The sequence below is a fragment of the Lepidothrix coronata genome, unplaced genomic scaffold (genome assembly GCF_001604755.1).
Source record: "Lepidothrix coronata isolate B3197 unplaced genomic scaffold, Lepidothrix_coronata-1.0 Scaffold56, whole genome shotgun sequence".
Lineage (NCBI taxonomy): Eukaryota > Metazoa > Chordata > Aves > Passeriformes > Pipridae > Lepidothrix > Lepidothrix coronata.
The window spans coordinates 222,951-367,129 of record NW_016690236.1 but is presented as its reverse complement, the minus strand read 5'-3'; the positions used below and the strand labels follow the sequence as shown (position 1 = coordinate 367,129).

At 37.6% G+C, this 144,179-nt stretch overlaps 4 protein-coding genes and 1 long non-coding RNA gene across 14 annotated transcripts in view; 2 read left to right on the top strand and 3 right to left on the bottom strand.

Annotated features, from left to right (window-relative positions):
- PALLD (palladin, cytoskeletal associated protein) overlaps positions 1-7,784 on the bottom strand; it is a 199,785-nt gene extending 192,001 nt beyond the window's left edge. For 4 of the 5 annotated variants that reach the window (XM_017816540.1, XM_017816544.1, XM_017816545.1 and 1 more), the window contains exons 1-2: positions 5,614-5,749; positions 208-1,245 (exon numbers count right to left, since the gene is read on the bottom strand). In XM_017816540.1, coding sequence (XP_017672029.1) covers positions 208-1,202 — 995 coding nt within the window. In that variant the 5' untranslated portion in view covers positions 1,203-1,245; positions 5,614-5,749. Of the gene's footprint in view, positions 1-207; positions 1,246-5,613; positions 5,750-7,653 lie in introns of those variants that run through there. The other variant, XM_017816543.1, reaches the window with a different exon arrangement.
- A 25,552-nt stretch (positions 7,785-33,336) lies between these two features.
- On the top strand, positions 33,337-77,078 carry LOC108498161 (probable ATP-dependent RNA helicase DDX60). 5 transcript variants are annotated; one of them, XM_017816525.1, is made up of 39 exons: positions 33,337-33,471; positions 34,746-34,854; positions 35,342-35,695; positions 35,828-35,897; positions 37,509-37,686; positions 37,829-38,170; positions 38,643-38,750; positions 40,175-40,336; positions 41,237-41,398; positions 43,616-43,757; positions 44,878-45,039; positions 46,416-46,518; positions 47,236-47,351; positions 48,799-48,962; positions 49,968-50,220; positions 51,039-51,202; positions 53,280-53,432; positions 53,719-53,868; positions 54,677-54,796; positions 56,257-56,352; positions 57,026-57,141; positions 57,673-57,818; positions 58,029-58,138; positions 58,246-58,350; positions 58,470-58,598; positions 59,201-59,328; positions 60,704-60,859; positions 62,094-62,238; positions 63,317-63,469; positions 64,133-64,237; positions 65,374-65,574; positions 66,635-66,739; positions 67,990-68,128; positions 68,810-68,931; positions 70,493-70,640; positions 71,710-71,852; positions 72,806-72,957; positions 75,746-75,808; positions 75,902-77,078. In XM_017816525.1, the coding sequence occupies exons 3-39, from the start codon at positions 35,356-35,358 to the stop codon at positions 76,002-76,004; spliced, it is 5,454 nt and encodes a 1,817-aa protein (XP_017672014.1). In that variant the 5' UTR covers positions 33,337-33,471; positions 34,746-34,854; positions 35,342-35,355; the 3' UTR covers positions 76,005-77,078. The 5 variants fall into 5 exon arrangements, with proteins under 5 accessions (XP_017672014.1, XP_017672013.1, XP_017672012.1 ...); XM_017816524.1 differs by having other exon boundaries at positions 35,319-35,695; positions 41,240-41,398; XM_017816523.1 differs by having other exon boundaries at positions 35,319-35,695.
- An 801-nt stretch (positions 77,079-77,879) lies between these two features.
- Positions 77,880-88,190, bottom strand: LOC108498162. Its single transcript, XM_017816528.1, has 8 exons — positions 87,962-88,190; positions 86,054-86,140; positions 85,638-85,871; positions 84,120-84,142; positions 83,050-83,195; positions 82,390-82,481; positions 82,200-82,295; positions 77,880-81,136 (listed from the first exon to the last, which is right to left on the bottom strand). Exons 1-8 carry the CDS (start codon positions 88,058-88,060, stop codon positions 79,382-79,384), a joined length of 2,532 nt encoding a protein of 843 aa, XP_017672017.1. The 5' UTR covers positions 88,061-88,190; the 3' UTR covers positions 77,880-79,381.
- Positions 88,191-88,853: 663 nt separating this feature from the next.
- LOC108498164 lies at positions 88,854-95,962 on the top strand. Its single transcript, XR_001875094.1, has 3 exons — positions 88,854-88,997; positions 90,060-90,118; positions 94,718-95,962. It is a non-coding gene; the product is annotated as an uncharacterized LOC108498164 (long non-coding RNA).
- ANXA10 (annexin A10) lies at positions 90,129-113,639 on the bottom strand. 2 transcript variants are annotated; one of them, XM_017816530.1, is made up of 12 exons: positions 113,478-113,639; positions 106,753-106,837; positions 104,507-104,601; positions 101,304-101,417; positions 99,396-99,486; positions 98,919-98,998; positions 96,210-96,263; positions 95,997-96,090; positions 94,461-94,556; positions 93,752-93,810; positions 91,531-91,653; positions 90,129-90,700 (listed from the first exon to the last, which is right to left on the bottom strand). In XM_017816530.1, exons 1-12 carry the CDS (start codon positions 113,493-113,495, stop codon positions 90,632-90,634), a joined length of 978 nt encoding a protein of 325 aa, XP_017672019.1. In that variant the 5' UTR covers positions 113,496-113,639; the 3' UTR covers positions 90,129-90,631. The 2 variants fall into 2 exon arrangements, with proteins under 2 accessions (XP_017672019.1, XP_017672018.1); XM_017816529.1 differs by lacking the exon at positions 113,478-113,639 and having other exon boundaries at positions 106,753-106,882.
- Positions 113,640-144,179: the final 30,540 nt, after the last annotated feature.

Sequence of the window (144,179 nt, the reverse complement as noted above, 5' to 3'; positions counted from 1 at the left end):
CTTGAATCAAGCAGAAATTAATTTCTCAAGCAGATAACAATGAAACACTCCTGAGAAGAAAAGCCATCAGAATCTGTTATTCGTGTGCTTTGTAAAACTACATGATCGACTGTTCTTGCATGACTACCCCTAAGCAGGTTCACTGTGATACCTGACCTTAGGTATCTCCCACAATCAGATGATGATATCTGGTGACTTAGCACTTACCTGACATCAGGGACTGGGTTGCCTGCAACTCTGCACTCCAGCAATACTTTGTTTCCTTCAGCAACTTCCTGGCTCCGGAGCTTCTGAGTGAATTGAGGTGGTGAAAATTCATTCTCTTCCATGTTGATGAAGGGACGGCAAAGGGTCATTTTGCTCTGAGTGATGCTGCCCCTTTCAGAAAAGTGTTCTCCATTCAGATGAACTCCACGTAATTTTGCCTCGGGGTCAACCTCTTCATGTGGTTTGTCAAACTCATGGTTCACCAACGTACTTAAAGCTGGTTGTTTCTTGTTAGGAGACAGGTATCCACTGTCTGGAGAAGAAGAGTCCCCATCAGGACTTCGGCCTCTTGTCTGTGCTGCCTGTCTAAATATAGATGACAATTCTTCTATAAATGTGGCAGCTTTGTCACACATCTTGTTCCTGAACGGAACTTCTTCCTGGGATGTTGATTCAGACTTTGGGCTTGTCTTAGGCATATATGGACCATCTTTCTCTGAATGTTTCAGTCTTCTGATGAAGCTGGGACTAGCAGTTAGAAAAGGTGTTTGCCTCCTAGAAACTGTGACAAAACTATCTGCTGTCTGAGATGCGGTGGATTGCTCTTTCTGATTACTTAGGAGAATGTGACTTGCAGCAGATGAAGTCAGACTACTTGCTTGAGACCTCTGTAAAGCATCTTGCTCATGCAGTTTGCTGTCCCTGAAAGAAGGTATTTCTGAAGGGCTAGAAAGAGAAGTGTTGAGATAATGAGTAAAGTCTGGTGCTGCATTCTGATCCTCTTTCATGGAACTGGCAATGGCTTCTCGAGCTATGTCAAGGCTCTTACATATCTCCTCCTGCGTAAGGAAGGCAGAAAGTTCATTTGAAAATTCACCATTCTGTATGTCTGACAGGGAATCATAGAAAAAGTCATGATAAGATGAAGCTTCTGACATATTTTCAGGATATTCCTTATTGGCGCCTCTCTCTGCACAGTAAACCTCCTTCAGCATTTAAGAAAGAGGCAAGGCCTGGCCACAGCTTCTGTCTTGCATCCTGGAAGACACAAGTACAGTTCCTTAATGAAAAAACTTCTCAATTAAAAAAAGCCCAGTTATATCCTTGCTCCCATAAGCCGGACACAAAACTGAGAGATGAGCAGAACCCAATGGTGCATGAAATACTTACCATAAACCTTGGTTTCTATTAGGATGGGTTGAGGCTGCAAGTTGTCTAGGTGGAAATGAGAACACTTAAGAGTCATTTTTCTCATGCATTTTCCCTCAGAAGTATGAAGACATTCTTTGTCTGTGCATTGCCTAGCACAAGCTCAATTCCACTGGACCAATATGTATATAGAATCATATAATAGAATCATAGAATCAAGCAGGTTGGAAAAGACCTCTGAAATCAGCAAGTCCAACCCTTGATCCAACACTGCTGTGGTTACTAGACCATGACACTAAGTGCCACATACAGTCTTATCTTAAAAATGTCCAGGGGAGGGAGAATCCACCACCTTCCTGGGCAGCCCATTCCAATGTCTGATTACTCTGTCTGTAAAAAATTTCTTCCTAATATCCAACCTAAACCTCCCCTGGCACAGTTTAAGACTGTGCCCTCTTGTCCTACTGCTGGTTGCCTGGGAGAAGAGACCAACCTCCATGTGGCTACAACCTACTTTCAGGTAACTGTAGAGAGTGATGAGGTCTCCCCTGAGCCTTCTCTTCTCCAGGCTGAACAGCCCCAGCTCTCTCAGCCTCTCCTCATAGGACTTGTGCTTGAGTCCCTTCACCAGCCTTGTTGCTCTTCTCTGGACCTGCTCCAGCACCTCGACATCCTTCTTGAACTGAGGGGCCCAGAACTGGACACAGTACTCAAGGTGTGGCCCCACCAGTGCTGAGTACGGAGGAAGAATCACTTCCCTGGTCCTGTTTGCCACACTATTCCTGACACAGACTAGGATGCCATTGGTCTTCTTGGCCACCTGGGCACACTGCTGGATATGTTCAGCTTCCTGTCAATCCAAACTCCCAGGTCCCTTTCTGCCTGGCTGCTCTCCAGCCACTGTCCCCAGCCTGTAGCACTTTATGGGGTTGTTGAGGTCAAAGTGGAGGACCCGGCACTTGGCCTTGTTGAACCTCATTCTGCTGGAATCAGACCATCTCTCCAGCTTGTCCAGGTCCCTCTGAAGAGCCCTCCTGCCTTCCAGCAGATTGACACTCCCCCGCAACTTGGTGTCATCTGCAAATTTGCTGATGGTACACTCAATCCCCTTATCCAGATCATCAATAAAGATATTAAACAGGGCTGGGCCCAACACTGATCCCTGGGGGACACCACTAGTGACAGGCCGCCAACTGGATGCAGCACCGTTTACCACCACTCTCTGGGCCCGGCTCTCCAGCCAGTTCCTGACCCAGCACAGGGTGCCTCTGTCCAAGCCGTGGGCTGCCAGCTTTTCCACGAGTATGTTATGGGAGACGGTGTCAAAGGCTTTGCTAAGTCCAGGTAGACACATCCACAGCCTTCCCCTCACCCACCAGGCGGGTCACCTGATCATAAAAGGAGATCGGGTTGGTCAGACAGGACCTGCCCTTCCTAAACCTGTGCTGTCTGGCTCTGATCCATTGTCCATCCTGTAGGTGTTATGTGATTGCACTTAGGATGATCTGCTCCATAACCTTGCCAGGTAGTTTCCCAGGGTCCTCCTTGCAGCCCTTTTTGTGGATTGGTGTGACATTCGCCAACAGTTGTTATTATGTTGTTATTTCACATCAATGCTATTAAACTTAATTTTTTTCTGGTTTTAGCCTTATGAAAATTTGGGGAATATATTTACTTTTCTCTTTTCCATAGCACTGCCTTACTGACACTAAACTCCCAAATTCTGAGAAAAAGTATTCTAGTTGAAACCATTATGAGGATCTACACAAGGATATTTGGATTAGAAATTCCAAGTAATCCTTTCTGATTAATGTTGATAATGTGTTTAATATTTTACTTATTGTGCTAATGTTTTTAAGTTGTTACCAATTTAGTAGCACTTTCCTCAACTCTGACAAATGGAATATCAAGATACCTTATGCTAAAAGTAAAACACTGAAGAAATAGATTTCATAACCCATATATCATCCTGCACAATGTAAATGTATAATGTATATTTTGTACCAGTTTCACAAACTACAGAAATATGTATACATCTCCAGTTTCCCAACATGATTTTAGAATCAGGATGGACATTCTCTGCCTCTTTAAAGTCAGCAAGAAACAAAACATCAGGAAAACCATTCTTTTCCCAAGGGAAGGCTCTGCTTGAAAATATCCTTGTAGAAATTTGATTGTCTAGCTGGTCACTAAGTTGTGGCTGATCTAATCTTAAATGTAATCATTGTTTCTGCAAAGCATTTAATTAAGTTTAACATCAGTGGTTTCAATAACCCTTGAAAATTCTCTTATTTTTATGATAATTTCTATGAGGTCAATTTTGCATAAGATTTTTTTAAAAAGTATATTTTCTCTTAATTGTCCAAAATATTTCTCCACTGATAGATAGGTGGCTTGACAGTCATGCGATGCACTCGGATATATTTTATATCAGCTTGTGCAAGCTCCAATTACCTTCAGTCACTTCACCAGGGCTTACCCGGCATGTAGTCATTAACTGACTGATAGATTATTGCAATTCTTGGCCTGGCACATGCATCTCTTGATATGCCTGTTTGTCTTGCCAACAGATTACAGCCTAACACATAAAAGAGAAGTATAAGAAAACCAAAGCATTTTAGGATTTGATATATGTTTTTATAGAATACAGTGATAAACTTATTATTTGTGGGATTGCATCTTTCTTTCCTTTTATCTCTGTTTACAGAGCAACAAATTTAGCAACCATACCAATCTCTTGTCAACAAAATCTAAAAAAGTATATACAGTATAACTGACTACCGCATAGCAGCTTTAAAGAATGAATCTGAGAAGCGCAGCAAACAGTTGGTCAAGAGGCTCAGCTGTTAAGGCATAAACTGGATGAATGCCAGGGAACCAAGTGTTAAACATGAATAGTTTCTGTCTCCTTAATCTTAGTTGTTTTTTAAAACTTGAACAAAACTTTGTTCATTCAAATGAACAAAGGTGCTAGTTTACTATTTGGACAACTTGTAAATATCTGTGCTTCAAATTATATCTTTATTTAAATCTCATACATATCAGATTCCAGGTTGTTCACATACCAATGTGACACATTACATACTCATATAAACTTCTTCAGCTTCCAACACCAAGCTGCTCTGCTGTTTCAATGGGCTATGGGTAGGAGGACAATTTTACTTATTGTTAGTCACATGACACGATGATTAAAATCAATGTATTATAAATTAACATATCTTTTCCTAATACTCAATTTTATAATTAGAAAAATATAATGGCTACATATGTTATAATTTTCAAAGCCCACTGTCTAAATTTAGGTAAATCAGTCTGCACCTGGATATTAATATAAAGTCAATGAATTTAAACTTGTGCTGGTTATAGGCAATTTCTAATGCTGATCAGCCTTCTTAGGGAGAAACGTCTAGTGCCTAAAAATGTTTTAATATATCTAGCTTTAGACAGCTGAATGGAAGCTTCCAGTATAAAGACATTTTTCAGCCACACTGTAATACATGAAACCACTATTCTTTTAGTGCAACTTGTAAGCACAGTGAACTGGAGATGAAGTATCGCTAACCCTATCAAGTAGCATATAAGATCATAATTAGAAATTTCAAATGCTATTTCTAGCTTCTCCGAGTTAGACTACAATGTATTTATAACAGTTTTCATCATCATTACTCCTTAAGTAACCTGAAAAGCCATATACTGTATCATTTAAAGACACAAACATAAAATACAGTGTTGCATGCAGATCAGTGTTTACCTGTACTTCCCACATTTTTACATACAGACTATTTATAGAGTCTTATTTGTATATATTTAAAAATTACTCCAAAGCAAACCCACATTTTTATATCATGAAGTTTAAATATTTTTTCAAAAACCAATATAGATGCTCTAAGGAATAATATGGTAAATAGTAAATTCAAAAGGTACAGAATTACAATTTTCAGGAAAAAATTGAATAATTAATCAAATCAAGGTTTTGAAGGGATGTATAATAAAATATGGAAAACCATAGAAAATCAAAGAACTCATTTCAAGAAAAGTATAAGAATCCTGAATTTTTAGAACCTGTCCCATGAGAAATTATTACTTAATATGACCCAAAGCCTATCTGTTCAAAAGAATCAAACGAAAGAAGAGATGTATTTAGTAAGATTTTTTAAAACAAAAAAAAGGCAGATATTTTTTCTCTGAATTTTGAAATCTTGCAAAATTACTCCCCAAAGTACAATAATTACATTTAGCAAAAAATATAAAACAGACCTTATAATGAGCAGGCCAATATGCAGAGTCTTAGGTATATTTAATGGCAGGTAAAGTTGTTTTTCTCCTTTGCTATCTAAGTAGGCTTAAAGTTCCTCCAGCTATTCACTAAAGATTGCTTGGTCCTCAGTAAGCATCAAGAAGACTGTGGCCTCTGCGTTACATCTGTCCTCTGTGACTATGCATTTCATACCCCACTCATCTATATTTGGTAACTGAACTCATGTTTCAGCAGACTGCCGCTATCTGGAATTCCAGCAGAAGCAATGTTAAGCCTGGAAGTGGCACAAAGATCTGTGCACTTACTACTCATAAATTCAGAGAACTTAGCCATTTTCTTTCTACGTAATTTTATCCTAACAGGTTTTTAATTTTTAATTTAAAAAAAATTAGGTATTTTTATGACAATAAATAAAGTACTTGTCTTTTTCTACTAAAAATAGTTTAAAATTAATGGCTTTCTTGTGTGCCTTAAAATCTTCTAGGAAAGAAAAAAATAGAATAATAGAATCATTTAGGTTGAAAAGACTCTTGACATTTTTAGAGTTATCAGTAGAAATAGTACATCTTTTTGTGATGATTAATAGTTATTAATCTGTAACCATGTACTACTCTGTATAAATAAATTAACCTACTTAATTTTCACATCTCAAATTTGAAATTCTATCATCAGAAAAGAAGTATCTCCCTCAGAAATGAAACATAAAATCCCTGGAAAACATGAATTCTTTGAAAAGGTCCCACAACTCTGACACATTTATTAACCTTGAAACAATGAAAATGCATTTTTGGTTTCTATATTACTGTGTTGTAATGAAATTACCTAAAAGGATTTTATTTCAGATCATTATGCAGTGATTTCAATGTGTCAAATAAGATCAGAATCGTCATTCTGAAAATTTCAGTCTAAAAACTGAAAAAAAAAATTAGCTGATAAACACAAAAGTTAATCTTTTTATCGAAGAGCTAATCATTGCACACCTCATTTTCAAACCATCACCTCACAGAGTAAATAAGGGTCCTTTGTCAGGCACCCAGTGTTTCTACTAAATGCTCAAGACTTAGCCATTTTGGAATGGGAGTCAAAAATAGCCTGCATATAAACGGTAACAAGCTGCCTTGGGCTATCCTCAGCATTTTCTACAGGGAGTGGGTAGATGACATCCTGGTTCTTGGAATTATATGTTTACATTGTCGCTTCTGGGAAGAAAATATATCTGCCTGGAGACACCTGTAGAGATCATTTTTAAAGAAATTCAAAGCAATTTAGCTTTTATGTATACGATTACACTGTTCTTTTGTGAAAATCAGGTATGCCCATTACTTTTTGTACAGCATGATAGAAACACTTGCCCAGAAATTGAAAGACCTTGTTCAGTTTATTCCTATTGGCTTCAAGTGCTAATGAAATATTCTTTGTAACTTGAAAACTTATTAGTTCACAACTATTAAGTTGTGAACAAATTTTCCCAACATCATTCTACTAAGATTTGGGGAATGCTTATAACCTTTGACCTGTACTGAATCTTTTGGAAACTTAATTTTTGAACAAGACTTTCAATTTTTATTGCAAAAATAAACTGTGTTCTCCTTTACAAAAATGGTAAAGACAGTAAATCACTACAAACAAATGCCAAAGGGACTAAAACTTTGGAACAATTACACATTTTGAAAGATAAATGTGCAACAATATGCAATGATGTAATATTTTAGCAATTACATGTAAAATTTTAAATTAATAATAACATCAAACAGGATAAGGAATATTATGGCTAATATACCCACTCCATTTTCACTACCGATAGATTTGATGGAGCATAGCTAGACTATTCTCCTGAAATATTAATAATAGTTTCTAATACTAGTCATTCTGAGTCATTCAAAATCTCATGTCATGAACCATAAAGCTATTCTGGTTGTACAAGTTTTCTAATCCATCTGATGAAGATGTTACACAATGCAAAAGATTTTTATTGTTAATTGGGCTAAACCCAAAATATCATAAGTATGGCTCCTTATCCTAGTAATTCATCTACTTACCTGAGAAAGCTGAACACCTTTGTTATGGTTCCTTTTATTCTGTATCTTACTCTAGATAGCAGCAGGAAAAAATACAAGGAGACAGGCAATCTTCTTTCCAAGACCTGAAGTCAAACACCAGTATGCAAACTTCAAATAGGAATCTGTAAGAACTGCTTCTACTTTAAGCATCAGAGACAGATAAAACGCCCTTTACCAGTTGCCACAGAAACATCCAGCTATTTTGAGTTACTTAGAGACATTTTTTTCCACCTCTGAAAGAGCAAAAAAAATAATCTGGTCGCTTGTGCTCAAACACACTGGGTCAATGTCTTGCTGTATTTTAATGCCATACATAGCTTTAGGGGTTTTTTTGTTTTCCCTTGGTATGCAAAAATGTTTAATTTTGCTTGTAAATATATTGTAACTAGATTTTTTTCATAGCTAGAGCTAATTTATGTCTTTATACAGTGCTTTGGAAGTGCCTACCTGTCATGTATGCATGAAAGTGTCAGAGTGAAATAGTCAAGCAGTATCAAGGGTACTCAAATACCATTTTCCCAAGTTTCTAGAAGAGTTTCCCTGAGGATTTTCATAGGAGTGTAATGGCAAAACACATACACCTTTTTGCTAGCAGTTGTACCAGTACTTGGTCTAGAAGAAATACAGCAGTCATTAAAACGAAACTGTTGAAAGAACAGTAATGATAACTCCCACCTTTCTTTTACAGAATGCATCATCAACGAAGAGATTGAGGGGCTGCAAGTAACAACAGTTCAATAAACTTGAAAATACTACAACTTTCCAGAATTACCACAGTGGAGAGTAGGAAAGGAAACCATAAAACGGGAAGGAAAGCTAATAAGCAACTCACAAAGAACTAATACCATTTCTTAAACTAGGGAAGAGATAAAGACTTCTTAGATCAAGATCCATGGTATCTAAGGTCTTCCTGAAGTCTCCCTCAGACTGAGAAACTTGTAAATTCCCTTATCTCAAGACTACTAGAACACTCGTAATATTATTCTCTCTCAAATTGCCATCTTTAATTTTTACCAACCAGACCGGTAAAAACTGAACACATGGACAAATAGCTTCTTGACTGCTGAGTGCCCTCAACATTCCTTAAAATCTCAAAGGAATTTTTTTACAAATTTGTACCCCTGTGCACTGTGGTTAATACACTTTTACATCTGGGGCTGTGGAGTGTGGAGTATTTGCAGGACAACGGACACTTCGTGAACAATCCATACGACCAGCTCTGAGGAGCAGTAGGCCTCACTTGACACAACTTTGGAGGTTATTAAAAGAATAGTTTATAATTGCAAGCTGTGTGAAACTGTGTGTTTATAGTTGTAAGTTATGGGAAAACTGTATGTGACCAATAAAAAGACAGCTGGAAAGTCCCTTGGAAAGTCCCTAAGGCGGATGGGTAGGAGGGACTTTGGGTGGCGCGAATGATGTCAGGACACGTGGACAAGGCATTGGGACCAATGAACTAAAGGCACGAAACGCATGCACGGACTGAGCTATCCAATTGCTTTGTTGTAATCACGTACCCGGAAGGAGCTGACTGTATAAAAGCTAAGCTGTTTAGATAATAAATTGAACATCGTTTGATCATATTGATCGTCTGTGCGTTGTTTCTGAACTCCTGCTGCAGCAGTGGAGCACACTGTGCTCTCACAAGATTTAGCACAAAGGTGAAGAAACATAGAGCAAAGCTACTTGATCCTTGTCAATAAACACTGTGCCCAGAGTACAGATGTCCCTACCCAAGTTTCCTCAGTGTGGGCAGTGGCCTGGTCTGGGTGGTGCTGGCAGCCATCTGTCTGAGCCTACTTTTTGCCAGGCTCGGTATTCATCAGACTCCCTCCAGGGTCATGTCACCATTAAACACACTAGTTTCTAGTGAGACTTTCCACTCATAGACCCACTCCTGCTTGGCGGCCCAACTTGAGGCACTGAGGGAGAACGACGGAGTGGGGTCAGTGGCTGGACAAGTGAGATGGGCACTGGCTGCTGGCCGAATGGCAACGATGCTGGAGGTGAAAAAGTCCTGGTCAGGCCTGGTGAGAGCGGCTGCCTCAGGAGGGAAAGGGAGCCCAGCAGCCCCTCCGGGTGAGGGGGAAGGTGCTACAGGGAGAGGGCAGGGAATGACCGCTGGAGCCTGAAGCCCTGTGTGGCTGCAGTGGCCAGGAGGGTGCTGTGGCACAGCAGATGCACAGGGGACAAACTCAGCTGCGAAGACATGTTGCTGTGGAGTGTGCCGTGGAACTGTGGTAGGGCTCCGCATGTACATCAGCCCCTGACCTGTGGCACATTTCTCATTGAAACTCTTCCTCAGAACAGAGAATGTGCAGAGACAATCTAATTTACTGGTACTGATATTTTTGTAATGAAAGTCCTTAAAAGCTCGCATAAGCTTTGGCTCACATCTGTGGGATGGCCTAGAGAATGCCTTTTCACAGTCCAATTCCATTAAAATATTTAAGGCCTCTTATATAATGGTATTAAAGAACAAGAAAAGAGGTGTCAACAAATTATGAATTGACAGTCTTCTGAGGTTTAAATAGAAAGGCTGCATTTTAGCATTTGGAAATATACAAATAAGAATTTAAGCAAGCCTATATTACAGTTGATGTTCTTAAAGTACAAAAACTAAAGAAATCAATTTCATGTTGAAGTAAGAAGCAAGGGGGAAAGGAGTGAAAGTTACAGAAGGAAGGACCAGTGCAAACTCACAGGGGTAGAGAAAGAAAGAATAAAATTTGACAGTTTAGCACATGGCAATATAATTAAGATTGTTTAGTCGAGCATGTAAAGATTCAGATTATATGATTAATTTTAGAAATCTAAGTACCCTTTTTAATGTATCAGCTCAGTGTAATCTTATAAATTTTCTAAGGAAAGAAGTGAAATAAATTATAATTCAAACACTCTACTGGAAAATCCTTGTCAAGAAAGTAACATCGTAGCTTAACCAGACTGTTTGAAGAAAGAAAAGCAAACCATTAACGTTAAATAATTACTTTAAGTGTCCCAACTGTGCAAAGCAGAATTTAATCTAGTTTTTAAAATTAAGAGTTTTCATTTAAGAAGTCCCTATTCAAGACCTTAGCTGCAATTTTCTCTAATTTCATTTAACTGAAGTGTCTCAACTGTTACTCTTCTCTAAGTTGTTTTGTCCTGTATTCTGTACTTTAGTCATATTCATATGGTTTTATCATTTCTTTGATTTTGTAAAGTAATTACATTTGTTATCACTACTTGTACCATATATAAAAACTTATTAATCCCTCTATGCCCTGTATAGTATGGAACTGTTTAATTTAAAGTATGTACTTCAATCCTATTCACATCAGCTATTACCTGTATACCTCTCTGAAGAATATATTTCAAAGATCTGATTTTTTCCTTTATATAAAGAGTACTTGTACTTATGCCTATCATAAAACACCCATAGTTGTGTAGTGAGAAAAATACTTTATAGCATCATGTGCCATCTTTCTATTTTGTGTGTACTAAGATTTAGACTTTCCTCTTTGTAACAAAAAGGATCTCTATTAGATCAATTTTAGCTGCAAGTCCATAGTGCATATTTTACATGTTTATGTTCACAGTCAGCCATGTACTCAGATTCCTTCTTAGCATGTGAAATGTGTTTGATCTGAGCAGGCACAGACAGTGTTGAAGTTCAATACTAGATAAAAGCCCTTTTCTTTACAAGGGGATTAACTTTGAAAAAAGGAATGTCTCTCTCAACAAATGGGGAGATGCTGATCTCTAGGAAAACAAATATTTACTTTTCTTTCTGCTTTTATCATAATACAGCTTTACATTACTTTACCTTTTTAACAGCTACTGCACAGTGTCTTTTGATTATGCCAAATGTGTTCTTGTAGCCTGTAGAAAGACTCAGCCTGCCACCTAAAAACATGTCTGACCCAAGACAGGGGTAGACAGCAGTATTACTGCCAGAAGTCACAGTGCTAACAAAGACAAACGTCCAAGAAGGTGACATCCATACTTCTGGAAAGAGGAATGAATGCTGAAGGAGGAACACTGAACAGCTGATTACTTCCACTGTTAACTTCGGTAGAACTAAATTTAAAAAAAAAAAGTTAAAACACAGCTGGCTATTTAGAATGAACTGCTGAGAGATTTGTCAGTCACTAGCTCCTATTAAGGAGACACTTAGCTTGGGGGTATTTTTGGAAAGAGTTTCCATGGAGTTGGAGAGACTTCAGCCCTTTTGCTTTTTTCTGATTGGCCAACAGACAGGTGCTGAAAAAGGTGGTGGCAGAAATATTCCAGACATGTTGAATATCACACGGGCAAGCAACAGCAACTTACTTTTTGTTTTATAATAGGCTGTATCATGTAAAAATATAACAGATTTTTCCCTTTCTCTGCTTCTGATGTGAAATGAAAAGCTCTCAGACCAAGCACTGGTTAATGTCAGCTAAAATTACAACCTCCTGTGTTTACAGTTTGGGAGTGGTGTATTGTTCCATAGCATATGTTTAATGCCTTAAAACTGAAAACATGTATTTTTTAGTCCAGAATATAATGTTCTACATACCTCTTATTTACAAATACATGGGTTATGTTTAAAGACTCTATGTCCTTCAAACATAAATGTACTATTCCATTATAAATGAACCATTTACTTTCAGAGGTATGTCACATAGCAAACTGTTTTTCAAAATAGATACTTTCAGGAATGACAGAAAGTAGATCTCAGAACTTGTAAAAGAGCAGGCCCTTTCAGTAGCCTTAGATGACAGCACTGAGAATGCTTGTATTTTTTAGTTTTGGAGTCAATTTATAGAGCTTGGACTTCCAAAATAAATCCACTGGTTCTGTCAAAAGCAAAAAGTTAGAATTTTGACAGAGTAGTGATTTTGTAATTAAAAGTACATCTCTCTCTTTAGGCATTACAGCTTCAGAGCCAATGACTAAGCATTGTGTGGGTACAGGCCCCATACTTTAGCACCAATGGACTGGAAAAATTGACATCCAAAATTTTTTAAGTTAAACAAGCTGTTAAACACGATCTCCGTTTAGACAGGATCAAGCTTTTTCCTTTTCCTAGAGTGATCATTTCTGGGGGAAAAAAATATTGCAGAGGTAAATTTAGTACATTTAGAAGGCAGAGATGAAAAATTGTCTAAAAATATATTCCAGACATAACACGATAGGTTCTACTCACCATCAAACATCAGAAATGCATGATAAGATGTGATCACCTCCTTTCTGTACTGTTTGATACCTTGGTTAGAACCAAAATAAAGAGGCAAAGCATGCAGTTTTTGGTGGTTATGTTGTTCCATGCTTTAAATTCTACAGCATCAGATGTGCATCTTGTATTGGATACTCCGTATCAAAAAAGGAACAATTAGTTCTAAATTAATGTTTTCATAGTTGTTCAATGAGATGTCCTTTGAGTTTCAGTGATACTTTATATAGCAATTTTCTAGTCCTTATATGAGCCTGGTGGTATGAGTCTAGAGAAGGGAGTCAGATTGATTGATCAGTGAACTAATAAATTCTCTTGAAAAGATGAAATGTCACAGATAATCATGCAAAATATTCAACCTGTCAGAGGAAGAATGCAGGCCTAGGAGGAAACAGCCTTTAGAGACAAGACAATGATGATGTAAGTATGCATTTGAGAGTTAAAAGCATGAGACAGTAGAGAGAGACAGTGAAATAATGATTCATCTAAGTGGATTACTGGAAACATCACTTTCAGACTATTTGGAATACAATTTCTGGGTTTACCATCAAAACCCAACTAAATCCAAAGGACCCATCAGATGAAAGACAGGAAGTTTTAGTAACACTATCACAAAAGGTTCTAAGATGCCATATGAGCAATCTAATATATATTATTTGCTTTGAAATTTGGGCAAGGGTAAAACCTGGCTATAACCCACAGAATTTAGGTAATAAATCTGTTACTGAAAAACTTTTTGCAACAGCATTAACTGTACTGTTGCACATGTGATACAGACAGAAATAGAGGCATATCTGATGTGCAAGATTAGGATGCAACAGTACCAATCAAACTAGATTTTTCTTTACATAGTGAGTGAGAAGGAAGGTGGTCTAAACAAACCAAACCAAACAACAAGCTGCTTAATTCACTTTGCTGCCACTATCAGATTCTGAAGTAATCCAAACGGTCTGCAGAGTTAGAAAGCTTATGTTGATACAAACAATTTTAAGGGAGAAGTTAGATATTTTTAATATGGAATTGGGATAATAATTAATATATAATTAATGCACTACATGTATAATTATTATTATATATGTGTAATATATTTTTAAAAACTACCTACACATATGCAATTAAAATATGTAAATGCACAATAGTGAGGAATTCTTAAACATAAATTTTTTATTATTTTTATATAATTATAATTACGTATATTTATGTATTTCATACGTGTATGTATGAGAATATATTACACAGTTTCGTGATCAGTTGATCTATAATTTCTATGCAAACAAGCTATTACAGCATTCAGATCTGTATTTTTCATAACATTATCTTGGAGTATGCATTTTAAATCCTGAATTTAAACATCTTGTGAGCGAGTCTTAGGAATCAAAATTTAAAACCTCGCCTTGGGACATGTTTTCTGCGAGTTTTTAGACACAGAGTCAACTACCTCAAAATCCCATAGAAGTTACTACCTCTCCTTTGCAGACATTTAGGTCTGTTTGACTAAGAACTGTCTTCTTACCTTTGTAAGTGCAAATCGAGTGGATGGTGTAATATTCCAGCAAGCAGTGAAGCCTAGAGGGTTTCCTGAATAGGCAATTTTCATGTTCTTCATTTTTCTGGACAGTTGCACTGGTATGAGTGGAAGTGAGTTTGCAGTTTTTGGAATTGCACATAAGGGATGTTAGAGACTATGCTTAGGGTTGTTGGAGTCCATTGACTTCAAATCCTGATGAAGTAAATTAGTAAACATAATTGACCAAAATTTTAACAATAGTTAGCTTTCATCTTTCAAAGTTCCATTGACTTCATTTATACAGTTATTTAACTAATAAAGCTTATAAGAATTTTTTCTTTAAAAATATCTAGAAGATGTAATATGTGGAGATAAAACACCCCTTCCAATAATCATATATAAACTGAAAGGTGACAGTTGTTGCCTCTAGAGTGCGTTTTCAAAATGGAAATGATAATGACAATCTCACAGCTAAAAGCTGTGAAGAGAATTATAATCTTTTGTGGATCAAAGCAAAAAATAAAAGTGTAGAAAATTTTCTAATACATTTTCTTGGAGAGAGAAAATAGAGCGGTTATTGACAGTCAATGAGTTTTGAAAAAAAAATTCAGAAATCCAGGTAGGAAGCTAATTCTCTTTTGTTTTTATTAAACTTTTATATGGTTTGAGGAAGGTATTTTTTTAACTCACCATTCATTTGCTTCTTTTTCAGCAAGAGATTTTTGATATTCTAGAGAACAAGTCTGCAGGGTTTTTTGCCTGTACTTACCAGGGAAAATCTATGCATCATACTACTGCATTGAAAAAATCCTGAAGGAAATAATGACAGCATAGTTATGTATGTTGGTCCCACAAAGGACTTAGCATTGAGTGGTGATTTCAGATGGATTTTTGCCATGATGCTCCCAAATGTCAGGTATGCTATATTATTTCAACTATTTAAAAAAATATGATTTTTCAAAATGGTGGCTATATCAGTACTAAAAAGTTCTAAATTGTGAACTTCTGAAGTAAGAACATGCAAAAACTAATACTGTAGTACAAGTGTTGACATTGAAGAACAGATATGCTCTCAGTAGTATTGCAGTTGTCTCAAGAAGGAATGAATAGGTACATGGATTTAGCAATTACTGGAACTATTTTATTAAAGTGCCAGCCAGAACATGCAGAATTCCAGCCCAGAATTTAGAGATATAAGTTATTGGGCACTGTCTCATATGGAGTTCATTATCGAGAGCCTTTCTGCAAGCAATTTCCTTCCTCCTGTATTGAATCCATACACTTATGCACCCAAACATACACATATGAACAAAAAACTACACACACACGCATATTAGAAAAATAATAAACCCATATAATTGACTGCAATATAGGTTTGCTTACTTTCTAATTGGCTTATTTGTAGTTTCCACTGACTTTTTCCAGAAGGAACTTTTAAACAGAATTTGCCTATTATAATAAATTTGAGGAGGGGGGGAGGGAATCATAGAATCAACCAGGTTGGAAAAGACCTCCGAGATCAAGTCCAACTCCTGATCCAACACTGCTGTGGTTACTAGACCATGGCACTAATTGCCACATACAGTCTCATCTTAAAAACGTCCAGGGGTGGTGAATCCACCACCTCCCTGGGCAGCCCATTCCAATGTCTGATCATCTCTCAATAAAACATTTCTTCCTAATATCCAACCTAAACCTCCCCTGGCACAGTTTAAGACTGTGCCCTCTTGTCCTACTACTGGTTGCCTGGGAGAAGAGACCAACCCCCACCTGGCTACAACCTCCTTTCAGGTAGTTGTAGAGGGTGATGAGGTCTCCCCTGAGCCTTCTCTTCTCCAGGCTAAACAACCCCAGCTCCCTCAATCACTCCTCATAGGGCCTGTGCTCCATTTCCTTCACCAGCCTGGTTGGGCTTCTTTGGACACCCTCCAGTATCTCAGTGTCCTTCCTGAACTGAGGGGCCCAGAACTGGACACAGTACTCAAGGTGTGGCCTCACCAACATTGAGTAGAGGGGAAGATTCACTTCCCTGGTCCTGCTGGACACACTATTCCTGACACAGACCAGGATGCCATTGGTCTTCTTGGCCACCTGGGCACACTGCTGGCTCATGTTCAGCTTCCTGTCAATCCAAACTCCCAGGTCCCTTTCTGCCTGGCTTCTCTCCAGCCACTCTGTCCCCAGCCTATAGCACTGCATGGGGTTGTTGTCATATTTCTTTGCATCCTCAGTACCTACAGCTACCATTGTTATAAATGAGAAGTAAGCATATTTGCAAAGATAGAGATTTCAGAAGAGTAGCATCAGAGGTCCTGAGCCAAGCCATTCTGACAGTTTGCTAGGGCAAAAAAATGTCACCTTAGTTTTGCTTCTTACCTTCACCATTTTCTGTTCTCTCATCTGTCCCAGCTGTGTGAGCTACCCCAGTCTCATGATGGCTCTGGTACTTGTCGGGCTCCCCAGTGAGTGAATTTATAAAGATAATGCAGGAGAGAACTAACCCAAGAAAGACATGTATAGTTTTCTACCATCTTAGTGAGTGGAATCAGCAAACGAGTGACAGAAACAAAACTAGAAAAGGATGATGCTGTGAGAGTGTGGAAAGGGAACAAAAGAAAAGAGCTGAAGTAGAGGTGTTATGAAAAGGAAATATTCCAAGCAGCTACAATGAACTGTCATCAGCTCATGTCACACTAACTTGTACTTCACTATGAAATATATTGTGTGCAATAGTATAGATTGTGGCTCTTCCTCCCTCTGCTGCTCATTACCTGCAAGTGTAACTATACTTGTACCAATGCTTGTATAAGTACAAGACTCTGGGAATGGAACACTGATATGATCCAGGCTGAAAATAATCCTATCCTTTTGGCTGCTTATATTTAACTTTGTATTGTTCAGTCATACATGTCAGAGCAGAGCCCAAGAAGTGTGTTCTATGCATCACTGAGATGATAACATGTAGCTTTAAGCATACCTGTATTCAAATGCTGGCTTTTAATATTCTAATATCTTTTAAAATGTGTCCACACTGCACTATGAAGAGAAATACCATGATTCAGCGCAAACTATGGATGTTTCTTGGAGAATGGTAGTTTTGTTATTCATCGCTACCATCCATGTGCTGCCTTTAGCTATGAAGCATGTAAGTTATGTAGCAAAGTAAACAGAATTAAAATGCAAAGAAAGATTAAAAAAATTATTTTTAAGTAATTTCATGACCAAAATAGGTTTCCTGCTTAGCTTATCAGATGCAGGAATGTTATATAAACAAGTAATTGAGATTCTCAATGATGAACATTTCCCTATCATTTGGAGTAGAGTTCAAAATCAGAATATTTTGATGGGTATAAGTACTAAATAGAATTTTCTCTCTTTACTAATTTAAAATACTTGCTGAATTGCAAGTATCAAAGCCAAAGGTATATATAACAGAGTAGAAAAAAATTAAGGCATAACAGTGAAAAAAATTGCAAGAGCAGAAAATATTTCTGTTCCTTGTTTTAGTTGTTTTTTTCTTTGGAATGGTAGATTGAAAATATCGCTTTCCTTCAGACCTTGCTTTATCACCACAAGAAAGTCTTTTATTATATGATAGAATGATAAAACTCAGGAAAAATTGTCCAAGGACCCATGTAAGTACACATTGCTATTACTGCTACAGCTGTTGATTCCTGTAAGAATCTTTTTTTGGTTAAACTAGAGTCATATTTATTACAAAAATTATTAAATAAAATAACAAAAAATAATAAGAAATAAAAATAATAAAAAGTCAGATTTAATGCAAAATCATTAAGTGTATTTCTCCTAGCAAGAAAGTTCATTCACAAAATTTTTTCCCCAAAATAATTTCTCTTCCCTTCTAATTTTAAGGTTTCATACCTTGATGACAATCTTTCTTAAGTGCACAGAACTGTACAGAATGTACATGCTCCGTTTGTGAATAATGATAAAATTGCCAATATTTTTTTTAGATAGTACACAATATTGAGGTTTTAAATTGATACAAGCATCATCATAAAAACAGAGATCAGGAAATATATCGTAATAGGAAACTGCAATCTTTTTATATAGATGAAGCTAGTTGTACTTTTAGCAATATTAAGGAGAATGATTTTACTTTATGATGAGTTCTGTAGGATTATTGGTTGTTACAATAAATTATTTGCATTTCTGAATCCTGAAACACTTGGATTTATTGTGCATCTCCTGTTATCTGAAGTTCTTCTCTTTTAAATTTTTTTTAAAGAATTTCAAAATCTCTTCCTTATAAGGATGTAAAGAACTCATTTTCCTTTCCAGTCTTAAGACAAGAGTATATTAGAAGAGGTTTTGTTTTATATAAAGGAGCATGTGGAATCCTTGAAAAGCACATGAAGTAGATTCTCCATTGTTGTCTTTAACTGTTTGTTTCTAGGTTACAAGAATACTAGACTTGCTATAACCTTGTGTGAATGCATATTAAAAAAAATGAAAGTCAATTTTCCACTCTTTGTTGAAAAGCTACGGAAATAAATAAATTGTTTGTATTATTTTTTATGTAAGTTTTTCAGTTAGTAGCTTTCTTAGGTAAGGGTTCAAGCTCATAGCCATATTGACTTTGTATAGTGTCATGAAAAGGATATTCAACAAAGCTGAAAAAATTATAATTTGCGAAGCTGAACAGCAACACATGCAGCAAACACCTGAGAATTACTAGAATTCTTTTTTATTGCACATATGAAAACTGCCAAGCTGCCAATACAGAGGTAAGAAAATAATTGCGGTTGCAGATTCTTTCTTTTTGTATTACATGAAGACTTTGAAAAAAAATTTATTTTACATGTGTTTTCTGTTGTTCTTACTGCCACAATACCTCTTGTGAGGTGCTGGCACTGCTATTAGATATAGAACTAATATCCCTCACATGCAATAAAAATCTTTCTCTCTTCTCTGGACTCTAAGTGTCCAGAGTAGTATTCCAGCTTTGTAGTTTTTTTTTACTATGTCTACACTTTGCTGTGTGTTTCTCCTCTCTACATTAGGACAGAAAAAATCCTAATGACTTCTAAGTAAAACTGAGGGGTTTATAACATTCCTGAGTGTGTTTGACTCCCTGGAAAACTTCTTCTGTTTTCCATCCATGCTGATACACTGTAAAGTACCACTGTATGTTATAAGCCATGGTCCCTAAGGTCATTAAAAAATCATTTTGTTATTTTGGCACCAAACTTGAAAATGTTGCATGGAAAAAGACCACTTATTTTAATTATTATTTATCTTAACTCTGCAGAAATTGTTTGACTGAACACAGACAATGCAAAAAACCCAAATCACTTAACAACACTTGTGTGGAGGGGTATTGAATATCACGATGCTGCTATTGACCACAAAGGAAGACAGTATAGATGGTGTTCAGAAAAGGATTTTTACAGGTCTTTTCAAAGATTTTATGCAATTGAAGACAATTGTGATAAACTGTCTTATATTTCTTTTTTTCCTAACTGCTAATTGAAAAGAGTTTATTAGCTGCCACAAAGAAGTTATTATTGATCAGTGAGGTAGTCCCACAACCTTTAATAATATCGAACAAGTACACTCTAGCTTCAAAAAAAACTTTAACTAATGTTGAAAAAGGAACAGTGCCAACTCTTTTACTCAAAGCTAGAGAGTCATTGATCTGTTGTCCTCCAACTGAGTATGTACAAATATTTATTGTGCCAAGGTAGCTGATAAGGCTGATTGTGCTATTAGAAAGGGCAGTACAAGGAGTAGATGAAGATTAGAATATGCATTTATACATTGCTTAACAGTTCAGTGTTCCAATAGTATTTCAGTCAACTAACTTGCTCATTCTCCTGTGATGTCAGAACTGACTTGCCCATGAATACCCTTTGACCTTACAGCTCACCTGACTATGATGTAAAATGCCTATTACCCTTAGATAAACCTATGGGTGTGCACATAACATTAAATACATAAAATGTGTAAATAAAAAGTACAGAACTATGACAATGTAAACCTTTACTGAATTGGTATCTCTGCATAATTTCACAAATTGACACCATTTCAGAATGCCAAATATTCTTACATAAATTCACCCCTACTCCATTTCACTATCCTTTTTCCATCTGACAGGGATTTGCATGCAAATCCAAGGTTCTGCCTATCCCCACATCCTTATTTCTCCAAGAATCAAAAACTCTATCATTTCATGATTGTTGTGCTCAAGATGGCCTCCAACCATCTTTTGTGATTTAACCCCAGCCAGCAAACAAATACCATACACCCACTCGCTTGCTCCCCCACCATCAGGATGATGGAGAGAACTGGGAGAAATTGGGAGAAAACTCATGGTTAGAGATAGTTTAATAAGGAAGCAAAAGCTGTGCACACGAGTAAAGCAAAACAAAGTACTTCATTCACACCTTCTCTGGGTTCAGCCATCTCTAGGAGACCAGGATTCTATCCTGCATAACAGTGACTTAGGAAGACAAACACCATCACTCCAAATGTCACCCACTTCCTGCTTCTTCCCCCACCTATATACTGAGTATGATGTCATATGATATGGAACATCCCTTTGGTCAGTTTGGGTCACCTGTCCTGGCTGTGTCTCCTCCCAACTTCCCATGTGCCTCCAGCCTCCTCACCAGCGTGGCAGTACAGAAAGCAGAAAAGGCCTTGGCTCTGAGTGAGCACTGCTCAGAAATAACAAAAACATCTCTATATTATCAACCCTGTGTTCAGCACAAATCCAAAACATCACCCACCAATCCTTCTCTGTTCACAAACAACAGGTGGTTGGCTTCTTCACTAGCCATGTCAGAAAGTCATCTTTCACACACCCCAGATATCTCCTAGACTGTTTCCTTTCTGCTGTGTTGGATTTCCAGCAGACATCTGGCAAGTTGAAGTTCCCACAAGCACAAGGGCCAGTGGTTATGAGACTACTCCCTTCTGCTTATATTTCATCTGTCTCCATCCCGGTTGGGCGGTCTGTAAAAGATTCGCACCAGGATACCTACCCTGTTGGCCTGGCCCTGATTCTTAACCATAAACACTCAACCTTATCATCACTATCATCAAGCTCTAGACCACCAAAACACTCCCTAACACACAGGGCTATCCGACTGCCTCTCCTTCCTTGCCTGTCCCTTCTGAAGGGTTTATAGCCAGTCACTGCAGCACTCCCACTGTGTGAGTCATGCCAACATCTGTCCATGATGGAAATTACATCACAGTTTTCCTGCTGCACAGTGGCTTCCAGCTCCTCCTGTTGGTTGCCCACGCTGTGTGCATTGGTGTAGATGCCCTTCAGGGCTATTGATCCTGCCCCTTTTTGGGGCGAGAAGCCTTAATTTCTATATGACCATTTTCAGGCATTTTCATGGTTTCTAACACATCCATAGTCCTTGTGTCTTTGCTGCTTCATGTATTTCCATCCCCTACCTCCACTGAGACAGCAGAACAAAGGACCTCATAAACACATCGTCCCTCAAACATTGGTGTGCTGCCCCAGGCTTATCTCTACCAAGTCTGAGTTTATCCCTTTCCTCCTTCAAATCTATTTTAAAGCTCTTCCAATGAGCCTTGATAACTCCTGTTCAAAGATCCTTTTCTCCTTTTGAGACAGGTGCACCCTGACAGTCATCAGCAGGCTTGGTGTTGTATAAACTAATGCATGATTGGTAGTGGTCAATGGCTCAGAGTCCCGGTGGAGATCTGTGACAAGTGATGTCCCTTAGGGTTCCACATTGGGACCAGCATTATTTAATATCTTCACTAGTGACATAGATGAAAGGATCAAGTTCACCCTCAGCAAATTTGCAGAAAACACCAAGCTGAGTGGTGCAGCTGACATGCCTGAAGGATGGGATGCTATCCGGGGGGACCTGGACAAGCTCAAGAAGTGGGCCAGTAAGAATCTCATGAGGTTTAACAAGACCAAGTGCAAGGTACTGCATCTGGTTTGGGGCAACCCCTGGTATCAGTACAGGCTGGGGGATGAACAATTGAGAGCAGCCCTACTGAGAAGGACTTGGGGGTGCTGGTGGATAAGAAGGCTTTGGGGTGACCTAATTGATGCCTTCCAGTACCTGAAGGGAGTCTACAAAAAAGATGGAGAGAGACTATTTAAAGGAGCATGCAGTGACAGGACAAGGGGAAATGGCTTCAAACTGTAAGAGAGTAGGGTTAGATAAGCTATTAGAAAGAATTTGTTTACTATGAGGATGGTGAGGCGCTGGAACAGGCTGCCCAGGGAAGATGTGGATGACCCATCCTTGGGAGTGTTCAAGGCCAGGTTGGATGGGGCTCTGAGCAACATGGTTAAGTGGAAGGTGTCCCTGCCTACAGCAAGGGGTTTGGAACTAGATGATCTTTAAGGTTTCCTTCCAACTCAGGCCATTCTATGCTTCTGTGATCAAAAACCCCAAAATTCTGCTGATGACACCAGGCTCAGAGCCAGGTATTGATTTGCTGGCTCTTACTATTTCTTTCTTTATCATTCTCTGCACCTGGGAGGATAGAGGAGAACACTACTTGTGCTCCTGATTCCATAACCAGTTGTTCCAAGGCCCCGAAGTCTCTCTCAATTGTCTTTGGACTTCTTGCAACTTCATTGCTTCATACCTGAAAAATCAATAATGGATAATAACCTAGGAGCCAGGTTAGGGTTAGGAAGGGGTTAGAAGCTTTCTCTTCTCGTCTTTAACCTGTGCCCCAGGGAGGCAGCAGACTTCCCTAAGAGGTGATCTGGTTTGCATATTGGACCTTCTGTTCTCTTTTGAAGGAAATCTCCTATGATGACCAATCTTTTTTTCTTTATGGAAGCATTTTTGACACAGGACATAGGGCAACCTAAACTCGGATATGCTTCCCAGCTAGATGAGCCATCACCCTCGTTATTGTTCAGTTCCACTTGCAGAGCCCTGTACTGATTATGCCAGGGCACTTGGGAAGGCAGGGTAGTCACAGAGGATATGTGCCTGCTGTGCCAGGCAGGTACTTGTCAGTTTCTGAAATTAGGAGTAAGGCCTTTGCTATGTAATCAGTAAGAAATATGTAGCACAGAAGACACATTTTCTAAAATACTTTGTTGCTAGATTTGCAAGCTCGGCAAGGTATCAAACCACATCTTCAACAGTAAGCTCCAGAAACAGTACAAAATAAATTATAAATTACCTGCAAAATCCTGAGGCTGATGAGTGGCTTTGCTTTGAAACTCTGTGCTTCAAAACTGCAATATACGGGTCTTAGCTTTCTGTCAGCTTTGATTCTTAGAAGTTAATGCACAAATAGTGAAACTTGCTTGAAACTAACTTGGCCTAAGCTCAGTTACTCTCAGGGACCTGAGTGTCCTGATCAGGTTAAATACCCTGATCAGTCTGTCCTGGAGCTTTGCCCATGATCCCCCTGATGGTGGGGCTTCATTTAAGCTTCATCCAGTTGCAGCTGACTTGTCTTAGCCCTGTTCCTGAGTTACTGCGTGGGGTTTATGGATTGACCTTGGCTTATTATTTTGCTTGATGATGACTGGGCTATCACTGCCCTGCCCCGCTTGCTTACCTACCCTGCACTGCCAGCATGACCACCAGCTGGGAGTGGCCCTGTTCCTCCTGCTTCCCAGGAGCAGCACTGATTGATTGCTGTGACTTTATCATAATGAACTGCAATTACAGTGTTTGATTTGATTATAAAGTTTCATATTCATATTTTCTTCTAGCTGTTAGAAACATAAACGTAAATTGTGCTTTTCTTTAGGTACTTCATAATGATCTCCCAAAAGCTTTTGCTGCTGCATTAAACAACTACAACAGCAAAACGGAGAACTTTGACTAATTGTTATTGACTGATTCTAGAATGACTGACATGAAATAAGAATACTGACTTTCCCTTTTAGAATTTGGTAGGTAAATATGCTATGTTTATAAGCAGATATACAGTGTAGTTTCAACAAACTGTTGTATGGATTTGTAAGGTGATAGACCTCAATGACAGTCCAGAGCAGGAAAGGCCCCAGCACCTGGAGAGGGGCATTCCCAGAAACCCATTGTAAGGTGATAAGGCTACACCAAAAGGGATAATGAAGCTCCTGATGTCTTCCCCAAAGACCCTAGCACCTGGGTGAGACTTCCCAGCAACAGACTGATAGGATCAATGAAGGATGGAATGGTATGGAGATAGCATGGCCTTTCTTCGCAACATCCTACCTAATGGGAACTCAGGAAGCCGATCCTTAGGCCTATGTCATCTGTCTAGCACCCCAAAAATTAGTTTATTGACTACAGTCACTCAAACTGTTTAAGAAAGAAAGGTATAAAAAGAGATCAGACATGAGCAAAAATTGGGGAGAAGTTCCATCATTTCTGCAGGGGTAACTGGTGAGCTGCCTTTGCTCCTTCCACTCCTCAGGACGCTGTGGAGTGAGCAACCAGTTTTATATTTTACTTTGCTTTCACCTTTACTAATTGTACTCTGCTTTTAATATTTTACTTTGCTTTCCCCTTTCCCCTTACTTTGATATTTTGCTTTGCTTTATATATTTGACCTTTACCTTATAGATACTAATTTTACCTTGCCTTACTAATTTTACCTTGCCCTGTACCTTATAGACTACCATGTATATATTTTACCTTATTTTCTTTTATATTGTAATTTATTGCCTTAGATCGTGTGCTCTGACTCGTTGTATGTGGCTTGCCTAAAGTGTGTATTTCTTGGTCTTAGTGAGTTAAAGTGTGTGCAAGTGAGAAGCAGCAATATTCTTTCCTTTTTGCTTTGTGTTAGCGAGTGTGTTTAAATTTTTCCTAGTCTTTGTAAATTGGTCTGTCATGGGGGGAGGTTGCTTGAGTTTCGTATTAAGGTGTTACAGTGATCTGTCACTTCTTAGGCAGTTGTGTTGTTTTTAGAGAGCACGCTTCCAGTTTTAGGTTTTATTAGTTAAGTGGGATTTTGCAGTTAAACATTATCACTGATGACGTGAACCCTGTAAGTTGTCACAGATTTGTATTAATAAAGTTATTTTAATAAATAACTTGAAAGTTATTTCATGAGCTGCTAAGAGTTAGTCCATTTCTTTGGGGTTTTTTTTCAGTGCTGGCAGGCTTGTTGGCAGTGTAATAACTCGTAGGAGAAACTTGCTGAGAAGGTTCTCCATTGCTATTAAGTGCAGTCCCCATAAATAGGGTATCAAAAGTCCTGTTCATCTCAGTGAATCTGTCAAGTGAAAGGTCTCCCCTTAAGGAGATGCTGACTGACTGTTTTCGGACTTTAAAGGCTTTGAACTCCCAGGAGGGGGATGCTAATAGACAAAAAATACAGGTGGGACAGAAAATCCTTCATTTCTGCTCCTTTTCACATGACAGGATTGCAGGAAGATTCAGAGGACTATCTGTGTTTGTGTTTGTGTTTGTGAAAATATAATCTCACATAATATCAGCCTTGCTGTGTCCCCATTCTCTTACCATGGTTGTTCTTTCTCTTATCAAAACCTATATGCTTATTGGGTCCCTGCCCAGTGCACCAATAAGCATTTTGTTGCTCTTGCTCTGTTTGCATCCTTATGACAGTTTTCACAGAGTGATAATTATGAGACTGCAAGAAAAAGAAATGCATGTTCAGTGCAGTTAGCCTATGCACTTAATGCATATATAGTATAGGAGTAATCAGAGATTTCAGTAGGCTGCTGCAAATAATCTGTACTGAATTGATACAATTACATTTTACCTATGGATAGAATATAGCCCAGATCTTGATGAACTTTCGTTAGGGCCAAAAATACATAGGTCTAACACAAAAATTAATTACATTTCTTCTGCCCTCCATACTGTGTTACATAAATTTTGCATCTGGCTATGCCACCAGGGAAAGCAACTAGGACACAAAGTATAGAATTATAAGGGTAAATATTTATTCATGCACCTGAGGTATCGCAGTCACTGGGGCACACAGAGTTCTTACACTCTTCCAGTACTTGGATACAACACAATTTGTATATGTATGTATGGCCAGTCTTCGCGGACGAAGATTTGGGAAAGGTCTTTACCCTTCAAGCCTGTGCAGTGGATTTTTTAGGTGAGACCCAGCGTGCGCTGAACTGAGCCCACCCTTTAATCCTAAGGTTCATCTGCCGGGGCTGAGCAAGCTTGGACAGTGGCAGTGAGGTCCTCAGGATGTAGGTTTGTTTAGAGTGACCTTCTCTTAGATGGATTGCCTTACAGGGCTGACGAGCTCCATCTGCCTGGGAGACTTTTTTTCCCTGACCGGGATCCGAACCCGGGTCGCAGCGGTGAGAGTGCAGCAACCTAACCACTAGACCATCAGGGGTCCCCTAACACAATTTGACTAATCACTAATTAACACATACACTAATGACTACTAATCATAGTAAAACTTTTGCCCTAAGTGGAGGACCATGACTATGGGAATGATAAACTCCCAGTCAACCCCGAAATTGCACAGGATCTGCTGCTCCAGCTGGATCCCTGCAAACCTATGGGGCCTGATGAGATTCATCTCCGAATTCTCAAAGAGCTTGCTGACTTCCCCACAAAACCTCTCTCAATTTTTGAGCAGTCTTGGGAATCCAGAGAGGTCCCAGCTGACTGGAAGCTGGTGAACATTGTCCCGATTTTCAAGAAGGGTTCAGAAGGACCCCAGAAACTACAGGCCTGTCAGTCTCACTGCAGTGCCTGGTAAGTAATGGAGAAGATTATACTGGGAAGTATTGAAAAGCACCTGAAAGACAATTCAGTCATCAGTTGGAGCCAGCACAACTTCATGAGAGGAAAGTCCTGCTTATTAAATCTGATTTCCTTCTATGACAAGGTAACCGACCTAGGTGATCAAGGGAAGCCAATTGATGTAACCTTTTTGGATTTCGGTAAAGCTTTTGATACAGTCTCTCACAGGATTCTTCTGGACAAAATACCCAGCACACAGTTTGATAAACTCATCATGTGGTGGGTGAGCAATTGGCTCATGGGTCAAGCACAGAGGGTAATAGTGAATGGGGTGACATCAGAGTGAAGATCTGTCACTAATGGGGTTCCACAGGAATCCATCTTAGGCCTGTGCTCTTCAACATCTTCATAAATGACTTGGATGCAGGACTGGAAGGGATACTAAGCAAGTTTGCAGATGACACAGAACTCAGAAGAGCTGTTGACTCCCTCAAAGGCAGGAAGGCCCTGCAGAGAGACCGCAACAAATTAGAGGACTGGGCAGTCACCAACCATATGAAGTTCAACAAGAGGAAGGGCCAAATTCTGCACCTGGGACAGGACAGCCCTGGATGTTCATACAGTCTGGGGAATGAGATGCTGGAAAGCAGTGCTATGGAAAGGGACCTGGGCATCCTGGTTGATGGCAAGTTGACTATGAGTCAGCAGTGCCCTGGCAGCCAGAAGGTCCAACTGTGTCCGGGGGGGCATCAGGCAAAGCATCACCAGCCGGTCAAAGCAGATGATTGTCCCACTCTGCTCTGCACTGGTGTGGCTTCATCTTGAATATTGTGGCAGTTTTGGGCACCACAATATAAGAAAGATATTAAGCCACTAGAGATATTAAGCCATTTGATTTTGGGGACTGTGTCCAAAGGAGGACAATGAAGATGGGTGAAGGGCCTTGAGGGGAAGCCGTATGAGGAGCGGTTGAGGTCACTTGTTCTGTTCAGCCTGGAGAAGAGGAAACTGAGGGGAGACCTCATCACAGTCTACAATTTCCTTGTGAGGGGAAGTGGAGGGACAGGCACTGATCTCTTCCTTGTGGTGACCAGTAACAGGACCGGAGGTAATGGCCTGAAGTTTTGTCAGGGCAGGTTTAGTTGGATATTAGAAAAAGGTTCTTCACCCAGAGGGTGTTTGGGCACTGGAACGGGCTCCCCAGGGAAATGGACACAGCACCAAGCCTGACAGAGTTCAGGAAGCATTTGGATGATACTCTCAGGCACATGGTGTAACTCTTGAGGATGGTCCTGTGCAGGGCTAAGGGTTGAACTTGATGATCCTTGTGGGTCCCTTCCAACTCAGCATATACTGTGATTCTTTGACTTTAGGGACTGTGAAACAATAACCCAAAAACACACCAGCTCTGCTGCCAGGCAGAGGCACAGCAGTGACTAGGCCTTATCAGAAACTCCCCTACTATACCAGACATTACGCTGTCACTGTTGTTTGCAGACTTGACATACCTCTCCCCTTTCAGATGCCACCACCATCTCTCCCCCAACTTCTTTGAGAATACTAAGCAGAAAGGGAGCTGCATGTGGAAAGTCTTCTATCTGATGCTTGGTGTTCTGTGGGACTGCAGCGATGCTTTGTTTTTCCAAATGCAGACCAAGAAAGCAAAAGCATATGCAATGAAGTATTTTCTTAGAAGTAAACAACAGCTGAAGCCAAACCCAATAGAAACTCTACTTCTGTTTTCAGTCCTCTTGTGCCCTGTCCGCAGTTTTCACCTGATCTTATGGAGCAAACTATGTCCCAAGAGGCAGTGGCCAAAGGTAGACCATAGGACAAGTAGGGCTGAAAGCTCAACACTCAATTCCTAGCCCCACCAGAAATTACTCTGAGGTTTCTGGTGCCCCAAGCCCAGCCTGTGACAACCCCCAGTCCTTCCTCTTAGCTCTGGATTTGTGTTTGGGGGCTGGTGGCTCCTCTGCTGCTGGGCCAGAAAGGTCAATTTTCTCCTCACCAAAGAGTTCTCTGCAGTTCTCTACCAGAAACTCCACCAGTACCTTCACCTGCACACATTAAAGTCTTACTTTCAACATATCTCCCCGAAAAGACACCAAGCAGTCTTTCTCACTGCTCCTGAGCCTTGCTTCTGTGCAAAAGGTGGCTGTGGCTGTGGGGCTGCTCTTCCAGGCAGCCACTCAATCTACATTTGCTCAAGGGGCAAGGCATACAGAGACCTCTGATCAGCCAAGGCTGACGACAGCTGCTTAATCCAGCATGGCCTCCAGTAGGAACTGGCTGGGCTCATCAGGTTTGACCTCAGGTAGATTGTCAGATTGCTGCAACTCATTCTGCTGGTGAAGGTGTTGTGGCCGATATACTGGAGCAGGGGCAGAAGCTGCTTCAGCAGTAGGACATTGGCCACAGGCAACTTCTCAGACACCCTGAGGGAACAGCAACCCAAAGTTAGAAGGCAGATGTTGCCTACAGCCATTGGCCAGATTTGCTTGAGGCAGCTGGGAGCCAGCATCTGTGTTGCACAACTTTGCAAGTGCTCTCAGCTAGCGGTCAGGGCTCCTTTTCAACAGGCAGTTTGGAGAAAGGGGCTGATAGGAACCTCCTGCAGTTCAATGAGGAAAAGAATGCAGTCCTGCACCTGTTGAGGGACAAGCCCTTGCACTGGTAGATGCTTCTGGACAGCCAGCTGTAAAGCAGATGTGCAGACACCTAGGGTCATGGTGGACACCAAGTTGACCAATTTAGAGAAAGCAAAGGGCCCTTGAGGCAAAGAAGGCTGACTGCATCCTGGGCTGCAGTAGGCAAAACATTGGCAGCAGATAGAGGGAAGTGGTCCCTCCCATGAGCTGTGTCCTACTCTTCGTTTTCCAGTACAAGACAGACATGGACATATTGCAGAAAAGTCCTGACCCAGTACCCTCTCCAGTGTCTGTTGGGCTCCGAAGGTTGGTCAGTAGAGCCAACATCCACAAAAGAGACAGCAACATGAAGCTGTGTTGACATGGAACAGTGCTGGGAGGCAGCAGGGTTTGGCCAAGTAGCACCAATCCAGCACTGGCACCCCACTTCCCATCCTTGCAATCACTGCCTGCATCCTTGGTGTGGTTTTCCCATTCTTGTTCACCTCTCCAAAACATCTTGATATCTCCCTACTCCAGAGGAAAACCAATGTTGGGATCCTTTTCTTGTGCCTTGTCTAGAATAGGGCTAGAAATCAGAGCAATTTGTTCATGCAAACCCACTTCAGAGATTTCCCATGAATGGGTAAACCATTACGAGCAGATGCAGATCCCTGGAGTCTGGGAAAGACTCCTTCCTTATTCCTATAAACTGAATAGAAATGTATGAAAATCTAGTTGATCTTAAGGAATTGAGCTGAAATTTTGAATATTGGATATGAATTTCAGAAAGGGAAAGATATGAGCATGACTGGAGTTTCACCACTTAGAAAATTCAGTGGGAATATGCACAGTAAAAATACTAATTAAAATGATAGAGTAACTCTGAATTGTTTCTAATTTACAACTTTAGCTTGTTCATAGTAACTCTGTCTTAACACTAAGCAAAGTATTTTTTGTCTACATAAAAGGTACACATTAAATGTGCACATTTAATCTCCTTTCATTTTCCAGTGTTTCTTTAAGTGAAAGAAACAATTCTCTGGGAAATGTGATGGAAGTTCTATGCCTGGTGTTAGACCAGGCAAGCAGAGGGTTACTTATGGCATGGGGGCAAGCAGAGGGTTACACTTACTACTGTTTAAAATCAAAACATTACCGGATTTCTTATCACTACTTTCTGTACTTTGTGTTGATACAGTAAGGTTAATGAAAAAAATTAAAATATTCCTATATTTTGTTGAATCTTCAGGGAAAAATTTTCTTCCATTTGAACATGGCTTTCCACCACCTGTATAGAACATAGGACTGAATTCCAAAACTAGTTGAGGCACAACTTATGCAAAATATGAATTTACTCTTATATTTTAATGAAGAGAGCTTAACTTAGCTTAGTTTATAATTGGAGGCTCCTGACAGCTTCAAGTAAATGTTGGGGAATTTTTACTGTACCGCTTGGGGCAAATTAAATACACATTGGTATTTAAGTAGAAAGTAATTTAATGAACAATACATTGGACAGAGTCCTACTGCAGTAAGAGATTCTACAGGGAGTCTGCAAAGATGTGGCATGAGCCCACTCCTTATACATGCTTGTGCTAGCACCAGTCATATCATTACAAATCAATACTGTAGCATATCCTATTTTATCAACAATGGAATTTGTTCTCCCTTATATAGACTTGTTTCACCTCTTGCATTCCTGTTTCTACTGTTCAACCTGGTTCTAGAGTTATGCTTTCCCACTGCCAGGATCAAGTCATTCCTTGATCTCCCTTTACCATTGCTGAGCAGTTATAATTTGAATTTCCCCTTCATAGAATGTATCAAGTTGAACTTTCTGTAGCTGTTTTTCTATATTAGATAGTTACTGCCAACGGCTCTATGATTTTAGGCACTCTGATTAGTTCTCCAAAGAATGGCTGTTGTGGCTGTATCTGTACCCTATCTCTATTTGCACTATGTAGCATGATCTAAAAGACTGTGGTGGGCTGACCTTGGCCAACTGCCAGATGCTCATTCCTCTCCCCAAATAGGAGGGGTGAGAAAATAGGATGGAAAAGCTTGTTGGTCAACATAAAGACAGGGAGACTGTTTACCACTCATCATCATGAGTAAACCAAACTTGGCCTGGGGAAAAGCAATTCAATCTATTACCAATTAAAATAGATTTTGGTAGTGAGAAACAAAGAAGAAAATTTTAAATAACTTCCCGCATCATATGCCCCCTGCTCCCGTTCAGGTCAACTTCACTCCTTCATTTCTGACTCCTCTATCCCTCTCCGATCCCCTGTGAAGTAGAGGGGAGGTAAGAGTTATGAGGGTTAGTCTGGACAATAACAGGGTTTTGACTCACTCCATTGTGAGTCCTCTCCATGGGCTGCAGTCCTTCAGGATAAATCTGCTCCATTGTGAGCTTTCCACAGGCTGTGGTTCTTTCAAGCCATATCTCCCTGTTCCAGCACAGATTCCTCCATGGTGGTACTTGACTTTTAGTGTTTGCACTAGTGTTTCTCACACTTTTCCCTTTTTGTTTGCCCTCACTCCTTATTCCTATGCTCAAGTGGTTTTTTACTCTTTCTTAAATGTTTTTTCATGGAGGTAGCACCAGCTTCCTCAAGAAAATAGTGAATGGAAGACCTAAAATACACTTTTCTGAACCAAAATTCATCTTTCAAAGGGCTAGAGAACTGAATCTAAAAGTCTGTCTTCAGGACCTAAATTATATAAAAAATCTGTTGAAGCATTGGGCTAAAGATCAACTTTCATTTAATTTGAGAACAGGAAGTAAAGAGATCCAATTATTTCCCAGATTTCTTCCTACCAAGAAAAGGGAAGTGTGCTGAAAGGAAGGAGCAGAGACTTACCTTGGGTAGTTAAACAAAACAATTCTGATATGCTGGAGGACTATGACTGTGTTACTGCACTGTAAAATATATTGTTTTCCTGAGTTTCTGGAATCTTTGTACAGGTCTCAAAGAAAATGCAGGGTGTGGAAAAGACCTCTGATCTGCTTACATGAAAAGTGCCATGTGTCAGCTGTCTACCAGGGAGGCTGTTGAAAACTCACCTGGATTCATGAGGAGATTGCTTACACAGAAGTTTTCTGTGTTGTATCCTACGCAATTGTCTGATCTAAAAAGGCTTTTAACTTCTTGCCAAGACAATCTGATATGTAAACTCTAGTTTCCTAACTGTTATTTCAACAATACTTGGTACCCAGATTCCCTTGCAAATTGAGGCTTTGCTATTCTAAAATAAGTGCAGGGGACCAGTATTGTTCCTGCTAAAGGATTTGCTAGAAATGCTAAAAAGGTGTGTCAAATGTATCTCCTAGTTTATCTTTGTGTGGAATTTCCTACTATAAGAAAGCAGGCTGGTAGGAAAAGAGATTGTAGTGAATAAAGGGACTGAAATATGAATTAGTGTTTTCTGCACCGTATATGCAGCTTGCATTAACAATATCCTTAAGCAATGCAGGCTTAATGGCTCTTGGACCACTAGCTGAAACCATCATGACAGAAAAAGCACAGCTCGATGGAAGCGAGGAAGTACACGTGATGCTTTCCAGTGTCGTATCTAAGGCCAAAGTTCTTCCCGGCACCCGGGAAACGAAACCAGAACTCGGAGGCAGGTCCACGCCAGGAAAGAAAACCGAAACCTGGTGAGAAGGGAGGCGGTGGGACCGCCTCAGGAGCCGCCCTCGGGGCTCCGAACTCGGAGCTGCCGCCGACGGCGCCTTAAAGGCGGGAGGGCGGCGGAGCCGGGCCGGGCGAGAAGCAGCGGCGGTGGCAGGTACTGTCAGAGCCGGGGCTTGCTTAGAGTTTGTGGTTAGACTTGCCTTTGGAGTGGGGTTTGGAGCTGAGCCTGGGGTAGGGTTAGGGTCGGCCTCTGAGGGGCTCGTGGTTGGCTGCAGGCATGATGCTGGAGCTGGGGCTGAGGTTTGCGTAGGGTTGCAGTTGGTTTGGGTTTGGTTTAGGGCTGGACAGCATGCTGCGGAACACCTGGGACTTTGCGAGCAGCTAGGGAGCTCTCCCCAGGGTGGAGCGGCAAGAGGAGCGCTGGCAGGGAGTCAAAGACGCCTGGTTGCATCTGAGACGCCCAGGCACCTCAGATGTCAGCGTGTGCACTGAAGAAAAGCATCGAGGTAGCAAAATATTTAAGCCTTGTTGGTTTTCTTTCTGAAAGGAGTATAGCAGTTCATACATGCGTATGTACAAATATAGTTTTTCTTTCTTTGAGAATGGCTGACTTTACATTTGCAGAAATGGAAAGTCATTCTTGGTTAGGAGATTGTTGAAGTAGTGGTGGCCAATTTCTCAGTTATTGACAATTTCAGCATGAAGAAGTACATGATTCAACCTAGAACTGTGTACTGAAGCCTTTGATATAACTTTTCCAATTTAGAAAAGAAAATGGAGAAAAGTCTCAGGCTTATTGCTGCTTTGACAAAAAGTACTTATGCAGGTACACAGAAAATGATTTTGTGTAAATGTATGTATACAAATAACTTTGTGAAAATAGGTATTAGAATTCAAGTTACCTTAAGCACACCACTGTAATATAGCACATTATGTGCACAGTATTTTACAAGTAAATAATAAAAATGTATTTTTGTTTGCTTTTTCTGCAGCTTCTTTTGCGAGGAACTTATACTAAAGGAAGGGGAAAACACAAAAGAAAACTGGGGCATAGTTTTCTGTTTGTGAGATCTGAAAAATGTAGATTTCACTTTCTTTTATTATTTTTTTAAAAAGGTTTTAAGAAAAAGTATAAGACTAAAAATGACATCTAAAGATCATATAGTCCTTTTATGGCCTTAGGGAAATGAAGGGTAGCTATATCTAAAGGCATATGAATATAGGTTGGACTCTATGATCTCAGAGGCCTTTTCCAACCTAATTGATTCTGTGTGAATATTGCAATGGCAAATACTGCAACAATAAGTACTGCATGAGTCTGTCACCTAAGTGGAAGTTTGGGAAAACTGAAGTTCAGAAGAGCGGAGCTGATGTGGTAGGGACTGTGCAGTGTTATCCCAAGCTACTTGTTTGCTTTTTACCTCAAAGGAACTGAACATTGTGACCTAGTGAAGTATGGAGTTACCGTAACCATTACAGTTCTGTGCTTACTTGGTTTGAGAATTCTACCCCTGGAAAACAAAAAAGAAGAAAAAAGGTAAAACTGATTTAAGAAGTAGGATTGATATCAAACCATGATTACTCCCATCATGCAGTGAAGATGTTGTGGCATGTGTATTTGTGACTGGACTAGCATGAGCAGTGTGGGTACAAATCACTTGAATCAGGAAAGATGAATCATTCCTTGGAACGTGCCATGTAGATATACCTAATATAATAAATTACATCTAACCTCCCCAAGGGTCCATTTATGCAAAGTGCAAAACTAATATGTAATGCTCCTCTTTAGTATATATTAAGAAATACAAACTGATGTTTTCCTTGCATTTCATTAAATTATTTATTATTTTTAGAATGAAAATATGTCTCTCAGGGATGTTCAAAAAAAGGTTTCCTGGTTTTTCTTAAAATTTATTCCAGTGTGATTACAAAGTAGGTAATTTAATGGTTGAAGCCAAAGAGCATACTATATTTCCTGAAAATTATCTCTTCATTACTTAGAGTTTTCTTTTTCTGGATGCCAGAATCAAGATCTGTGATGGCTTCTGCAGAATATCATTCTAAGAAAGTATTTAATGAAGATACAAATGAGAGTAACGATGATATGGACAGTGTGTGTAGTGACAGTGAGAAAATGGGCTTCATTGCAGCAAAGGAAGATGAAGACAGAGGGAGTACAATTGACATTGATGAAGAGGATAAGATCAGTGACAAAGTGGAAGCAGCTGTTTTGCGGATGCTTAAGAAAGAGGTAGATAGAGAAAAAGAAGTCAACAACATAGATTACAGTCGCATTGAAGAAGAGAAACAGGAAGCATCACAAACTGAAGATGAAGATTTCAGAGTTGTCCAGCATGAACATGATTCCCAAAGCCTTGGTGAGGAGCTGCTAATAGCATATGCTCATGTCTGTTGCATTTTGGCATGCCTTACATTTTGGCTCTTTTGTAATTAATTGATGAGTTAAGGTTATATGGTTCTATCAATAACCATGTATGTGATTATTTTAGGAATGAGAAAATGTCGTGAATTTCTGAAGAAGTTGAGGATACACGTTTGGGCATCCCTATCAAAGGCTCAGTAAGTACCATGGGGTTCATAGGAAAAAATGCAATAAATGGTAATAGAAATACTTTCTTTGAACTAAGTAGACATCACAGTATAGTACCCCTTAGAGAAAGGAGCTATGTGCTTGTCACCTAGGTTTGTGGAAAACCAGGAGACCTAAGGCATGCTTAGGATTTCATACTTCCTCTAGCCACATGAAGGAAGATTCCTAGTATAATAGAAAGTCTGCCCAAAGAGTAGGGATTGTCTGCATGTTTGGGAACTGATCTACAATTTTAACTATTGCAATTTATTTTTTTTTCAAATACTTTGTCATGCTTTTTTGAGAATTTTTCCTCACATGTTTTAAGGCTACTACTTTTACAGTATCTAAAACAGTTTGCTACAAAATTTTCCTTTTCATTTATACCTTCTATAGTTTTGCATGTCAGTTCTCATGCATGATCTTCTGCTTCTCCAGATTTGGTTTCCTTTCCCTGCTTGATATGGGAAAGGAATTACCAGTAGTGACACTCACATTGCTGTTGAAGTGTCTCCTCTGCATTCTTGAGCTCACCTAAGAGATTAATATTAAATAAAGGCAGACAAATGTGTAAGAAGTTTGCATACTTTTTGTTCGTGGAAGGCTACTCATTGCATCAGATAGCAAACTGGGACTGTGAACCAAAGGCTGTTATCTCAATCAGAAAGGAAAGCTAGGTCTTCTCAGCTGTGGGACTAAGGTGAGTATCCAGCATTTTTGACAGCCTTGAAGAAAACAAGCACATTTGTACTATTAGAGTATATTCTCCTACTATGCATTAGCACTGTAATATATAATAAACAGTGTAGTATGTAATAGGCAAACATGAAAGCAGAGAAGCTTTCATAGAAGAGCTTGCTGTTTCCTCATCTGGGCCTACAAAAGTTCTTCTGACTGTTTGGTCTGTCCTAAGTAAAACATCATGTTGCTGGATTTTCATGGATTCTTAAGGAACTGAAGAATGCATTCAATTCCTAGGATATATTAAAAACTAAGGTTTATACTTACCATCTTCAGATGCAAGGGATTTGTTTAAATTTTGACCTAAGACTCATTAATGAAAATTTTATCAACTCTCATAGTTATCTGAAATAGGAACTGGATGAAGAATTTTTTAATTCTTTGGTCTCTTGAAGTAATGGATTGTGATTGGGTTCTCTTGCTGTTAACATGTTTTTCTGCAATAGACATTCCTTGGATAAGGGAGGTAGTCGTCATTGTCGTGATAGTTGCTATTTTTAGTTAAAGCTCAGGCAGGAAGGCTCTCAAAATATACTTTGTTATTACTTCCTGTGAGGTATTTCTTTTAGAACAGATAACACTTCCTGCATAAGCAGGCATGGACAAAGGGTGATATATAAAGTCACAAAAACCTCAGATGCTACAAAAGTATCTGGAATTGTAAAGGAGACAATTTCTAATACATTCAGTAACTGAAAGGATTGCAAGCTATTTAGGAGTTAGATCCAAGAAAGTTGATTTGCTATTGATTTTATTTATACATTTAATGTTTAATGTATTAGTAAGAAAATTTCTTCTGTCTCATGTCCCCAGCTTTTCTTGGAGTAATGTTAGGTACATGTTTTGTGGTTTTCTTTCAGGTATGTCAGTCTGTTAAAAGACTTTGTTGAGTCTGAATTCTTTGTAATAGATGGGGATTCCTTACTACTTATGTTTATAGATAAGAAAACACAATATCTAAACTTCTTCTACCAAATTGAATGCTTTCTGCATGATTTCGCTGAAAAAGGAGCAAAATACGTCATTACTTTCTTCAAGGTACTGAATAAATAATATTTTTTTTCTGTTTAAACCACTGCATTCCTTTTAAACCAACTGCTTGATTCTAATCAGGATGAGGAATCCGTTCATTGTGTCAACAAATGTAACTGAATAATTTCATTGTGTTTATTTCCCACAGGATGCAGAGCAGATGTTCTTTCAGTATCCTCATTTTCTTTTCTTACGTACTGCATTAATAGAACACCTGAGGCATAATACAAGCATAACTGTTCATACAGAATTTTCCAATTGTTTATCATCCAAATGGGAGATTTTCCTGAAGCAAAGCTATCCTTACTTCATCATCGTATCTGACACAGGACTGAGCTCTCGCCAAAGAGACTTTTTATCTATTTTAATTGCTCATTCATTGTCAAAGAAAATCAATGTTGTGCTTGCTTCAGGACAGGAGTATGATCTTCTTAGAGTTTATGGATATCACGTTCAGAGTGTATATAAACACAGATCATTTTTTCAAATGGTAAGCTACACTACTTTGTTGTTGGTTTGCAATAACAGTGTTAGTTTGAATTAAAAGATTTAAATAAAATATCTCAATATGAGTATTTTAATTTACATATTAATATTATAAAGAATTGATATGTGGCTTGTTTTCTTTAATCTACTGGTCTCGAAATCACTAACAGGTAAACTTTGTGATTGGTGGCAAATTCGTGCCCTGTTCTCTATAGTCTCATTTCACATCCTTTTTCACTTTCTATATGATAGTCCCTAATATACCTTTCCCTTATCTTCACTATCACTTGTCTTAGTTGACGTATAATATGCCAGAGGAAGACTAGTGTTTAGGCCAGTGATGTGATTTTTAAAATTTTAGTCAGTTTTTTCTTGGAGGCTGAGGATTTGCTTATATCTTGATGGTTTCTATCTGTGCCTAGTAGTCCCTAATGCATTGTATCTATTGACTTTTGCATATAACTTTGACTTCTTAGTATGAACAAGATCTGCGATGTGCCTGTGAAAACCTAGTCAGCTACAAAGAACCATTGATCCATCTATATGAAGATCTCAAGCTGAACCTGAAGAGCATACAAAAAGAGGTAATTTGACCTCTTTGATCCTTTTTCTTTTTTTTTTCTCTTTTTATTGACTGTCTTCCTTCATTCCTTTACCTGAAATTATTTTCTAACCAGAACTAGGAGCTCTCTGCCTTATCCTGAAGTGATGCCCTAAGTCTGAGAAGGTCTTCTCTGTGGCCACTCTTCTTCACAGCAGCTTGAAACTGTTCTTTCTTTAAAGTTCACTATAGTAGCATGATTCAGCTGAAAGCTGATCAGTGGGATGCCACTTAAGGGATGTTTCTGTCTCAGCAAATGCATTGTCTTGAAGAAGATAGAAACCAGCCCATTTAGCAGGAAACACCATTAGCCACTGTGGGGGCTGCAGCTACTACCCTCTGGAGGCACTGTGGCCGTTGCCCCATCCCCATGGCAGCAGCAGTAGGCCAGAGTAAGTGCTGCTGCCAGCAGCAACCTCTTCTGTAGGGATGTGTCTCAAAATCTAAACCTCACTATTGCAGCTGCTAAGGTTTGCACACTCAGTTGACTATTCATGATCTGGGAATTTTTTTCAAGAGCTAGATTAGAGTTGTAAGGTCTGTGCTTGCATGATTAAAGCAGTGGTTCTACGATATTTTAACTTCAAAAAATTGCTATTTCTATGGTTACATAGACACCTTTAATGCCTAATATACTCCTGCCATTTTCCTGAGCATAAAGTTACACTGCAGTGTTGTGAGCCTACTTCTGCTCCCTCAGAGGATAACAGCAAGGCTTCCTTGGACTTCAGTGGGAATGATACTAGTCTAACAAGGTGAATTTTTAGTCCAGAAAAAATATGGTGTTACTCAGAAAGCATTTTAAAGCCCAGCTACTGCCAATATTTTTTTAATTATAATTATCTTTTCTGAGGCACAATCAGGAATTGAATATCCCAGGAGCAGAACAACATCAGGGTGCAGGAAGGGCAGATGGCTGCTCACTCGGGGCTGGGGCCGTGGGAGGTCACCTGGGAGGGCAGGGAAGGGCCTGGGAGCCATGGCCTATCCCACTGCCCCAGGCAAGAGCAGGACAGCTGGGGGACATCTGCAACCCTGGGCATCAGGCTGGGATGGGCTGAGGCCAGAGCAGGTTGTCAGCCTGCAGGGCTGTGGGGAGCTAGAGGCCAGCACTGCTGCTACATTGCTGGGGCAGGACTGACAGCCTGAAAGGGGCTGAGGTAGGACCCAGAGCAGGTGGGAGGAGGTCGCAGGGGTCAGGCAGGTACAGTCAGGGCTGTTGGTGCCCTCAGCGACATGGCAAAAAGGGGAAATTTTTACTAATGATTGTGCCCACTTTTTCTTCTGCAGTTTTTTATCCATTTTTTTCCCTTCTTTGATGAAACTCTGTACAGAATAAGAATAGTCTTTTCTTTGTAATTTTTATTATGGTGATAATTTATGCTATTCATAATGTTATGACTACAGGTTTGCCAGGCTATCCGTTTGTTGAAACAACTGTGGCCTGAAGGATCTGATATTCGCCGTGTGGTCTGTGTTCTTGCTTGTGCTGTTGGATTAAAAATATACAGCAGTATGCTGGGAAATGCAAATACTCCTATGGGAGCAAACGGAATGCAATCAGCAAGAGTAAGAATTTCATAAATATCTTCTCAGCATGGTAACCCTAAGCATTTTGCTAAGAGGAGAGATGGCTGTCCTTCTAGATAAAAAGCTGAAGAGAGGCCCAGATGCCTCCTTTGTGACTACACTAAATGGTTTGGGTCAAATAATTGCTATGGCCACAGCTTTTCAAAGGGGCATGGTCTCTTTGTGGGTGGCACTGGCCCCCCTGTCACAGTGGCTGTTTCTGGGAAAAGTTTTACCTTAGGAACAATTACTTTCATAGAAAGTTTTATCTTAAGAAGGTAGTTGCACTCATTATTTTTCTTTTCCTAACATTCAGTGCTATACTAGCTTTCACAGAAGAATATGCTTTTCCTCAAGTTAGCGAGACATTTCAGTATAAAGGTTTCTTTCTATGTGTGGTCATTTTTGTGACCATACTAAGAGCCTTGTATTTTCATCAAGTTAACACAGATGCAATATATCAGTAATATTTTATTGTAGACATATTCAGTAGACTAGAGGATAGCTACAAGTAGTTAGTTAGCAGAGCTCAATTTCTGTAGAGTTTTGCAGTGCAGTTGAGAAAAGAGCATAGGCCTATGCTATTAACTTTTCCTCTTAAAATAATAACATTTCTAGCCAGACAAACTGAAAATTGTTTTCAAGTTTTGTCTTGGTTTTCATAGTCATATTCCTCTTTGGAAAAGGGATTTTTTTTTTTTTAACATTATAACTGTTCTTCATCTACCAGCACTACAAGAATGTTCATTTTCAAATAAGTGTGGCTACAAGTAGTTAAAATGGTCAAATAGATCTAAATTATTAGCTGCTTTAACAAAGTGCATACCACTGAATTAAGTAGTGGTGAACACAATTATTCTACTGAAGGATGTGGTCAACTTTTTATCTGTCATCTCTCAGCAGAGAAGAAGTAAACACCTGTCTCCTGAAGAAGCAGCTGACCTGTGCAGAATGCAATGTCTCACAGTGACTTTTCTTCTTCATATGCCTCTTTCACAGAGAGCTCAGATTAGGGACATGAAATCCTGCTGGACAAAGCAAGTTTTACCACTGTTAAAAATGGTATGTGTAGCACTGTCTTAACTTCCTCTGACATAGGGTGCAATTGTCATTTCAGTTTTCATTTTCCTTTATATCCTGTTTCAGTCATCTGATGAGATTAAAGAACGTAATGCACCCACTGGAAACAAACCCTTTGTTTGTTTCTGAGGTTGAGATACTGAATGCCTTCTTTGCTTCAGTTTTCACTGTCAAGGCCTGCCCTCAGAAATACCTGACCCAATTGACCATGGAAAAAATCTGGAGGAATGAAGACTTTTCCTTGGTTGAGGAGGTTTGGCTTAGGGACCATTTAGTCAAACTTGACATCCGCAAGTCCATGTACCATGATGGGATGTACCCACAAGTGATGAGGGAACAGGCAGACATCATTGCTAGACCACTCTCAATCATCTTTGAAAGGTCATGGCGGTCTGGAGAAGATGCCAGAGGACTGAAGGAAAGCAAGTGTCACCTCAGTCTTCAAAAAGGGCAAGAAGGAGTACCCAGGGAACTACAGGCCAGTCAGCCTCACCTCAGTCTCTGGAAAGGTGATGGAACAACTTATCCTGGAGGTCATCTCTATGCATGTGGAAGACAAGAATAGGATCAGAACTAGTCAGCATGGATTGGATTCATCAAAGGGAAATCATGCTTAACCAACCTGATTGCCTTCTGTGATGAAACAACTGTCTGGATAGATGAAGGGAGAGCAGTGGATGTTGTTTACTTGGACTTCAGCAAGGCTTTGACACTGTCTCCCATGACATCCTCCTAGGCCAGCATGGAAAGTGTAGGCTGAATGAGTGGAAAGTGAGGTTGATTGAAAACTGGTTGAAGAGCAGTTGGTTGTGGTCAGAGGTTTGTGGTAGTGGAACAGAGTCTAGTTGGAGGCCTGTCACTAGGAGTGTCTCTCAAGGTTCAATACTGGCCCCAGTATTGTTTAACTTATTCATCAGTGACTTGGATGAGGGGCAGATGCCTCCTCAGCAAGTTCACTGATGACACAAAGCTGGGAGGCGTCGCTGATACCCCAGAGGGCTGTGCAGCCCATTAGAGGGACTTCAACAGGTTGGAAATGGGCAGAGAAGAATTGTCCGAAGTTGAACAAAGACAAAAACAGGGTCCGACATCTGGGGAGGAATAACCCCAGGCACCAGTAGAGGCTGGGGGCTGAGCTGCTGGGAAGCAGCTCTGCAGAGAAGGACCTGGCAGTCCTGGTGGACAGCAAGCTGTCCACGAGCCAGCAGTGTGCCCTTGTGGCTAAGAAGGGCAATGGTATCCTGGGGTGCATTAGGAAGAGCATTGCCAGCAGGTTGTGGGAAGTGATCATGCCCCTCTACTCAGCCCTACACAGCACTGCATTTGTACATGTATGTGTACTGCTCCTCAATACAAGAGAGGCATGGAGCTCCTGGAGCAGGTACACAGTGGAGGGTGATAAATATGATTAGGGGGCTGGAGCATATCTCTTAAGAGGACAAGCTGAGGGAGCTGTGCCTGTTGAGCCTTGAAGAGAGACAACTAAGAGGAGACCTTATTAAAGTCTGTAAGTATCTGAAGGGAGGGTATCAGGAGGATGGAGTCAGGCTCTTCTTGGTGATGCTAAGAATAGGACACGAGGCAATGGGTAGAAACTGATGTACAGGAAGTTCCACCTGAATATGAGGAAGAACTTTACTGTGTGACCAAGTACATATTACCCAGAGAGGTTGTGGAGTCTCCCTCACTGGAGATATTCAAGAACTGTCTGGACACAATTCCTGTGCAATGTATTCTAGGATGACCCTGCTTGAGCAGGGAGGTTGGACCAGATGACCCACTGCGTTCCTTCCAACCTGACCCATTCTGTGATTCTGTGAAACCATACCTGGTTCAGGAATCTTGTGAGCCACAAATGAGTGTGGCTAGGAGAATGTTCGGGGCAAGATCTCAGTAGTTGACCTCTTCTTGGACATCTGCATTTAGTCAGTGTTACTGTTAGAGTACTGGGCTAAACGGACTTTTTAGTCTCATCCAGTATGGCAAGTTTGATGTTAGACTCTTTTGTTGTTTAAAGTTGGTTATTGCAATGAAGGAGAACCGTGAAGGCAGTTTTCTGATCACAGAGAAGTCAAGTAACAATGTGGTTTTTTTCATGTCAGTAAATCTGTGGTAGTTAACCTTCCTTTGGAGATGCTTTTGTACCTCCACATGTAAAGGTGCTCCATAAGAATTAATTGTTTGCTTTATTTTTAACAGCAACAGTTGTGTATGCATTTTGCTCTGGTACAGCTATGTGATGCAAATGACTGGAAATTGGATTTAACTTACCTGCCTGATTTAAATGATGAGTCACTGCTCATAAATCTTGCACATTACTATGAGGTCGAATACACTAAAGGTATTTATCATTGTTGAACAGTTTGCTTTCTTATATTTTTTACTTTATTAAGCTGCAAAATGGGAATAAAACTGCTTGTATGGGCAGAAATGAGCACAATTTTCTAATGACCCATAGAGCAATGGATACATTTCATGGAATAATAAGGAAACATTTTTTCTGTAACCAAGTTCAGAAAATCACATGTGCAAGTGTCTTATACCAGTACTCATTCAGAGTACTTTATCATATCATATCTTTGATGTACCACCTGTACTAATACATAAAAGAGTGATATAACATAGGTAGCAAGAGTTCTAGGTCACTATTATTGGGTATTCTCAATTCTGTTTGTTTTTTAGCCAGTTTTTTATTAATTTCGTCTTAGTGCAACACAGTCAGAAACTAGATTCAATCCCTACTGTCACTGTGACATTGAATAATACTTTAATCTCAGATGAAATTGATTCAGACAAGGTCACATATTGTCTTAAACATACAGTAATTTGGGAGCTGGAGCTTTATGAACACCATCAGATGTGTTAAGATTAGCAAAAGAAGTTACCAAAGCTTATAGAAAAATAAAATACAGAAAAAGATTTGTAGCAAATGTTCTTTCAGAGTAATTGCTTTTTGGTAATCCTCTGCCATGAGTCTGTCTGTACGGTAGTAAACCAGAACACTTTATAAATCTAGTTACAAGAGGTCCTGTATGTACCTCAGTAAAGCAAGTGTAGAGGAATTTTTAAAGAAAATATAAATTAGGAATACAAAACATTTATTTTTATAATGATACCTATTATTGGGCACTAAAAAAAATTATCAGTTCAAGATTCTACCTTGCAGGAGGCAAAGGTCAGAGAAACTCTTCTTTAGCAGTAGAGCTTGCAGACTTTCACAGACAGTCTAAATCTTTTTTTTTTTTTTCCAAAACACGTATTCTCAGTACATTTCCCTATTTACACTCTGGGCTATTAAAAACTGTGAATGTTCAACATTCTGTTCTAATTTGTTCTAGTGACTAAAGCCCTTGTATAAACGTGAAGTTTTTGTGCCTGATGCTGCATAGGTAAATAGATAGGTTCAGTTTGAGTAAACTCAATTTTAAAGCAACTTCCCTTGCCTCCCCTTTCCTTTGCAGGATTGGAGTTCCAAAAGGATTTGGGGAAAGAAATGGAGAATGACTACCAATTTTTATGGGACGCTGTAAAAAAAATGGCAGTGAAATACAGTTTTGGAGATGCTTTCCCAATACGAAAAACATCCCAAGTATTTCTTGAACAGGAGCAGACATTATTTAGAGGTACTGGCAACTCCACACATTAATTTTAAAAGCATGATCCTCATTGGTATCACTGAAAGTGCTAGGAGTGGTGGTCTGATTTTATTGTGATCGCAAATTCATCCATGCTTCATGGATCTTCTCCATCCTTCCAACCCACTAGCAAAACTTGCAGCTGATGCAAAAAGAAGTCTGACGAGGCCTTATGGGTGAAATTCTGACTCCACTGTGGACAGCACAAGTATTGTTATGAAGTTCATGGGGAATTGGGTTTAGTTCCGCGACTACTAGCCCAAATCTCTTGTATGTATTGTAAAAAACATTATGAGTAGTGTAAAACAAGTAGTAGTAAAAAAACATATTAAGTACTTATATTTAAAGTAATGATTATGCTGCAGAAAGACTGTCTCTGAGGAACATCTTTGACATATTGACATGTTATGCAGATATTGGGCATGGAATCAGCAAATTAAGTGGAATATAGAACTGTTACCTTAATGGTAGAGAGTCCAGCCATCACTGTAGCTCACACTGCAATTCTTGATGGTTTTAGAAGTATGAGTTGTCCATAAGTGTCTTAAATTACACCATCCTCCTGTAGCCCATAATTGGGGAAATGCATGATTGGCTCAGGGATGGTTTTCTTCCCTCACATACAAGACCTGTTCTGAATATCTGAAAGGATTAGGTAGAACTTTTTGCCTGATATCTGACATTTCTTGAGAACCAGCTTTGTAACAACCTTAAAATATTTGTTTTAAACTTAAGAAATTGTATAAATCTTTAAAAGAGACAGTTCATAAAAAAGTCAGTAAAGGCTGGAATTCTGCTTAAATTTGTGAGCGTTCCTCAGCTGGTTTCAAAGATGTCAAGTGGGCAAAGTGGGATCTAGTGGGCAAAAAAACATTTCTTTGTTTTCTGTGTGATATTAGGGCATCTTTTGGCAATTGTATTGCCTATTTCTGTATCTCCTTTGGCTGAAGACCGAAAATGTGGCTAGACTTCAAATGTGCCAAGGATACACAATGTTACTTGTAGTCTTTAGTCATCCAATGTAAGTGCGGTTTGAAAGCCGGTATTTAGGGGACTGTCATCTTTATGGAACCAGTGCAGAAACACAAATGTGAGATGGGATTGGTTGTAGCATTCAGAAAGCTAGCACAGGTGTCTAAAATGGGTCAGGAGAACAACTACTTGAAAGCAATATTGATGTCTGCTACACTCTTCTTTCCATGGTTGAGAAGAAAAAAGAAAAGTGGAACTAGTGAACTGCTGATTACTTTTAGTAAATTTTAATTTACAGAATTTAATTTATAATGTAACTTGACAGAATTTTTAAGAATGATATGCAATTATATATATTCTTAATTAAACAATTTTTTTTTTACACTGTAAAGTCTGTGAAGAAGAAATTCCTAACATTGGACTAATCCCAGTGAAATCTGATCTTGTTCAAGATTATGTTGGAGATGTTTTGAAAGACCTACCTGTTTTAAAAAGGTACCTATATGGGTTTTTTTCTAATGAAATAACATTATATGGACTGATTTTCTACTCCCCTGCACTTTGCATCCATATTATGCTAAATTTTTACAAATGTAGAAATGTTTTTTTTTATGCTTGGGTAAAATGTCACATACATGTTTACATGTATTGGTATAAATGTTAACAGAAAATTCAGAACAAGAATGGTTAAGAGTAAATATATCCATATTTTCTCATACTGTTATTTGTTTCCATTATAGTCTTTGTTAGTCTACGTTCTGGAACTGTTTTTCTAAATGTAAAATTTGTGTTTTAAAGGCCTTATCGTAATTTGCAAAGCTCATATTGATTTCAGGAAAAGAAAAACATTAAATAAAAATACTGAAAAAAGTAAGAAGAGGTTATCCTACATTTGCTCTGCTATTTGGGGAAGTGAGTTTTGTGTTATGTAATGAGTATTTTATAGTCATTGTGTGAATTATGTAGTTACATTTCATTCTGTGATTAATCTGTATGAAAATAAATGAAAAAATGGTGTTTTACTTTGTTAGTATTTCTTTATGAAAAATTGAGGCTATCTTAACAGGCTGTATTTGGAATAGAGTTAAACCCTTTGTTGTTTTTGTGCACAGTAAAACTGTGTTTTGATAAAGACCCAATTTTCAAATGTTTCATTAGAGAAGCTAGAAAACCCTTTTAATTTCTGCTCTATTTCATATTTATATATTTCAGCAATGACCCTGCAATTACTTCACTTATTAAATACAAGGAATTTGATGAACGTCGTCACTGGCATTCTGATAGACCTTTGACTGAGGAATATGAGCGGGTGCCATGCAATGCTGATGGTAAGAATAACTAACACAAAGCCCATGGGTCTGTATTGGCCAGAACATTATCGTAAAGGTTATCATGGTTTTGCAGAAGGACTTCTCATTTCAGAAAACATTTGCAGCTGTACAAATACCTGCCAAACTGGAGCTACTGCAGAAGCCAAATTACACGTAAACTGATACACCTCTGCATTATGTGTATGAATTTTTTTATTATCTTAAATTGGTCTTCTTGTGCACTCCCAGCCCCCTCACCAGTAGAAAACATGTTGACTCTGTGTAAGCACTGCTCAGCAATAATACACCTGATTTATCAACACTGTTTTCAGCGCAAATCCAAACCACAGCCCATACCAGCTATTATGAAGAAAATTAACTCTATTCCATTAAAACCAGCAAGAAGTAAATTTAAGTTTGTATTATTCTTGATGTTACACATTATAATTTCCTATTAAGTTCTTTCCAGTTTGCAATACTATGGAAAACAAGCCTTGGACTTAGCTTGGAACCTAGATTGGCAAATTTACATGAAATTAAGTATACAATACTGTATGTAGCAGGAAGTACTCAAAAATTTCTCTCAAAGATATTTCTATCATCAATAGCATCATGCGGTGAATGAAATTGTGAAAAACCTACCAGAAGTTGAGAATTCATGGGTTACTGTTGGTACTTCTAAGGTTGATTATGGTTTTTATTCTGTGACTTAGAAATACTGTTTCCTGAGTGGGTATTTGTATTACTTGACCTGTGAAACCAAAGTTCCATCTCCTCCTGTTTTTGACTGGATGATTTTTTGCATTCTGTGCACTGTGATTTCAGTGGGAAGTTTGGAGAGCATTCCCTGCAGAACAGTAGCTAGAGCACCTTCAATAATTTTGAAGGTTTATGACCAATCCATGCGTGCCTTGCATGAATATTTTTATCTCTTGAGATAAGTCTTCACACTCGGAAGCAGAGTCATTGTTTTGATTTTAGGACAGAGAAAGACAGATGCTTGAGTGTGGAAGTATTCATGTGCTCAGTTCAGAATCTTCCATTACCTAGCATAAATGTTGTTCTAGCAGATTTATTTATTTACTTTCTGATGGCAGACTCTTGTTTTCTTGGGGAAGAAGTATCTTTCTGATCGTTTGAATTGCCTTCAGAAGACACCTTTCTATTTTCATAGACTCAAACAGTAATAATTTCCAGGCATCCTGTTTTTTAAGTTTTCCAATATTTTTAACGTGCATCTAAAGTAGTTTCAATTTGGGTCTATTGCCTATCTCTCAGAAAGACCAAAGTACTGTTGGATTTCAGTGAGTCTTAGTAGCCAGCCTTTTTCAACATGAGATTTTGTCTTTTAGGTCAATTAGGAGATTTTTAGGAAATTTGTCCATTACCCAGCTATCTTTGCTTGGTAACAGATTAGTCTGGAATTCTATCAGAGCATTTTTTAATCAATTATATTTGTTTGCAGCAAAATCCAAAAGTCCAAAAGAAAGAAGAGAAATACAGAAGTTACAGACTTTTCGTCACTTTTATGGAAGCACTCTGGAAGACAGCCCTTCAAAACATATTGTATATCAAGAGCATGTGTCAGAGAATGCTAATTCTGCTGTCAAAAAGGCACAAAAGAAGCACGTGAGTATATTCAAGTTGCTCTTTCCAAATATTTTTTCTACTGTCCAGGAAAAAATTTCTACTATACGAATTCCACAGCTGAAGTTTTATATTCTGAATGTACTAGTGGTTCACAATTGAAGAAATTCAAATTTGTTTTGTACTTCAAATCTAATTAGCTAATTGACAAATATGTTTTTGTTTCTAGTTAAGAATACTGATGAGTGATTGTATTTTAACAGGGACAGGTAAAAAAAATTTAATAAACTCTGTGAAGGTTAAGGGGTTTTGGCTCATGACCAGTGTTATAATGTGAAGTGAGGGAAACTGGATTTCATTAATTTAATTTTACTTTTAGAAACTTGAGAAATACTAGAAAAAAATCCATTATTAAATTACTTATTTCCTTGCACTATTTGGAAACATACTCTGTGAAAGATCCTCTAGATCTTTGCGATTAATCCTAGCTATGTGAACATTGTCAGACATCATAGGATATGTAGCATGTGCTCGCATACTTGTGAACAATACTGAGCAATGGTAATTTGAGTAACGTTTCATAATAACCTGTAGTATGGATTACAGATTGTGGACTGTTGCATTGCCACTAAAACTCTGTATATAAAATCACTTTAAGTAACTTTAAACTCTTAATTTTATTTAACTTACTGAAAAGCATCCAAATATGGTCAGAATTACTATTAGCCATGTATAAAATGAAAGCTTGAAATTTAACTTTTAGACATTTCCTATTATATTTTTCTACATTTTTTTCTTTTTATACTACTTTTGAAGCTTTATACTGGCTTAAAATGAAGTTTAGGGAAGGTCTTTTGAGCAACATATATTGGGATTCATTATGTCTTCTTCAAAATGACCTCATTAAAAAAATTCCCAAAACACAATGCATCGTACAGATTAGTTGAAAATTATAAAGCACCTGCTGTGATTGAGCGATTAGCTTGTTTTAGATGATGCTTGGACAGAGTGATGGTTATTTCTAAATATCTTTATTTTATTGGATAGAAAAGTAAAGTGGAAATAATTACAGAGGAAAACAACAGGCGACTAAAAGCTAAGGAAGAAGATAAAGAACAGAAGCAATGGCAAGCTTTATATATGACAACTGTAAAGGAAATAAAAGAAAACCAGACTGATGGAATAAATAAATTGGAGAAGTTTCTCAAGACCTTTAAAAGTAAATCTGTGAAGTTCAGCATAGAAATGACAGCACTGTCTGCCTGTTTACAAGTGTGGAAGAAACACTGCAAAGAGCAAGGTATGATAGCCAAATTCACGTTCAGTAGTCAACTTCCACTTCCTTTAACCAAGACAGTGGGTGACTTTGGGCATTCTCAGCTGTAATAAAGACATGTAAATACAGCCCTGTTTCAGGAACATGAAAGGTGCTTTTAAGTGTTAACAGGCTCTGATCCCCTTTTGCAATTTCAAGATGTAAAGTATCCAATGAAATTAGATTGTAGCTGTTTCCCTGTGTTGTTTGTAAACATTGCATACATAAATAATTTTATTTATAGATCTTTAACAATTATCTAGCATGCACAGTAAAAGGTATCTATATATATCATGGATTGTTTATTTAGCTGAGGTGATTAGCTTGCAGTTTGAATAATGATGATTTGCACAAGAAATCTGTGATGCCATGGTAAGTAGCCTTCTGTTTCATCAGAATTAACTTGTTAAGTCCGTACCCTCAGTCAGAAGAGTCCAAACACACACTGCTCTAAACATGTTCAGAAGAGTTGTAAACATTGGAGTGAAATATGTTGCTAATAAGATTGAGTAACAAATTTGTGCATCAGGAAAGTAAAACGGGGGAGCTCAGTTATTGTGTAGATGTCAGAAGTATGACTTCTTTTTATAGATGAGTATGCAGAAGCAGATAGAATTATTTGGGTCCTTGGTCTACTCATTGTAGAGGTGAAAGGAGTTGTCTTTGTCTAGTTGTCTTTAAATAAAATTAATCTTTTAATTGTTATAAATGTGGCTAAGGTCTGTTCTGAAAATACCTGATATCAGAATTCTCTCAATGATACGATCAGCTCTCAGATAACAGTAGGCTTTTTTTTTTTAAAGGAAACAAATCTAAAGATTTAAGCAAAGCTGTTCAAGTCATGAGGAGAATTCATATCCTTCTTGAAAAATATCAAGATCTCTTGGAGGAACCACATCTACAAAAGCTGACCAAATATCTAAAACTCCTTGGATTTGAGAATTTGGCACACTCCCTGTCTGGCCAGGTAACTTTATAGTTAACTGGATCTGTAGCTGAATATTAACAGTGATTTCTTAAACAATGAATAATGTGTAGGACACCAATATTGAGCTTATTTTATTTTGCATTGTGCCATAAGATTTGGAACTATCTTATCCTTGATTCAGGTATTAATCTTCTTTAGGTTCATGTATACATTCCTCTGCATGATGTGAGGGCTAGCTTTAGTAAGCTTCCCCTTTAGAAAATAGAACTTTATATGGCTGCAAAGACAGCCTTTGAAACAGACATCAAGATTAATTTGCTCTAGTTGTGTCCTTCTGAGGCCTTAGATGTGTCTGAGAGGTACCTGAAGTTCAGTCCATCACATCAGCTCTGCTCTGCATGTTAAAAATAAGTGTAAAAAGCTAAGCAAAGAGCAGCTGCTCTTTAGCAGGTCCAAATGTGCTACTTTAGAATAGGAAATCTTTTGAGACTGTGGAGGTGGATGAAAACTATTCTCTTTGATGTTATGGTATTCCTAATCGCTTCTGAAGGAAACAGTTTCTGATACTGAATTGCTTGTCGTTATTAGCACTGCAGAGACCACCAGTAGCTACACTGAATTTGGCCTGAAGTAATTTCTCCAAGGACTGACCTTATGCTTTTCTGCCCACTGGCTGATTCAAGAGCAGTTTGATACCTTTGTGTGCAGATGGTATGTTATTAGGGAGAGGGGATGCTAGAGTGGCTCTCAGGCAGAAAAGGGAGTAGATAGCTTCTCTTGCAAGAATATGAAGTCAATAGCAAAAGGAAGGAAGGTCACAGTGAACTGTAAAACCAGTATCAGTTACTTCAGTGTCCCATTTTTCAGGTGCAGTACAGTTAGGAATTTTTGGAAGCTTATTTTTGGAAACTGTTTATCATCCTTCTTTGAGGTTCAGGACAGAGGAGAGAGGAAGTGAATTTTTTGTAAGAAATTTTCTCCCCTTTAAGAGTGGAAATTATTTCTCTTTTTCTGCGTGAACTCAACTGGTACACGATGATTACCTGTTCTCAGCTACGTAATTGTTGTAAAGGTGTTTGGTGTTCCAAATAAGCTATACTACATTTTAGGAAGTAGAATTAAGGGATCCAGGGATCTCAAAAAGTTTGCTATGAAGGCTTGGGTGATAGAAGAGATATGTTGGCAGGTTTAATTCTTGCTCAGGAGGGTTCTACATCAGTTGGTGTATTTTGGACTTACTTTTGTTTTTGAAGCTCCTTGTTTATGATTATTACTTTTACAAAATTGGAGAAATGTTAGGAATAACTGAAATTTTCAGGAATAGCTGAAAATATTTCCTTGAAGAAATTAAAGAAGTTGGGAAATCTCCATCCTTAAAGACAGTAAAAACTCGGCTGAATAACCTGAGTGACCCATATTAAATGCAACTGTTTCTATCAGTGAGTTGGATTGACATCCAGATATCCGTAGAATCCTTAAGGTTGGAAAAGACCTCCAAGATCATCAAGTCCAAACCCTGATAACCTAAATTGTAATGTGATTTTCTGAGTTTCTAGTGTATGTTATACACATAAGACTTCTCTGTACAACTTTCAGGATCAGGTGTTGTAACCAGATGCATCCATGAACATTAAATTTGCTATGTCTTAGGGTATACAGGCATTCTTTAAAAATACAGTGCTTTTCAAAATTTGAGATCACGGTTACTTTATATTGAATTTCTTTTTGCAAGTGGGATTCATTGCACAAGGGATTGGAGCAGAGTGAAGAAGAGAGACATAAATATATGATGAGAAGGCTCTGGCAGGCAATAGTGTGAAGAGCTTTTGCCTGGTAGCCAGTTTTGTTAGCTCTTCTGATAACAAAAACAATACCAACACTAATACTCGCTGTGGAAGACATAGTAGTTTTAGAACCTAGTCTCCTTCCAAGAGCACTAAATGTAACCCTGACGTAAGACTGTATGGTGCGGATTTCTGAGAGAACTTATTAAAAAACCACCTGCACTTTCATATGTTTTTCAGAGCTTGCACAGTTCAACAGAGCAAAAGATGTGCCATTTTCTTAATCTCTTTCTAGCTTTCAAACCAACTTGAGTTTTCTTTTGACCTTATAGACAGGAGAAAGCAGTGATCAGAATAAAAGCAAATATGCTATTGAAGTGGGTTCAGCTCGCTTTCAGCTACAATACATGGATTATTACTTGCTCAGAGAAGAGAGAAATGATCCAGATCCCCGAGTGCAACATTTCATACCAGACACGTGGCAGGTAATGAGACACAAACTTTTTCCATGAAGTTCATAGAAATGATCTTTTTTTTGTCTGTCAGACCAAATAATTGAAATAGACAAGTTATAATTTGTAGTTCCATTTTTTTTCCACTAACAATTTAAGAGGAAAGAATACAATCATAACACAAGCAAGTTAACTCTGACCCTTTGTAGTCTAAAATCTGTATTTAAAATCTACATGCAGAAATAAAAGATGTTTTCACAGAAAGAACACTCAATATGAACTTAACGACAAAATATTTTGATATCTGCTCTTCTCTTAGCGAGAACTTCTTGATGCTGTAGATAATAATGAATCCGCAGTGATTGTTGCTCCCACTTCCTCAGGAAAAACATATGCATCATACTATTGCATGGAAAAAGTTCTGAAAACAAGCAACGAAGGAGTAGTTGTGTATGTTGCTCCTACAAAGGTAAGGCTGTTTCCTACTACATACTCTGTATGTATGACTATGTCATGATTCTGAAACTGTTTGGGGTAACTTGTTACACAATTTTAGTCGATATGTATTTTTTATTAGAAACAATATTTACATTCTGTTTTATATTTACATGCATTAGAGCATGCTTATAAAAAATCTTCAAAATATTTTGGCTCGCATAGAGTTTTTGTCTATTAATATTTGTATAGATAATTTAAAGTCAAAAACATTAATATATAAAAAAAAGCTGTAGGTAGCATGTTAGGTAAATGATGAGAGTACCAAAAGTCTACCAATATGATGAAAGTAATATTAGAAAGCAAAAATGATTAAGCAAGTCACGTTTCTCTAATTGAGTTCCAGTGAAAATGTATGAAACTCTAAGTAGTGGGATATTTTTTAGTGAGAATTCCATCCTAATAGTTCAAAACTGATTTAAGTGCTGAGGCATAATGTTTTGATTTCTTATAAAATTTATTTTAATGTTCAGTGATATGATTTTTATGTAGTGAATTACATGTGCTGTTATTTGAGAACAATCTCTGTGGATTGTTTTCTGTAAGTAAAATCAAATTTTTTTGTGTTTGTACTCAGGTTGGGTATCAAAATTTCATTCAAATATCAGTCTGGATGCAGAAATGTATTTTAAACATGCAGCCCAAGGACTTTGAGATCATTAAAGTGCTTGTAGATGTACATTAATATCAATGCCAAAATTGAATGCCTTTAAATGTCTTAGACTATCATATATCTTTAGACATACACTCTTTAGTTTTGTTAATGATCTTCTTTATTTAAGGCCCTTGTAAACCAAGTGGTAGGAACTGTATACAGTCGATTCACCAAGAAACTTCCAGATGGATTGACAGTGTGTGGAGTCTTTACACGAGATTATCGCCATGATGTCATGAATTCTCAGGTATATTTTTATGGGTGTTTTAACACATAATAATACTAATGACTTCTGTTTTCCATCTGGCTTCTGAAAATGTTAATTCTAATTAGAACAATTGAGCCATTGCTAAGTCAAAAGTTCAGGAAAAATCTATGCATACCTGTACTTAGGTATGTAAGTCTGTGGCATACAACCTCACCTCTTTGTCATTAGTGGACATGCAGGTGATTACTTGCTCTGGTTAAAAGAAAAACCATTAAAATCCTTTTGTTACCAGCATACAGAAGATGCCTTATAATACTTGCTCTGGTTAAAAGAAAAACCATTAAAATCCTTTTGTTACCAGCATACAGAAGATGCCTTATCAATGTCCAGATAGAACATATCAGTAGCTTTTACCCTGTGCATTGACATAGTCACTTCATTATAGAAGGCCACTAGGCTGGTCTCGCTTGTAATGGGGAGCCCAGAACTGGACACAAGACTTCAGGTATGGCCTTGTCAGTGCTGAGTAGAGGAGAAGGATCACCTCCCTTGATTTGCTGTCCAAACTCCTCCTAGTTTCCAGCCCAGGAAATCATTAGCCTTCTTTGCCACCAGGGCACATTGCTGCCTCATGTTTAACTTGGTGTCTACTTGCACCTTCAAGTCCTTTTCTGAAGAGCTGCTTCCCAGCTGGACAGCCCCCAGCATATACTGGGGAATGGGCATGTTACTCCCCAGGTAAAGAAGTTTGTACAGCTCCCTGATGGACTTCATGAGGTTCCTGTCAGCCCATTTGTCCAACCTTTCTAGGTCCCTTTGAATGGTAGCACAATTCTCTGGCATGTCAGCCACTCCTCCCAGTTTGGTGGCATTAGCAGACCTACTGAGGATACACTTTTTAATGCAGACCCTTAATGAAGACATTAAACAGGATCAGACCCCCTTGTTGATCCCTAGGTTACAGCACTGGTTACTGGTCTCAGATAAATTTTGTATCACTGATCACCAGCCTCTTAGGCCCAGCCTTCCAACCAGTTTTCAATCCACTCACTCTGCTCATCTGGCCCATACTTCAACAGCTTGCCTGTGAGAATCTTGTGGGAGATGCTGTGTGAAGCCTTACTGAAGACAATATCTACAGCTATCCCCACATCTCCCCACATCTCCCAAGACAGTCTTTTCATCATATGAGTTGGTGAAGCATGACTTCCCCTTGGTGAATTCATGCTGAATACTCCTGATGACTTTCTTGTTCTGTGTTTGTTTGGAAATGATTTCCAATATTAGTTGCTCCATCACCTTCCCAGGATGGAGGTGAGTGACCAGCCTGTAATTTCCTCTGTTTTCTTTCTTGCCTTTCTTGAAGACAGCAGTGACAAACATGCATTCACTCTTGTTTACCTTGAAATCACATACATACATATTTTTAAATGCTTTTTTAATATAGAATCTGGTTTTAGTTTGCTTGCAAATAATGTTTTGCAAACCTTTCTTCTTAGATATTAGTGACAGTGCCTCAATGCTTAGAAATCTTGATGCTGTCTCCTCGTTGCCAGAAATGGACCCAACGAATACAGTATGTTATATTTGATGAGGTAGGCATCTTTTAATAGTAACCAATTTAACAAATATAAGAAAAACCTTGAGAAAAATGTTGGTGACTCATTTTTTCATTACATAGTTTATTACTGGTAAAAAAACAGCTTTCAGAAGTATTATTTCAGACTTGTCCTCCAGTGAAAGAACTTAAAACTCTGTTATTCTTCAAGAGGACATACAATTCAATAAAAACTACCACGAACTTCCTTTATTTCTCTCAAGTCAGTCAACTGAAAAACTAAAAGCCACCACTGTAGTCTCAATGGCACAGATAGAACATACCAGACTGGAATCATACACATGACACATCATACTCTATTGGTCAGACTTTCCAGGGAAGAAGTCAATGATTAATCTTGTTAAATTTAAAATTCCTCCTGTATTCTTTCTTGTAGATGGAATTAATTGCTAATGATGCCAGTGAGCATGTAGGGTACAAACAGTAAATGTAGTATTGAAATTTAAACTAATTTGCTATCTAGTTAAGTCTGGAGAGGTATTTACTGAACATTTGATTTGGATCCATGGTCATTTGCTACAACATAAGGATTATTCAGTTCTGATCTTGCCAAACTTTTGATTTTTGCAAAACACAAAACTCCTGTTATGAATACACGTTGATAAGGAACACTTCTTCTTTTCTTTTAATCCTTTCTCCCAAAAACCTAGGTACATTGTCTTGGCAGTGAAATTGGAGCAGAGATTTGGGAACATCTTCTGATAACAATTCGATGTCCATTTTTGGCACTCTCTGCTACTGTCAGTAACCCGGAACACCTAACTGAGTACGTGTGGAATTTTATTGCCCATGGGAGCATATTTACATTAGATATGAGCTGTTTTAGATAGATAGGTCAATTAGTATTGGAAAGACAACTGATTTGGAATTACAATGTTATACGTATTATGCTACCCTCACTCCCCAGTCGACACAAAACTATACTGTAGTTCTTAACTTTGTAATGAGAACACACTCTACTTATTCCTTCAGACTCTGTAACTCTGAGCTGTGTGGAGGAATTCAGGAGGCTTTTACATCTGCTTGAATTGCCAAAGCACACTTATCCATCATCAGTCAGAGAAGACTCCTGCACTATATATATATCTGTGTGTGTGTGTGTATAGGTACTATTTCACATTTTTTTTATTTGCGCCCTGGGATAAGCTGGAGAAAATTGCACTGAAATTGGTGACAAGGGACTGGAAATTCTATAGGAGAAATTAGGCAGATCATAGTAACTCATATATTATAGTTGTACTGATTTTCTTAAAATATATTTTACAAATCTTATTTTCATTTGATTTTTCCACTGTAGGTGGTTACAGTCTGTGAAAAGGTATTGGCAACGTGCTGAGAATAAAATAGAAGGAAGCTCTACAAACTCTGAAAAGAACTTTACAAGACAATGTAAAGTGAAATCTAAAGTACAAGAACAAAAGAAATCATATCGTGTTAGACTAGGTGTGTATCGCAATATTTTGTAACTAAAAAATAAACTTTAGTGTGATTTCTGCAAAAACTTAAGTCATGGTGTGTAAACTTAAGTGTTTTGGTTTGTTGTTTTGTTGTTTTTTTTTCTTTTCTTTTGAATAACAACAAACCTTACAGGATTAAATACTTGCTTTTTCAAACAACGAAGTGCAACATGACAACATTTTTGTCTCTTCACAGTCTTGTATGAAGAAAGATACAATGATTTGGAAAAGTATGTGTGTTCTCTAAAGGGTAGTGATTTTACCATTGAACACTTTCATCCATGTGCTGCATTAACAGTCAATCATGTAAGCATAACACTGGTGTCAACATTGCTTAGCAACTCTTACATTTAGGCAACATGGATTCCATCAAAATTATTTCTGTATTTTTCTTTTGTTTATACTCCTTGCAGATTGAGAACTATGGTATTCCTTCAGATCTTTCTCTGTCTCCACGAGAGAGCATCCAGCTTTATGACACAATGGTAAAAGTCTGGCAAGACTGGCCAAGGGCACAGGTGGGCATACACAGCTGTGAGCAAAACTTATCAAAATAAATAGATGACAAAGTACTAGAGTAACAAAGTAATAGATTAAGAACTCTTTAAATTAACATTAAATATTAATATTGTTCCAGGAGCTAGATCCTGAGGAGTTTGTCTCTTTCAAGAATAAAGTAGTAATAAAAAAGGCAGATGCAAGGAAATATGAACAGGAACTGAAGAAAGAACTAAGCAAATGGATTGTGCTTGGCCAAAGGCAGAAGGTAACAGTTGCTAGAGGGCACTTTCTTCAGATTTTTCCAGCTTTAGTATAACAGTAATTATATATAGTAATATAATTATGGGAGTTTGTCCATATTTCTTACATTTAACTGTTGCTTTACTTGAAAGATAAGCACTATTTGTAGCATTTTAATGAGCATTTTTAAGGTGATGTTTTCTCATCTCTTGGAATCAGATTTCTGATACTGCTCTGAGATATCAGTTCATGATTCCTTTGGGTACCTCCTACAGTTGGTGAGAATATTGTACCTTTGATCTGCTTTTTTAGTCTACTTCTTTTTTGTTGCTTATATGAAACCTTCTGTGTAACATTATGTATGTTCCCGTGTAAAAGACAGAAATTCAAGCAATGAGCTGAAAACCATGGTAGCCATGAAAATTCTATTTTGAGCTCTTGCCAAAGTCAGTTGATAACTTGCAGACCTTTTAGTCTGTAAACTATAAGTGACTATTCCAGTTCTGAATGATTTGAAAAATTTGTACTGATAGAATTTTACACAGGAAAATGGAGTCTTCGTATTTGCTAGCTTCCAGACAGAAGTATCTGCCATTAAAATCTCCATAAAACTATTACTTCACTCAGGTGAATGAACTACTGGAGCACCTTAAGCCAAAGTCTGTGGATTGCTCAGAACAGCAGAAGTGGAAACATTTTGCAAACTTTGTTGATAAATTACATGAGATGGATAAGTTGCCTGCCATATTTTTTATGTAAGTATGTACATTTCATGTATTATATGTGTATTGCCTATATTCAGAAAAATGAGTATGGAGATAAGCATTGATAAGCAAATACCATTTACATGGTATTTATTACCTTTGCCTTAAAAGTGAAGGTCTATCAACCCATGTATCTTTATGGCACTGAAGTTTAGCTGAAATAAAACTGGGAGCATTTAATTACTGTGTGGAAAGGGTAGAATCCATGCATGATGTCTGAGAAAATTACAAGAAACTTAATCACGTTGCTTTGCTCTGGTGTAGTCAGTAAAACTTGTGGAAAGTGTATGCTGTCTATTTAAAGGTGGAAATGATTTATGTAAAGGCAGATTTGCCATGGAAAAGGGTGAGATGTGATTTAGTTAATGTATTCGTTTGTTATATGGTGATACTCCCACTGCATAACCTCTAAAAATCACATCTTACATCCAGTGACAATGCATCAATCAACCTGGTTTGCATATATGAGGTGTAATTATGTAATATCAAACATGCACAACTATGATCATATTGATAATACCATTATTGTCAGTGATATTGCTTATATTAGTAAATTAGGCATGTACTTCAATGCTGGACTTAATAAAAATAAGCTACTTATCAGTAAACAGCTGTCTAGTGCATACATTTGCTGTAATAATGCACTGGAACAATCATGTAAATATGGAAAGTTTGCTCATCTCAGTATAAAGCCTTGCCTGTCCTTGCATTAGACACTAGGATTAGCATACTCACTGCAATTTCAGTCCTCACATGCTTATGCAAAGGTGAAAATTTTGCTCCTGATCTTGGTGACTGACAGATTTGAATGTGAATATTCTAATGGGTTTGGATGCAGCCTCACTGTATGTGTTGCCAGCATCTTGTGTGGTTTTAATTAACATTATCCGCCTGAAGCAAGAGGAATGAAAAAAATTCTTTTTGAGAGTGAAGCTGGAGAAGTCTTCATCCCAGTTAAACTCCACAGTCCAATAGTGAAAAAGCTATGAGGAAGAACAGCCATGTGGAAGATGAGGACAGGCACTGATTCTCAGTTGGGTAGTTGAGAAGAACTAAAGTGACTTAAGCTGCAGTTTACTTTATGTCCAAGTGTCCATCTTAGGGAAACATAGAGCTGAGCATACTTCCTGTAGATAATTTATTGGTAGAACCATTTTACCACTTGGTTTTGTAATAATAGCTGTTTGAAAGAGAACGTAGAGTATGTTGGACATGAAATAGGGATAAGCTTCTAATGTTTAGATTCTAACTATCATCAGATGATAGGGCTCATTGAATACTATTTTAACAGCATTACATATAAATTGTAATAAAACTGTATTAGAGTTCACCTATCTGATGTACATTATATATTGTTTACTTCAAGATTTAACATCGATTCAGTCGAATATGCAGCCAAGACTGTATTCTCTAAATTGCTGGAAAAACAAAAAAGTATACAAGGTCCAGATCCTGAGAGGGAAGAAGAGCATTTAAGGGAAAAACTAAGAAAAGTGACCAAAATGCTAACAAAATTCCCTGAGTAAGTATTATAACAAGATGTTATTAAAAAGCTTACGTATTATGACAGAGTGTAATTTTGTGATAACTTTTTTCTGGGGATTGCACCTTTCAGCAGCACATCCATCTAGCTTGAGGAATAGTAGTCCTGTTCTTCTTTGTGCTCTAGTACCCCACACTGCTGGAGCAGCCGAGTGGCAGGTATCAATCAGCAGTACCTACTGTATAGTCAGGCAGCAGGAAGATGCCAGCACTGCTGGCGTTGGGTAAGGTGCTGGCACTACAACAAGAGAATCAAAGAGAGACCTGAGTATATGAGATTGGTCAATTTGGAGTAATTAACTACCGAGATATCAACATATCAGAACAGCTCTTTTTCCAAACAGTAAGTTTAGTCGTGAAAGTCCTAAAAACAGTGTAGCATTTGACCCTGCTTCTGGGTCAGCCACTGTGGGAGAATATTTTCGTAGTTTAGCCTCACCAGGGTAGTGGATCTATGAAATACAGGTTCACCAAATGGTGAGATCCTATTTTATTATTTGTCAGCCTTTTGCTTGGATTGTACTGTATTTCCCCCCCCTTAACCTTTAATTTTATTAATTTTATGATCATAGAGTATGGATTTTACAAGACATTTGGGAGTGAAATATGGCTATAGTTATCAGGAATTTCAAGAACATAAAACATCTTTGTTTTATCCTCCTAATGACAATTTACAGTGCATTCTTTGGACATAATATCATGGAAGAATGAACTTAGTTGACTTTAAATTCCTACTGGATTTTCAAGTTCTCACTTACTACTATTAGACACATATTTAGACATTGAAGTACCTTAAAAATTTGCCCTTAAATACTCTTCCCTCCCCTCTCTTCTTCAAATCCTGTCCTAAATCCTTGCCGTTCATGACATTATTGGCAGTAAATCCATCATGTTTTTCTTTTAATCCTTCTCCTATGAAATCTAGTTAGCTTACAAATTTGCTAATTGAAGTACTTATAGTCTCTGTCTTTATCTTCCTTAATTTTTGTCCTCTCTACTTCACCCCAAATTACTTGCAGTTTTTCATATGAGCCATGATAAAATGAAGCTGTTAGCATTATCAGTATTTACATTAACAGATATACCTACAAGTTTGAGCCTACAGTTTAAAAGGGAATGAGTCTGCATCTTTCACTATCCAAAGAACATTTTAAAATTGAGAAATGTATGTTAATTACAAAAAAATTATATTTTTAATTGTATATTTTATATAGGGATACCAAAAAGTTGAGCCCTCATAAAATGAAAAGCATGGAACTTCTTTCAACTAAAAAAACCAACCTAGAAATAAGGCTTAAAACGCTAACTACTATCCCTTCCGTGTGTACTTACGCTGACCATAAAGCAGTGGATGAAGATGTAAGTAATTCACTGATAATTCTAACTTGGTTTTATTTTTGTATGTCTAAAATGTGTGAATTCATGCATAAATGCGTAAAAAGCATATAATGATGCAGTTATACTTTATAACAGCATTCATTGACTTCAAGAAATATTCTGAATATTCCCATTTAAATGTGATTCCAATCTTAGATAACTTTATTTTTAAGATGTATGGACAACTTTCATTCTGCCAAATAAAAAGGTGTTGAATTCTTGCGATAGGAATCCTGGGATGTAAAATACAGTTAATTCACTTCCATGAACTTCCAGCAACACAGTTCTATTACTTATTGACTCCCGTTTTTCTGAATCATCAGCATAGTGTATATGGCCCATTTGTGTACTTAACAAAAGATTGTTAAGACCTTCATATCTTGTAAAAATACTAAATAATAATTTTTTTTAGACTCCAAAAATTCTAGTCCTCACAAAGCAAAATTTTCTTTGCTTTTCAATGTGTTTATGTCCCCCAAGGAAAGAAAAGATGAGAAAACCATTGAAAATCTGCAGGTGTTCATCAGAAATATTAATGTATATATTTGGATAGAAATAATTAATGAATAATTAAAGAAATATATTTATATGAGGTTGTTTTCACCAGTAGTGGGTGCCTGGGCCTTGATCCAAGAGATTCCCTCTGGTCTAAATTTTCTAAAACATGGCTGTGGTTCATATAGCTGTCTCTTCATGGAGCAAATGTAATTGTGATATATATAGCTCTTAATTATTAATTTGATGAAGTGTCTTGATAATACTTTCTGCTTATTGTGATTTGTCTTGAAAGAGGAAAATTGTGTGCATTGGGATCAAACTTGTGATGCCTTATCTTGGGAACTTTTAAGTTTAATAGCATTTTTGGACTGCTGTCAGCTGATCTGGAAGGAACACTGCTTCCCACAGTAGCACATGGGTTAAGGCAGTGAAGAAGTAGCTTAAACTTCAGAACAGATAACACTTAGCTGTAGAGTGAAGTTCAGAAAATACTGAAAAATTAACAACACCTGGTTATGCTTAATACTTTTGTGGTTTATACTTAACATTTGTTTATTTGTAGACTTTGAGGAAGATTTTTCATCGTCTTAGGTTTGAGAGAAGAGGTTATCTGCAGCAAATGATGGCACTGAGGGGAATTGGGTATCATCATGCATCTATGTCCGCTAAGCAAAGACAAGTAGTGGAGATGCTTTTCAGGCTGGGATATGTGAAGGTTGGTGAATTGGGATCAATTTTTTTTTTTTAAGGTCTTAGTTTGTCCATGTATTTAATTTTGAAATATAGTGTACCTTTTACTAGTGGTAAAATATGTTGCATTTACACACTAAGTGCCACAGCCTTTTCCTCATCCTTTGCCTTTATGTTTCCCCCCAATTCAGCAAAGGATGGAGATTCTTGTTAGTCCTCCTTTTGTTGCTAATGTATTTATAGAAACATTTTTTGTCTTTCACTGCAGCAGCCAACCAAATGTGCTTTAGTTAAATGAAGTCTATAGGTTTATTATATATTGCACTGTCTTAATGAAATATTTCAATTTGTGTTCAATTCCAATATTATTGCAATTTATTAGTTATTTCAATTTTCATAATAGATATGGTATAACTTTCAGGATAAAAAGTTTAATATGCAAATGTAATAACTATATGAATTACACTAAAGAGTGAAATTCCTTTATGTTCATAGCTTTATTAAATTCACCAAATTAAAGCATGAGAGATGAGAAATTTTAGCATTATATGAGAAATTAAAGCAAAATATGAGAAATTATAGTAAAATTCCTGTTGATTTAAGTTGAATATTACAGGTGTTGGTTTTTTTTTTCTTAAACTGAATATTGCCATTTCTAATAGGTACACTCGTGTTTGATATTTTATAGGTAGTCACAGCTACTTCATCTCTTGCTCTGGGAATCAACATGCCATGTAAATCTGTTGTCTTTGCTGAAGATTCTGTCTTTTTAGATGCCTTAAATTACAGACAGGTATGGAAATAAAACAACCACTTTTTATTACAAGAGCAGTATACAGGTGTACTACAGTGTGTAGTCAAAAGACCTATTTCAGCAATTCAAAGATTACAATTGCTGAGTGAAGTAAAGGCATATATTTGGCTTTTAGTTATGGAAGCTGGAAAAACAAAAGCTGTTTGGTTCTAGCCAGGGTTTTACACCGTAAGAACATACAGTGGGATTGTAACAATGAAAGGAAAGATTGTTGACCGGATTAATGGGGACATTTGAGTTCTTTCTGTCTTGGAAGTGGCACTCCACAATGCAACACAGCAGTGTGGAGGTGAGATTGCAAATGCAACAAAGCAGAATGTCTCTACTCACAGCACAACTTACTAGGTGGGTTGAGAGACTCTAACCTCTTCAGCAGCACCTGTTTCCTGCTCCTGTGCTACTTTTCAAACCAGTATTCATAAAATACTGCCAGTTTGCCTCAGGATCAAGAGGCCGTATAGGCCACATACAGTTGATGGCATCACCTAGCTCTCGGTGTCAGTGTGAGTGGATCTGTACTATATCTGGACCTATGTGCATCTACCTTCTGCTGCACATATATATATATACATATATATGACTCCAGCTTTATCACATCATCTGGTACAAGGGGCAAGTCCCTGCAATAGACCAGACAAAGGATAGGTGATCCAAGCAAGAGAATATACCCTTAGGAAGGTTCTCCCTGCTCTTTTTTTATATTCTCTGCTCTTTATTCATTCTGAGACTACCTCTGCTCTAGATCTACTCAGAAATTATTCGGAACTAAATGTAACTTGAAAACAAAGCTGGTGTATAGATATAAATAAAGTTAAAATTAACCTTGAAGAAAAATAAATGTTAAAATGACATTTGAGAGAATGTAAGTATCCTGGCCAGTGCTTAGGTCTTCCATTAAATTTGGAAGTTCATATTAAAAAAAGTAAAGAAACACACCACTTTTGTAAACCAGCTAGATTTGAGGTACAACATATTATTGCACACATTATTTTAATAATTCTGCATTAATGCTTTATTAAGACTGTATAGATGGTATATACAAGTTACGTATTTTTATTTAAAAATTAATAATGTTATTTTATTAATGATATGATTAATGAATATTTTATTTTCAGATGTCAGGGCGTGCTGGAAGACGGGGACAAGATATGATTGGAAATGTGTTCTTCTATGACATCCCACTGCCCAAAGTTGAAAGACTTATCAAATCCAATGTACCTCAGTTGAAAGGCCAATTTCCTCTGACTATTTCCTTAATATTGAGACTCATGCTGTTGGCTGCAAAGGCTGATGACAAAGCAGATGCTACAGCAAAGGTTTAATATGTTTTTTCTTAACTTCAGTATAATTAAATACTGTTTCCTTAACATGAGCAGAAAGTTATGCACTTCACAGGTAACCAGCCTGCCCCAAATGAAATGGTATATTCTGCTATAACTGCTTCTAGTACCTGTGCCATCTTCTCCGCAGTATTCTGCTGTCCATTGTCATGCATTTATTCTTTGCAATAAATTTTATCATCAGAAAGAATGCCACTAGCAGCAAAGTAATTTTATCAGCTTTTGTTCTATGCAGTATTTGTATTAAACCGGAGAATCAGCAAGTCTTCCAATATTTAAAATTTTAGTTGTACTTGAAGAAAATATGAGAACATATATTTCCATAGGGAAGATAGGTGCTATGAAGTGCTACCTCAGTTGAAACAATGAGGAAATTCTATGTATTGCTAACTTGTTTAAATACACGTACTAACTATCTGTAATCAAAGAATTCTTATTCTTGCCATTTAATGCAGTGATTTAAGTAAACAACCCATAAAGATTACAAATTGGTCAGAGATCTCCTCTTGTAAGTGTTAAGGAACTCTTACCTCCAGACGATCTGATTTTTACATCCACTTCAGCATATAGACATTTATTTTTGAGAACTCACTGAATGAATTCAGACATAAGAATTCTTAAGATAACAATGGAGATTTGTAAACTTCTGTGTTAAATATTTATTATGTTCAAAAGGTATTATAGTGAAAGGAGTAATTTCAAAACTTCCTGGGTTTAGTTTAATGATATTTAAATCCTTGTCTTTTAGATCTCTGTATGAATTTAACGTAATTAACTTTACAAACCCCAGCTGCATTTTGAAAATGAGCGTACATTTGACAGAGGATAGACTTTTTCACGAGCATTTCCAAGAGTTAGGCATTCAATTTACATAAAATTTAAATAACCTCTACATAGCATTTTTTATCCTGAAAACCAATTGATAAACAAAGCATAAAAGCTGGATATTCATTTTTTTCTTGTTACAATATCAACATTCCTTTGGATTTCTGATTTCTGGGTTTTTTTACTTTCTTTTTCTTTTTTATTTGACCAGGCTTTGTCAGTGTTGAAGCATTCGCTGATGTCATTCAGAAAAGAAAGATATGCTGAAATATTAAAAATTTATTTTGTGTTTTCCTTGCAATTTCTTATCAAAGAGGTATGTTTTGACTTGTTCCCATAAAGGATAGTTTTTCTTAAATCTACAGATTCTTATTTGTTTATTTTGCATGCTTTAATTTAGAGAACCATATACTTTTTATTTCATAGCAATAGGCTATTTCTTTCTGTTACAAATTTAAGGAAACAGATAAAATTCTAACGTCTTAAGTTTGAGGTTAATTCTGAGCTACTTATGGAATAAATTCAATGTGTTATGGTCTATAAGATTACAAATAGATTAGGAAAGTTGGAGTTGTGCATTTATGTTATGTATGAAAATGCATGCATGTGAAATGATAGGAGTTTAAGACATACTAAGGATGACATGATTTCCAAAGCGAAAGTTTAGAAAGTAGATCTTAGATAAGACTGAAAATTAGTTGTACATCTCTCCATAGTTATAGTTTTAAGTTTGGTGGATGGTGGATACCATTTTGGAAAACTTTCATGCATGACTCCATTTTGGCTTACAGCTGAGGACTACAGGCAGTAAGTGATTACATTAACAAATCATCTGTGCCCAGGTTTCCAAGTCCTGCTCCTAGTATGATTCCTAGCCAACATTTCTGCCTCTTCTGGGTGTCTGCTGTTTTTGAGATGATGGGTCTGATGCTTCTGTTGAAGAGAAGAATCTGATCAATTTGCAGGAGTCCAGTAATGTTTCCAAAAAGTTACAGTTAGCATAAGAACTGGACAAAGCCTGACCCACACACCTAATATCCTGTCTCCAATAATTAGTGTATTAAAAAAAACCAACCGTATGATGATTCTCGGAATACTCCGTACTTGCTTATAAGGCATAATGCAGACTGATCTCTCATAGGAGAGCTGTCCTGGAATTTAGAGCCTTTAAAGGAGTTTTATTCCATGAGCTTGTCCTGTTGCTTTTTAAAACTATATAAGCTTCTAGCATCCAAATATCTTGCAGCAAAACATTTGACAGAACACTGCTTGCTGGGCTTTTATCTGGTCAAACATTTAGGTTAATAGTTTTCTCTTTAACACACATTGCATCAGGCCTTACTTTGATGACTGTATGCACATTTCATTTGCAACATGATCCAAATCTATAAGGTCAAAATCTATACCTGCAGAAATTTTTGCCTTTTACTGTAAATTCAGTAGTCTCAATAGGTAACTATACATTAGGCTGAAAGACTGTTCTGAATATCACAATTGTATATTTTTGTTGTATCTAATTTCATCTTTTACAACTAAGCTTTTTTTTTTTGCTTTCAAATTAAATAGGGCTACTTGGATCAAGAATGTAACCCCATAGGATTTGCTGGACTTGTGACACACTTGTACTATCATGAACCTTCAAATTTCGTTTTAGTGAGCTTTCTTGTGAAAGGTTTATTGCACAAATTGTGCCAGCCAATTAAAGGTAAATAATACTCCATTCAAGTTAATTGCAATCTATGGCAGGCTCTGTAACCTCGATGATACTGGGTACCTTCTTGCTGCTGCTACCTTTTGCTTGCCTCACCTTCATCTTCAGATCCTTGACCTCTGCCTCTACACACTCTGCGTATGCTTATATTTCTGTCTGAGAAAGCCAAGGCACACACCTGGCAATGCTGGTATCATGAACGTATCTTCGCTGTTTGTGAAACATTCTGGTGAGGTAAGAAGTAATGCCATACATAGAAAAATTAATAATTCTGACTCCAGAGTAAGATTTGAGTTCTATCTAGCAAATAAAATGGATGACTACTCTGAATATCAACAAATCAAAAAAGTAAGTACTACTAATGTCTCATTACCTGAGTTAAATCTATTGTGTGCACTGAGATATAGTACAATATGTTAACATATAGGAATACAGTAATGATTTGTACATACTATTAGTTGCTTAATTATCTACCATGATCTAATACTATCTATTTTGTATCTCATGAGTTGATCTTTATCCAACATAGTTTTGCAAAACCTCTGTCCTGACAGCTGTTATGGTCAAAGAAACTCCTGAATGGGAGTTGTTTATTGTAAGCAAAAAAAAAACAACAGCACATAATTTTTTTTTACACTTTCATATTTAACCCAAGCACTTTCTGTTTTGACACAGACTCAACTGTTTTTTCAGAAGATGTCATGGAAAAGCTAGTTCTCATTCTAGCAAACTTATTTGGGAGAATGTATCTTCCAGCCTGCTCGACGAAATACAAACGCCAATTTTGCCAGTCAAAGGTAGAGAAAGCATTTGTCTTTACCGTAACTTGTGTTGTGTACCACTTCAAACAATTTGTTTCCTTTTCTCAGTTAGACTGGTGTCCTTATGGATGTACAGCGGCCTGGTGCTGCCCACCCAGACGCTCTCTTGCTCCTCCATCTCAGCAGGCTGTGGGAGAAAATAGTATGGAGGAGCTCGAGCTCATGGGTTGAGACAAGAAACAGGGAGATTGCTTACCAGTTATGATCAAGGGCACACCAGCCTTAACTTGTGGAAAATGAAATCAATTTGGTGCCAATTAAAATGGATTTTGGTAGTGAGAAACAAAAAATAAAAATTTCAGCAGCACCTTCCCCTGCCTCTACCATCCCCAGGCTCAACTTTACTCCTTCATTCCTGACTCCTTTATCTCTCCCTCACCCCAAGTAGTGCATGGCTGATAGGAAATCAGAAATGAGCTGTGGTCCATTTTTAACAGCTCTCTCTGTCACTCCTTCCTCATCCATGTCACCCCTGCTCCAGTGTGAGTCCTGTCTGTGGGCTGCAGTCCTTCAGGATAAACCTGCTCCATTGTGGGTTCTCCATGGGCTCTAGTTCTTTCAGAAAACATTCAGTGGCTCTGGTGTGGGGTTCTTCAAAAGCTGCAGTGTGGGTATCTGCTCTGGCATGGTCCTCTCCACAGAAATGGCCGCAAGGAAATCTCTGCTCCACTGTGCTCTCCTCTATAGGCTGCAAGGGAATCTGCTTCATTACTTGGAGCACCTTCTCCCCCTTCTCACTCTGCTAGAGTTTTGTCTCCATCTAGGGAGCTGAAGCTTTTTGTGACACATACCAGTGATCCAGAAGGACACCAGCATGCTCTGTGGTATATGACACTGTAGGCTTAAGGCTTTTTCAAAAAATGGGACAGTATTAGTAGGATGAGCATTACCATTAGTTCTGCACAAAGTTAACTCACCATGGGTGCAGGTAGGGAAGTGAAACATTTATAAGGTGCTGCTGTTGGCTCTTCTACGCAAGGCCTTAAAATGTTGGAGAACACACCTATGGCTGGAACAACAGAGGAAACTTCTTCTGTATTAAACTGTTTATGTGGCCAGTTTCCAGCAAGCATTACAAGAGAAAAATTGTTATTTCTGAGAAGTGGTTAGTCATGTAGGAGGGATTACAGGACTGTTGTGGCTAATGGCAGCCATCAGTCTGTCATTTTGGCAGGGAAACCTGTTGAACACCAAGATAGACAAAACAAGATCTGAGAAAGGCAGCCCTTCAAAAGGCCACTTATAACTAGATAGAAACATCTTTAGTAAAGCTGTTTGCCAAGTACCCTGTAAGGAATTTTATACTTACTGTTTATCTTCCGTGCCTTTTGTGCTTGAAATTCATGTTCATCTTTAAGGTCTGTTAATTCCAAATGTCCAGGCAGTCTGACAAGCTGGGTAAAGTTTGAAATTGCACACTTTCTTTCTTTCTATCAATATGCTCTGTGTGTACTAATATTTTATGTATGGAACAATGTAGAACTGACACTTTTGGACAAATCACCTACATTAAGCAATGAACTGCATGTTATTTAAGGTCTTCCTAGAAGATCTACCAGAAGACTTTGCAGATGCTTTAAATGAATACAACACCAAAGTACAGGAAAATTTTGCTCATTTTCTTCTGACAACTGCCAAGCTGGCTGATATGGAACAAGAATACAAACTTCCACTGTCAAAGACAGGTATGAAGTGAAAAATTAATGCATGTTTATAATTTGTGAAATTGTATTAGGAAGATAAGGTTAATTCTCATGTTGTAAAGAAAAAACGTATGGCTTGAGATACAGTAATAAAGACTTACAATTTCTATTTCATTTTTGTTTTACAAGTATTACCAATTAATTTGTATGTGGCAGAAGTTTTGTACAGAGAAAGGATCATTTTAGTTGCTATTCTTCCATTATTCTGTAGGGCAAAAAACCAAAGGGACTATAAAAGAAAAAAAAAACTAAGGAAAATTATTGAATAAAAGCCTTTTTATCTGATCATCAGTGCATTTGCAGATCCTCAAATACCTAGAATACTTGAATTGCTTTCAGAATCTTACCAAAGATTAGATTTTCAACATCTGAACAGCCTTAAGATTTAAGTATCAATTAAAGAACATCACATTTTTTTTAAATCAACTGAGTTTTTTATGCCAATAAGTGATATTCAGTAAGAAAAGCAATACGAAAAGGCAAGCAAATTACCAAGCAATATAGATTGCCGTTGGGTGAAAAATATTTAACTACTTTATAATCTCAAATTATTTCCTGGAAGACAGATATTAAAGCAATGTAATATACCACTATCCCCTTGTCTAGCTCTAAAAAAACATGCCTTCAAAAATACTATTTTTGCAATAAGAAAGCACTTCAAGTATAGGACGTCCTTTATTCTGTCCTTTAATGTAAGACAGAATAAAAGATGATGGTAAACTAAGTCTTCTAATGGTAACATTCCCTTTGTTTTTGGCATAACTTTTGGCTACAAGTAAGTCAAGAAGAAAGGTTTAAGTTGCAAGGAGGGAGATTGAGACATAGTAATTCTTACCATTAGAAAGCTCTTTCTTATACACTGTAATCAGCTACACAGAAGTTCTTGTGAACAAAATAAACAAAGATATATCAAGAAGGATTTAAGTTTGGAACATTAACTCTATTTCCTGTCACTATCTACTGCACTGAAAACTTACCACTTTCAAACTAGATTGCTGAAAAGGGGTTTGTGTCTCAATAGCTTATGTTGTATATGAAACTTCTTGTCTAGACTTTACATCTCAGAATTGGCACGGCTCTGAACTAGCATCTTATTTGATGGACAACACCAAAAGCATATCTGCCATCTCACCTTTTGCATGTTTATCTGGAGTGGTTGATAATGATCTATTTCATGAGAACATCATTAATAAAGTAAGTTATTTTTTTCATGGGGGCTAGAATTTTATTGGAGTTCAATAAAGTATTTGTTTAATCACAATCTTCTTCCCTCTGTCTAATATGATAGCACTATTTGCAAGTGTCACTCTTTAGGAGAAATAATTCATAAAGTGTCAAAAAATAAATATCCAGCATCAAGTAGCACCACACTGTCACAGTGCAAAAATCACAGAATAGATGGATGTAGGAAAAAAAATCTGTAAATATTTTGCTTTCTTACAAGGTCTCCATTGCTTTTGACTCTCAGACAAGTAAAATACTCTAAAATTTCAAACCATATCCCCATTTTGTTTTCTCCATGTCAGGAGTTTTCATTTTTGTTTTTAAATCAACCACACAGTAGGCTCAAGGATCCTAGCGAATGGATGCAATATGACATTGATTGCTTTGTAACTAGAATTGTGTTAGATAGCACATGAGTTAGCTTAATTCTAATATACACCAACATATTTACTGTCAACTTGCATTTTCCTGTGTTATTCTACATGGGCTCTGCAGTATTAGGGAATTAACACAACTCATAATTCTGTAATAGTAAAAAATTAAATTCCTACAACTGGAGATTTGAAATTCACCTTCATCTTTAAAATGTTCCATGTTTAAGTGTAATTAATGAATTCAAAGCATCAATGAGTCTTAATAGATGATCTATGCATATGGAAAAAACCTAATCTAAAACTCAAGAGAAATAAAGTTGCCTAGTTAAACTCTAAATTACTCAGAACACTCCATAGCTGCACTAGCAGTTTAAATCGCATTACTAACAAACTCTCTCTTGTGTCTATAGTCTACATGTACTTGTGCAGATTTTTGGACTGGATTAGAAGTGTGGAACTTTTCAGCTGTGGGTCTAAAGGTGTAGGTTTGACAAAATAGGCATATAAACAAAACCACAGTATCTATTCAATAATATTTTTTGGTTTTAGGCCGTCTTACGTTCTCTTGGAGTTAATGTCACAAACTGCCCCCTGCTTTATTTGAACAAGTATGATAATCAGGGAAGGAGGAGGCCACTCAATGCATATGCACTGGACTTTTATAAGCACGGTTCCTTGACTGCATTGACAACTGATAACTGGTAAGTACTACCATTTATAAAACTGTTAAACATTACAATATGGTACACAAGTTCATCTTTTTGATTTTAAAGCCTTCTCCCTCCAGACTTTAGGGATGAAATAGCTGTTAAATGTGATTAGATTAGTCAAATGTTTTAATAGGAATAAACCAAACTGAAGTCTAATGGCAATGGCTGTAAAATATTATCTGGCTATTCAAAATAGGACCATAAGTGGGAAGTCTTGACTTCAGCAACATGAGTCATTTTGACAGGCTCTTCACAACATTTTTTATTTAATCAAGCCTTTTTTCACAATGAAAAAGAAGAGTCCCTAAAATGAGGAAGTCCAATGCAGTAGACCAGAAGATGGTAACACAGGAGCCAAGAGATGTCAAAAGCTTGGTCAAATAATATAGAAACAGATTAATGAGTGAATAAATGATCAGTGTCAAAAGACACAGGCATCCAAAACACAAGCTTGGACAAAATTTGTCAGTAATTCAGTATTTGTATTAGTGTTGCTTCAAAACTTCCCCTTTTCCTAATTTTTTCTAAGCATTTAGCAACTTGGCTTGATAAATCCATCATACTAGGATTTCTCTTTAAAGAAAACAAAAGCAAAACCAATGCACAACCATACACTAAAAAAACCTCTTTGCCCAAGCTGGCCAACCACTGCCATATGGAATCATATTTTCATGTTTAAGTCTATGGTACATGCAGTCTTCCTCTCTTCTTTTTGCCTGGATCACTTACACTGCAGTTTTTCCAAAACTGGAGTTTTAATCTTTACTTTTAGGTTGTCTTGCCTGTATCTTTTAACACTGATCATTCATTCACTTTAATCTGTTTCTGTATTATTCGACCAATCTTTTGACATCTCTCTGCTCCTGTGTTACCATCTTCTGGACTACTGCATTGGACATCCTCATTTCAGGGACTTCCCTGTTCTTCACTGTGAAGAAAACCTTTTACATAAAAACCCCCTGAAAGTTCTGACAAGCCAGTCAAGCTCTTACACTTGATACAGCTCCTAACAACTAACCTTTGACACTCTTTCACCTCCTAATTAAGCAATTTATACACTGCATTAGTCTTCTTCTCAGAAGCTAAATTTTTTTCTTTATTTTGTTCTTGCCGTTTACAGTCCTGTTGTCCTCTTAAAACTTTTAGAGATGCACTTGCTAAATGTTATGTGTAATTTTCATCATTATTGATTTTGCCTTTGATCCTCACTGGCCTTCTGTAACCTCATTCATTAAATCCATCTCTCTATAAAATGTCTAGCTTTCAGTTCTTAATGAAGCCATTCACATAACTGTTTTATTTCCAACCTTGGCTCAAAAAAGCTCAACCACAAGCTCCCTCTCAGCTCCTCTTATCAAGTATCTTAATTTTGCCATCATGCTCATAGCCAGTAACTTTTGAGTAAGAGAATACTACCTCACCCCGGGGGTGCTGTTGGGAACATAGAATATTATCTGCTTTTTTGTAAACTCTTCAAAGCAGATTCTAATCAGAATAATTAGAATACACATTCCATGCACTGTTATGGTTACAATAGGAGAGTTTGGCATTAATGCCACATTATCGAGACACATGGAAATATACCAATTATAGTATCACGTTCTTTGATTCTATCAAGCTGATCTAATAAAATATGTCCATGCCCATAGCAGGGGAGTTGGGACTATAGAATCTTAGAATGGCCTGGGTTGAAAGTGACCTTAAAGATCATCTAGGTCAAACCCCCCTGCTATGGGCAGGGACACCTTCCACTAGACCAGGTTGCTCAAAGCCCTGTCCAACCTGGCCTTGAACACCTCCAGAGATGAGACATCCACAGGTTCTCTGGACAGTCTGTTCCAGTGCCTCACCACCCTCGGAATAAAGAATTTCTTCCTAACGTCTAATTGAAACCTACCCTTTTTCAGTTTGAAGCCATTCCCCCTTGTCCTATCACTACAGTTCCTGGCGAACAGTCCCCTTCTGTCTTCCCTGTAGCCCCCCTTCAGATACTGGAAGGTTGCTCTTCACAAGAACAGAGCACTAGGGCAGAATACCTTCCCTTGACCTGCTGGCCACGCTGCTTTTGATGCAGCCCAGGATACAATTGGCTCTCAGGGCTGTGAGCACACATTGGTGGGTCATGTTGAGTTTTCATCAACCATCACCCCCCCAAGTCCTTCTCCGCACAGCAGCCCTCAATCCATTTCCTGCCCAGCCGGGATTTGTGCTTGGGACTGCCCTGACCCAGGTGATCAACTAGATGATCTTTAAAGGTCCCTTCCAGCCCAAACCCTTCTATAATTCTAGTATTTCAACACAATATTGATTAAAAAAAAAAAAGTGCTATTCTCAATTACTAGAAACTGAGTTTATTAAGTTCCTTTATAGTAATCAGTGGTCCTTTTTGCAAAATATAGGATCTTCCTCATTGGTAGAAAGCTTACACAATCTCCTGCTCAGTTTAGCCAGCAGGTTCATCTGAAGTATAGTGTTCCAGTTTAGCTTGTGACAGGTTAGTTATTCCAATACTTGAAACCATGCTCCAAATATAATATTAATAAATTATCTTTTCTAATATTACTGAGTCTTGTATGTTTAATATAATTATAGAAACATTAGCCTCTGCAGCATTATTAAGCTTATATTTTTTCTCCACTGATCCTAATGAACTAATGTCAGTGTTAAGAGGTCATGCAATGTGCTCTCTGCATCCTTACCCAACCTACATAGCTGGGTTTATTAAAGGTGAAACAGGTATAGTGCATATTCATTTGATTATTTCTTTTTATTTCTTCAGGTTAAATGAAGGAGATGCTTACTACGCCCTCAAAGATTTTTCACTCCTCATTAAGTCTGTTGGGTATGATGAACTTGTGCTTTTTAGAATACAATATATATTTCATTTTAAAAGCAACTTAAAATGTAACAATGATCTTTTTTTTTTTTAAACCAGAACAAGTCTGAGCGAACTATGTGATGATCCAAATGATAATGTTCTACTGGCATTTAAACAACTGGGCGAAAAATATGAAGAGAAACTGAAGCGTATTACTTAAAAAAAACCAAACCCAAAGCACCAGATATTCTTACCACAGATAGCAGCCTTTACGTTAGAAAATTACTAGATCTGAGTTACCAAGTAAAATTTCAGAATAAAGCTTTAGTTAATAATCAGTACTAGTAATAAAAAGTTTACTTTAGGAAGCTAACCTTTACCAATTGACATTTTAGCAGCTCTAATGTCAACTAAATAATATTTTTAATAAATTACAAAACTAAGTAATTATACATTATCTTTCAGTTGCACTTTTTTTCAGGCAGTGGCATATGTGTTGATAGCTCTCAGATATGTACTGAACATATGTCACAGTTCTGACAGCTGGTGAGATTAGCCTCTCAGTAGGACAGTATTAGAAACTTTCAGCTCCTTTGTGAAGGATGTTCAGCGATTATAAAAGAAATTGTTCTGTTTTCCAAGGTTTCGATTAAATCATGAATAGTACTATCTTCATGAACCATTATAAAAGCTTTTAAACTGCTCTGCAGTTTTAGTTTACAAAATTTTAAACAGATAGAGGGTTTTATAAGAGAACACGGAAGTCTGATTAATAAAAAGTTCCAACCACATTGCTTCATTTTTCACCTCTTTAAGAGTCAGAAAGATCCAGGACACTTATGGCATACTTGTCGCCGGAACAGAGAGATTTCTCTGAACAATTTTTCCTGCACTCTGTAGGCCTTGCTTGCCATGGAAGTGACAAGTGTGTATTGTTTATACTTACAGACTGTGTGAAAATATGTGATGTTTATACTTGTTAGCTGTGTGTCTAATTATAAGGTTTGAGAACATAATATGTTTATAGTAAGAAAACCTTGAGAACCTAGAGATAAAAGTACACCTGCAGATCTAGGAAAAACCCCTAAAAGCAGATTAATTAGAAAGAGGTTTCTATGCCAAGAATGATTTCAGGTCACATGGACAGAGCCTCAGATCCAATAAACTGAGAGCATGAGACGCGTGCACAAATTGAGCTATCCAATCATCTTGTTGTGAGCATGTACCCTGAGCAAACTAAACTGTATAAAAGTTAACTGATTTAAATAATAAATTGGACATTGCTTTGATCACATTGGTCGTGTTGCTATGTCTCTGAGCCTCCCCATCAATACATACTCGTCAAGAAGTCTCTGTAATACAAATCACTGAGTTTAGTAAAATATGTTTTCTAACTAATTTTCTTGGTGTTTCATTTTTTTGGGGGTTGTTTTGGGTTTTTTTTCTGGGAAGAGCAAAGTTTTCAGCAGTATTTTCATACAAATGCTTCAGTTTAACACTACCTTTTCATCTACCTGTAATCTGAAAATATATACACACACACATACCTATGTTTAGATAACATAGGAAAGTGAGGCTTTGACAAAAATCCTCATCGTCATGCAGAATTTCATAATGACCAAGGGAGTGATGTAAGTTATTCTCTACTGATAATTAGCAGTCATGCACTAAGGACAGCTCTGAATCCCATAGTTTATTTGAATTGGCTCTAGTGTTCCTCCAAGATCACTGATTCCCCTGGTTCTGGACAGGACAGGGTGAATTTTTGCAGTAGCCAGGAGCTGGCATGGCTGGGACATGGAGGTTATTCTATACCACCTCACATTGAAAAGAAGTAATACTCTAAAAATTTCATAAAGTTTGGGATTAACCCTAGCTCATTAGGAATTTTTTTAGCAGAAAAAAACCATTTTCTACAACTTTCTGGCAACAAATTTTATAGATGCCTTATCTGACTCTCTAAAATTGTTCCATTTCTCTCACTTTTATTAGAGTGAGACCAACTTCCATCTGTGACACTCTCTGCCATGATCATCTCACTCAGCCTTTGTTTTCCATTTCTCTCCTACACATGCAGAAGAACATGACAAGAATGTCTAGAGATAACAGCAAAGAAATTCTTAGGAGAAAACCTAAATACAGTAATATTTAAGAGATGAACATAAAGAACTAGAAAACTGACAATTAAGAGAATTTTTACCACCTTCCTTACTATAATGCAGACAGAAAGGTAATATTATTCAAGTTTTATAAATACTAGAAATTCCCAGCACATTTAATAAAGGAATGCACTGCCACAGAAAAATTGAGGCCAAGAATTCAACACAAGTAAGGTAAACATTTCCTAGAACAACAATAGTATTTCTAAGTACTATTTCACAGTAAGTATATTAAGTGTTGCAGAGATTTAAATTTAAGTAGTATTTCTCTTATAAAGTTACAGAGATAATGTGCAGATTATTGATTTTTCTAGTTGCCACTGAAAAAGTCTGAAGGAGTATTAAACATTCTGCATTTTGATTTAATACTTGCCAGTTGACATATCTATCTGATGCAAAATTAATTTAAAATCTGGCACCAGCTTTTGGTGAAGAATGAACAGGAAATAGAGCTTTACTCTGAAATAGTACTACTGCCTGTGTATTCCAATAATTAAAGCACAATTATATCTTGGATCCAACAAAAGGCTTAATAAAATAGAAAAGATGGTCTTTTTATCCTCACTTTATATCATATTTCACAGACTAAAAAGTCAATGAGTTTTGAATCATTAATACAAAGAAAGAAGTGCTGTTTTCCCTTTTTCTTGTTACACAGATTTTAAAAGGAAGATTTTGTGTTTTAAAAGCTAGATTCTCCTAATGCTTTCATCAAAACAGCAAATTAATATCTGTCCAAGTATACTCAAGCTCTTGCCAAAAGGAACGGAAAGTGAATTGTGATGTTTCCTTTTCCTAAAGGCAGCATTTCAGAAACGTAACTGACACCCTTCTGCAATGTGCAACAAGAACACTGATGTGATGCTTCAATTTCCAAAGTGCAAGAGAAATTATTGAAATTATACTAGAATTTCCACCCTCAATATACATTAAATACATCACAGAAAAGGAAACAGCCAAAGTGAGATACACAACGCAATTTTCAGCAATGCCTTTAACATCCTTTATTTTCCCTGTGGCTCTCTTCCCTCCCTGCCTGTGAGGTGAATGCTATTGGCTGTACTCTACTGCAAGTGCAAGTGCTGCTGTACCCAAACAGCAATCCTGCTGCTGAGGCTTCACCCAACCTGCCTTCTGGGACACCTCAGCTCTACACCACCCAAACATGCCCCAATTGCACTTCTCAGAAGGTCTGCATCCTTGAAGATGCAGCATTTATGGACATACTTCTGTCTTGATCAAGACATGACATTTTTGGTTGTTGCCTGACTTTGTGATTACGCTACAAATATTGCTTTGTTGCACTGTACTTGCTGATACCTCGACTGGCAAGAATCAGGGAGAAGAACAGCTGTAAAATCACTAATATCCCCACCTTTTAAAGTGTTAAGTAGAATTTATTTATTTCTAGTTTATTTAAGTATAGTTATCTTCTATTTCACTCTTTCTTCATGTCTGATTTTCTTCTAGTAGACATTTTGTCTTCTGCAACAGAAAAATATTCTGATGTGTGGTTGGTATCAGTAGAGACACATGTTTGACTTAGCTCCTCAGTGTCAGAATTGCTGTCACTTGGCATTCCTCCTGTCTCATTTACTGCACGCACAGAACCTCCTAAAGACGGATCATTGCACATGCCAGGAACAGAACACACTGCATTCTGAAACTGTACAGGCTCAAGTTCATCTTCCCTCCTAGGACGCATACAGTTGTTTGCAGCAACAGTTTCTTCAGTTTCTACCTTTTTTTCTTGTTTTGTTGCTGTAGTAATTTGAATGGAAGATGTATTCTCATATTCAGCTGGAAGCACAACTGAACATAAAGGTTGACTACAGGAAGCATTATCATCACCAAGCATTTCTGCACTTTCAGCTTTTTTAGCTGAGTTCACAGGAAAGCATGAGCCTTCACATGGATGACTATGACTAGAAGCAGGCTCTGCAGACTCAGAGGATACAGGTTTTCCTAGATTTTCAAGTGTTTTGTCAGGAGATTTGCTCTTCTCCTTTTCCATTTTTTCAGTTCTGTTTCCAGAAAAAAACACAGAAGTAGTCGGTGATTCGGAGGTATTTTTGACAATACCTCCAAATGAAAATACTGATGAAGATAATGGAACGTTACTTTTGAAGGGAAATGCACAATTATTGGTGAGAAGGGGTGATTCAGAGACATCATTCACCCCAGCAGCAGTATTGGTTTCTGAAGTAATGCAAGCTACAGTTGTGCTGGATTCTGAGGCACGAGATCCTTGTTCCCATAAGACAGATGCTTTCTCTGTACCATATTCTGCAGTTTCCTTTGTACAAAGTGTTTTTTCTCTCATGGAAGATAACATTTTTTGGTCAGAGGGCTTTTCAGACTGGTTATAAAGCGATGATGGTGGTAAAACCTTAAATGAATTACTGACTTCTGATCGTACAAACCAATCTCTTTCTGAATTGCCAAAGGGAAACAAAATGTATGGCTTTGCGCTTTCTGCTGAGTCTAAATTAGGACTGGTTGAAGAATCACAAACTGTGGTTTTGGTTTCACGACCACGTTTATCCGGGTTATCAGTTTTATCCACATTATCAGATTTCCCTAGATAAAACTGAGGGAAAGCACATTTCCTGTCTTGCCTTCTAAAGGAAAATGTACCTCTATCTTTAATAAATCTCGGTAATGAATTGTTAGTTGCACTGAAAGTAAAAGGTACACCAGAAAGTCTCTCTGCAGAAATATCTAGAGATTCTGAACTTGCAGCAGTAACAGCTACTGTTGCTGCTGGTTTTACGCCTGATGAAGTGCTAGAATTTGTGTCCATTTCGTTGAAAACAGTAACTGAGGATGGCTGTAACTTTTCTTTAACTAACAAGTCTTTAGAGTTCTCTGAGTCTTGAGTGGTTACTTCCTGGGAATTTCCCTCATGAAACAATTGTAAGTCACCATTTGTTTCAGAAAAGTTTATATTTGTGGATGGGATGCTTCCAAGAAAATTTCTTTTGTCAAAGCGGCCTGCTCTTCGCAGGGTTGCCATTTTTATTTTATCTGTGTTACTTGCTTTGGTAGGTGAAGATACAAGAGGAGTTCCTGAGGACTTATCCTTCCAGGCCTCAGCAGTTAAAAATTTATATTTTTTATTTGCAGGTAAATTTTGTGTCTTGAACAAATTGTTGAGTTTCTGAAGTTCCATATAGTATTTGTAACGTAACTCCTACAATGACAGCAAAAAAATCCCATTATCTAAAATGGCATTTGTGGATTCAGAGGTTATAAAACTCACATATGATCCTAAGACTGAAGAAAAGTTTTCATACATTCTATAGCATTTATGATGTATTTTTCCATTGCTACTGGAAAGCAACAAAACACAAGTCACTACAGAAAAAAGTTCTTCAAAAACAATTGAACAAAATACACAAGGAATCCTGATGACAAAGTAGGTTTTGAAACATGATACGATAGGAAACTGTATTTAAAGTCACTATCAGAATCAGAAATAGCTAAAAATACTAGCTTAGATATTAAGTGACAGCTTCTCATGAAAAACAGCCATCTGAAATCAATTTAGGTGGTGGAGTTTTTATTATTATATGAAACTGCATTCTTAATGGCAACAGAAAATAGATGTTCTCCAAAATAATATAGCAAAAGAAAAGTAATTCTATATTTAAAGGACCTAAGCAACTTTTTCTAAGCATTCCAGCATCTGCCACTCGTATTCTCAGAACATGTGTAATGTGATTTGCTGCCAGCCATGCTTCACTAACTGTAGCTAGAATTATTCTGTACAGAACAATACTCAGCCAACCAAATGGAACTGTTAGTAAGTGAAAAAAAACTAATTGTGTAACTACATCATGGGAAACCGAACAAAAAAGAGACTGGATTCAGTTTTATGTCAAATTATACAGCTTTAGAAGACAGAATTCTATTATCTTCAGAAAACAGAACACTGCCAGATGACTTTCTCTTCATATAAGCATAGGGAAGCTTATTTGGATTAGAAAGTTACAGATGTGACTCAAAAAGCCACACTAAAATATAAAAGTAAGTATATGAAGCCAGTAGTAAGATTTAAGTTCCAGCCTTCTGAAGACAAAAAAAAAAAAAAAAGTAAAATCCTAACAGCTTTAATACTTAGTCAGATTTCATTCTAGAATTGGAAGGGTAACTTTCTACTAAGAAAAGCTTTTAAAACAGTTTTCAGTTATTTAGAAAGTTGCATCATAACATACAGTAACTCAGCCATACTTACAACAGATGTGCAATCATACCTCATGACTCATATTTTGAAATGCTGACATTTGTGATATCGACATAAAACGAGTAGCGATCTTGCTACCGTCTGCTTCATCCTGTCCCGCCACAGGCTGAAAAATGTTTTGCAGCAGGCATTATATTTCATTTTGATAAGCCAAAACAGATGATATAGTAGTGTTGTAGACTACATAATCAATAACTTACAAGAAATGTGTTTGGTATATTCTTCTGGTCCTGACACTGCTTTGTGATATCTTTAAACAGACTTGAGTTCTCATTTCCTTCATATGGTAATCCTATTAGAAAGAACACAGGAATACTGATGGAGAGTGTATTAAATATGGAAAACACAGAAAGGCTCCTGTGTACCTAAATACTGATTCCAATTAAGAACAAGAGTATATTGCCCTAAACGAGACCCTAGTCGTTGTTGAAACTTCTGTGATTTAAAGCCAGAGGCCTGTGTAAGCAGTTTTCCAAATGTCTGGAGAGGCCCAATCCAACGCTTTCTCTTGTGAGGTAAAACCATTTAATCTGAGCATAGCCAACATGCACATTACACTACAACAAATATCCATCTAGTTCATCAACACACTTCTGACAGCAGCGATACTGGCTGTATATGAAAATTATACTTCCCCCAGATTCCAAAAATACAGCCTAGGAACTTTCTAAAGAAAACACATTTATAAAATGCATTTAAAAGCCCTCAATGAGTTTATCATCCATTTAATTTGCCCTGATGCTTTCTGAACACTTGCATGCTTTTGCCATGCAGATTGTTCATTAGGAACTGATTCCACAAGTTGCAGGTTTCTAGAGTGACCTCTCAAATCTTGTCTCCATTAAGTCCTTCTTCCCTACCTTTAACAATGCCTACATTAACAGGTGTTAACTCCAAAGCTATGATTTCATTAACCACAGATTTGATATCCATCTTCTTTGGCATACACACTGGTGGTCTTTCCCAGCTGGATGCTATATTCATCACATCAAGCTGAGTTTTCATTCTGAAAAAGGAAAAAAAAACTAACTAATTTACAACACTTAGTGTTTACATGCCAACTAAACTACATCTGTCCCAAATCTTCGTCCGCGAAGCCTAGCCATGAAACTACACCTGCCTAATATAAAAAAAAATTATTTTAAAAAGAAATCACTAGGAGGGAGAAGAAATCAGAAAAATTAAGTATTCGATAAAATGTCAAGTTCCTCACATTTTTTTTTCTTAAAACTTATTACTTGATGATTCATTCGAATTAGGTTCCATACTCAATGAAAATTGTAAGAAGTAGTGCCTGTGGTTCAGCAAAAGGATTACCCTTCTACACTTTTCTTAGTGTACTTTCCCTGAATCTAAATTATACTCCTTCTTCAGAGGGCATTGCTAATGTTAGTCTGAAACACAATGTATTTTAAAGAACTCCATTTCCAATATTCTCTCTTAAACTCAAGTTAAAAAGTTATAAGAAATGTAATTGAGAATCTTTAGAAAGAAATCACAGGGTATGTGCACTAAAAGCACAAATACAAAGGCACTACAAAATCTCCACACACACACACTTACAGTTAAAAGATTTCTGTAAAAGCCCAAGCATGCTTTGGTGTTCCTGAGTTTAAATAAGATACCTAAAAATATCCAATCACCAAGTATTAATGAATTTCTATATTTGCTTTTTGTCAGGCAGCCAATTCAAAAGCTTGATTATCTCTGATCCCTGTAGTCAATTATTAAAATTCTTGATGCACTTTCTATAATTTGGAATACAGAACATCCAAAAATCTTAAAGTATTATGTCTTAATTGTTCAATACTATTTTCATTTTAAATCGCTTATCTGATGATATCCAAAGTAACTTTTTTTTTAGTTTTTAATGTAAAATATCTAAAAGAACACTACAGAAAACAAAATACGAAAAAAAATTAAAATATACCTTGTATTCAAGCCACAGGCAACCTATAAATAAAACAAGAATTTGTAAGATAGAGTTTTCGTCCAACTGTCAAAAGAAGGTTATTGCTTTATCAAAATACATGAGAGACTGAATTGCCTGTCTTCATATCATGAAACTATAGGAAATAAACTTGTTAAAATATTAAAAAAAACCCACCAAAAAACCACAACACCAATAACAAAACAAACAAGCAAACAAAACCCACTACCCCCAAACCACTCAAATGTTAAAAAGCCTAGGATGGTTTATCTTGTAATATTCTGTGTTAAAGAAAAAAAGAACTCCTTTGGAGCCAAGTGAAGGGATTTAAATCATGATCCATATGGTTACCTAATCCACTTCAGATGTTCAGATATTTATAAGTATTCAAATGAAAGACTATTTTGTATTTCTTGATGAGGAAAGCATCTGCTATGTGCTCTCAATATGCTATTACACTATTTAAAAAGCTGTCTTTTAGTTTTAAATCAGGCAGATAATGGCAGTAAGAAGTGCACTGTACTGTAATCAAGTGGCACTTCCCAAAGGTAATGGAAAGTAAAAAAACTGACTGGATTATAGCTGCTTTCCTATAAAAACCTGGTGATCTTGCTGTAATGAATCTTTAAAGAAAAACAATGTATTGTTACGGAGGGCAGGCTGGGAGGTGCTAAGTTAAAGAGGAAGAGAACAAACAGCAGGAAGAGGAAGAAAATGAACAGGAGGAATGGGAGGAAGAAGGTAAGAAGAGTAAGAAGGAACCAAAGGGAAAAGTGGAGGAGGAACAGAAGGCACAGTTCCCTTGAACACTACGATGAAGACTTTCAGAGCCTTCCATACGTAAGTGTACATACTATGTAGGCACAGCGTATGCCAGAAGTATCAAAGCTTAGCTTTGAAAAGCCTGATTTACCTCTATTGCACACCTTGGTGGGCAGGCTTAAGTATCAGTATAATCACCTTAGCTCAGGTATCTCAACACAGTACTCCACTGTGCAGCACAGACAAGTTAAAAGTTCTGCCTCAAATCTTTCCCCAGAAAGCATTTTTAGTATCTTATAAGTTTAAAAATGCAATGGAGGTCCTTAATACACGAAGTATTTGAAAACAAATATGAAAAATAAAGAAATATGAGACAACTTTGAAGGCAGTACTAGTAAATAACTCTTCATCCAGCACTAAGGCAGCTTACTTTCACAGCTGGTAGCATAACACAGCAAGTGTTATAGTTACAACTATACAGTCAACTTTAATTTCCTTTGTTAGTGAAGAAAAAAAAGTGCCTAGTGAATACACTAAAAATCACCACTGATAAGCTGAAAAGAAAGCTTTTTCAAACTTTTCTAAAAATTAAAAGTGTTGTCATAAATAAAGTATGAAGAGTTAAATAATTTTAGTCTATTTTTTATTTATCAAATTTGTTTTTCCTGATTGAGTCATAATCATAACCTACAATACAGTAGGCTCTATTTGAGTTTATTATACAAGTGACATCAAATAGAAACAAAAGGCCATCACCTCCAGGAAACGCTGAGGATCACACTCATGGACAAGCTTTTCACAATCCTTCAAAAAATTCTCAATGGTCTTCTTGTGAGTTTCTTTCATTTTCTTCCAAATCTGAAATTCTTTCTCTTTTTTACCTCTTTGATTTTCAACATCTTCTAGTAACTGCTGTTTTTTCATTTCTAGAGTTTTGAAAATTTCTCCAAATTTCAGCTCAATTATCTCCACATCGTTGTTCAGCATCATCTAGAAGTGCAAGAACATAGGAACAGATGCAAATGCAGTAGCAGTGTATATTGACTTCTCTAAGTAAGTTCAGAGGACATCTATGCCACAAGAAGGACCTGATGCTCTACGTTATGATTAAGCTATCATGAGAAGAGAAACAAAGACACACACACACATAATATGCAGCATCTGTAACTCACATCTGTATCATTTGGTCGTTTTGAGATCTCATTCATCAGCTTCTCATTTATTATTCTCATTTGTTTCAGAGTGCTGAAGAAGGTTAACTGAAAGACAATTGAAACACTTTATTATGAGTTTATCCATTCCACAAATACATTTCAGTCTTTATCTAGAATCAGATCATGAAAAACATAGAGCTACTGGAGAGGGCCCAGTGGAGGGCCACAAAGATGATTAGGGGTCTGGAGCACGTCTCTTATGAGGAGGGATCGTATGAGCTGGGCCTGTTTAGTCTGGAGAAGACAAGACTGGGAGGGGATCTCATTAATGCATATAAATATCTTAAACCTGGGTGCCAAGAGGATAGTGCCAGACTCTTTTCACTGGTGCCCAGCAACAGAACAAGGATCAACAGCCATAAACTAGAACATGGAAAGTTCTCAATGTGAGGAAGAACTTCTTTACACTGAGGGTGGTAGAATACTGGAACAGGCTGCCCAGGGAGGTTGTGGAGCCTCCACTCTCTGGAGACATTCAAACCCCACCTGGACGCATTCCTGTGTCACCTGCTCTAAGTGACCCTGCCTTGGCAGGGGAGTTGGGTCCCTCCCAATCCTAACTATTCTGTGATATTTTGTACAACATATAAAACAAAGGTCGCAATTAAAAATATCAATGAAAACATTTAATGCTTTCCTGGATCAGTACACAAACTTTCTTTTGCTCTTTCTCAAAGTAATGTTCTTAGGCTTACCTACAATGCGTACTGCTGAAACGGCTGCTTTATAGTTAAGATATTGTTTTACTTAACCTTTTTTTAACCTCTCTCTTCACACACATCTATCACAATGTAAGTTTTAATTCCAGTTTGACTACAAACCGTGTGATAGTAATTTTTTTTTATACCTCACATAAAATAAATAGAATGCTGTTCACAACCAAGATATCTTGTTTTAAACTAATATTATCACAGATTTTTTGCTACAGTATCACTAAATTTTATGTAGGATATCTAGTGCAAAGGCTGTTTTCCCCTGGTTTCCTGATTGACATGAAATTGGTGATGGGAAAGGCAGGAGAAAAATCGGTGTAAAAGCAACTTTTGTCTTAAAGAATAGTCAGTGCTGTACTTAGTACTTTTCATTCACTACCATGTAGTTGTTTCAATTACTCTACAGCAGAACTGATGTATGACATGCCAACCTGCACCCAGTTTGAACAGGGCATGAAGAGCTCATCCTATCCTAATATTTTGGCAAAAACCACAACCACTACAACCAGCCAACCAAGCATTAGGCCAGGCAATTGCTTCCTTCATGCAAATTGGAAGGCATCTTGGTTTTACATTTATCTAATTATTACTCACCCAAACTATCTATTCCTAAATATGTAATTATCTATGACCCAAATTACTAAGGCAGCTCAGAGAGCCTATAAACAAAACATCTGTACGTGGATTTTGGTGGTGTTAGTAAGACTGGCATCTTCCTGAACTTGGAAAAACTGGATCCAGACATGTAATAAACTCTTAGCATCAGTGTTTTTTCGGCAAAGACCGCAAGTCTCTATATGAAAAAAACCCAACCCACTACAAACCAAAACAACGACAAAAAAGCGAAACCAAAACAAAAACTCTCCAGGTGCTTCGGTAAACTGGGTTCAGATCTGTTCATACTGTAATACTGCCTGGTCCCCTGTGTGGTGGATGCAGTGGGACGGTAGCAGGGGAAGGCACACCCCGGCAGACACGAACAACTCCTGAGTCTGGCTCGAACCAGCACAATCCCTCTGCCTCTCTCCTGACCACCACACTGCGGTTTTCCCTGCGTTTCTGAGTAAACACAACCCGTGACTGGTGGAATCCCCAGCGGACAGCTCGACTTCCCAGTCGGGCCCCTGGCGCGGAGGGGACGCCCCGGGCTTACTTTTTCTTCCTGGTACACCGTGTCTATGAGGTTGACGGAGTGGAAGATGCCCTGGTGCTCCTCGGAGACGCACTGCCCGCACCCCGCCTGCCGGCACATGCGGCAGTAGAGCTGCACCGGCCGGCTCGGGTGTTTGTGGCAGCTTCCCCCGAGCGCCAGCGGGGACAGCAGGTCGGACCCCGGCCTCGGCCCCGGCGCCGCCTCCCCGGTCTTGGCGGCGCCCGCCGCGCCGGACCGGTAGAGCTTGACCACCTCTGCCAGGGTGGTGTTGACGGGCAGAGCGGCGACGCCGCCGCGGGGCAGCAGGCACAGCTTCCTGCACAGCGGGCACGGCACTCGGGCGCAGGGCGGGCCCGGCCCCGGCGCCCCCCGGCCCAGGCGGGCCTGCTCCGGGCCCCGCTGCAGCTGCCGCAGGCGGGCGGCCTCGGCCGAGGCCAGGCACTCCAGCACGCAGCCCCGGCAGAAGTTGTGCGAGCACAGCGGCAGCGTCACCGGCTCCTCCAGCAGCGACAGGCACACGGCGCACGTCAGGCTCGCCTCCATCGGCGGCGGTGAGGAGCCGGGCGGCCGCCGCTCCTGCTGCTGCTCTGGGTCTGACTCGTCCCGCTGCCCCGCCGCTTCCAGCTCGGCGGCACCGAGGGGCTGCGGCCGCGGCCGAGCAGCCCGAAAGCCCCCGAACACGGCGCCTCCAGCGCCGCTTCCAGCCGGCAACTCCCGAAGGAGCGACACCCGCCCGCAGAGGGCGGGGCGAGGAGAGGCGCGTTGGCGATAGGCGGAGGCCTGAGATTGACGTCGCTTCTGTCCAGTAAAAGCAGGTAACGACACGGGGGGTGGGGCGGAGGGTTATGGGGCCCGCCCCGTGCTTGGCGCGCGGGCAGTTGCGTTACAAAGCGCGCAGGGTCCTAGCGCCGCCACCGCCATCTTGTGACGGGCTCTGCGCGGAGTTCCCGCCCCGCGTGCCGGCCGGGATGTTCGGGAGCCCGGGGCGCTTGTGGTCCAGGGATGTGTCCTCGTTCCGATCTGCGGGTGTGCAGGGGTAAAACGAAGTTACTCCACAGCGCCGATGTACGGCTGTAGCGAGCTGCCTCTAGCTACAGCTGCAAAATCAGAACAGAGCTTCTCTCTAGGGTTGTGTTGGTGCTTAGAAGTTGGGACGGTGCTCAGCTCATTTTCCTTTTTTTTTTCCCCTTAGTTTCTTTTTGCTCCCAAAGCCGTTCCTCCCAAAGTTCAGGCTTAACAATTGAACTATGCGCTCGAAATGTTTTGAAATTAGTTAAACTGAAGAGGGACTCGAATGAAATTTTAAGTTTATTATAAATCAATAGAGTTGTAACATGAAGTCAGTATTTTCAAAGAAGCCAGATAACGCTGCAAATAGTGTTAATTCCACCGGCTGAGGGAAGGACAGGCGCAAGTGGCAGCAAAGCAACCAGATATTTGTAGGTTTCTGTAGCAGTGCTTTATTCAGTCTCACTGAGCTGCACCTGCAGAAGTGCCCGTGTAAAAACATGGAGAACGGCTCTTCCCGGTCGGACACCTTGTGGCTGCAGGCCAAAAACTAAGGGCAGATATTTCAGTGAATATTACCACACTTTCTCTCATTTCTATGTCCGTAAGATGCTGACAGCAGGTACGTGCACACAGGCTGGGAAGTCGCATGGATAGGCTGCCCTCCATAGACTCGGGGTGTTTAAAAAGCAGCGCCACGTTCTCTTGTAGAACGGGGACTCGAGGCTGAGCTCTGCTGTCTTTATTTCTTGCGATGTGACCTGCTGTCACCAGGTGTTGTCAGCCTGTGTTTGCAGGTATTCCAGGGAGCGCCACATCCTTCAGCCTCATTTGGAGGTGCAGTGTCATCGATTAGTAGTTTGCTCTTGAATTAAACCACTCAGGGCATCCTGGATATACCTCCATGCTCTGAAGGTCAATATTTAATTAATGATTAAAATGAAATAGGTACAGATGGAATTCAGAGTTTAATTCCATGGAACTTCTCAAAGCTAAGTAATGTTTCACTTTCCAGGGTTTTCCAGTGCGTGGCACTGAATCAAGAATGGTTTGGGTACTTGATTCTAATTTTTTCTTTTGTTTCGAACAGAATAAGGGAAATGCCATGAAGTATGTGGGCCAAATGAAAGAGAGTACTAAAGGATTCTGGTGAGTCACTGATAACAGATGGGGCAGATGCTTAATTTGATAGTAACTAAAACAATAATGTTCAAAAGCATAAAATATGAGGTATAAGAAGTAGGAAAGAGCAGAAAAAATTTACCTAAAGGAAGAAATCCTGCTGATAAAATTAAAGAAAGCAAAATATTTTTTTCTTACTCCAGTGTGGAAGTGAGTAGGTTCTTCCAGAGCCTGTTGACAAATATTTGGAGTGTTGTGACACGAAATGATAAACATATGCTTACATGGAGTAATTTTACCACTTGCTTCATTAATTTACATTAATTGTAAAACCAGAAATATTAATTAGAACTAGGAATAAAACCAGCTTCCTGCCAATATCTTTTTCTTCCCTCAAGAAAGATTTAATGTTAGCAGATGTGTAGTACTGATTTTACTGATCTATTATGTAAGGTAGGGATCTCTTACAGTTACTGCATTGTGTATAGCTTCAATTTCTATTTAAAATAGATTTGCACTCTTCAAAGTTCGTCTTCTTACTTAATAATCTTCTGCATCACCAGCGCAGATAGCAAGTAAAGCACTCTCATAATGGCCTGATGCAAAATGCTGCAAGAAAAAAAAAAATCAACATTTCAGTGACTATACCTTTTCCGAATTTTTCTTCTCTTGGTGTATGACAAGGACTAGACTGCTATACAGTTTTTTAAGATATTACACTCTTTTCATAAGGATTACAGGCTGAGATTTTTTTTAATTTCACATACCTTGGTCTTTAGTTGCTCAGGCACCTAGAAACAATGCTGGATCAAATCTGTTTATTACTTCTTAAGTTCAATACCAAAAAATCTTGAGCAGTTTCTTAAAGTTGCTGTGCATCTTGCGATTGGATTATAGTGATATAAAAAAAGTAAAGTGTCTTAGCAAGAGTAATTTTTTTGGTACAATTAAACAGTTTCAAATTTTTGTTTTAAGATACAGAGCAAAAGTACAAGAGGAATAGTTTTTGTGAAAGCGCTGTCTAAGCATAAGGATAAAACCAGATATTTATTTCAGTTTTGCACAAAAGCGGTATCAGCCTAACCTTGCAGAACAGCATGAAGTAAGATGTTTTCAATTAGTGTCGAAACCATTCATGCAAACTACTCCTCAGCACACACTGTCCTGCCATGTTTATATACTCCTCTTGCATTGGGGAGGGACAAAATCACAGAGAGGGAGTGAGTTGAGAATTCACTGCTCTTTTACTGAAGCCAAACCAAGGCACTGAAAATTCTCTGTTGTTTTTATACATTTCTTTTTTTATTTGTTTTTGTGTGGGTTTTTTTTTTTAACCAAGTGGTTAAATGGAGATTAACCCTCTGTATTTTTCTGGTAGGGCTTTGCACAGTCTGTGTGATGCCAGTGCTGAATATATGCAAAAGTTTGCAGAAACTTACTTTAATGTCATGGAAGAGTGATTTCCCATATCTTTCTTTGTATCGCTGCCGTATATTTATCAAGTCAATCTCACTCCTGGCGATGAGAATTCTAATAACTGTTTTATTGTGAAACCCAAAGTCCTAAAATGAAAAGAGAAGATGAGAGGAAACTTGACAATTGGACAATATGTGTTTGCTTATCTGTATATGTTCATAATAATGTTTAGTAGATAAATATAAGATATATCTATATAGTGTAGGAAGGTATATAGGATATATAAGATATATCCATAAAGGTATCCTAGACTTTAAAGGAGTCTAAACATTCAAGGATTTTATCCTATAGAGTTTTCATGTGCTCAAATGATAGAATTTATCTTACTGAATAAGAAGGAGTGCCCACATGCCAGTGTTTTATCCATGCACCAAAACTTTTAACAACGAAAATCTGGTGATCTTTTGTCAGTAGTCTCAGGAATTCAGTTTATGTGTAGCCGTTTTGACTGTCATTGTGGAGTCCATTCAAATTATACTGAAGCCAATAATGTGTTTCACAAGAACTGCTGCCACATGCGAATTCAGTGAGACTTCTAACCATTGGTTTAGAATTCATATAATGTGTGTTCAGACGTGTTTATTCTGTTTCTAAATAAATTTTCATATTGTAATTCTGTGGAGAATGGGGACATCTAGTGACAATAAAAGTAGTCAAAACAGATTTAGGGCTGGGACAACTGATGACCAATTTAGATTCTTTAAAGCTAAATTGTAGTTTTATCAGCTAATCATTGATACTGAAATCTTATTCTCCAAAAACAAGTGATGAACTGTGTTAAAAAGTTGCATGTAGAAAATCTGATACATTTGATTGGCTAGATTAAAATCTTTCTTATAAACCATTAAACCATTATGGACTATGTTTTCAAGCATTTGAATCGTGGGTGGGTTTTATTATATTGTATTATAAACTGATGTATAAAATGCTTTTGACCTAATATGGATATAGCTTGGCTGCAAAACCAGACACTATTTTAAATTCTTGCATTTCTTTTGAGAATTTTCTGTGTTCTTTAAAACACTGAGAAAATATAGTAAAATATTAATTAAAACAAAATGTAGAGGTTTATTCTTAATAATTAAAAACTTATTTCTGTATCACATATGTTGTCTGAATATAATATAGAAGAAAGCTATTTATGTGATATTTCTTAAAATTGGAAAGGAGGTTTTAACTTGAAAAGCAGTCTTGATACAGAACATTGACAAATATCACTTCTCCTGATCGTTGATATTTCCTGGTAGTTTTGGCAAACCTTTTTCGTGTCATGTACCAGAATCCCCTTTTGACAAGTCAGACAAAATATTGCCTCTTTCCTTCAGACCCCGAGATTTTTCTTGGTTCTTTGCTGCCACAGTTGTTGTTTTAGCTGAAACATTGGACAGCAGTAGTGGCAATATCTGGCAGAGGTTACTGGGGCACTTTTGGAGTGTTGGTCAGAAGTTTTGTTCGATGGTCCTGGCTTGGAATTCCTACCTGTGTCATTTCTGCTCTAAGGTGATCCTTACTCATGGCTTACTCTTATGACAATCTTCTAAAGATTATACTTAAAAGATTAGCCTTATAAGATTATACTTTTGTTTTTATAAAACATAATGCATCATTATTTTCATTAATGAATGAAAAACAAAAGAAAATGTCTTCAGTGACATTCCTCCCTAGTAAGAGGAATTTGTGTTTCTTTGCATTTACCCACATTTCTCCTTGGCACTCATTTATTTTAGTATATTAGCACTTACTCAAAAAATAACAGAACCTGCATGGAGTCCCACAAGAAAATATAACCATTTGTCTTTATGTAACACTAATTTATTATTTAATTTTTACCAATACTTATTAAATCTCCACAGACAAAAAATTGCGTCATAGGAAAAGTGCACGTTGAGTTCTGCACAGCAGGGGGAGATACCGTCCATAGAAAACAAATGTTTTCAATTAAAAAAAAAATTGACAAAGTTACCAGACAGATACTGTTTTAAGGTATCTAAATATTTAACCCTTTACTGCCAAATGCTAACTGTAGCTTAGGCACTACTGCTTTGAAATTTATATAGGTACCAACAGTTTTAAAACATGCAAAGATTGAACAGAGTGATTTTTAAGTACTTGTTTAAGAATGATCAAACAAACAAATAAAAAAGGGAATCTGATTTTTAAGACGTGTCAAAAATGACTACTTACATGAATTGCATTATAAAGCCTGTAAGCAAAGTAGGAAGGCTTGTCACGAATGCAGAGGACTAGGAGAGAAGAGTTGCAAGAGATAAACAGGAAATTATTATAAAATAATTTCTTTTGGCTTTGGGCTCCTTGAAATATAAAGCTGGCTTTTCATGACTCAGCTTAAAATTAAGCTGCCAATATTCACTAACATAACTGTATTTGAGATTTTAAAAATATGGTACGTATTTTGGGTGGGTCCACATTGCTGTTGCATCAAAGAGGTTATTAAATATCAGTGAATACACTCAAATGACTTCTTTATTGAAATATTATTCTTATTCTGTCAATGAAGAACAAAGGCACATAAAGCTTGAAACGTGTTTACATCCACCAAAGTCCTGAAAACATTGCCAATTATTTAATATTTTTAACATCAGTTGGAAATGCAGTTATCATTGATCACACAAAGTTTGTTACAAAATAAAGAACAAATACTAGTTCTGGTCAGTGAGGAGCCTGTGCTGCGTGGATACATTTTTGGATTTACACAGACATGGGAAAGTAGTTAAAATATTCTTCTGTAATTATGTCTGAGAATTTAATTGCACAATGTAGGAGATTAAAGTGAATAAAAATATCAGAAAATAATATTCTTGATGCACAAGAGATAACGTACTAGATATTTACTAAGAGATTAGTGCTAGTGAAAATAATATTATTACATTACCTATTGCAACCAGTAATTCTTGAAAGTATCCATCGTAACATTCGTTAATGGCATCTACTATGTCTTGCCCAGAGATATTTTGGAACTCTTGGAAAACTTGGAGGGGGAAAAAAAACCACCTTGTTTTATTTTAGTTCATTAATAATGATCAATTTGCTTTTTTTTTTTAGTTCATTGCTCCCCCCTGGTACTATAACTATTGAGTTCATTTTTTTGCCTTAGTATTCACAGTGTTTCATTATGTTTATGTTCCCCAGGTAAGGCAATCTAAATGAGTAGCCTGAAACCTGGCTTCCAGGAGATTCTCTGCCTGGGTTCTTCAGTCTACAGTCTGAAATGAATGCATGGCACAGCCTCTGTTTCACTGGAAGCTTTAATAAATTCTCCATCTAGCAACATCTGTTTATGAAACGTAAGACTGTCAGGTCATTAAGGCAAGTTCCTTGCTCAGCTTGGCTAAAACTGGCCAGAGATTCACGGATTGTGACAGGAAGCCCTGGCTTGCATGACATGTGTAACATGTCAGTATCCAGACCTGGACACTCTCTACATAGTGTGTGTATCCATTCATACAAATATACAGAGCATGCTTTCTCCTTTAGGGAAGGAGGAAAATTTTCAGCTCACTGCTTACTACAAAACTTGTGGAGGACTACAGTACAGGCAGAGCCCTCAAATCTCAGGAAGAGAGCAGAACATAAAGCAGGTGTGTTACATTATTTTAATCCTATCAACACCAGCTGAATGAATTTGTTGATCCATGATAGCAAAGTAACTATAAGCTACTGTTAGCAGTTGACATAAGAAATACAGTTGGCTGCACAGTGATAAACTTGTCACCAGACAGTTTTTCCACTGCAGAGCAAAAACTCATACTTGTCACCAAACAGATATTATAGGTTTCTTTTCTATAGTGGAAGATCTGGATGAGCTCACATGAATTTCTTGCAATCTGCAATTATGTCTGATTCTCTATTTTGAATAAAAATTGCCCTTGTGTTTCTGTGTGTATTTTTGTTATGGGAGAGTGGATTTACACACTGAAGTGCTCCCATGAAAAACTTCTTTGAAACTTCCAGGGAAAAGCTTCAACACAGCAATGGGTTTTCACATACAAATATTTGTTAAAAATACTCCATCCGCCTCTCCTGAGGTGTTTTCCCTTGCAAAAGTTACTTAGGGAAAATGAAGAAAATCATTAAGGAAAATCACCTCATCCTGTTGTGTCATGTGTAAATTATGTGCAGCCGTAGCATTTGCCTTTCTTTGGTCATGCATTCTTCCCTCTGTTATTAGGCATCCTGGTGCCTGTCTGTTCTGTCTACAGCTGTCAGGAGTCATCAGGCAAAGTTCAGTTTTGCATTACTTCCAAAATCCCATTAACATCAGTGGGAGTCTGAGCTCCAACAGTTCACACTTAGGTTTCAGGCTAATGCCCTGCTGCACACTGAGTGTCTTGGTATGCAAAGCATGGCTTTATTAGCAAGTCAGATTTTTCCTTTCCACTCTGCCTAAACAGCTGAACTGCTGGATTACCCATCCACAACTGCTGGTGGCTTCTGTTGCAGAGAATCATTTGCAGCATGTTTTTGTGTTCGCCTGTTTTCTGCTGACATGCTTCCCATAGAATCTAGTATACCAGAAAAAGGAAAAAACATGCAAAATATTTTGTCAGTCCTAAATCACTTTTCAAAGTTTCTATTTTTTCTTTTTTTAATATTTGAGAAGTTCACATCTGAGCATATTTACCATTGCATCCTGAGCAGCCATAGAAGGGTCTGCATATCCTTCCATCCTTGTTCCCTGGGAAAAAAAAAAAAAATTTCTTCAAAAATTAAAGCCTAAAGCACTGTAGGAATATAAAGTTATCTCTATATGAAGCTAACTTGCATATATGGGCTTTTAGATTGGAAAAGTATATTCCATGGTTGAATTTGCAAATGTAGAAAATAGCCTCAAGTTATCACATTATGTCTTAATTTTCTTTAATAAGAGGAACTCTGGAATGACCGTCACGTGAGAATGAAAAATGGGGGAATTGGATAAACCTATCCCATTCTTAGTCCCATTTTAAATAAGCTTTTAACCCACCACCACCATCCCACCACCATTTTCAGAAGTATGGATATTATATTGCTTACTGTAATATGTAACTCTGAGGGGAAAATAAGGGTAAGAGTAACATTTGCCATTCACTGATTAGTTCTTATCAATATACATAATACCAGAAGAATCTTTTCTCAATTTTTTTTCTCCCTGCGCAAATCATAGGAGCAAGCCCATCAAATAATGGAAATTTTGCTTGCTCAATCATTGTCTAAAATTAAGAACCAAGACTAAGAAATCGTTCAACAAGTTTTATACACAAAACACTGAAGAATACTTCTAATTTTCCCATATATTTAATAGCTTTTCAGTTACACAAATCGAGCTAAATTCTTTAATAAACACACTATGAACTGAATTGTATAGCTGTTAGAAAAAGAGAAGAGCACACAACTCTTGGAATTGCTTTTTTGACCATAGCCATCTTGTAAGGATAGAAATCAACCTTGGTTGCAGAACTCTTAACAATCTCAAGCTCATGTAATCACTGCCTTAATATGTGTTTGAAACAGTTTAGTTTAAAATTTACAGTATTTTACCTTATATGTGAAAATGAGAATTAAAATTATGTATTGGCTGTCAGCTTGTAGAATGACTGATTTGTAGCTCTTTCTTGTTAAAAATGTTAATTTATATTTTAATTAAACAGTAAGAATTTCACACAGTGAAATTCCTAGCAATAAGATAAATTACTTGAAGTAAATTATGATGGAATGACTGCATAAAGTTGCATACACAAGAAAACACAGGAAACAAAGACAAGTGAACAATAACATAAATAATACTCTGCATGAGACAAATGCCCACTTTCCCCAGTAACGTTTGTATAATTATGTTTTAAATTGTAGAAAATTATCATATTTTGTTCATCTCAGACTAGAATATTAGTCAGCCTGAATTTGTAATTCTATTACTTTCTTTAAGAAGGACTATAAACTATAACTTCTAATCTGCTTCAGGCTGGACTTGAAAACTGTAAATACAACACAATAGTAATTGAATAGTTTGTTCTCCATATGTGGAGCACATTTACTTCCAACTGTAGTCAGATATGTGTGTCATCAGTCCCAAGATTTAACAGAAATTAAACAAAGGGCTTCTGAAAAAAAGCATTAAAGGATGCATCAGAATGTTGCTATAGAATAATCTTCTGTAAATTGCACGGTAAAGGAACTAGAAAGGACCTATTTTAATAAACTATCACTGAGTTTAAATATAAGATCATATCCAAACATGGGTGATTTGACTAACAATCTTCAAAAGTAGACAGTATAAAGGAGTAAAGTTGAAGTTTCCTGCAGCTTTTCCTTGTCTTGAGAAAAATAGCAGATCTTATTAGCTAAGAGGTTGCTGATTTTAGACCTCTTTATCAATGCCTGGGGTTTAAGAAAATAAGGACTAATAATGTATAATCTTAGATTATTTTAAATTTAGCTTGTTTGGTGGTTAAAATATGGTTTTAATAAAGATGAGAAGTGAGGTTGCTTAACCTCTAGCTTTTAATTTTTAAGCAAGTAAGAATTTTCATTATTAGGGAAAAAAAAAGAGAAAAAAATATTTCCTGTTTATAGCTTCTACTTTTGACACATCTGCTCTTTGTACCTCAGTGAAACCTGCTGCTCTTTCATATCTCAGTAGGAACTTTTTCCCCAGACACATATATATTTATATACAGATATACCTTATGTATGCTGTTATTTCCTTGTGGTACCTTTGTCATTAGTTGTTACTCTGGATTACAAAAGATTTTTAAGATAATGAGCACAGTGACTACAATGAGAATGGGAGCTTATGATCTGGCAAGGATGACCACTTTGTATAAAACTACAAACTGGTAAAACTGCAGAAGTTAGTGTGTCATAGTGACAGTTGGTGCAAACATGCTGTGATTTAGCATATGCAGTAGCACAAAGAACATCATATTTAAAGCAGAGATCTCTTTAATACTTTATTTCTTAGTCAAATGTGGATATATCTCCATTTTTACATAATGTTTCAACTGAATTATATATTCTAATAATGGAGAAAAGAGAGCTTTAAAAATAACAATCTCATTTGTACATCCAACTAGACTCCTTTTGAGAAGAGACAGATGGAGCAGAGGATCAGCAGTTGAATAATCAGGGGGCTTTATAAAATAACCTTTTAACCTTTGCCTCCATCTGATAGCCAAAGTCTGAGAAGATTAGTCTCTCCCTCATCTGATTCCCACCCCCCCCCTTTTTTGGAAGTGTAGCCCTATTAAACTAGCTTTAACCACAGTCACCTTAAAATTTAAGACTTCTCAAATAGTATCAAAAGACATTATGAATTTTTTAGAAATGTAAATCTTACTACTTGCTTTTACAGTACCTGAGCAAGGTTCATGAGCGTATCTCTGAAGTGCCCTGAAGTCTCGGAATTGATATCTTGTTGAAGATCAGTATTATATTCTAGGTTAAACCAAAAACATGTAATCAAAATCACAAATGATTATGCTCTGCATAGTACAAATGAAGATTATCAAACAAAGGATAAATAAATAGGATTCAAATACTTGTCCATTCTCTATGGTGTTTATTCCACTGTAACCTGGGCAGGTTCTCCATGGACCTGGCCATGGGGCTGGCACTTTGCCTGGCCCTGCTGGGGGCACTCAGCTGCTGTCCCCACTTGCCTGTCCACCCACCCACGTTGTTTCAGCCTTTGGAATATAGTCGGGGAGGAGATGGGGAAGGGAACCAGTCAGTATTGAGTAGTCATTTTTGTAGTTCTCTTCCTTTGTGTGTGCTAATACGTCCAGAGCACACATAGTACAATTGCTACAGTGCACTTGTTAGAAAACATTACGCATTAGGTAGGCTTCTTTCATCTGGAAGATCTCCATGTTTGATCTTGAGGCTAATATGTCAATTAGGCATTTTTCTTCTGTGTCTACTCCCTGTGTGGAAAGAAGTAAATACAAAAAGATGTAGAAACCACAGTTTTTAAAGGAAAGCAGTGCTGTGCTTATCAGAAGCAGCAAAAGAATAGCAGTCTCTGCTGGAGCAGTGCAGAGTGCATTTTAATAGTAAACCCCTGTATTTAAAATATATTTTTACTTAATCTGAATTTCAGCATGTACATAGCGAGTGAGGAATGAAGCAAGACTAGTGTTGACGGAAACATAATGGGAATGATTTTAGAACTTTAGTAAGAATTTAGGATTTGCTGAAAGAAATCAGGTGCAAAGATTGAGCAAACGTCCCCAGCAAATATTAAGGCAATCTGAAGTAGACATGAGCACAGCTATTATGTTTGTCTTTTATTGTACCCTTCTTTCTTTCTTTCTTCCTTTTTTCTTTTTTTTTTTTTAATTTATTTAGGAATGCTACGGTCTGTAAATTTCTACCATAGAACTTAGTATCTAAGGAAAGCATCATGGCCATGCATTCAGTGCTGCAAATCACTGTTATTTTGACACAGGATTTGAATTAATTTTATAAACTTGAGTTGACGTAAGATGCAATGTGTATGCTGCTTTTGATATGCACATGTATAGTGTTGGTGAGTATTCTGCGTTTGGGATAATGGGAAAACATGACGTTGAGCCTGAACCTGTAGATACATGACCTGTTTTTTTACTTTGGCTATATAAATCCAGACCAAGATAGAATACTATAAGAAAGTTCATCTTTGAGCCACATTTAGAAAAAAATAAAGTTTGGCAATCTTGTCAATAATGTTAATAAAGGACATGATTCTGTTGTTAACAAAGATATTTCACAATTCTTTTAATGGCAACTGTAATAAAAACATATCAGTAGCTCTACAAGGTGCATTTATTTAAGTGTCTGAAGAAGTGTTAATATTTTTTTTTGAGGGGAATCTCAAAATTGTCAAGATAGATCATCTTGCACAAAGTCATATAACTTGTGACTTATTTGTTACAGTGGACAGTAGCAAATATTCATGGAAAGAAAAAAAACAGTGTTGAACTCTGATATACGTTCCTATCTTTCAGGAATGGACTATTCAGGAATTTTCTGAGAAGGATTATTTTCAATAGCCAACAGTGAACCTGTTTTCAAAGAGATTATTGAAGTACTTGTGCTTTTGGCCTCCACAGTGCCCTGTGGGAATGGATTTCACTTTTATAATATACATATTATAATATACATATAATATACATATTATATACATGATATGTGAAAAAATATTTTTGTTTCAAAGCTTCAGTTGTGTAAGGAGCACAGTCTCAGATCCTGTGAAGAAAATGAATTTTTTTTTTCGAAATAGGCAATCAGTTCAGTTTGAGTGGAGTGATCATTGCATTGTCACAGGGTAATTTGTAAATGTTTATGCAAAGACATGTTCTGCTAAAGGAATATTGGTCTTTCCAGAGGTGGATTCTTAGTGTATGGCACTGGGTGTGCAAATAAATTTGATTTCTAGCATACGTAATAGCTTGCAGGAACAGGGCCTTACATTTCCCTGTATAATATTTCTTAATATCTTGAGTTTACCATGGGTGTTAAATGGGTTATATTTGTTACATTACAAGGATATTTTTTCTGCTGGTTTTAGCATACCGATGAATAAACTTCATATAGCACTGTATTTCTGATGACCTAGTATACTATGTGGTAGTATACTACTCCAGTATACTAACTTCCAGCAGTTTATCAACCAATTAAATGTCAAAAAAAATAATTTAACATATGTTCAGTACTCTAATTAGTGACTGCAACTCTAAGCAATTCTGAATTTGACAACTACCTTCAAGGCATGCCAGAGCTCGTGGGCATCGTAGGAGGCAGGTGGATACATCAAGCCAACCATAACTTCTTTGAAGTGATGAGAGAGATTCTCTTTTAGGTCTGTTATCAGATCCTTGAAAAGAAAAAGAAAGTGCATAGACAGGATTATTTCAATAGTTGTACTTTATTAAGACAGATTAAAAAATTATTAGTGATTTTCTCTGTAAATGAATAAAGATGGACTGTCAAAGATGAATTCTGGCTAAGATTAGGAAAAAAATGTTCTTTTAAATAGTACCAGCTTATTCTGCTAGTATGGGTAAGATAAGAAAAGATGCATAAGCTAGTAGACCACAATGGTTTGTTGATTTCTGGTTCATTAGAATACAGAAGAAAATGCATGATTGTAAGTGCAACTACTACTTAAAGTTTTAGAACACTGAATATCATGGCAGAACATCTGCAGCTTTCCTTGGCATATTCCCTGTGCAAATCTGTGGGAGGTAAGCACCTTTGGAAATCGAATCACATAGAATCCAGGTGATTTCTTGTGCTTTTTTCAGTGTCACTCACCATGTGAATAAATTAAAAAATCATCTGTATTGCTCCTAGTACATAAAAATACCTGCTTTGAGTTGCTGGAAGGTTATGTACTTTTGAATATTTTATATTTAAAATAAATTCACTACTTTTGACAGATACTGGATTAATAATAAGGAACCTCCCTCTTCCCCCTCATGTGACTCAGTTCTTTCATGCAAAGTAGCTGAGTAATGGATCAGAGTTTCCTCCTCACTCTCCCCATTCCCGGTAGCATCCTTCAAAACACTGCAAATGCCAAAAGCTTGTTAGCTTACTATTGGGGATTCTGTTAAAGGATACTTGTGCATGTTTTTTTTTTTTTTTTTAATATTTTATGTGCAGCACTAGACAGCTGTCAGGTATGTTCTGATCTAAGCCTGAATTGAAACAGTTCCCATGATATAAACTATTACATTTTCAGAGCTGCACATTTTTCAGGCCTGTACTTTGCTTTTTATACATTTCTGAGTATAACTGATATATTTCTGAATAAAATTAATAGCTAAAGTAGCAATGAAGGAGGACAAATACACATTAAAAATTAAATTTATGCTGAAGAAACATACGCAGTCTTCAGTGAATGCACATTAGATGAATTTGACAACCCCTAAATCACACCTGGAGTAGAAATTAATTCATTAAGACATTTCACTTCTGACAACATGCCTGTGGGAAAATGGATTAATAATACAAATGGATACTATTTAAAAATTACTCCTGCAATCAGAGCTAAGGGAAGTGAAGTATTAAAAAATAAGAAAAGACAACTCTAAATTGTCATTATTTTAATTTCCTAATCATCTTTGCTGTACAAAATCTTTGAAGGCTAATTGTAGGAAGGAATCTTAAAGCTTCTCTGTATGTCTGAATCATGCAGCTAGTTCAGGTCTTTCTTTCCTCTTCTTATATTTCTCTCCTTCTAAGATATTGTCTAATGAATGGGCATAGTGGCTACCATATTGAGCAGACTGAAGTGAAATTAAGAGGGAAGAGGATTGGACCAACAGTTTTACTTTAAAATGAACTGAGAAGGCTAAAACTGCTATTGCCTCACTGCATGTCTTCTGTGCCCTGCAGTGTTTACCACTCATAAACTGGGACTGCCAAATAGCACATTTGCTTAATGCAATATAACCATTAGGACAGATCACAGCCAGGGAAGTGCTATCACTGGTGTGCTAAATTATCGGCAGTTCAAGGTGTGTGGTTTGCATGTGTAATGGTAACCTAATAAATACCTCATAGTAGAAAAACAGTTTTAATCATTTAGGTGCACTGATTTCTATCACTGTTGCAGTCTTTGGAAGGTGGGTAACTGTGATTCAATTATTGTTCTTTTAATGTCTGTTCAAAAAACACTCATCCATTCAAGGCTACATCTAAAGTATCTCAAATATTATGTGTTTGATTTTTGCTAACAATCCAAATAAAGTCATTGATCTCCTAGAGATGAGTAACAACACAAAATCAACCCACTACACTGATTAAATCCAGCTCTTTTGCTCCCAGTTCTAGGAGAGTGAGAGTTTCAACATTTTTAGGGATCAATGGTTTTGAGGTATTTTGATATACAGTTGGCACAAAGGTTGTCTGTGGAAAACTTGTTGGCTACCTAAAGGAAAAAATAGACTGTTCTACTGGTTAACAAACTGGTGGTGTAACAGTGCCACATCATATGGAGTTTTTGAATGAACCATTTCTGATTAACTCTAATTAAGGCTGATGGCTGTGTGGTAGCATCTGTGCAAACTCATTGTTCTCATTCACGCTGATCGATTCAATGGCAAGCAGACACTGACCTTAAAGGAATTTTGCAGTGAGCTGTTAGTTTTACAGGCTTCAGGGAAAGAAGAAAACTGGATTTTGTTGTGTTTGCCTGGCTTCTCTTAGGGGAAGAGCATGTCTAGTCAATTTAATCCAACAGTATTTATTTTCATACAGAACTTTTCATCAGTAGATTTCACATGAATTTTGGAAAAGGTGTTGCTATATTTTTGCCCTTGTATAGCTGGTGTAACTAAGGAAAATGCAGGCATTGCAACTTTCCTGAAGTTATTTGGTTATCAATAGTAGATCTGGAAATAGAGTGAGGATATCTATCTCTGTGTATGTTTAAGAATTCATATAACAAAAATTATATTGTTATATACAGTAAAGATAAACTACATTTGAAAAAAAGGCTAACTTTTTATGTCTTAAAATTTTTTAAACACCTTTCAAAGATTCATAAATTTAACATTAAGGAGGTGAGATGAGTACTGTGCTTAGTGTATGGATGGATTTACATGAAATGAGGCCTTAGAATGTCAATGCTTGAGATGAGAACATTAATCAGTATGTAAGATAAAAAAGCCTATAACTGTTCATATGACGTTTTTCTTTGGTTACAATACTATTTTATTATCATGTCCTTTTCTAACTCTGTGTGGCAGACGTGCTTCTACTGTGCGGTAAATGTCAATCTGATACTGTCAGAGGTACTGATAGTCAACAAGCGAAGTTGTATGCTGACCTGTCGGTGCCAGCCAACTGTCTGACAGGCTTTTGGTTCCAGTGACTGACCTGAGAGAAGAGCTGACCAGCTGCACTGGAGGCAAGAGAGAAAGAAGTAAATGAAAGCACAAAGTGGCTGTGTCGTACCCTGCCATACATGTCCCTGTATGCCTCGGCAATCATAAGCCGCTGAGAGTTGCAACGCTGAGTTAGGATATCAATCAACACATCTTTTTCACAACCTGTAAAGGAAACATGACACAGACTCTAAATTAACAATGTGTTGTTATTTACTTACATCTGTGATTTTTTGTGTTTTATTCAAGAAGATTATACTAATTTCTCAAAAAATTAGGTCAATAGACTAATATCCCACTTGTATTTACCAATATTAGTTATATTTACCCTGCTTATGTGTCTTGCACTTGCTGGTGTAATACCATAAAAAGGTGAAGTAGTCTGTTATTACCAGTTGCATCATCACCTCTCTCAAGCTCAGTGGATTTGAAAGCATCCATAAAACAGATAGAGGCTTTCATTTATTCAGAATTATTTTAGAATTATAAAACTTTTTTTGCATCCCAGAGGTTGACTTTTGGTAATTTCAGATGGCTGAGCATTTTAGTGATATTCCAGCATAAATATATCCCCAAGTGTAAATCAATTGACTTTGTGATGATTAGATGAGTTGGACTGGGAAGCATGGGGTTCAGTTAGCATCTGAATGGAGTAGGATAATGTCTCAAGTTTCTAGCAGTCATTGTTGTATGGGCATATATACATATGTTACAGATACACATTCTGTACTTATTGCACCTTTGTAAGGCAGCTATTATCATATAATCTATAACTGTCAGGTTCCATTCTGACACAATTGCAACCGGGCATTGAATACTTTTTTTTTTAAAGTTGGCAGAGGAACAGTTGTGTGTTTGCTCTTTACGCCGCAGGTTTAGTTCTCTTTCTGCTGGTTCATCTAGCCACAATTACACCAGGTTTTTAGCAAGACTCCAGTTTAACATTGGGCTGATTCATTTCCATCAAACTCATAAAATAGAAGTATTACTGAAACTGTGCATAAGGATTTATTTTTCTTTTCAGAAAATAATTATCACCAGGAATCTGTATGGCTTACGTGGTCTCTAAAGTAAAAATAAGAAGGATCCAGATCCAGGAAATATTTATAAATATAAATAACTCTATTCATTTCTGTAATCACGCTGGTATCAGTGGGACATTGTATATGACTGAACCTCCTCGTAAGAATGAATGTCGTGTACAAGATTCGGGGTCAGGGTGTCAGTGCCTGTAAAGGATATGATGACTTTAACTTCTCTGAAACTGAACTGTTTCTTTTGCCACTTGTCCTTGAAATTAGAACTTTGTTCCATGTACTCTGATAGGTAGATTGAAAGTACGGTTCATGGCTGGGCTTCGCGAACGAAGATTAGGGAAAGGTCTCTACCCACGTTTGTCACAAGTGCACTGAAAGTAAGGTTAATGTGCTTGTATTTACAGTATTAAATAAAGAATATCATCTCTGCCTTTTCATGTTAGCAACATTGCATTAAAAGTATTTTTTGAAGTTTAGCAAAATGTTTGAAACTTTTCATCTGTAGCCAACTTAGTCATAAAGATACTTCAGCTACCCCTTGATCTTTAATGCTCATTGTGATTCATTTAACATTAAGTCTGAGTCCTCACATTTACATTAAAGAAACTGAAAACAGAATGCAAGATTTGGTGCTGTACAACCTTGTGAAAAGCCCAAGGCATATAAAAGTTCTGATACAGAAAAAAATTTTCATGTGAGGAAAATGTTTCAGATAGTAAAAAAATAGATCAATATTCTGACTCTTAGCAATAGCAACAATGTTCTACAGGAGAACAAAAAACTGAACAGAGAACAATGCTTTGATGAACAAAAGTTTTTTTGTACATACATTGAAAGCAAAGATTGCTCCTGTGTCAAAGATAATAAATTCTTTAAACTTTCTACTCCATTTATTTTTATTTCTTGATGACTGATTAATAGTTAGCAGACCTTGGTAGCAGTTAATTGATGAAGTTACAACTAAAAGCCTTTTGTTTCTCAGCCTTCACTGTAGTGACATATCACAGATTCTGTTTTCTTTTTCTTGTTTTCTCAAGGAGGAGTTCATTACTCTAAGTGTTGGTATAGACTTTAGATTAATCTTGATCATCTCTTAGTTCCTGTAAATGGAGATATGTGATTTATTTGGACATCATCAGTGTGTCTTATTGTGATTCCTTGAAGAATCAACAGATAGGTAGTGACACTTTTAATTTGTTTAATGTGTTTTTATTTTGCCTCATGCTTGTTGTTTTATGAGAGCTTTCTAGAAAAAAAGGAAATAGATCAGAATACTTACTAATTCCCTGTAGGGCTCCTCCTAGCAACTGGGCATCCATAATAGGATTAAAATTCGGAGCGGGAAAAATCGTTCCTTGTGTCTGCTGAAGGAGAAAGCAGACTTTAATTGAGGTGTTTAACATTTATAGCACTGCATATATAATTCTTTTGAAAACTAACAGTCATAACTTTAAATTATCTTTGCCTTGTGAGGGTAACAAATTGTCTGTGGCTAACTGAGGAAAAGAGTGCATGGTCAGAAATTTTAAGGTCTGAGTGCCTCAAGATTTGAACAAAACTCTCAAATTTTTTTAGCTGTTAATCAGTAGCTATAGCTGGACAAGCTATAATTAAGCATTGTGAATCTTGCATGCCTGGCTAATCTTTTGTTTTAAGGAAAAACAACTGAGAATAACTAAGAAGAACTGAGAAGTAACTGAGCAGTGACTGGGGGAAGGGTAATTCCTTCGGGGGAGTTCATGACCACCAACTCATTGTTCATGACCACCAGTTCATTGACCACCTACTCAAAATAGACCCCAGACTCAAAGGTAGGTAAGAACTGCACATGCAGACTAATTAGCATGAGAAGCAACAGGTATAGCTAGCATGTAGTGGTTTGATTAGTAATTAATGAACAAGTTATGTAATTTGTAACCAATAAATGCTAATAGTATGATCTTGTGACTTTTCTTCCACATGCCTTAAGATGGTCACTACCAGAATGAGCAGGAATTACACTTCATGGCAAAGCTAAATCTACAGCAGTGAAAGTTGTATCGTGGTTGTCTTGGTGATGTCAGAAGCCTTGAGGGCATTCACACTGAATATCATTTCTCTAAATACAATGTTCTCCAACCCACCCACACAAGTAAGACAAAATTGTGATTCAGAAGTAACAGGAATATTTTTGTGAGTTGAGAAGACCAAAGACATTTTTGGATCACTTAACATTATTAATACTAGAACTTTATCCACATCTCATGGACAGCATTGGTGGAGGTCTTTTTATTGATTTCAGGGAGCTTTTAGGTCATGCCCTTAATAAGTAAAACTGTTTTGCATCTTGCTGCGAAAAGTAAGGAGAGCTTGTTAATGGATAGTAGCGGGTCTCCAAGATGGTCAAAAGGAAGGGGCACTTGCCCTGTGAAGAGAAGCTCAGGAAATTTGACTTAGCCTGGAGAAGAGTCAACTTTGGAGGGACCCAACAGCTGCTTTGCATTGTCTATGGGAAGACCATCAAGAACATAGAGCCATCCGCCTTACTGCGGTGCATGAAGAATGAAAGGCAACAGTCATAAAACAAACCAAAGAATATTCTGGCTGGATATGAAGAAGTCATTTTTTACTGTGAGGATAACCAAGCAGTAGAAGAAGTTGCCTGAAGAGATTGTGGAGCCTCCATCCTGAGAGGTTGTAGAAACTGAATTGGGCAAATCTCTAATCTACTCTGTCTGAATTTAGTGTGGCCCCTGTTTTGACAAGGAGGATGGGCTAGATGACCTAAAACCCCTCTTTCAAACTGATAATTCTATGATTTTTTTCAATGCAAAAAATTAACAGAAATTTCTCCAATAACATTTTTAAAATAAGTAAACATTATGAAACACCCATTTGTCTCAGTGATAAGGGATTGAGTGATAAAGGTACTTGCATTATTCTCTGTGTGTCAGTCCCATAGGGTGTATACTAATTCCAGACATATATTTTGAAGAATTCTAAACTTTTTTCCAGGATGAGGCACAAAACCTGAAATCTATGTTGGTGAAATTTATATCTGGTGATCACTGTTGTCCAGTGTACATACTGTGATTATTTGAGTTATCATGCTGGAAAGAATTTTCAGAACCACTATGAACTTCATGTGCAATTTATTTATACATTTTCATTTCCTAAAAATGGAAATTAGCAAAGGTATAATGAGCAAGGAGCCTAAGAGATTTGACTATTAGAAGTGACAGACTGATATTTGCACATAAAATAAAGTTGTTGTTTATGGATATTTAAATATTTAAATAATTATGGTTTTTACATGTAGATGGGGCACTTAGAGGCATAGTTTAGTGGTGGACTTGGCAGTGCTACGTTTATGGTTGGAGTTGATGATCTTGGAGGTCTTTTCAACCTAAATGATTCTATGATATTAAGTGAGCCTAACTGTAATGTCTATATGGAAGCTACAGCAAGCCAGTTTATTTTTGCCAGTCATAAATCACTCACGTTAAAAATATTCCTTCCCTAAATGAGTTTTATTTATAATAATCTAGGACAGATCCCATAGTGAAAAAACTGTTCACTATTTCATCTGTATCTGAATGTATCTACACCTTTCCAAAGGGTGTTGGCATACAGTGAAACTGCAGAGTTGAACTTCTAAGCATCTGGGAGAAGATCAAAGTCAGTGCAGACAGCTCATTATTCGTCTCATGGCAAATGTAGTAATTTGTAAAAAGAGGGGAGGGGGATTTTTAATAAAAAATTTTAATAAATTTTTTAATAATAAATATTGCCTTAAGGAAATACAGATATAAAAAGCATAAGAAGCAAAGAAGAAATATGGTCTAGGTCCTCAATTGGTGTAAATGTACAGAACTTGGTCAGTCAGTAAAGCTTTGTTTTAGACAAGATGATGGTTAAACGAGTAGTCCTGTAACTCCTCTCTTACTCAGATATTCTTCAAATATTCTCATTACTGATATGCTACATGTTCCCACTACCTTCATAGTGAACCTTGAGAAAACCCATGAATTTTTTGTGGCTCTTCCCAGATTTGCATATGTTTAGATATATTCATTAGTACAGTGGATGGGATACAGAAATCTAAACTTTTCCTTCAGGTTGTCGGCACTCACAAATATCCATCCTCACAAGTGCATACACAGGTGTTTTGCTTGCCAAACAATGTCAGATTCAGTTCCTCAAGTTGGGTGCAAGATTGTGGATTTTGTGGACATTAGTATGGTGTATTGTTTTGAAATTCAAAATCAGGTGTGTTCAATGTGTTGTGATACAAGTTCCTCTGTGAACACTGCAGCTAATAACAATGTGTTTCTTCAGAAGAGATTGTATTCCTCTGCCAAATATGATACAAATTCACTGTAAACTTCCAAGTCACTGGTAAGAAACAAATAGATGGACAAATACACACAAATACAATCAGATTTTCTGAAGAGATCAGGGGTTGATGTCTGGTATAGTCATTGAAAGGATGTGAGGGATTGCACATTCTAAAAGACTTTATATTTTGGTATCTGGATTCTGGCATCTCTCATGACATGTGGACCACTTTGGTGGAGCACCCATTGTGAACACAGTATTCAGCATGGCAGGGCTTTCTGCATTGGAAAGAGAGCGCCTTCAAAGGGCATCTGAAGAACGTTATTTCTGAGGGCAATTTGGCCTTTTTGTGGGTTAGTTTAGACAAAATGATGTATGTGAGCATGGAGAAATGTTTTTCATACTGGCTTTCTCCTGGAGCATCCTGATGAAGAGGATATCTATTGTTTATAAGGAAGAATAGCAACAGTATTTTGCTTTTTTCTCACAAAGTGTCCAAGCACCTAAAGGTAAGGCAAACAAATCTCCATAGGTGATTCAGTTATTTCTGACTTTAAGGATTTTAATCCTCTTTCTGCTGTCTTCCTCANACAAAAACACAGATCTGTTTCCACAGAGGCGGCGCAGGTGAGCACTTTCTACATATCTCTCTGTTCACACGTGTTCATGTAACTCGCCTGTAAGGAACTGATTCCACAGTCAACTGTGTGGATGGAATGCAGACAGGTTTGTGTGGTGTTGGTTGAATGAATCAAAACAACAAAATAAATTGGAAAGAGACTGAAAAATTTATAATAATTCTAAAAAATAATATTCGCAATTTAACTTCCTTCTGTGCAAGAGCAAGGAAGTTACAGCTTTTTCTGACCAAAGCCATAAGCATTCAACAAAAGTATCAGTAAAAGCTGAGGCTGCTTTTATCAAATTATGTTGTGTTAAGTTCAGGCAATTCAGTCTTGTGATGGAAAAAGCAATGTAAAGTATGAACAACCTTCTAATAATATTTGTTCAGTAAGTCATTCTGCTGATAACAAACAATCAAAGTCAGACTCCTTAGTCTGAATGTTTTCCATAGGGAATGTCTACTGAAATAAAGTGCTTGCTTTATTACATAGCTATGTGCTATGAGCCAGCTATACTTTGGCAAAGATATCTTTTGTGTGCAACTTTATTAAATAAAAATTTCATGAGTATTTTGATTTGCTTTGTGTTTATTGTATGTGTTACGTTTAATTTGAAAAATAAATTTTGCAATAGTGGAAGGGATACTTCTAAATATAGAAAATTCTTTCTCCAAAGCCTCCCATCTCCCCCTGAATGTGTATTTCAGGGGTCACAGATTTCATCTTGTCTAATTTCTTGTAGTTTTACCTGTGATACTGTGGGGAGCCATTTTCTCTGTGTAATCTCTGATAATGATGATGCCCTGCATTGCTGAATCTGGCAAGACTGCTGCTGTTAACAGTTTGTACATCTCATTCTTGATCTTGGGGGGACTCCATCCTATCCAGTTATTCATAGTTAAAATACGTAATTACTAATATGGGTGGCATAAAATATAACAGAGGTAATCTTAAAGAACCAAGTACATTCTGAAAGTAGTGCTTCCAATTCTTTTTTTTCATGTTTCTTATGCTTCTGAATTAATGGTATATCAATGTTTGAGGATTCCTTAAAAAATATATTTAAGTCTAAAGTGTGTTTTTAAGACTTCTTCTCAATTTAAAGTTGTGTTTCAGGAGAGTAGACAAGAAATTAATGTGATAGCCTCACCACTCAGTCCTGTGTAAGCCCTATTTTCTTGTTTGAGATTTGCTAGAGTGATTTTTCTGCTATTTTATTGCTGAGTGTCTTCTGAGAAAACTGCCACTGCTCCAAGACTGACTTTATCTTGAAGAACCAGCAGGCACCCAGGGGAGAATGTTTACATGGGCTCTGCATTACATGTCCCCATTCTGTCTGGGTGCCTCAACAGGGTAATCTCCACTGGTTAGGATCCAGTAATCTAGTTAATAAAATAACCCTAATTTCTCTCCCTTTCTACTCCACAACACATGGAAATGGGAATAAAGAATAAAAAATTTACTCAACCTGTGAATCCATCAGAGAAAGCCTGTAATCAGGTTATAGATATGCACCCCATTGTCTACAGTTGCTTCTCTGCTTTCTTACTTCTGTGATTATGGAAAAAACAAAGGCCATATCGGTGTGCCTTTCTATGTTTAGAAGAAGAGGAAATAAAGAGATGGTATTAACATTGTCTATTTTGGAGTATTAAGAATTACCATCTAATGTATTAGAATTTCTTTATAATACTATCAAAATATTGCATTATTATTATTACAATATCATAATTGCCAATTGTAGTGACTGAAAAGCAAAAGAATTTCTCCTGTAAGTTATTTTATAATGTACTACTGTTAATATCAGACAACATACTATATGCAAATACAGTGTCAATTATTTAAATACAATTGGTATCAATAAATCAGTAGGAGAAAAGAAACCGAATTTCTTGAAATCTCCGGCAGAAACTAATCTACTACCTTCGTCAGGTAGATTTGGTCTTGCTGTATTCATTTAATTATTAGAAATAGATTACAGCATCACTCTAATTTAAAGAGAATAAAAAAAGAAACAAAGAAGAAAATCCCTTTTAAATTCTTAGCTGGTCTAGTAAAGGATGCGAGATCCCAAATTGCAGAAAACCAAACACATTAATAATGCCCATTCAATAACTATTACTTTAGAAAAACAAATATATTCAGTAGAATTTTATCAGAAGAAATACTTTACTGACAGGATTGGAGTAATTAGTCAATTATACTTTCAATTAAAATAAGTAAGGAAAAAAATTTCTCCTTTAGAAAATTCTATATTGATTTGTAAGTTTGTTGGGAATGTACATGAAAAAAAATTTGAGAGAATGAATAATTATTCTTATTAATAATAATTAAAAGAAAGCCCTTAGTGAACATAATTATCAGTATGTCAGGTACAGAGAGCAATTTCATATTTTGTTGTCATGAAACTCTAGTTGCTTCCACAATGGAGATTTAAAATTGCACTATGAACTTTTCTTAAAGAGCGCTAATGAAACCATTTAGTATATTGCTACATTTTTTGATGGGAAACAATAACTGATATATGAGTTATGGCCCTTGTAGAGATAGCATTTCTTTGCTTTAAAATATTTTTCACACTATGAACAAAAACAGATGTTTATAAATGTTAAATCTATTCAGTTACTTTATGCAGTTTCAGATGGTCTTGTGAAGTTATAAGCCCCTCAAAATAGTACCAGGAATAGGTATCTTCTGAGAAATTCACATGTTTATTTTTAATAAAATTAGGTGATAGTATGTAGTTTAGTTTCTTGTGTAGTAGCTAAGTACAAGCATAGAAAACCCACAAACAGAGCCTCACAAGGAGGCTTGAATTGTTTTTTCTTGAAAGGTCTAAAATTCTGAGACAGGAAGTGATAATTCTTTATATTTTAATCTTCATTTCAGACACTTGATATATATACTGTAAGTAACACCAGGATTAGACCCAAATCACAAATAAATTACTTCACCTGAAATTAATTTCTATCAGTAGAGGGAAATGGATCCCAATGTATGTGATGAGAACTCAAGAGGAATCAAAAGTTTTGAAATATTTCAGAAAACAAATCATTCTACTCACATAAGCTCCACAATACATTTTGATTTGAGTCTTCAAGTTCTGTTGAGATGAAAATAGTAGCTTTTCCAGAATAAAAGTAATAAATAGTTCGGTAAACTAATGTTATAGTTAAGTCTTATGCTGTTTTGGAGATTTGAGAGAAACCATCCAATCAAAGTGATATCGAGTGAATAAGGCTCCAAAGTAATAATGAAGCAGAAAACCTGCGGGTACAGTATGTCCTTGGGTTTTATAGATTCACTGTATACTTAGTCATTAATCATGTATTGAATAAGTGTGATTATAATGTAAGTAAACAGAGCCATTAGTACGACACCCTCTGTTCTGCTGTGTTGATTTTAAGAATCAGAATTCTGCTAGTCAGCGAGTGAAACACTCGCCTACAGAAAGTGCTTGTGTTAATGATTTACTTTTCAGATTCGGTCTGGTCTAGTTCCTCTTTCTCCTTATGCTGAAATTGCTCAGCTCATCGCTCGTCCCAAGAACTCTTTGTAGCTGGCGTGCATAGGAAGATGCTTTATAGCCCCTGTATGTTACCCAGAGTAATCAGGTAGGCCTCAGGAGAACTGTGCAGATGAAGGGCTTTTCAAGCAAGTTACAATTCACAAAATCCTGTGAAGAGCTCATAAAAAATCCTGTAACATTGCTGTATTTGAGGACTTCTACAGAATCTGAACTAGCCAACTGACAGCAAACCCATGTTTTTCGTGTCTAATAACGTGTATTTTTCTGCTCATGATAACTATTATTGTAATAAACCATTGATAAAATAGTGAGTTTTCTCTCTCTCTCACACACACACAAAGGAATATAAAATAGAGGAATATAAAAATAAGGGTGCAAATCAGTCTGTATATCATCTAGTACAACTTGAATGGAAGGCATAGGCTACCATTATCCTGATTGGGTACCAGCATAGAGAGGTAATGTTTTTCCAATAGTTTGACAGTAGTAGTAGCAGCAAATCTGAATTAAATGACTCCAAATTTTCTTGGTTTTCTTAATGTATCCATGACAGGCTTTGTAGCACTTACTAAAACTTCTTTTTTTTTTCCTTACAATTTAGGAAGGCTTTGGAAAGAATCAAAAAAATATGGATTAAAATGTAATACAGTTAATCTTCAGTGCAACAGAAAATGGATTAAGTTTACAGGATTACATTTATGTTTTGTTCTGCTTGTGTAAAAATCTTCAGTGGTCAGGAACCATAGAATGTAAATAAATAGTCAGAATTTGTTGTTCTGTGAAACACTAATGCCTGGCACATAATGTGAGGAAAGCACTTAACTGATTAATGAACTAGATTCTGTTTAATGAAACTTTCTGAGAAAAGCAGTGAGAGTCTAGAGAAAATGGGAGAGGAAGGTTTCAACCTGCTTTTCCCTTTGAATGTCCTTTGGCTGTCCTTTCCTGCCATCTCCCCTCCAAGGCAAGAGGCAGGGCTTACCAACAAGGAAATGAATAACATATTTGCCCATGTAATGCTCAGCAAAATGGATCCAGTGTTTGTGTACCAGAGTGAACATGTTGAACCTCACATTTTCTTCAGAATTCAGTAGGTCAGAGGTGTGAGTCATTTCTAGATGAGTTGCTTATCCTGTATTTTGGGGGAAAACCAAAGTCGTGTTGCAAGGGTTTTTGGCAATATCACTTTTGAAGAAAAAAAAAGACTACTTGGAGATACTGCAGAAGAGAGCAGCAGTAATTACTTAGGCAGAAAGATAGGAAACACATGGTTTGTTTAAACTAAAGAACAGTAAAGGAGCCTTAACAATTAAAGAAAAGAAGAGGTGTTGCAAGGGAAAGGGAAAAATAATTTGTCTTCCTGTTCACAGTGAACTGGACAGATTAAATTTTTTTTTCTGTTTCACTTCTATTTAATCTTTGCAGTTCTCACACAGTTATAGGGTGAGATTTTCATTACTCTGTTAATTACTGGTCTGGTTGCTTTCCTTCCTTTTTGTTGTTAAAAAGTTTCTTGTTTCTGTTCTTTCTTAATTTTCTCATCTCTCACTTTGTTACCTATTCTTTTTTGGACAATCTTCATTCTTTTCTGTTGAAGCAAGGAGGGGCCATTACCTCTTCTTCAGGTCCTCACAAATATTGGAATTTCTCACCTGTGCTAAAGGTTCTTTCTCAAACTTCCCCAGTCCTGCTCATTGATGTGCTTAGGCTTAGACATTGCAATTGATCATTTCCATGTTATTCTATTGGAAACCCTGAGTAAAAATAATGAAACATAATTAATTTTTATTAGAGATCCACCTAAAAAATTATATTATTAAAATTAGAACTACAAATTATTAAATATTAAATAATTCTATTTGTTTTCCCTGAAAATTAGCTTCTTGTATATCGGTTACAAATAAATTGAAAACAAAATTCACATTATTGGTGTAATAATTTTTAGGTATTGCTCTGGAGTCTCATCAGATAATTGAAATGTTTGTCCAATATTTCTGCAGTGGCAAGCAGTAATGTGTTAAAAGCATGGGACTTAGTACTCTGTGCTTCTGAACATGCAGTTTATGTGGTGGAAAGAAAATCTGAATATAACGGGCTGGTAGAATTTCTAGCTCTCACCAGAGTACAGAACGCATGAGCACACTACAGAGGTTAAGAAAAAGGGGTGGAAAGGTAATCTCCAGCCATAGTATTATTATTACAACCTTGGGCATTTGAAAAATGTTGCAATGGGAATTTCATTGACTGTAGGAGCTTGTGTAGAATGTGTATGGAGCATGTGTAGAATTTTACTCACCATGATTAAGCGAAGTATTTGGTAGCAAATACCTTAAGATGATGAATCACTGTAGGATCTATGACTCAAATCCCAAGCCTGTATTTATATTACAAAAGGAACTTGGGTACTTATCTACCTGCCAATTCCCCTCAGTGTTGCCAAGGCCAAGGTCTGCCCTCTTTCTGAGAAGAGCTCTGAGCATGGTACATGTACATGGGAGGCAATTCCAAATACTGTGGAGCTGCTAATCTGTGCCTTGGAAGGGCAACTGCCACCTCCCATTTGGGATGTAGCCATTGTCAGAAGGCTGACCACATGAAGCGATATAGGCTATTAAAGAAGAGAAGAGGGTTTGAACAAGACAGTGGGTAATGAAAGATGGTAGTAGGCACAGCTTTCTAGAAACAGCAGAAGCACTGTTACTTAGTGAGTAAAATTCTGGTTTCACAATTGTGTCAATATAATTTAGAATTGCAGTTTCTGGTGGTTCATCAGTGGAAGAAACTGAAAAACATCTTGGGCCTACAGAGCACTTCTCAGTCCTGAGTATCACTGAATTGGATACTGGGCAGTTATGCTAAGCTTGCACTAATGTTTTTGACTTTCTGGAATTGCTCTAGCTCAGAGTTCTAGACTGTAAAGTACTCCAAAGTTTCATTGAAGTAGTATTTGCTTAGGAGTCTACTTTGGCAACAGCTAACACAGTAGTTTTCAAAATATTTGAATCCTGACCGCTCAAAACTAAACACCAACACATTTTTGGCAAAGCTCTAATTCTCTAAATTACCAACTTTGCCACTATCAGAGGTGCCTTCATTTCTAAGTATCACATAGATTATTTAAAACTAGAGAAGATGCAGTATACTCTCCTTTAATTTCTCAAAGTGCTTGCTGTTTCCCATAGAAAATTGCAGGCTTTTTCCACAATACAAAACATCAGGCCTCACAGCAAACATTTTGTGACATCCTTCCATGAGATGGCTGCAATTCTCCTGAGCTGGAGGGTAGAGCCAACAGCATCACCCTGAACATTCATGGTCTTGGTGCCCCAAAGAGAGATGCTGAAAGCAGAGGTCCAGTGGATCTTCCTTCTTTCCTCTTTTCTTCTTCCCAACCTGCCATGGAAATACAGAGGTAAAGCCATTAAGCATGTTCAGGTCTTCTTTGAATTTCAAGTGGTGTGCTACAGGGAAGATTTATTTGGAAGGACTTAGGGATTGCACCAGCAGCTTCATATACAGTATTTATTCTCTGGAGCAGGTGTGCTCTTAGCATCCTTGTTCATCCTGGTCCCCTGATTATCCACACTGGGTAGGTACCCATGTAAACTAGATGTCAGGGTTGAAGGAGCAAAACATGCTGGATTTTTGTTCCCTTCTGAAGCTGCGGTGTGACAAGGATGCTTGCCTCTACTGGGAGCTGGGTATGGCCAGGAGACTTTGAGGTGTCAATGTCACATGAGCTTAGCAGCCTGAAGGGGTAACCAGGTAGCTAAAGTTTTTTGTAGATTGGGGCTCTGAAGTTTAGTCAGTGATTTATAAGCTAGACTTCAGAAAGTGCAAGGCATTTTATTTTAATGTGACATTTTCATCTACAAAAGACCTTATGTTGTATCATAGGAAGGGAAAGGAACTGAAGGAAAGTTAAAGAACTGGAAAGAGTCTAGATTTTTATGATCTTTAAACCCAGAGAGGATCCAGGTGACTTCTCTTGGGACAAGCATAGTTCATCTAAAAAAAAAAAAAAAGCAATCAGCATATCAAAAGAACAGATCCCTGATTTAAGAGAAAGCAGTTCTAGTGGGTCAGTTTCCCCTTTAGCTCCACTGCCTCACAAAACCTCCTCCCATTTTACCCTTCAAAAGTTTTCTGTATTTCTTTTCCTCTTAAATCTGCAAGCTACATTTAAACTACTGTTAGGCAAGGGAAAGTGAACACAAATATATACAGTTGTTACCACATTTGCAATTTTAGAGTGTTGTCTGGACAGAGGTTTGTTTTTAATGGGGTGGATATAAAAATCGCTTTTATAATTTTTAATCTTACACTATAGACTCTTCCTGCCACTGTAATTGCATTCATTTACAGTCTTTGTATAGCTCTTTCATGTTTAACCTATTTAGGTTATGTTTAAGACTGCGGCAGATATGTGCCTAGGTTTCCTAGGGTTCTGATCACTTGTTTTGGGGAACTGCTGGAAGCATGCTTTTCTCAACAAAAAGTCTAGGTCTGTTCCTGTAGAAGAATATATTTGGTTTATATATTATTTAGAGATATTGCTTAGATATGATTTCTTAGTGTCATGCTGTGTTTTCCTCTAAAGTTATTCTTGTTTTATGGTACAGTGCTAGTGTTTGTGGGTAACTTGTGTGTTTTAAGGGTGTGAAAACTATTTCTACAAATTTGTATTTAGGAATGGAAGCAGTTGATGTGAATTCATTTTGAGGAAGATTTCTTGCTCTTTGGACCTTACTTCCACTGACAAGTTTGCATGTTTCTAAAATTCTTGCAACTGTTTTTCTGAATTTTGAGAAAATATTAAAGCAAACATCTGTATACATGCAATTTTAACACCTATGGTAATGAAGGACTCAAGATTTACATTCTCAAAGCTTAGTAGCTACATGAAAGATAACTGTATGTTTCCAGTCAAGAAAAACTTTTCCTTAAAAACTTATTAAACCTATATACAAGTATTTCGGCAGAACTTCTGATACCTTTGGAATGGTTGTATTTGAGTCACCATGAGTGCTTTTTTTTTTTTTTTTAAGCTTCATACTGCAAGGAAAATCACATTATTTCAAAATATTTTTCTCTAACTACCATGGAAGGAATTTTTCACTGTAATAAGACTTTCCAATTATTTGCCTAAAAAAAGAAAAAAGAAAAGGAGTCAACCAAGCTTAATTAATAGTGTCAGCATGCAACTTCAATGGCAATGTGTAAGCAGCAGAATGAGAATCTGACCTTGGTATTGTCTTCCTACAGACATTTCACTTTCTCACTGTACACCTTTCTAGGAAGCGTGTTGTCTATACCAGACAAGTAAAATACATATTTCTTGAGTCTTTGTTATTACCATGGCAACTGGTAATTGGTATTAAAAATTATTTCCCTTTTAAACTGATTTTTATCCTGTTCAGGGAAGATGTTTTGTTTACAGAAGTTAGTTTTAAATGATTAGTCATGGATAGCATGGTAAGCCATGCAATACAGATGGAAGGAAATGCCATAGTAATTGTTTTTACGACTTGAAATAAAGTACATATTTATCAAACATGTTCATAGCACTTATATTGCCTCAAAGGTTGAGTATGCAATAAAAACCATTCTGCTTTGTCTAATTTATTATTCCTTTATTTGGAAGTTGCCTTTTTTTGTGCTTCATAGTTTATGTCTAATCCCGTTTCCCTTGTTTACCTCTCAACTGTTGTATTTCCCAAGATTACAGTAAAACTGAGCAAAAGATTAATTACTGAAAGAATAGACATTCAAATGAGCAAATTAAAGGCAAGGTCTTACCACAACCAGTTATTTACAGCTTGTATCTCACTCTGAGCTGTATTCTGCATATTTTATCACTGCTTAGTAAATTATACTGAATTTTGGCCAAGCTCTTATCATCTTCAGGCTTCATTGAATATGAAGCTTAAAGGATCATTTGCTTAAGTAAAAACGGTGTGATTAACTTCATAATTCCCTTTTCCTATCAATATCTCACTTCACAGAAGCGTTTACTAATTGTTGATGTCTGTAGCACCATATAAATTATTATATTCCTCACTTTAATTTATTGCATGTTGTCCACAGAAAAACAGGATTATTTTCTTATTTCCCAAATGAAGGAAATAGTGATTAAGCCACTTGTGTAATATTACCTTGGAAGCTGGTGGCAAGTGTCAAGGCTTTCAGACTTTTAAGTAAAATTGCTCTCCTACGGTTAGCACAGATTTCCATTTACAGGAAGACTGTCAGAAATGCTGTTCTAGTGAAAACAGTCTCATAAGGTGATGGGTTGACAGAAGCTCATGCCATTAAGGTTATTTCAGAGGCATGAGACTAATGATAGGGCACAAATACCACATAGTCTAGTTGGTGTAAACTCAAGTAGCTTTGATTTGGCTCTGAGTGGGAGGGCTGTAAACTTAGGCTCAGCTCAGTACCAACAGCTCTGTAGTGCTCCTGGGACGTGGATGTACACATACACTTTGGGTACATGCTGCATTTGTGTCTCAGTTTGAGACAATTTGGAGGGGCAGAGACCTCAGAAGTCTCCTCCCTTGGATTCAATACCCCTGGCTTCTCCAATACAGAGGAATGTAAATGAAAAAAATAACATTATCAAGAAAAAATGCTAATGACAATACTGATAAAACTGGGTTAAACCAACTGATGAGGAGAAACTTCTCAAGCCCCACCCACCAGACCAAACTGGGATGGCAGCTGGCCTCCCCCACCTGGAAAAACATACATTGTCACAGGACAGAGACAAGGTGGCTGCCCTTCCAAAAGATTCACCTCCTCCATGCCCAGAAAACCTGGCAGGAATAGCTGAAAAGTCAATGCTGTTAGGAAACAGCAGATAGCTGGGATTCAATACCAGCAGGCCCTTGCATGGTGCTTGAATGAGGTTGCCATGCTGGTATAGGCAGTCAGAGCAGGGCTGCAGATCCCCCATGCAACTGGAAGGACCCGCAAGACACTCACTGGATCCAATGACAAGACTTCATTGTTGCAATTTCCATGTTTGTTGGTCAAAGTGGTGGGTGTACTCCTGTTGAAGTGGTGGTGACAGTCCAGATCCATCAAGGTGGTGGTAGGAGCCCCAGGCAGTGAGGGAAGCCCCAAAACACAGAGTTATATATGCTCAGGTTCAGGTGGGAACACCTCCAATACCTCCCCTGGGCAGGGAGTTGTACACTTGATAATGTAATACTGTGAGTCAGGAGATATTTTTGGGAGTCTTTGACACTTTTTAGGATGTTGCAGTGGTCTCTTACATCAGTGCAGCTGAGTCCATTTTGACCCCCTAGGTCTCATCAGCAAGAGATGAACCCCTTCAGACTGGGTGAGAATGTTCCAGGGAGTTATCACAGCTGAGTCATCTGTGTAAGGAAAAAGAAACACTACCTCACCTCTTTCCTTATTTTATTTAACATCCAGCTTGTAGCCTGAGGTGTCAGGTGTGCACACCTTCAGCCCCTGGCCTGGGTGGCCACTCTGCATATTGTTAGCAAAGCACACTGCTGACTAAGCCGTCAGCACCAATCGTCCAGTCTCCTACAGCACCTGGGCAGTCACTTCAGGTGCTCAAATATTTTGGTCATTAATCACTAGCAGTTCAGACTCTGTTAAAGAATGCAAAACATGAAAAAGCCGAAAAAGCATATTTGGGGAAAAGAAAAGGTGCATACCAGAATTTTTGTGTAGCCTAGGACAGCTGGGGATCTCTGTGCCACACTGTGTTGAGTGATGTGCCCAGATTTCTTGCTTTCTTCTTGTCTAGCATGGTTCAAGTGATTGTCCACTGTCCATTTCAGAAGGTGTGCACATGTCTACACTGAAGTCCTATGGTGGCATCTCTCTGAATTACATTTCATGTATTCTAATTTCCTTCTAATAATTTCTCTTTGATGACTCAAAAGGCTAAAGTAATTAGCATTTATAAGAAAAAAACTAAGCTTTAAATATATTCACTATGGAAATGAAATATTTATATGAACTAAGACAGATTTCTGCTGACATAGCAGCACTGGCTGTGGTCCAGCACTATATGAACTATTCCTTTATTTTGACTTTTTTTCATGGGGTGGTTGGGCATGAGAATTAGGACTTTTTTGTGAAGAGAATTAATTCATGCCTGAGACAGAGGTAAACTTACAGAATATAGTGAATGTATGGTAAATTCAGGAAGTTACAGGGTAAGGTAGTGGAAATAAGGGTGAGTGGAAATGAGTCTTCCTTGAAGTTGTTTTCTTATGCTTAAACAGAATTTTACTAAATACAACTTAAAATATTCTCCTGGATGTTTTTCATAGTGTTCAAAAATGCCTTGTTTTATTAATTTCAACAAAATTCACTTTTGCTAGAGAGCCATATCAGAGGAAAAAGGCATTCCAAATTTCTTCACTACCAGTTTGTGTAGATGGCAGCAGTGTTTCATAGCCTTCTTGATACAATGGTGTTCCGGTTTAAATTTAATATGGTTTTCTAGAAATACAGCTATACATGGATTAACTCTTGGTTCTGATTAATGCAGTATTTTATTACTAAATTTATTAATGTCACGGCATATAAATCATAGACATGTAATTTATCTGATAACAGTTCAAAAATAAATCAGGTAATTATACGTATATAATTTACTGAAAGCACTTTGAGGATTTGATATGTTTTTATGAAGAACATTTAATAATTACTTTATATATACAATGAAATGCTCATTGTGCTCCTATAGATGGCACATTACTTTTTTAATGAAATATATATAAAAAAATATAAAACGGTGTCAATTGAGGCAATTTATTGAGCCTGGCTATGTTTGGAAGATGTAGCTGCAACTTTCTACATTAATGACTGTTTTAAATGTTGTTAAGTCCTGTCATGTGTTGTGAATTGCACCAAAATCAGCATAGACAATTAATTAGTGATTAGAGAACACTGATTTACAGGGACACTTTTAGAAAACAAAATATATGACTTGATGTGTGCTAGGCTGTCAAATTACAGCATCGTTTCCATTATGCAAGCACTTGATCTTGCAGAGGATGAAACATTTCTCTACTGCGTGTTTATACTGACAATTGATATTGCTTATCTCCTATGCAAACTCTCAGAAAGAAGCAAAGTGGCTGTGGGTGTGTGCGTGGGGCAACTACAATTTAGCTGGAGAGTGGTTTGTTTGTGAGCTTTTGTTTCTTGTGAGGAACTTTTCTGTTGTAATGACATGCTTAAATCCATTAGCACATCTCTGGCCATAAAGACTGAGAAATACAATTAGCAAGTTGTTTGCAGCAGAGTTACAGCTACTGTGACTAAAGTGTTGTGGATAGAGTGAATGAATTTATGAGAATTGTTTTCCAGAGATTAATTTAATAAAGGTTTGATATGATGCTGTAACTTAGCCTTGATTAGGTACAATGTAAGGCTCAATATTATGTTTTCACCATCAAATTGCTTCACATAAAAATGACATGATATTTTGCTTACATTATTCCAGAGAGTTAAGCCTGTTCTTACCACTTTTAATCCCAGTGATTCTATTAGCCTTGGAGCCTGGAAGCTGCTTGATTATAAGCACTGTTGAAGTTTCATTTATTTGGATGCCTGAATCTGAAGCAAGGAATGATAATAACTTCCATACTTAAGCTAGAACAATTTTCTGCTAGGGAGTGAAGTCAAAAGAGCATAAGTAAAATGTGATGTGTACAAAAGAAGAAAGAGTAAAATTAATGCTGTCTGTTTAATATTCTAGTGCCAGTCATCTGTTTTTAAAATCTTTGCCAATGCTGATAGTCACAACTCATGCATAAACAGGAGCTGATTTTATCTGCCTTGTGAATTTTGTGTGTGTGTTCTCCTTGTTGCCTTAGTAACTTGAGTAAGGTTGGCACTAGCATATGCACTTTCATCTGAAAAAAATAACATTATTTATGTCTACTATGCCTAAGGAAGAAAGCTTAGTGATATAGCCAGTAATATATGCCTAATTTTCCAAAGTTGGCCACAAAAAGAAAGAATCATCTTAAACCCCTCTCCAATGCTGAGAACATGGCTCTTTTCTGTGATAATTTGTATTTTGGTTATAATTTTCAGTACTGTGAGAAAGAACTGATAAAACCCCCAAATGGACTTTAGGATGCCTGATTTGCATTCTAAGATATACAATCAGTGGGCAGAGGCCCCATCTTCTCTCCGTAAGTGGGTATAAAGATACCTTTTATAAAGTTACATAGATTCTGTTCCTGAAAAGCACTAAATAAGAACTGATACACACGTGTCTTTATCTTGTATGCAATATATTATTCTGGGAGTATAAATAACTTACAAAGTGAGACAGGAAACACTGCATTAGGCTGAAAACAAACAGTATGAGCTTGATTTCCAATATCTCCATGGCAAAGAAGATACGAGTCCCCTTTCTTTTATTGTTCAGAGACAAATGAATATTTCATTTATGATTGGTTTGATCTCTATATTGAAAGATCACCATTAACTTTTACCTCCAGTCTGCAGAATTTATGTACACCCAACCACAGTTTTCACTGTACATAGACTTTTATATTTAAGCTGGAGGAGGTACACCACTGTACAGATTTTACATCTTATAGAAACTTGTGTAACTTGCATTATACTTCCTTCTCATTCTTCCGAAGCCTTTACATTTTTACCAAACCCGTTTATATGTTCCTGCAGTATTTAGGTCCTCCAGGGAACATCTCTCCACAAAGAATAGCCATTACAGCATGATGCTGGGAAACTTATTTTCCAGATATGTTTAATCAATATTTTATACTTATTCCTTTACTCATACTATCTTTCAAGGGTTTAAAAAAAAATTCCACAAATCTTTTTGTTTATGTATCAATAAGAGACCTACCTGGTAACGGTGTTTTTGCATTATGTTGATGTTGTGCAAAATCTTTAATAAAAAGATAATTAGAGTAATCTCAGTAGCATTCAGTCCAAACTCTGCAACATCTGTCATCAAAACTGTAATCAGTGAATCTCTTTTTCTCTATTCTGTTTTTTTCTCTTTTCTATTGCATAGTACTTGAAAATGTTGTACAGATGACTCCTGTAAACATTTCAGCCTTGAATATTTTAGTCTATATTTTTGATTTGATACACATGATCTGATATTTTCCTCATCAGTGACTGATTGAATGAAGATTTCACAGAAGAGGCTGTAATTTGAATTCAACCTTGTGTTTACACTCATGATAGCTATTTATCTTTGAACCTTAATTTACCAAAACTTTGATTACAGATGTTTCCGTATTTCTCTGGCCCTAGCATATGTAAGAATCATGTGTTAACTTTTCCTTAGAAAACTACAAAATCCAGGCAGGATACAGTGGAGTGACTTTGCATCCTTCAAGAACACTCCTGCTTTTCAGTATACAGTGGGATTCATAATTCAGTCAATGATGAAACAAGTTGTGAGGAGACTGTGAGCCTCTGCACCTTTGTGCCAGTGGCTAAAGTTGGAGGTGATAGTAACAAGTGTGGACACAGGAGTGTTACTGGCTGAATGAATCTGCTGGCATACTACCAAGCAGAAGTAGAAACGTTCAGCTGATAAAAGTATTGTTAGATTTTAAAGAACAAAACCCAAGCCTATACTCATCTTGGTTTAGGCTGTTCTTCTAACATATGAGGAATAAGACTGAAATTTTGAGCTCGTTGAGGGCTTTGACTAAGTGATATTACTATTGGGGTGAATGCCTTAGCCACCTTCCCGGGTGCCCTGGTGTAATAGGTAGGAGGCTCTACGAGCAGAGGCAAAAAATTACAATGGTTAGCAAGGATGATGGTTCATTTAGCTTGGAGGTGTCACCAAGGTTAAGTTGCCCTATGCTTTGCTTCAAAACTGCTTCCATAACAGATGGGTCATGATCAAAGGAGACTCCCTTCTGAAGGGAACAGAGGCCTGATATACAGACTGGACCCACTTCTCAGAGAAGTCTGCTGCCTCCCTGGGCAGCAGGCTAAAGATGTGAAGAGAAAGCTTTCTGCCCTCATATGGCCCTCAGGTTATCATCCATAAGAAGAAGGAGAAATCCAAGGGCAATCCAGAGAGACTTTCGGGGCCTTGGGACAACGGGTTAAGGGATCAGAAGCACAAGTAGTGTTCTCCTCTGTCCTTCCTGGTGCACTGAATGATGAAGGAAACAGGAAGAGACAGCAGATCAATACCTGTCTCTGAGTCTGATGACAGAATTTTGTTTTTTTTTTATCATGGGTTAGTTTATACAACACCAAGCCTGCTGGTGACAGTCAGGGTACACCTGTCTCAAAAGAAGAAAAGGATCTTACCTTAGGAGTTGGCAGGACTTATTGGAAGAGCTTTAAAATAGATTTGAAGGCAGAAGGAGATTAACCCAAACTTGATAGAGCTAAGCCTGGGGCAGCACACCAATATTTGAGGGATGACCTCATTGTGCTAATGAGGTCCTTTGTTCTGCTGTCTCGGTGGAGGTAGGGGATGGAGATACATGAGGTAGCAAAGACACAAGGACTATTGATGTGTTAGAAACCATGGAAGTGCTTGAGAATGGTCATGTAGGAATTAGGGCTTCTTGCCCCAAAGAGGGGCAGGATCAATAGCCCAACTGAAGGGCATCTACAACAGTGCATGCAGCATGATGGTCTAAAGCTTGATGATAGTGATAATAGGGTTGAGCACTTATGGGTAGGAATTGGGAGAGGCCAACAGGGTAGATATCCTGGTGTGAATCTTTTCAGACCACCCAACCAGGATGAAGAGATAGATAAAATACCCGATAAGCAGAATGGAGTAGTTTTGTAATTGCTGGCCCTTGTACTTGTGGGGACTTAATTGCCAGATGTCTGCTGAAAATCCCACATAGCAGAACGGAAACAGTCTAGGAGGTACCTGGATTGTGTGGAAGATAACTTCCTGGCACAGCTGGTGAGGTAGTCAACCAGGGGAGGTGTCCTGTTGGACCTGTTCTCAAACAGGGAAGGATTGGCGATGTGATAGTTGGAGGCTATCTTAGGCAGAGCAATCATGAAGCAATAGTTTTTGATTCTTGGAGAAGTAAGGAGAGGAGTCAGCAGAACTTTTACCTTGGACTTCCAGAGGGCATACTTTGGCCTGTTTAGGAGGCAGTTGGACAGAGTCCCTTGGGAAGCAGTCCTGAAGGGCAAAGGAGTCCAGGAAGGCTGGACATTCTTCAAGAAGGAAATCATAAAAGTTCAGGAGCAGGCCATCCCCATGGGCCGAAAGATAAGCTAGCAGGGAAGAAGATCAGCCTGGCTGAATAGGGAACTTTAGCTGAAACTTGGGGGGAAAAAAAGGAGAGTTTATGGCATTTGGAAGAAGGGGCAGGCATTTCAAGAGGACTACAAGGATGCTGTGAGTTTATTCAGAGAAAAAATTAGAAGGAAGAAGATGCTGAGCAGAAAATGTGCTATGGACAAATAAAATTCACTTCGTATTTACATGGTAACTGACAGAGACCTGTCTGGTTGATGTAGGGCAGCACATTAGAAAAATGCATTATTTTTTGCATTACTGAACCAGCACTTCACACATCATTTTATATAATGATGTTTCTGAGTGTTTTTAGATACTGCCTGGTGAATCCTGGAAATTGTTAATTCTGGCAAAAAAGGGACTCGAGGACATCACAGACATTGATAATCCCATGGGTAAAAATTAGAAAAAATATGTTTATATTCATTAATAATTTACAATTGGTCTTTACCAATCAACATAATGGATTTGATCTTCCTATGGCTTGTATTAGGCACTATGGCTTCTTATGACTCCTTCCTCAGAAAAAAAAAAAAAAGAACTGAAGACATTAGGAATCCTGTGAAACAAGCTGCTGATTGTAATTCAGGTTTGCTTAAGTTCTCCTGTCAGAGGATACATTAAATTTTCTCTCAGATGTAAAAATTGCTGCCTCTTTTGCTGATTCTTTTTTTTAGGCTAACATCTGTTCTCTTGATTTTGGCTTCTGAGTAGGTATTTCTTCACAGCACATTCACATTTCTAAATGGCTCATCAGAGAGTCACTTCTGCTTCTTTGTGAAGAAGGCTACAGGCAGGAGGTAATCTTGTTTCATAGTACAGCTGAAGTCAGGTCATGAAGAAAAAAGTATCTGAGAAATCTTTCTTCTTTCAATAGTGATTCACAGGGTTTTCAAGAAATTCAGTTGGATGAATATCTGTATTGTATCAGAACTTTGGAATTAAAAAATAAATTTAAACAAACTTAGAAGGCGGTATGTAGCCGGAGGTGTAATTTGCACCAGCTTGCCTGGGGCCATTGAATCAACTTGTGTCTGCCTGGCACAGTTCTTATCTTGCCTTGGTGGGAGGAATGGCTGTTTTTGATAATGCTTCTGCTTGCTAGGGCAGTAAGTGCCTTGAACAGTAGTGTAGCATTAGCTGGTGTTGGTGTGAGCTTCTCTCACTCTCTGCTTTCTTGCTAGGAGCACATTTTTCCCTGCTTGTGTGGGTACATTTAGGTGTCTTTAGCTGGTACAGAAAAACTCTGTGAGTTGAACATATACAACCCAAAAGTGTAAAGCAGTCTGAGTCAAGGTGAGGCAGCTGTGTTTTGTTAGAAGTGGGCCTTGAGCTTGTAGGCAGCTAACCAGTAGGTCTGTAGGTGGTGAGGAGCTGACAGCAAGGATTGCAGGAGAAGGGTTATGGCACAGACCGTTGTATGCCCTGAGCCTAGTCTAGATGTGGGATGCTCCAACAGCAATACAACTTCTCTATTGGAGAAGTACTATATAGTCTATTAGTTAGATCACTGAGAGTAATTTATGTTATTAGGCAAGGTTTAACCATGAAAGAATGGTTTGCTTTTGTCGTATTCATGTAAAGATGAAAACATTTCTGTGATGAAGGTGGTTATGAAAGGAGAACACATAATCACATTTCAGAATATATTCTGCAAACATATTTGTTTGCTTTAGTGTATTTTTAATTTTTCTTTATTTGCTGCAGTGTTTTCCTCTTTAGGAGGATGACAACCTAAATGCACTTTTGTCCTCTGAGGCTGGCACTGCCTGTGAAATTCTCCCCACCCTCCATGCTTCTGTTGCCAAAGGATTTTCTGCTGACCCTCCACTCACTTGACCTGGCAGAGTGTGAGAAATGTAATGAAAAAAAGCTTAGTGAATCTTGCTATTTCTTGGTCAATCTGTAAAACATGAGCTTCCTTTCCAGTCCTGCAAAGGGTTTTCATTTTTGTTTCTCCAGCAATGATTAGGCAATGGGAAATCACAGGATAATAGAAGTTTTCTGTTCAGTTGTTAGTTCCTCCCCTCATCATGAAATCTTCTGAATTAACTCTTCTGTTGTGTCTCAATTACCAGGCATCTTTCAGCTTGCCTGGCTTCTTCTGTTATAACTCTCTGAAGGTAAAATGATAAAACTTCATAATCACAATAGATAATTAAAGGGGGAAAGATGATGACACCCATGGCCAATTAGCTTCACTGGAGTCTTTTTCTGAGGACACTGTCGTGGTAACATGTGCCCATTACTGGAAATCCAGCAGTGGTCTGTGTGCCTTGTGCAGATCACATGGAGCCAGGATCTTTCTACTCTCAGGGGACAGATCAAGATTAAGAGCCCTGGAACTGTTTTTAAGGACATGAAACCAGTTCCAGTTAAAGCAAGTTGCTCAGTCTTTTCCAGCTGAAGACAGCCACAGTCCCCAGCATCCTACTTAGCGGTTGACAGCGTAGGAGGCTCGTGCTCTCTGGACAGGAGGGATCAGCTGTTTTACTGTGAGCTTCATGTAGATCTCCCCTATCATCCCAAAATTCTTCAGCTGCTACATATTGTCCCAGGAACGCAGTGCAAACCCAGCCCCCATCAGCATTGTTTCATGAGTGTAGAAAGAGTGTGGCACATAATGAAAGTAAGTTTCTTTTATGAAAGACTCTCCTTCTCGTCTTCCTTACTTACTGGTGTATTAGCATCAGGGTCTGTGCTACTGACAAACTCGCTATGAAAGCTCCTGTCATGACCTAATACACAGCAACTGACTTAGAAATACAGTTCTGAAATAATACCTATATATTTGTTATGAGTAATATTACCACTGAGCCTTAGGTCCTTTTGTCACTTATTCTATGTAGAGGCATCTTGAAAGGGCTGAGTAGGATTTAGAATAGCAGAAGAATTGAGAGACTGAATTTTCCTCTAAATTTTGTAATTATTGATATTTGGCTTCTACAATGGAAGGATTCTTACAGTTTGAGGGCAAAAGGCCTGGAGACATTATGACTTGATCTTCGGTAAGAGACTCTTGGTTGTGCAGGTTCATTGTGCATATCTGATTTTTCACAGGAGCGAATAAAATGAACATGTTGCTCACTTAAAAGCAACACTTAGCGTGCTACAGTTCAGGGGAATTTGGTATGTTGATAGACCTTAGGAAAATACAATACTTAAATATGCCTAAATATTTTTCATGAACCAGAGCTTTCTTGGTAAAAGAATTCCTTTTTGGTTTTACCAGGAACAGTAGTTAGAAAAGTAACATGTTTAACATAGTCATCCCACACTTTTACTTCCTTCTCTCTTATTTTTTTTTAAAGTCATATTTTCAAATCATGCCAGCTTAATTCTGATGAATATGGATTAGTTTAAATTTCTTTAGTGGCAGGAAGGGTACAACGTTACTGGCTTAAGAACAGAACTCTGGAAAAATAAACACCTGAATAGCATGTAGTTGCAGAGTAGCAGCTTCCAAACCAGTCTGGCTACGCAGCTGTGTAGAAACACGTGCTGTATTGTGTGCAGTTCAGCAGATTACTAAAAATGCTGGGTTTGGACTTGCTGTTAAGGCTGTTAATCTCTGTCAATAATTATGTGAAAATCTGCCTAAATTTTTAAAGTGCTATGAAGTTAAACTACTTTATAATAATATGAAGTTTGCGATGATCTGGACAGTGCTTTAAAAGAAAATTATTCAAAATGATCCATCAGCCTGTTTATTAGATAATTACACACATTTTGCTAGTTAATGTGCAGTAGTGCATTGGACTTTTTCTGGCAATGCTTGTGAATTCAAAAAGAATAAGTGGAAGCCACTGAATCCTTAAAGGTTGAAGTACAGCATGTGACAAGCATTACCTCTGTCCTCTCACAGCTGTGTAATTATGAATATTAAGTATTGGGAAAGAGGATAAAGCTTCTTCATTTTTCTGTTAATATCACACTTCTTTTTAGTATAGGAAAAGAGAAAAGTGTAGTCAAGTGAAACAAATGTTTTATTATTTATTTTAAGGGGAAATGACACTACGGGCTTGTAATTATACTCCCATGATTGAGTCCTTGGCTATAGGTATAGGCTGTACTACCACTGTTTCCATCCAGTACTGAAAAGAAGAGAAGGTAAAGAAAAGAAGAAAATTTCTCTTAGGAGGCTGGCAGATAGGTTTGGGTTTTTTCCTTCCCAAATTTGGGGTATTTCCAACAACTGTTTCTTTAGTTGTGCAACTCTAGTTGGAAGGGAAGGAAGTGAAAATTCCAGCAGAGCAAATGATATTTTTCTTTGGGGGAAGATAGAGCTTCCATGAGAATTTTGGGGAAAAATTCCAGAATTAGATCATCAAGCAGCATGAAAGCAGACCCAAACTGACTGTGCCAACTGTCTCTGTGTTTTTCTTATGCTTCTGCAGTGATTGGTTAGGATTAAGAGAAATATTCAAGGATCTAAAATACTGTCTTAGATTCATAAGCATATCACATGGTGTGTGCAGATAAATAGCAGTAAGTTTCAGCATCCACTGCATATGTATCCTTTCTATGTAGAGATATGTTACTTGAAACCTTGACTGATAGGCTAAGCCAGAATTCTGGGTATTAGTGTTGTAAAATTTTGAAGTGAGAGCAGCTCACATGGGTCTAATTGAAAATTTAAAATCTTGTGCCTTTTTTTCACTGCTTTCATTTATGGTGCCCAAACAAATAATTCTGAAAATCTTAACAAAGTTATCATGAAGCAGAACCCTGATAGGAAGTTAATTTGGTAACATACCAGTGAATTTTGTTTCCAAGGTTTCAGAACTGAAATGCATGACATATAGTACCCAAATCTCATTTTCATGCCTAATTAGGCATCCTGATTTTCAAAGTTGCTTCACTTCTAGCATCTGCCTTCAAATCTTGGCAGGGGCATCTATAAAAATATAGATGAACCACTCTTCTTTTTAAGACTTGGCTACCAGCAATTAATTACTTGGTTAAAAAACCCAAAACCAAATCAAAACACAACCATAAGAAAGTCTTAAAGCTGCAAATAACTGAGTCTGTAGCTAGCAGGTGTTGAAGCTTAAAATACAGATGCAAGTAGTAAATAGTAATTTTGAAAGCAAAAGGTTTTGTCTCCTATCATAAATACAAAGTTTGAGCTGAACTTTTTAAAGATAGAAATAACTTACACGTATGATGAGATCCCAGTGAGCTGAGAACCTAATCCTAAGTAGCTGAAATGTGAAGTAGAACTCCTACATATATAGTAGGTAGGATTCTAATTAGTCTCTCTTCTGCATAGCAATGAAGAGATGACTTAATCTTCTGATACCTTTAGCTAATCAGGAGTTTGAAGAAAGAGAAGTCAGTAAATACAAACCCAAGATTAGTAAATGCCCATGGTTTAAATGCAATGACAAAAGTCCGAGGGTTCGCAAATACTTACAGAGTTTTCTTAGTAAATTTTACAAATGACATGGACACTGGTGTAAGCTAGTCCTTTATCTTCTAATATAAACATAAAGCAATTGATTTTGAATGAGGTGAAAGAGAAGGAAATGAGAAAGAGAAGAGAGGGAAAGAAAGGAAGAAAGAAAGAAAGAAGGAAAGGCTCCAATGTTGATCCAGCTGATGGGGTGTCCAGGGTCCTGGGGGTGCCACCCGGGCTTTTTTGGGGTAGCTTTTTACAGATAATTTTTCTCAGTCTTGGGGCTAAACTTATCTCTTTCTGTGCAAATGAGCTATCATGTGCAGTTCATTCTTCTAGACCTTTCTGGAAATGGGTCAAGGGCTTTAGGGATCTTTGGTGGTCTTGATCCCCCCCTACTGAACTGACCTTTAGTTGACAGTCCATGCCCATTTCTTGACCTTCTTCCTGTGCTTGCTCTGTATTGTGTTGCAGTTATTTCCAGGAGCCAGAACAAGGATGTTTGTCATAGAAAAGTTTTGCCTTGTCTCTGCATGGCCCCCTTCTCCAGCCACATCCTGTTCTTTATCACAGCAAATTCTTACCAACAATCCTTAGTTGACTCCACAGCCATCAAGCTATCTATGTTTGAGACACATTACATATTAGCCCCTTATCTTCTGAGATTCTACAGCAGGAGAGTAGTCATTTAGGGGGGGTGGGTCTGTTTCTTTTTTTTTTTTAATATTAGTATTTTGAGTGCTGTGATTGAGGCTAGATATCCAATTAGTCATGTTATAATTTCATAGAATCCAGCGCAATGCAAATATTGAAAAGGAGTGACACATAGGAAGTGAATGCAAACTGCTCTAAATACTTTGCTACATTTTCCTCAAGTACATTGATGAGGGCAACATTGTTTTAAAAGAAGGTTTGTGACAGAAACTTTCTGCATTGGAATTATAAATATTTTCTTGATTTGTTTTGTCACCTACCAACTTCTAACTTGATTAATATTGAAATTCCTCATTTCTCACCGAAGTTTTGGGATACATGGCAGTTGAGTTTAGGTCCATTTTCATTTACTACAACATTTTTTAAATAAACAGAAATTAAAGTGTTTGAATAATTACTGATGCAACTCCAAACTGATTTGAAAATTACTATAAAATATTGAGGGAAGAAAGGAGGGAGGATGTAGTCAGCCTCAGCCAGGTAAATTTAGAAAAATTCTGAAGTATAAATATGTTTTCTACTGGCTCATTACTCTTACTGTCTGCCAGTGAAATGTGACTATCCAGCTCAAACTGGAATTTGTTGTTTCACTTTCAAACAAGAACTCTTGATTCTCTTCCTAAACACTTTTAGAGGGAAATGGTGTTTACAGTTTGCAAGATCAGCCCAATTTCCATGACAACTACTTTTGGAGTCAAACATACAGGATCAGTAATTCTGACAATGCCAAGCAAAAGAGCAGAGAAAATAATTACCTAAGAAAGACAAGTGGCTTTCAAAATTTTTATAAACAACCCCTTGTTTTTGACCATGACTGTAAAAGCATATCAGACCAACTGTATATCTAAGATGGTTTCCTGACTCTGAGAACAGCCAATAGTAGGTGCTTGGAAAAGAGTGCAAAAGTAGGCCAAGAATATAGCAGGTTTTTTCTTGTCACATTGTCTATGTATTTTTTTCCATATATTTTTTTCTGCTGTTTTTTTGAAATTCAACCATGATGTCTCAGAGAGTGTGGAGTTGAGGATCAGAGGATGCTTTGGGAGACTGGCGTGGAGGGCTAGGAAAAGAATTAATAGGGCTTCTGAGGGTCAGCTGGAAGAACATGAGGGAATCTGTGATGCTCAGAAGTGATGTGAAAACTGGCCAGTGAGTCAAGGTGGACAACCAGAGATTGCTGGTGAAGTGGGATTCTTGATAAGGAAGGTGAACTGGGAGTGCTCAGAGGAACTTGAAAGATTGAGGAATGATTTTGCTCTTGCTCTCCGGGCAGCCTGTTCCTCTCTCAGTCCCCTTCATAAAAAACTGCTACACTTGCACTTTCAGTTACCTTCTCCATCACCACAGGAGAAAGCTCGTGTCTCCCAGCAGCAATCCTTGTGTCTCTTGGATGGCTGCTTAGGGAGGGAGCAGCCTTTCATAAGGATCTTTTCTTGATGTTGCCAGCATTCAGCTGGGGCTGGGGCAGTGACTCTTGCTGCTGTGGGAGGCCACTTCCTAAAACAGTAGCTAGCTCTGAGTACCACTTTCTAACACTGATCCAGAGACTGCTGAAGAAGGAAGGCCAGTTTGGCTGTACTTGGCACACCGACACACAATCCCTGTTTCCTTGGTACAGATGAGCAGCTGGTCATCTGTGTTTGGCTTACTTTTGCTCAATGTGGCATGTTTTCTTTGGGAATATAGATCTTTATTGCTTGATCTGATCTGTATTAACGAGCAGTAGCAGCAGAGTAGAAGTGACTACCTTGACAAGTCTTTATTTACAATAGGCCAAAAAAAAAGAAAAAAAAAAGGAATTCTAAATGGCTGCAAATTTTACTCACAAGCTTATTGTCCAGAATAAGGCAGGAATAAAAAGAGATTAAAATATGTTTCTATGTAGTTTTCTGTAGCTGTGCTTTAGTCAGTGCATAATATTGGCTTAATAAGAGACCCAATAGACAATAGTAGATTTTAAACAATGTGTATGATCTTCCCAAGATCTAAGTAGCTGACTAAGTAAAAGTATTGGGGGTGTATTAGCAAAATGGGTTTATTGTTAAGTATAGAAGGGTGTCTGTCTGTTTGCTGCTTTTATTTATCTGAGACAAAAGTGGAAATTAGGATAAAAGTATCCTATGTGCCCTGTTACATGGCAGGCACAGTCTGTGATGCTCACAAAAGATAGCAAGAACTGTTTTTTTTCAATGTAGATCATGTGTGACCAAAGCCCACACAGGTCCCGTGCTGTTACTCTGCATTGGAAAGCTATGAAAGGTAGGTATTGCTAACAAAAATCAGGTATTAATTAGAAGAAAATTACAAACTGCCATGGCCCAAGGGAAAAGGGAATAGGGATGCAACACTACACAAAGGGTTCTGACACAGTAGAAGGTCAGGGTGTAATGGCCAGTTTATTAGGGAGAACAAGGACTTATATAAGGTTTGGGTAAGGGGAGGTCTGATAACTGGGGTGGAGAATGGGATTGACAACTCAGGGTGAAACAGGATAGAAGAACAAGGAGAAGATGGGGGGAACTTAGGAGTGTCCAAGGGAAGGGACCAATGGGAGCTCACTCTGCACTGCGGCACCCATCAGCCAATCAGTGAGAGATGAGCGGGAAAACCAGGAGAGAACAAGGGAGTAAACAACTTTTGGTGGGGAAAAACATGAGGGCAAGTCCAGCAAGCCCTGAAGAGTACAAACCAAGGGGAATTAACATGGGAGTACTTTGAACAAAGTATGAAACTGGGGAATAACATGAAAGTCCGTGGATCAATAGTCCTTTCAGGCCCCATACAAGTCCCTCCAGGCCTTAAATCTTTCCCAATCGCTTGGGTGATCCTCCTCAACAAACCTTTCAGCATAATCTTTGCTTATGTTATGGTGGTAGCCAGTGGCTCTACTTGTGTAAATGTAGTGATTTGTTGGTACTGCAATAACACACAGGAGCTCTAGCAGAGACTATGCAAAACAAAGTAGGTTTCCTTGTACAGCATTTCTGAAGCAATACTGAATGCATGTGAAAATCAGTCCTCTCTGTTCTGTTAATTACCCTGTATGGACTGAAGTGACCAACTCGAGGCACCATTTAAGTCCTGCTTACCTAATTATTTGGCATTATCTAAGTTGCATGTTTCACTGGTTACTTTATGGTCTATAAAATAATGACATAGACATTTTCTACAGATGTTATGTGATGTGTTTTTTACTTCTACAACATCAATGTTGTTGTTTGTTATCAATGTTTACAGCTTCTGAATTGCTTCAGTTCTGCCCTGTTATTCTCTGTAAGAGCTACAGACGTATATCATACAATGCATAATTAAGAAAGTGTTATTTTGCTTAGGCTTATGAATGTTGTGCTCCATTTTTGCTTTCTTGTTGCTAAATATTTGTACTGCATTTGAGTTGATTCTGGTCCATTAAGCCTTACTAGCCCATATGCTGCTGCTGTGTACACTCATATATGAATTCCCCAGGAGCTGAGGGGGAAGATGGTGTTAGTGGTGCAACCTCAACTGGTTTTGTAGAAATGGAGTATTTGCCTTTGCAGGAGGGCTTCTATGGGCCAGGTGTAGTCAGCTGACTACATCACACAGGAAAACAAAATAATCCAAAGACAGCTGGTAAGTTTCATGTTTCTTGGTTAGGAATGTTTATTATAACTGCTTAATAGCAATAGTAATGACTAATTAATGAGGCTGGAAAATGAAGAGGGGAAAGGAAACAGCAACTTTTACAAGGATTCATGCATATAATTTGTAATGCTGAGGAGCACTATGCTTTCCTTTCCTATTTGTGTGTGTTGGGAGCAAACAAAACCCATCATGAAGGTAGCTCCCAAATACCTTTTGTAAAGTCTAGAAAAAAGTATTTCCAATATCTGTAGAATTCTGTGACAGAGTGTATTTGAAATGCATCACCTATACCAGGATAACTAAAAATACTATGCAACTATATTTTGTTCTCAGTGTTTTGACAGTACAGGCACCTTTTATGACCTGACCCTGTGCTAGAAATGATTGCTTATAGCATTAAAATCTGACCTAAATCTCATTCAAGTTAGAGGTAAACTCCTTATTCTTCTGGTCATATTGTTACTAACCAGAGAAGACCTTGTGATCAAGTCCTTGTATCCCTTGAACTGATCCCGACCTATTACATACTTCTCAAAATTTTCTTTAATTTTTACTGAATTCTGTTTCCTGATATTGACCTTCATTTGTTCTGTTTGTTCAAAACCTAATTTAGTCTGTTTAGCAATAAAAGTTGAGGCTCTGGGCAATTTCAGGGGATTAATGACTGATTGAGAGGGTTGATAGCCTGAGGCAATGACTCAGGGCCATTAACTTCATGTAAAGAAAATGTATCAGGAAATATTTTAGACTAAAGTTGTTGCTTGGCAGTCTGCAGCTGTGCCTGAATTGAGAGAGGGTCACTCTATGGCAAAAACAATTACCTATAAAGTCTGAATGGGTTTATTAAAAGATACTATTACAATTTTGTTTTATAGCGGCTCTAAAAGGCCTGAACTAAAATGGGGATAAGGCAAGAAAACAGAATCGTTTGTTTTGCAGTGTGCTCTACAAAAACAAGGTAATGAGCAGTTCTTCTAAAGAAGCTTTTTAAAAAAATAAGAACATATTGTAGAGGTTCATCAAACAGGTAATTCCAGTTTCTCTTATAATTTTAAATATTGCACTATTCAAAAGTATTCCAAAATGGATCTTTAAATTGGAATTGCCTTCCAGAAGTATCTGATATCCATGACCTTTTAAAATTACATTTCCAAGTTTTTAAATATTAGCAAAGACATATTCAAATGCATGAGAATTAGACACATTGATTATGTGTGTATGTAGGTCTCCTAATCAATAATATATGTCATAGGCACTGAATTTATTTCCATAAAACTGCTTGAAGTACGGTTGTGTCCTTACTCCATCTTACAGATGGGATTCCGATTGTTTGAATGAACTGACAAAGGTGAAAAAAGTTACCTGTAGAGCATGCAGAATACTCATCCTTGGAGCTTTCCAAATCTTGCCTGCACGAGACCCTGAGCAGCCTGCTCTAACTTCAGAAGTGTCTCTGCTTTGAATGGGGGTTTGGGCAAGATGATTTCCAGGATGATCCAAAAGTATCTTCCAACCTGCATTATCCCATGATTCTTTGCTTCTATGTATATGTGACAAAGCCAGGAGTGGAAATTTAATCCTGTTGATCCAACAGGACCTTGAAAAAACAATATATAAATATCATACTAATCTCCTTTAAATCTCTGACCTCCAGTGGAATATGGGCTTCTAAAGTTTTTAACAGATTTTGAAATCCTTCCCATAGTTGCTTTTCTTCTTTTTTAAGCTAAGGAGATGCATGCAAAACTAAAATTAGTGGTTATGTTGATGTTTTTGCTTTTGCTGGTTTTCATAGTTAGTGTTGGCATCTGACTTTATTTTCAAAATGTCTTCTCTGGAGATTCTCTTTTGGGACAAATTCATGAATTTCATGGTTGGTCATGGGAACAAATGTTAAATGGTTTTTGTCAAGGTAAGTGCTCGAAAGTGCGTTTTGGAAATATTTCTGTGTGCAAGCAGTGCGTTAGTAGTGCAGCATACCTCCTCAAAAGGCTGCTATTTCAGGTGTGCTGCCACGAGCCAGCCTCTCGTTGTAGGGCATGAACCACTCACGGTCCAGCCCCACAGAGCTGCTTTTCTATTCTTATGCTTTATATTCTTGTTTCTCTCATGTAATATCTTTAATGCACTAGGTTTTCTGTCTGTGATGCCTATTATTTTTGGTCAGGGATAGGTGTTACAGTTAAGAAACATCTTCAAAAAGTGGGCACAAGGACTTAATTAAAATTCGACTTGAGTGTGTGTGCATTTTGATTTTCATTTTTTGGTCTTTTCTTTCTGACTGGATGTGAAAAGGCACACAGTGAAACATTAGGAATAGATATCTCATATGAAAGAACCATAAATATCTATACTAACTGAAGAATTTTATATCTAGGTTTTTAACTAGTGTTGCATCCACAAAACTTGGGGAATACAGGTCACTAAACTGTTTGCTGCTTGTCCAAATCAAAACCTCAGCGGACAGCTTTTGCCAAGTGTTCAGGAACCATCAAAGTGACAGTTATTGTGCATCTTTACCCCCTTGTTAACACACACTGTAAAAAATGGAGAAATACATCGGTATTTTGAGTTTTCTACTCTTTGAACTTGCAGCTTTTCTGAAATCTCATCCTTTCAGACTTTGAAATACAACATCAACATTTTTCTTTACCTTATAAAATAAGAAAAGACAATTTATTGAATGTCAAACTATGTAAATATTTCCCTCCTGACCACACGGACTTCATTCAAAGAATTATGGATACTTTTCCGTGTTTGATTTTGAAAGTCTTAAAACTCCTTAATGATATATGTAAACAACAGACAACATAGAGCTGGTCCACATACCATCTGAGTATTTATAGAACTAAATCACTGCAGTGAGTTAAAATGTGGATACAAAAATCTCTGAGAAGTGATCCAAAGCTACTGGATAATCTTTATTTTTGCCCCAAAAATGCTTTGTGGTGCCCGTTTAAGTGGGGAAGCTCTTACTAGTTTCTTAGTGTATCTTCAGTATTTAGCGGATCAGTGTACTCTTGGATGATTATACAGTGGAGGATGAGGGGCGTTCAGTGATTGTTGTCTCTTTTATTCCTTTGTTGGTTTCAGCTGTAGTAGTCTGTCACATCAAGCTGTAAGATAATATTTTTATATGGCATCTACTGAAGAGCAGACAAATTACATGTGTCTGTGGATTAGAACACTGTTTTGTGTCTGTTTCTCTCCAACCACCACCTGAATGTATTTTAGTGTCAGTGGGGAACATAACTGATAATATTTAACTAAATTTTGCCATAATCAGGAAATGGAGATCTGACAGCCCCATTGCCTTTATGTCGGATACACCTGCTGATTCTGATTTACATTCTTACTTTTTCTCCTAAATCTCCTGGAGTCTTATTTTGTTTTCTTATAACTTTGGTAATTGCAGGTTTAATTCTCCAGATCCTTCTGTGAACATAGCAGGTATGGAAGCCCTGGCCATGTTGGGGTGTGGAATGGTATCTGTGTTTTGCAGAGGTTGTGCTTGGTTTCATTGTGTAGATGTTGAATGAAGATATATCTATTTCTCTTGAGAGATACCGTTTTCTAATTTCTCTGTTTCTCTGAGAAACCAGGGCTATGGTGTCATTGTATCCGCATAACAGCAATAACTTAATGAGTTTTGAGTGTATTTGCTTGAAGAGGAAGTTTCTTTTTCTCGTTTCATTTATGCCAGGTGGTGGCAGCAAAGGACCTTTACTCTTTCAGCATATGCCATGAAGTACAGAAAGTCTTCAGATTCCTAGCCCCCCTCCGAGGGAAAGGGCTCACTTCTTTCGTTCCTGTTTCTGTCTTGCAGCTTGTTATGACATCTATCATGAGATGGAAAAAACAGCATGGCTTGGATTGTAGGCTCTTTGGGCTTTTTTCTCATTCTTAATAAATAATATATACAGTATCTGTTTTTCACTTGCCTTTCTCTGTATGGGCTTCTCATACTGTATATTCTAGTGTAACCTTTCCATGTATTCCATACAGTGCAAGCTGTAGTGTTTGGTTTTGGTTTGAAGATATTTAAAATTGCCCCTGGAAGTTTAGAATAGTTTGGATGTTAAGGGACAGAGTGTCCCAATAAAGCTGTTTAGCTGGTATTTGTCACTCAGGCAGATGGTAACATAGCAATGTTATGTCAAAAACATTTTCAAAATGAAAAGCCTTGCAGTGAGCCTGGAGTGTACCTGCTGGAAATTGAACAAATCAGCCATTCACAACTAATGTTTTATTGAGAGTCTAAAGGAAAGCAGGAAAAAAAAAAGGCCAGACCAGAAAACAGAAATTAATTCAGCTTTGCCTTGAAACTGCCTTTCTTAAGCTTATATTTAATGAGCATAGGGCAGGATAGAAAAGTGACTAGCTTTCCACTTCTCAAACAAGCCATAGCAATGCCTGTTTAATACAGAATGTGCTTCACCTGTGGTTTTGATTATCCAGAATAGTGCTGTCATGCCATGGGTTGTGGGATGAGCTAAATATTTTTCGTGTGGCAAAAAGAGGTCTGAAAGCATCTGCTAAAATACCTTCTGCTGTAGATTAACTTCAGGGAGGGTACCTGGGTCTATGGAAAGGTAAGATTTTGTCCATCTCAAACTATGTGTAGCTTAAGACTGGCAGTGCTGTAACAATAACAATCTCATGTTTTAATTCAGAAGGAGAATAAACCTTTGAAGCAAGTGTTCTGGTTGTGTCCTCTTACTGAGCTTTGGTTTGCACTGCAGAGTGGTTTCCCAGGGTGTTAACTGGATTGACTGTGGACAAACTGGAAAATGTGTTGTAGGAATTTATCTAATGCGGTCTGGTCACAACAGAGTTGGACTGCTTTTGTTCATATTTTTCTTCTGTAGACACTTCACAGAGTTGGTGTGCAGCCATCAGACACTGAACTAGTCCATTAAGGTCTCTCCTTTGTCATATTCAAGTGATGTTATTCATGCTTATAGCAGAAGGTCATGTGGGAAGCTGCTAGCTTCCCATGCTTGGGTTTGGTTGTGTTAGACCTCATTCAGCTTGTACTATTTCAGTTTTGCAGGTTTTTTTCTATTTTCCCCCAGCATATTCCTACTTTCACTTGTATCTCTGTCAACTTTGTGCCACTACTCGACCTCTTTAGTATATATCTACTCCTCAAGCCAAGGCTGCGAGTGTAAATATTAAATAAGACTGTTCCCTCCTAGGAACTCCAATAGCAACATTTTTCTAGGCTGAAAATTTGCATTTTGGCCTGGCGAATTGATGTGGCTGATGTAGTCACCTTGACCTTGTGCAATGAATAGGGTTAGTACGTGTGTCACAGAATTTCAAAAGAAATATTGCAAAACCCCCAAAATCTGTTCTTTATCAAGAGATTAATCACTGATGCATGTTGTCAGGGAGCAGCAGGGGCTGGCTGCTCCCGAGGGAGCGGGAAGCTGAGCATGATAGTGTGGCCAGCCGGGGATGCGGCCCTTGCCATCTGGATGAAGCAAGCAGGGCAGACCCAGAGCTGACAGACAAGCTTAAGCAACAATTGAGACTTCCTGCTGGGTTTGTGGTGATGAGGCAGGCCTGAGGTCAGGCTGGGAAGTCAGTCATACAGGTCAGGGTTGGGAACCATGGGGTGTGTGGTGGAGCTGGGAGCTGGTACTCCTCTACAACTGCCACCTGGGGCTGGGATGAAGCAGACTCTGGGGCCTGTGGTGTGGAAGCTGGCCCCAGAAAAATTTGACCGGCGCCATTAGGACCTCTAGGAGTCACATCTCTGTTATAGATTCAGTTGCTGATCAAGCTTCCTGGTAATTTGCAATATGGTTTAGTAGGCATGGTGGTGTTTGATCGAAGTTTCATCTTGATGATCTTGAAGGTCTTTTCCAACTTAATGATTCTCTGATTCCATTATTCTAATTAGAGGTGTGAAGATAAACATATTATTTGCATAATGTGAGGTTGTCTGTCTGTGGAAAAGTTTCCTGGATCAAATACCTATAGATGAGGAGAGTGTCTGGGGCTATAACTTTGTATGGCACAAAATAATTCTTCCTAGTGCAGTGTTTTAGTCCCTATCTGTTTCAAGACTGGCGAAAAGAGAAAATGAGGAATTACTAACTGATTTCTTGTTCTGTGTATACTAAAGGTTAAAGGGATCTGTTTACACCTGTTTTTTAATTCGCAGTGTAAGATTTCCTCAGTAGCTATGTGCCTAGGCTATACTTATGTATACTTACACAAATAAACATGCTCAGGAATGTTTCTGAGCATTGAAACCAACTAATTGACATGGAATAGCCTGCACTGCTCCTTTTAAACTTTCTTAGCCTTAAAAACAGGAGGCTAAATACCATGAGAAAACTGCAGATTTGATAATGGTCCCCATCTTGTGCTAATGTCTGAACTGGGTCCTTGTCAGGAATCATTTTGAAGATAACTAGTTAATGCTAGAACTGCATTTAACAGTTTAGAAGATGAGTGGTTTGGTTTGCTTTTATTTTACAGGTATAGGCAGGCATTTAGTACCTTTCAGCTTTTGAAGGTCATGGACAAGACAGTTACATGTAAACAGAGGAAGCAAATTGGTTAGGAAAGACACTCATGAGTGCTTGGGATGTCATCTAAGTGCTTGGGAAAATATTCAGTTTCTTCACTGGAAATTTTCCAAGCATATAGTTTTGATGTAAGTTACACTGATAAAAAGTGAGGTGAAAAGGGTGCTGTACTGCTGAAATGGCAATTATATCTACAGACAGACCATTCTCCAGTTTGTTGTAAAAATGCCCATTAAATAACTGCTTAGTTAATATGTTCTTGCTTTTTCGGTGTTGGTTAAAGCCTCCTGATGTTGAAGAACTGTGTGTAGAATTGTACAGGTTATGGATTTGGCAGAGCTGTGTAGATCTTCAATTATAGATATCGACATAAAACTGGTGATCATTTTCTGTTCAGCATGGAGTAATAGAGGAAGACAAGTCAAACACTGTACTTTGAAATTGTTTGCTTTGAGGGCAGTGGGATGCAAGACCTTCAACCACAGGAATTTAATTCTTTTGAATTAATAAAAGAAGCTGGAAAACAAGCTGTCATAAAAGTTTAAGCTTGAATATTTTTATAATACTAGCTGACCTGATACTTTTCTTTGACTGAAAGGATGATTGGCCAGTCAAAAGAAACCAAAAATAATTAATATGTATAGATTTCAATAAAGCATTTGACATTGTGCCACATGGAA

What these genes read in the sequence shown, in the direction of transcription:
- LOC108498161 (XM_017816523.1), top strand. Translation starts at nt 35,335, where the DNA reads ATGCCAGAATCAAGATCTGTGATGGCTTCTGCAGAATATCATTCTAAG. An exon ending in GAAACACTGCAAAGAGCAAG is followed by an intron (nt 50,221 to 51,038) that starts GTATGATAGCCA and finishes TTTTTTTTAAAG; the next exon opens with GAAACAAATCTAAAGATTTA. An exon ending in AGTATGTTATATTTGATGAG is followed by an intron (nt 56,353 to 57,025) that starts GTAGGCATCTTT and finishes CCAAAAACCTAG; the next exon opens with GTACATTGTCTTGGCAGTGA.
- LOC108498162 (XM_017816528.1), bottom strand. Translation starts at nt 88,060, where the DNA reads ATGTGCCGGCAGGCGGGGTGCGGGCAGTGCGTCTCCGAGGAGCACCAG. An exon ending in ATCCTCAGCGTTTCCTGGAG is followed by an intron (nt 84,143 to 85,637) that starts GTGATGGCCTTT and finishes TTTTATTTATAG; the next exon opens with GTTGCCTGTGGCTTGAATAC. An exon ending in ATATACCAAACACATTTCTT is followed by an intron (nt 82,296 to 82,389) that starts GTAAGTTATTGA and finishes AACATTTTTCAG; the next exon opens with CCTGTGGCGGGACAGGATGA.
- ANXA10 (XM_017816529.1), bottom strand. Translation starts at nt 106,876, where the DNA reads ATGTTAAACACCTCAATTAAAGTCTGCTTTCTCCTTCAGCAGACACAA. An exon ending in ACAGGGACATGTATGGCAGG is followed by an intron (nt 101,418 to 104,506) that starts GTACGACACAGC and finishes TTTCTTTTCAAG; the next exon opens with GATCTGATAACAGACCTAAA. An exon ending in AGAATTACTGGTTGCAATAG is followed by an intron (nt 93,811 to 94,460) that starts GTAATGTAATAA and finishes CTTCTCTCCTAG; the next exon opens with TCCTCTGCATTCGTGACAAG.